This window comes from Eleutherodactylus coqui, chromosome 6 (genome assembly GCF_035609145.1).
Source record: "Eleutherodactylus coqui strain aEleCoq1 chromosome 6, aEleCoq1.hap1, whole genome shotgun sequence".
In the NCBI taxonomy this organism is placed as follows: Eukaryota; Metazoa; Chordata; class Amphibia; order Anura; family Eleutherodactylidae; genus Eleutherodactylus; species Eleutherodactylus coqui.
In genome coordinates, this window is record NC_089842.1 from 110,454,315 (window position 1) to 110,598,493 (window position 144,179).

General features: G+C 45.3%; 2 protein-coding genes across 5 annotated transcripts; one reads left to right on the plus strand and one right to left on the minus strand.

Moving 5' to 3' along the window:
* Nucleotides 1-29,288: 29,288 nt before the first annotated feature.
* ZBTB45 (zinc finger and BTB domain containing 45) lies at nucleotides 29,289-57,629 on the minus strand. Its single transcript, XM_066607391.1, has 3 exons — nucleotides 57,414-57,629; nucleotides 51,598-53,205; nucleotides 29,289-37,541 (listed from the first exon to the last, which is right to left on the minus strand). Exons 2-3 carry the CDS (start codon nucleotides 53,186-53,188, stop codon nucleotides 37,288-37,290), a joined length of 1,845 nt encoding a protein of 614 aa, XP_066463488.1. The 5' UTR covers nucleotides 53,189-53,205; nucleotides 57,414-57,629; the 3' UTR covers nucleotides 29,289-37,287.
* A 15,478-nt stretch (nucleotides 57,630-73,107) lies between these two features.
* Nucleotides 73,108-100,705, plus strand: THAP7 (THAP domain containing 7). Of its 4 annotated transcripts, none has more exons than XM_066607395.1 (7): nucleotides 73,108-73,229; nucleotides 86,706-86,812; nucleotides 88,549-88,756; nucleotides 89,471-89,550; nucleotides 91,569-91,724; nucleotides 94,989-95,123; nucleotides 97,402-100,705. In XM_066607395.1, the coding sequence occupies exons 2-7, from the start codon at nucleotides 86,733-86,735 to the stop codon at nucleotides 98,069-98,071; spliced, it is 1,329 nt and encodes a 442-aa protein (XP_066463492.1). In that variant the 5' UTR covers nucleotides 73,108-73,229; nucleotides 86,706-86,732; the 3' UTR covers nucleotides 98,072-100,705. The 4 variants fall into 4 exon arrangements, with proteins under 4 accessions (XP_066463492.1, XP_066463491.1, XP_066463490.1 ...); XM_066607394.1 differs by lacking the exon at nucleotides 73,108-73,229 and adding an exon at nucleotides 85,400-85,500; XM_066607393.1 differs by lacking the exon at nucleotides 73,108-73,229 and adding an exon at nucleotides 85,409-85,513.
* The last annotated feature ends 43,474 nt before the right edge of the window (nucleotides 100,706-144,179 follow it).

The following is a 144,179-nucleotide window of genomic DNA, read 5'->3' on the forward strand; positions in this document are numbered from 1 at the left end:
AGGCCTTTGACAGCTTTCTGGCTCCCCAGCAAAACTGTGTCACCGCTCCCCAGTCAAGGCTGAGTCGGCAGGAGCACTGTAAAAGGATGGTGAGGGAATACGTAGCCGATCGCACAACCGTCCTCGGTGACGCTTCTGCCCCCTACAACTACTGGGTGTCGAAGCTGGACACGTGGCCTGAACTCGCGCTGTATGCCCTGGAGGTGCTTGCTTGTCCTGCGGCTAGCGTCTTGTCAGAGAGGGTGTTTAGTGCGGCTGGGGGAATCATCACGGATAAGCGTACCCGCCTGTCAACCGACAGTGCCGACAGGCTTACACTCATCAAGATGAACAAAGCCTGGATTTCCCCAGACTTCTCTTCTTCACCAGCGGACAGCAGCGATACCTAAACAATACGTAGGCTGCACCCGCGGATGGAAGCATCGTTCTCTATCACCATCAAAAACGGGGACATTTTTGCTTCATCAATCTGTGTATAATATTCCTCCTCCTCCTCCTGCTCCTCCTCCTGAAACCTCACATAATCACGCCGAACAGGCAATTTTTCTTAGGCCCACAAGGCTCAGTCATATAATTTTTCTAAACAATTTTTATACGTTTACATTAAAGCGTTGAAACTTGCACCTGAACCAATTTTTATTTTAACTGGGCTGCCTCCAGGCCTAGTTACCAATTAAGCCACATTAACCAAAGCGATTAATGGGTTTCACCTGCCCTCTTGGTTGGGCATGGGCAATTTTTCTGAGGTACATTAGTACTATTGGTACACCAATTTTTGGGGGCCCTCGCCTACAGTGTAATCCAATTAATTTTTAGCCCACCTGCATTACAGCTGACGTTACATCAGCTGTGTTGGGCACTGCAATGGGATATATTTATGTACCGCCGGTGGGTTCCAGGGAGCCACCCATGCTGTCGGTCCACACGGAGTTGTAACTGCATGTGTCTACTTCTAAAGAACCCCAGTCTGACTGGGGCATGCAGTGTGGGCCGAAGCCCACCTGCATTTAATCGGACGTTACCTCAGCTGTGATGGGCACTGCAATGGGATACATTAATGTACAGCCGGTGGGTTCCAGGGAGCCACCCATGCTGTGGGTGCACACGGAATTCCCATTGCGGAGTTGTACCTGCCTGTGACTTTTTATAAAAAACCGCGGTCAGACTGGGGCATGCAGACACCTTGACAGAATGAATAGTGTGTGGCACATAGGTTCCCCATTGCTATGCCCACGTGTGCAGCTCCTGATGGCGGTGGCACAGGATTATATTTCTCATTGCTTCTGTACAGCATTGTGGGCTATCGCCCCGCCCCTTTTAAAGAGGGTCGCTGCCTAGCCGTGCCAACCCTCTGCAGTGTGTGCCTGCGGTTCCTCCTCATGGCAGACGCACTTATAAATAGACATGAGTGTGGCGTGGCATGAGGGCAGCTGAAGGCTGCGCAGGGACAATTTGGTGTGCGCTGTGGACACTGGGTCGTGCAGGGGGGGGGGGGGTTGGGCAGCATGTAACCCAGGAGAAGTGGCAGCGGAGTGTCATGCAGGCAGTGATTGTGCTTTGTTGGAGGTAGTGTGGTGCTTAGCTAAGGTATGCATTGCTAATGAGGGCTTTTTAGAAGTAAAAGTTGTTGGGGGGGGCACTCTTGCCGCTATTGTGGCTTAATAGTGGGACCTGGGAACTTGAGATGCAGCCCAACATGTAGCCCCTCGCCTGCCCTATTCGTTGCTGTGTCGTTCCCATCACTTTCTTGAATTGCCCCGATTTTCGCAAATGGAAACCTTAGCGAGCATCGGCGATATACAAAAATGCTCGAGTCGCCCATTGACTTCAATGGGGTTCGTTACTCGAAATGAACCCTCGAGCATCGCGATAATTTCGTCCCGAGTAACGAGCACCCGAGCATTTTGGTGCTCGCTCATCTCTAATAGACAAATATGAGATATGATAAAATATTGCAATCATGTTTGTCTGAGCCCAGCGGGATGCCTCACAATGCTTCTAGGATATTGTTCTATGAACAGATGAGACAAAAGTGAAACTTTTCATTTCAATGTCATCACCAAATAAACAATGCTATATTTGGAGCACACCAACGCCAAAACCTCATCACACCTGTAAAGCATGGTGGATAGAACATTTTGGTTTGGAGCTGGCCACCTTACAGTCATTGAGCGAGCAATGAATTACCAGGATGCACCAAAACAATTTACAGGAGAATGTAAGGGTAGTAGTCCATAACTTCAAGCTGAAGAGATGTTGGGTTGGGAAGAATGACCAAAAAGACACAAATCAACTCAAGAATAGTTGAAAAGAAGACTTGTGTTTTGGAATGACCAAGTCAGAGTCCTGAACTTAAAGGGGTATTTCAGGCTTTCACAATTGATGAACTATCCACTTGATAGGTCCCTACTACTTGATTGGCTGGGATCCACTAATTGGGATCTCCACCAAGCAGCTGATCCCCGCCGATTTCCCTGACTGCTGCCTTAATGATCTGGCAGTGTGATGATCGATCATTGAGAGATCTCTGCAGCCATACATACTGCGGCTGCACAGTCCTCCCTTTCCCTGCCCGATCCGTCCCCACCAGCAGATAACACTGGAGATCACTTACATATCTCCCCCGGGATGCAGGTACTCCTCTGTACAAACAGGGAGGGACAATAGCAGAGAACAAAGGTCTTGCAGTAACAGTAGGTAAATGATGCCATAACCATAGCAGCTAGAGCGGGTCTTGTATTACTTGTATGTGGGGATTTAGTGGTAATAAAATCAGTGTTTAATATGCCAGCTACAGGGTGTGTGTGCATGTAGCAGAGCTGTGTAAGGTACTTATGGTAGCACCTCCATCTTGTTACATTTAAATTAGTAAGAAATATTTTTTTCTGTTTTCTGTTGTCTAATCCTGGGGTGCGTCGTGTAGTCCAAAAAATACAGTAAATGCTAACACTGAAACTAGGTGGACAGAATGAAAAAAAATAGAACTTCAAAGGCAGAAATGAAAAAATAAAGTAAGGTTTACAAAAGATTAGTGATCATTTTTCCTCCACAATAACATCTAAATCCAGGGTAAAATAGGGTAAGAAAAAAATCAAGATTATTGGGAGGTGATTGAAATTTCTGATGGCAATATGGCTTGCCGTCAGTTCAAATTTTTTTATCAAACTTCAACCATAAAATGTCACAATTTATACTAGTTCATAGACTATATCACACCCCTTCTTCTTTCCCAAGTCATAGGAAATGTGGATCAAGTGAGGCCAACTTGATCCATATGTTATGGTCATCTTGTGCTATTTTGTGCAGGATTTTGTACCAGATCTGCATTGGAAGTTCCAAACAGAGCCTCCAATGGCCTACATTTTATAGTCTTATGTTGTGTTATGTTGGGAACGTTGATTTTTGGCTGGCTCAAGATATCAAACGGTATTCTATTTCTCCACCCCTTTCAAATGAACGAACGCATCAGGTAGTTAATTTTTTTTTCATCTTTGAGGGTGAGGTAGACTGGGAGAGCATGGAGTAGGTATAGTAGGCGGTGGAATTCTACCATTGTTATTAAGTGAACTCTACCTTTATATGACAGTGGGAGTTTGCGCCATTTTTCTAAAGTCTCTTCTAGGGTTGTGATGTGTGGTTTGATATTGAGCGCGTATATTTTATGGTAAGTTTTGGGTATCTGTACACCAAGATATGAGATAATGCTCTCTCACCATTGGAAGGGGTATCGATGGGTCCACCTCAGTAGTGATGAGCCGTTCAACAACAGAGCCTCTGACTTCTCTAGGTTAAGAAAATATCCCGAAAGAGAGACGAGTTCCTGAAGATCCCGTAGGATCATCGAGAGAGACTCAGATGGGTTATTGATAATTAGAAGTATGTCATCCACGAATGCTGCCAACGAAACAGGTGGCTCGCTTGAGTTGCCTGTATTGGGGGCACTGGCTGAAAATGATGCAGTACGGGATCCAGAGAGAGGGCAGCCCTGTCTAGTTTCCAAAAGATATCTATCAATATAGAAGTGGTGTTTACTTCTGATTGGATGTGCTGTATAAAATTGCAAAAATTTGCTGCAAATTTCATATGCTGTGGAGTGGAATTTAGAAAAGGCCACAACACTTTGTCATACGCCTTTTCTGCGTCTAGGGCCAGTGGTAACATCTGAGGGGCATGTGATTTGCTAGCGTCTATCATTGCTGCGATGGCCATTCATGTTTTTGATGAATTGTCTGTGTACTGTGAATCCTTGTTGAGAGGGATAAATAAGCATAGAGAGTAGACTTTGGAGGCGGTTGGCTAGGACCTTTGTTGGAAATTTATAATAGCTATTTAGTAGAGAAATTGGGCGATAGGACTGGACTAGTCTGGGATCTTTATTTGGTTTAAGAATGAAAATGGTCCTGGAGTCTAGAATCGAATCAACCTGTGTGTTTTGGGTATATATGTCGTTAAATAGTTTAGTTAGTGTGAGAACCATTTCTGTTAGCAGGAACTTGTAATACTCATTACTGAGGCCATCAGCGCCTGGGGTTTTGTTATTTGGTGCGGCCGTGATCACCTCCCGTATCTCCTGTTCCGAAAACGGTGATTCCAGGAAGGCTACCTGGTCCAGTGTGAGTTTGGGTAATTCCTGTTACCAGGAATCTATCTTCACCATGTCTGTGGGGGTTGCCCTGTATAGGTCTTCAGAGTAGTCACATGTAGTCCCCTCCATGTCTGTTTGTTGCAAGTATCTCACCTATGTGTGCTGATTTGTGATGTATGTGATTGGTTTGCGCTTTTGTTGTGAGTCTGCTATATGAGCCAACAATTTGCCAGGTTTATTGGCTTGATGGTAAAATGTATTCTGTTCCAGTTTATTGAGCGAAAACGCTTGCCGTTCCATAAAAGCTTCAAGAGTTTGTTTAGTTTGATCGTAGGTTAGTTTGTTTTGTTGGGAAGGGAAGCAAGCAAGATGTCTCTGTGCAGTCAGCAGGAAATGCTGGAGTTTACTGAACTGTGACCCGATCTGTTTCCGTTTAAATGAGACGTAGCTTATCACATGGCCTCTCATCACCGGTTTGGACGCCACCTGAAGCAGAGAAGTATTATTTAGGTGTTTGATGTTGTTGTCTAAATAGTTTGCCCAATGTATCTTTAAGTATTCATGAAAGTCCTCTGAATTGTATAAATGTGAGGGGAAAGACTAGCTTCTAGTCCTTGCTGCTAAGCTTCTACCGCTGAAGGACATAGTAATCGGGACATGGTCCGTGATCGCTATAGGAACTATTTCTGTGGCGGAGATCCTTTGAAATAGGGAGAGTGTAATAAGAAAAAGATCTATCCTAGAGAAGCTCTGGTGGGCTGGGGAATGAAAGGTGTAATCTCTGGAAGTGGTGTTAGTCATGTGCCAGGGATCGCAAAGCATTCCCAGCTCTATGAGATGTTAATTCTTTAGAGGGTTGCATGTGGGTCGCATTTTGCGAGGATTTGTCTAGAGTTGGGAAAATAGTGGTATTGAAGTCCCCCCTATAACTAAATGTGTGTCTTGTCTCTGAAGTAGTAAGGAGGTAACCTTGGTAATGAAATTAGTATTTCGATGCTTTGGGGCATATATGTTGAGGAAAGTATAGCATTCGTTGTCAATATTTACCATTAATAGCAGATATCTACCCTCCTCATCAATTAGCTCTTCTTCTATGGAGTATGGCAGGCCCCTTTGAAAGAGAATGGCCATGTCACAACTCTTGGATATGTAGCTGCCAGTGTAAAAGGAGTCTAGCCAGGAGGCCCTCAAGATGGCTCCTGATTACTATATTATTTTGATTTCTCTCTCTATCTCATTTTCTCTTCATTTATTTTTTTATTCTTTTCATATAGTTCATCTTTGTTAAGATGATAATGCAAAATGAGACCTGGGACTCTGATTTCACGCTTATAGGATTTTCCTATCTTCAGAACCAGAGGTTTATACTTTTCCTGATCTTCTTCTTGCTCTACCTTCTCACGGTACTTGGTAACACTATCACCATTCTAATCATTGTCTTGGACCTAAACCTTCACACTCCTATGTACCTATTCATTGGTCAACTCTCATTCTTGGATATCTGCAATACGTGTGTCACCATCCCCAAAATGCTGATCAATGTAATCACCAAAGAGCGATCCATTTCATATACGAGTTGTGTTACCCAACTATACATGTTTACGTCTCTGTCAAGTACTGAGTGTGCCCTCTTAGCAGTCATGGCATATGATCGATACCTGGCAATCTGCAACCCTCTACATTACATGGAAATTATGAGCAGTTGGGTATGCATGGCTTTGGCATTTGCCCCATGGTTGACTGGCTTCCTCCAGTCCTCTGTCCACACAGTTTTTACCTTCCAATTGTCCTTCTGCAACCCAAAGATTGTTGATGGCTTCTTCTGTGAAGTTCCCTCTCTGTTAAAATTATCATGTTCAGCAACTTATTTCAATGAAATTATGCTGTTTTGCATTGGAACACTCTTCAGCTTGAGTCCTTTCCTGTGGACCTTTGTATCTTACACCCTGATCCTAGTGACCATTCTTCAGTTACCCTCTTCAGAAAGCAAAGGTAAGGCATTTTCAACCTGTGGATCTCACTTAGGAGTGGTCAGCCTCTTTTATGGGGCAGCTATGATTGTCTACTTCCGTCCCACTTCAAGTTATTCCTTGCATATGAGCAGACTAATGTCTGTGTTCTATACCCTGTTGACACCATTACTCAATCCTGTCATTTACAGTTTAAAGAACAATGAGATCAAGGGGGCAATGCAAAAAATATTCAGTATTAAAAAATTAAATAAAAAAGAAATAAAGAGTTAAAAATTATTGACACTGAAATATGAAATAGATAGAAAGAAAAACTGAATATGTGTTACAATGAGGTAATAACATTTAGATAACTGCTCTAGGATATCTAAATTAATCAAAAGGTGTGATCCATAGGAAGATGGGAATAGAACCTCTTAGAACCCACACTGAAAGTTAACTATTGATACAAGTTATAAACCAGAAATCTGTAATTGAATGTAATGGCATGTATGATTTGAATGTAAATGCACAAAAATGTATAATAAATATAGATCCAGTCTGCTCAAAGTGTGGTAATTCTTATCATTAAATAAATGAGCACAATAAAAATGACTGGTTCCTCCAGTCAGCACTTTGTTTGTGCTTGCATTTCTTTTGTTTTTAACTGTAATTTTGTCAAAGTTTGCAGCCATGGCTGCTGACTTACTCCTTTTCGCAGATGCGGCTTGCATGCTGCTCCTCCTCACACCAGATGCTCGGATCCAGCATCTGCTCGCACATAAACAGTGGCCCGGAGGGCACAATCACATTCACAGCTATCCTCTTAAAGGGCCAGTGCACACCATAAATTATACTCCCCTGCCAATCTCTGATCATCTCCAACTATATCAGGCATCTTCTTCCTATGGAGCATGTCTGGGTATCGAGGACCTTCTGGTCTGCTCAAGGTGACCTAAAGTTGTTTTAACTCCCTGGTGTTCTGACATTGGCTTTCCTTGACTACGTACCTGTCTCCACTCCTGATCCCGGCTTGTGATATCAAAGATGCTTTTGTCAGCTGCCTGTCCTGTCCTTTGTCATGAATTACCACACTGCACCTGTTGTCCATGACCCAACCTCTTTGATCCTCATGCTGAAGTGTGCCACCTGCCCCAACCTGGACTGTCTAACTATACTCCTGTTCACAGCACTAAGGTCATCAGTAGCATCAGCTTTTACAGTAGTGGGGCAACTACCTCAGTAATGGCCTGGCCATCAAGCAGCAAAGCCCACATCCTGATTGGTGGGGTTAAAGGGTGAAGACCAGGGTACCTTAGGTGTCTCCTCAATATTTGTTCCAAAGCCAAACCAGTCTGTGGCTCAGTGGATCCACGTCCATTGATCCTGACAAATTTAATAAAAATAAATTTGAAAAATTATCAGATTTCTGCATAGAATTTTAAATACATTCTTTTTAGCCCAAAGAAATGTCTGTGATCATATTTTATCTGGCATTATTAAGCATAAAAACATTCTTTTAGAAGATTTTGAAAAAAAGCAAAACATAATAGTACTGTTTGCTTTAGTTATTAAATTGCAAATTTCAGATTTTTTTTTCTATTCCTCACACTTGATTTCCCTTTTTAAGACGTAATCAATAGCGCTTTTGTAAGCAGTAAATGTGATAATATATATATTTATTAATATACAGTATTACTTTAATGCATCCCACACTGACTTGGGTGAGTTTCTAAATTTCTAAAACATATTTTACATTTCATTACATATATTTTATTTTAGCCCCAAAAATATATTTCTAAGCCCATTTTATATCATGTTTTTGGTGCTTTCTCGCCCAGGGGCAAAAATATTACTTTTTGTGCTGGCCAGTACATTTATATTTGATGATTTACATTTAAAAAAAAATTTTCTCTGGTAATATGGTGCTTTTTAAGTACAGAAATGTGGTTTTTTTTTAGTTTTCTGTGCTAAGTTTCACAAAGTTATTAGTGAGTTGTGAGCCAATTTTTTAAACATTGCATTAATTGGAGGAGAGTCAAATAAATGTATTACAATTCTTTCCTAAAAGTGCTATACACATTAGACTTAGGACTCTTTCACATGGACATAGGTGTTTTTACGTGCTCTGTAATAATACGTGAACGGGCACACAAATCTCGCATTTGTGCGTCCGTTCAGACGGCCCGGGTCTAGTGCATATATGCCGAGCCCAGATTGCCATCGGGTGGGGTGAGACAGTTTAGCTCTGCTAAACTGCTTTCCCCCTTTCCGCCCCCTCGCTGGCTCCTGGCAAGGAGAAAAGGCGGGACGGGCGAAAGCTAGTGTGCTAAGCTCCTGCCCCCTCTTTGCCACTTGTCGGCAACCAGCAATGGGAGGGGGCAGGAGCTGTTTGAACAATTGTGATAGTTAATATGGACTAAAATGTGTATAGGTGCATCTGGCAAATAAATGTTCACCAGATGATCATTTGTTCAGTTACATACCTACACCCAAGCTAATTTACATGGTCACCTTAAGGCTATGTTCACACATTGGATTTCCTAATCCGAATTAGACTGCATAAATTTGTGAATAGACAGTCTACAAAAGTGCCAAATTTATCACAGTGACTTCTGGATAATACATTTGGTGCATCTTTAGGCACGTTGGTAGATACTTATTATCCCAATTGTTCAAGAATTGTGACATCAAAAAGTTGTAAAAGCAAAAAAATACCCCCGCGCTCGTGGGCTCCAGGAACATCGAGGACACAATGGTCCGTAGAATATAATTATATTTTTATTATTTGGTTGCTACGCGTTTCGGCAGTTTTAACCGCCCTCTTCAAGCATAAAATAAACAAATAACAAACATATATTTATACAAATTATCTGTACTCACATTAACCCATGGACACCTGGTCGGGGCCATCTTTAGATCACGTGGGATCACATGTCACAGTCACGTGTCTCACACGTCATACTCGATCGTACTATGTATTGCCCATTCATTAAAAAAAAACGGCATTTCTCGTTATTCTAATCCTTTCGTTCTTTCGCATTGCACTATACATTCTTATCCATAATTCTATATCTTATACCTTTTTCTCTAGAGATTATTCAAGTCTTGTCCTCCTTCATTGCATTTGTTTAAAACTTATCATAAATTTTAGCAATTATTTCTAGCTTCTAAAGTCAACATTTTAACATTCATTAATTTATATACATAAATAAAATTATATATCACTCTATCTATAAAATTAATATACCATTTCTAAACCTCCATCAAGTCATTCATATAAAACCATAGATTATCCATATCATGCTATTATAAACTTTAAAAAAATAAATAAATATGCATTATAAAAATTACATTATATTATATTATATATATATTTTAAAAAAGCACATACCGTATATACCGGCGTATAAGACGACTTTTGAACCCCGAAAAATCTGCTCTGCAGTCGGGGGTCATCTTATGCGCCGGTAATACAAAAAAAAAAAATGTAAAAAAAAAAAATCATTACTCACCTCCCCCAGCGTTCTGTCGCGCTCCGGCAGGATGTCGCTCGCTCCTCGTCCCCGGCGCAGCATTGCTTTCTGAATGCGGGGCTTGAAATCCCCGCTTCCAGAAAGCTAATACACACGCCGTCAGCCGGTACAGCTATTCAATGACAGCATTGAATGGCTGTGATTGGCTGAAGACGCACGTTGCTTCAGCCAATCACACCCATTCAATGATGTCATTGAATAGTGTGATTGGCTGAAGCCACGTGCGCCTTCAGCCAATCACAGCCATTCTGTAACTGGCTGACGGCGTGTGTATTAGCTTTCTGGAGGCGGGGATTTCAAGCCCCGCATTCAGAAAGCAATGCTGCGCCGGGGACGAGGAGCGAGCGACATCCTGCCGGAGCGCGACAGAACGCCGGGGGAGGTGAGTACAGATTTTTTTTTTCTCCAGTGTAATACCGGCGTATAAGGTGACAGTTGGGGGGTCGTCTTATACGCCCCGTCGCCTTATACGCCGGTATATACGGTATTCCTATATAAATTAACCAATTTAATACCTAAAAATCCATATTTATATATATTCATGATCCTATTAACCCTTTTCATATCCACAGGAATTAAAATTCATTTAACCCATTATGTTCCCAATGATTGCCATTTATGTTCAATAATACCCAAACTAGCTATATACTCTAATCTTCTTAACCCATATCATGTTTATAGTTAGACTAACATTACTATAAAAAACTTTTATCTATATATGTAAAATGATAAGATAATAAATAGAGATGAGCGAACGTACTCGTCCGAGCTTGATGCTCGGGCGAATATTAGGGTGTTCGGGATGCTCGTTACTCGTAACGAGCACCACGCGATGTTCGGGTTACTTTCACTTTCCTCTCTGAGACGTTAGCGCGCTTTTCTGGCCAATTGAAAGACAGGTAAGGCATTACAACTTCCCCCTGTGATGTTCCAGCCCTATACCACCCCCCTGCTGTGAGTGGCTGGCGAGATCAGGTGTCACCCGAGTATAAAAGTCGGCCCGTCCCGCGGCTCGCCTCAGATGCCTTGTGAGATAGCTGAGGGACAGTGCTATAGTGTTGGAGCTGCTGTAGGGAGAGCGTTAGGAGTTAGTGTAGGCTTCAAGAACCCCAACGGTCCTTCTTAGGGCCACATCTAACAGTGTGCAGTAGTGTGGAGGCTGCTGTTAGCAGTGTTGCACTTTTTTTTTTTTTTTCCAAATCGGCCGAGCAGAACATTGCGCCCTGCAGTAATACTACAGGGACAGAAGTGGTGGTTAGGCAGGGAGAGAGTTAGGAGTTAGTGTAGGCTTCAAGAACCCCAATGGTCCTTCTTAGGGCCACATCTAACAGTGTGCAGTACTGTGGAGGCTGCTGTTAGCAGTGTTGCACTTTTTTTTTTTCCAAATCGGCCGTGCAGAGCATTGCGCCCTGCAGTAATACTCCAGGGACAGAATTGTGTAGGCAGGGCCAGAAGACATATTTTATTGATTGAATATACGCAGTGGGCCTTTCCTTTAAAAAAAAAGCGCAAAAATTCTATTTGGCCTGCAGGCTTGCGCCAATTTATTTCCTGGCTGGGAAATCACCGCTCTGCTGCGGTTAATAACACTGCAGTTCTGTGACACACAGCAGGGCCACACAACACATTTATTAATTGATTGAATATAGTCAGTGGGTCTTTCCTTTTAAAAAAAAGGGCAAAAAAATTCTATTTGGCCTGCCTCTGACAGTCCTCAGCGTTCTGGGTACGTGTGTGCTGGGTGGAGAAGGTAAAAAAAAATCATACGCAGCCAGCTAAGTTTAACAGCAGGCTTGCGCCAATTTATTTCCTGGCTGGGAAATCACTGCTCTGCTGCAGTTAATAGCACTGCAGTTCTGTGACACACAGCAGGGCCACAACACATTATTGATTGAATATAGTCAGTGGGCCTTTCCTTTTAAAAAAAAGGGCAAAAAAATTCTATTTGGCCTGCCTCTGACAGTCCTCAGCGTTCTGGGTACGTGTGTGCTGGGTGGAGAAGGTAAAAAAAATCATACGCAGCCAGCTAAGTTTAACAGCAGGCTTGCGTCAATTTATTTCCTGGCTGGGAAATCACCGCTCTGCTGCAGTTAATAGCACTGCAGTTCTGTGACACACAGCAGGGCCACAACACATTATTGATTGAATATAGTCAGTGGGCCTTTCCTTTTGAAAAAAAAGGGCCAAAAAATTCTATTTGGCCTGCCTCTGACAGTCCTCAGCGTTCTGGGTACGTGTGTGCTGGTTGGAGAAGGTAAAAAAAATCATACGCAGCCAGCTAAGTTTAACAGCAGGCTTGCACCAATTTATTTCCTGGCTGGGAAATCACCGCTCTGCTGCAGTTAATAACACTGCAGTTCTGTGACACACAGCAGGGCCACAACACATTATTGATTGAATATAGTCAGTGGGCCTTTCCTTTTTTAAAAAAAGGGCAAAAAAATTCTATTTGGCCTGCCTCTGACAGTCCTCAGCGTTCTGGGTACGTGTGTGCTGGTTGGAGAAGGTAAAAAAAATCATACGCAGCCAGCTAAGTTTAACAGCAGGCTTGCGCCAATTTATTTCCTGGCTGGGAAATCACCGCTCTGCTGCAGTTAATAACACTGCAGTTCTGTGACACACAGCAGGGCCACAACACATAATTGATTGAATATAGTCAGTGGGCCTTTCCTTTTAAAAAAAAGGGAAAAAATTCTATTTGGCCTGCAGGCTTGCGCCAATTTATTTCCTGGCTGGGAAATCACCGCTCTGCTGCAGTTAATAACAGTGCAAGACTGCAGTTCTGTGACACACTGCAGGGCCACAACACATTTATTATTGATTGAATATAAGCAGTGGGCCTTTCCTTTAAAAAAAAAAGGGAAAAAATTCTATTTGGCCTGCAGGCTTGCGCCAATTTATTTCCTGGCTGGGAAATCAAATCACTGGTAATACACCATGCTGAGGGGTAGGGGTAGGCCTATAGGACATGGACGCGGGCGAGGACGCGGAGGCCCAAGTCAGGGTGTGGGCACAGGCCGAGCCAGTGCGGTGGCCAGGGGTAGAGGCAGGGCCAGACCGAATAATCCACCAACTGGTTCCCAAAGCGCCCCCCCCGCGCCATGCCACCCTGCAGAGGTCAAGGTGCTCTACGGTGTGGCAGTTTTTCACAGAGACGCCTGACGACCGACGAACAGTGGTGTGCAACCTTTGTCGCGCCAAGATCAGCTGGGGAGGCACCACCAACAGCATGCGCAGGCATATGATGGCCAAGCACCCCACAAGCTGGGACGATGCCCGTTCACCGCCTCCGGTTTGCACCACTGCCTCTCCCCCTGTGCCCCAACCTGCCACTGAGATCCAACCCCCCTCTGAGGACACAGGAAGTACCGTCTCCTGGCCTGCACCCACACCCTCACCTCCGCTGTCCTCGGCCCCATCCAGCAATGTCTCTCAGCGTAGCGTCCAGACGTTGCTAGCGCCGCAGTTTGAGCGCAAGCGCAAGTACGACGCCACGCACCCGCACGCTCAAGCGTTAAACGTGCACATTGCAAAATTGATCAGCCTAGAGATGCTGCCGTATAGGCTTGTGGAAACGGAGGCTTTCAAAAGCACGATGGCGGCGGCGGCCCCGCGCTACTCGGTTCCCAGTCGCCACTACTTTTCCCAATGTGCCGTCCCAGGCCTGCACGACCACGTCTCCCGCAACATTGTACGCACCCTCACCAACGCGGTTACTGCCAAGGCCCACTTAACAACAGACACGTGGACAAGCACAGGCGGGCAGGGCCACTATATCTCCCTGACAGCACATTGGGTGAATTTACTGGAGGCTGGGACAGAGTCAGAGCCTGGGACCGCTCACGTCCTACCCACCCCCCGAATTGAGTGCCCCAGCTCGGTGGTGGTATCTGCGGGGGTGTATGCTTCATCCACTAAACCACCCTCCTCCTCCTCCTACGCAACCTCTGTCTCGCAATCAAGATGTGTCAGCAGCAGCAGCACGTCGCCAGCAGTCGGTGTCATGCGGCGTGGCAGCACAGCGGTGGCCAAGCGTCAGCAGGCCGTGCTGAAACTACTCAGCTTAGGAGATAAGACGCACACGGCCCACGAACTGCTGCAGGGTCTGACAGAGCAGACCGACCGCTGGCTTGCGCCGCTGAGCCTCCAACCGGGCATGGTCGTGTGTGACAACGGCCGTAACCTGGTGGCGGCTCTGCAGCTCGGCAGCCTCACGCACGTGCCATGCCTGGCCCATGTCTTTAATTTGGTGGTTCAGTGCTTTCTGAAAAGCTACCCCCACTTGTCATACCTGCTCGGAAAGGTGCGCCAGCTCTGCGCACATTTCCGCAAATCCCACACACACGCTGCCACCCTGCGGACCCTGCAACATCGGTTTAATCTGCCAGTGCACCGACTGCTGTGCGACGTGCCCACACAGTGGAACTCTACGCTCCACATGTTGGCCAGACTCTATGAGCAGCGTAGAGCTATAGTGGAATACCAACTCCAACTTGCGCGGCGTACTGGGAGTCAGCCTCCTCAATTATTTACAGAAGAGTGGGCCTGGTTGGCAGCCATCTGCCAGGTCCTTCGAAACTTTGAGGAGTCTACCCAGATGGTGAGCGGGGATGCTGCAATCATTAGCGTCACCATTCCTCTGCTATGCCTCTTGAGAAGTTCCCTGCAAAGCATAAAGGCAGACGCTTTGGAATCAGAAACGGAGGCGGGGGAAGACAGTATGTCGCTGGATAGTCAGAGCAACCTCATGTCTATATCTCAGCCCGTTGAGGAGGAGGGGGAGGAGCATGAGGAGGAGGGGGAAGAGACAGCTTGGCCCACTGCTGAGGGGATAGAGGCTGCTTGCCTGTCATCCTTTCAGCATGTATGGCCAGAGGAGGAGGAGGAGGGGGAGGAGCATGAGGAGGAGGGGGAAGAGACAGCTTGGCCCACTGCTGAGGGTACAGATGCAGCTTGCCTGTCATCCTTTCAGCGTGTATGGCCAGAGGAGGAGGAGGAGGAGGAGGATCCTGAAAGTGATCTTTCGAGTGAGGACAGCCATGTGTTGCGTACAGGTACCCTGGCACACATGGCTGACTTCATGTTAGGATGCCTTTCTCGTGACCCTCGCGTTACACGCATTCTGGCCACTACGGATTACTGGGTGTACACACTGCTCGATCCACGGTATAAGGAGAGCCTTTGCACTCTCATTCCCGAAGAGGAAAGGGGTTCGAGAATGATGCTATACCACAGGGCGCTGGTGGACAAACTGATGGTAAACTTCCCATCCGACAGCGCTAGTGGCCGAAGGCGCATTTCCGCGGCCCAGGTAGCAGGGGAGGCGCAGAGATCAGGCAGCATGTACAGCGCAGGCAGGGGAACACTCTCTAAGGCCTTTGACAGCTTTATGGTTCCCCAGCAAGACTGTGTCACCGGTCCCCATTCAAGGCTGAGTTGGCGGGAGCACTGTAAAAGGATGGTGAGGGAGTACGTAGCCGATTGCAGCACAGTCCTCGGTGACGCCTCTGCCCCCTACAACTACTGGGTGTTGAAGCTGGACACGTGGCCTGAACTCGCGCTGTATGCCCTGGAGGTGCTTGCTTGTCCTGCGGCTAGCGTCTTGTCAGAGAGTGTGTTTAGTGTGGCTGGGGGAATCATCACGGATAAGCGTACCCACCTGTCAACCGACAGTGCCGACAGGCTTACACTCATCAAGATGAACAAAGCCTGGATTTCACCAGACTTCTCTTCTCCACCAGCGGACAGCAGCGATACCTAAGCAATACGTAGGCTGCACCCGCGGATGGAAGCATCGTTCTCTCTCACCATCCAAAACGGGGACATTTCTGCTTCATCTATCTGTGTATAATATTCCTCCTCCTGCTCCTCCTCCTGAAACCTCACGTAATCACGCCGAACGGGCAATTTTTCTTAGCGTCACAAGGCTCACTCATAATTTTTCTAAACAATTTTTATACGTTTCAATGCTCTTAAAAGCGTTGAAACTTTAACTTGAACCAATTTTTCGTTCAACTGGGCTGCCTCCAGGCCTAGTTACCACTTAAGCCACATTAACCAAAGCGATTAGTGGTTTTCACCTGCCATCTTGGTTGGGCATGGCCAATTTTTTCTGAGGTACATTAGTACTGTTGGTACACCAATTTTTTGGGGCCCTCACCTACAGTGTAATCATAGTAATTTCTATGTTCTTCGCCTGCACTCATGGTACAGAAAGGTGTGTGGGGTTGGCCTACACTTTAGCTACATAAATGTAACTGGGACCTTGTCTATACTGCAGCTACTGAAATGTGAAAGAGACTGTTATCTCCCTAAACTGCTGCAATGGGAATGTTACTGGGGCCTGTCTTGAGTGCTACTATTACTGAAATGGAACTAAGACTGCGCTCCCCCTATACTGCTGCTAGAAATATGTTAGTGGGGCCTGTCCCTAATGCTACCGCTGAAATGTTAATAATTCTGGGCTCTGCCTATACCGCTGCTAATGGTATGTCACTGGGGTGTGGAAACAGAGGCTTCACAAAGACATGATGGCGGCGAGGCCATTTCCCACCAACGCTGTTACTGTTAAGGTGCATATAACCACGGACACGTGTAGAGGACACATAGTGCCTCCAAAACATCCCCCCCCCTCCTCCAACAATGAAAACATTCTTGGCAAATACCTTTGCATTGGTCCGTCTGGTGGCAGTCCAAGAATTTCACCTTTAACGACACAACAAGAGAGCACCACCACCATCCCCTCGCCACGGCCCACTTAATCCTGGCCATATTCCGAAAACCAACGACATAAAACCGCGCTACCAGGTCCGCAGTCACCACCACATTACCACCAAGGAGGTTACTGTTAAGGTACATATTACCAGTCTGACTGAGGCATGCAGTGTGGGCCGAGGGCCACCTGCATTAAGCACGACATTACTACCTCAGCTGTGTTGGGCAATGCAATGGGATATTTTTATGTACTACCAGTGGGTTCCAGGGAGCCACCCATGCTGTAGGTGCACACGGAGTTTAACCTACATCTGTCCACTTGTAAAGAACCCCAGTCAGACTGGGGCATGCAGTGTGGGCCGAAGCCCACCTGTATTAAGCACGACATTACCTCAGCTGTGATGGGTAATGCAATGGGATATTTTTATGTACTGCCGGTGGCTTACTGGCACCCACCCATGCTGTGGGTCCACAGGGAGTTGCTACTACATCTGTCCACTTGTAAAGAACCCCAGTCAGACTGGGGCATGCAGTGTGGGCCGAAGCCCACCTGTATTAAGCACGACATTACCTCAGCTGTGATGGGCAATGCAATGGGATATTTTTATGTACCGCCGGTGGCTTCCTGGCACCCACCCATGCTGTGGGTCCACAGGGAGTTGTTACTACATCTGTCCACTTGTAAAGAACCCCAGTCTGACTGGGGCATGCAGTGTGGGCCGAAGCCCACCTGCATTAACCACGATATTACCTCAGCTGTGATGGGCAATGCAATGGGATATTTTTATGTACTATCGGTGGGTTCCAGGGAGCCACCCATGCTGTAGGTGCACACGGAGTTTAACCTACATCTGTCCACTTGTAAAGAACCCCAGTCAGACTGGGGCATGCAGTGTGGGCCGAAGCCCACCTGTATTAAGCACGACATTACCTCAGCTGTGATGGGCAATGCAATGGGATATTTTTATGTACCGCCGGTGGCTTCCTGGCACCCACCCATGCTGTGGGTCCACAGGGAGTTTAACATACATCTGTCCACTTGTAAAGAACCCCAGTCTTACTGGGGCATGCAGTGTGGGCCGAAGCCCACCTGCATTAACCACGACATTACCTCAGCTGTGATGGGCACTGCAATGGGATACATTTATGTACAGCGGGTGGGTTCCAGGGAGCCACCCATGCTGTGGGTGCACACGGAATTCCCATTGCGGAGTTGTACCTGCCTGTGACTATTTATAAAAAACCGCGGTCTGACTGGGGCATGCAGACACCTTGACAGAATGAATAGTGTGTGGCACATAGGTTCCCCATTGCTATGCCCACGTGTGCAGCTCCAGATGGAGGTGGCACAGGATTGGATTTCTCATTGCTTCTGTACAGCATTGTGGACTATCGCCCCGCCCCTTTTATGGGGGGGTCGCTGCCTAGCCATGCCAACCCTCTGCAGTGTGTGCCTGCTTTTCCTGTGGCAGACGCACTTATAAATAGACATGAGGGTGGCGTGGCATGAGGGCAGCTGAAGGCTGGGCAGGGACAATTTGGTGTACGCTGTGGACACTGTAGTGCGGGGGTGGGGGGGGTTGGGCAGCATGTAACCCAGGAGAAGTGGCAGCGGAGTGTCACGCAGGCAGTGATTGTGCTTTGTTGGAGGTAGTGTGGTGCTTAGCTAAGGTATGCCATGCTAATGAGGGCTTTTCAGAAGTAAAAGTTGTTGGGAGCTGGGGCGGGGCCCACTCTTGCCGCTATTGTGGCTTAATAGTGGGACCTGTGAACTTGAGATGCAGCCCAACATGTAGCCCCTCGCCTGCCCTATCCGTTGCTGTGTCGTTCCCATACCTTTCTTGAATTGCCCAGATTTTCACACATGAAAACCTTAGCGAGCATCGCCGAAATACAAAAATGCTCAGGTCGCCCATTCACTTCAATGGGGTTCGTTACTCGAAACGAACCCTCGAGCATCGCGATAATTTCGTCCCGAGTAACGAGCACCCGAGCATTTTGGTGCTCGCTCATCTCTAATAATAAATATCATATTCATATTTTTTCTAAAACTTCATTAAGCCCAGATGGCTGGAGAGTTTGGAGCCGGTAAATCCAAAACATCTCTTTACATTTCAATTCATTTATCGATTTACTGGATATTTGTTCTAGCGGGGTGATTTTTAAAGTTCGGGATTGATATTTATGCTGTTCTGCATAATGCCTAGAAACACTATGTTTATTATAACCACGTTTTATGTTGAATTTGTGGTTAGCTAATCGGGCACGTATTGTATTTTTTGTTCTCCCTACGTATTTTACACCGCAGTCACATTCAAGAAGATATATTATATATGTGCTGTCACAACTTATTCTATTTTATATTGAATAATAATTTCTTTTCCTTCTATATTTAATGTAAGTGCTTCTCTCTGTTGTTGAATGTGGATGCAGCATTTGTTACACTTAAATACTCCTTTTTCTAATCTTTTTATCTGCACGAGGGGAATCTTTTTATTTTTGTTTTTCAGCTCTGCTTTTGAAGGTGCAATCATGTTCTGTAACGTTCTGTTTTTTCTAAAAACTAGTCTTGGAGCAGACTCTAAAAAAGGTTTTAAAACGGGGTCACTTTGTAATACTGGCCAGTGTTTTTTTGAAATATCTCTTATATTGTTGGCCTGATTATTATAAAGAATGTTTTTTTAGCAAAATTATTTTTATTTTGTTTTTCACTATCTTTTTTATTCCTTTCTATTGGGGTTTTTTTGTATTGTCTCTTTCTATTAAAGGGGTTGTCCCGCGAAACAAAGTGGGTCTATACACTTCTGTATGGCCATATTAATGCACTTTGTAATGTACATTGTGCATTAATTATGAGCCATACAGAAGTTATCAGAAATTTTTCACTTACCTGTTCCGTTGCTAGCGTCCTCATTTCCATGGAGCCGTCTAATTTTCAGCGTCTAATCGCCAAATTAGACGCGCTTGCGCAGTCCAGGTCTTCTTCTTTTCTCAATGGGGCTCCGTGTAGCTCCGTGTAGCTCCGCCCCGTCACGTGCCGATTCCAGCCAATCAGGAGGCTGGAATCGGCAATGGACCGCACAGAAGCCCTGCGGTCCACCGAGGTAGAAGATCCCGGCGGCCATCTTCACCAGGTAAGTAAGAAGTCACCGGAGCGCGGGGATTCAGGTAAGCGCTGTCCGGTGTTCTTGTTTAACCCCTGCATCGGGGTTGTCTCGCGCCGAACAGGGGGGCTGTTGGAAAAAAAAAACCCGTTTCGGCGCGGGACAACCCCTTTAACACTCTATTTGTGGGCCGCATTTATCAGGGATTTGGGATAATGTTTTTCTAAAAATTTATTTTTTAAAATTTCTGACTGCTGGACGTAGTCCATTGTTTTAGTGCAATTTCGCCCAATTCTTTTATATTGTCCATAAGGGATATTTGCTTTCCATTGTCTGGCATGACAACTAGTGAAGTCAATATAATTATTACTGTCAACTTTTTTAAAATGTGTGATGGTAAAAATCTCATTATTCTCCTGATTTAATTCTAAGTCTAAAAATATAAGCTTCTCTTTATCTATATTGACAGTAAATTTTAAATTATGGTCATTTAAATTAAGATCATTAGTAAATTGCTTTAATTCTCTTTCCCCTCCGTCCCAAATAATTAAAACATCATCTATAAATCTTTTATGTAAAATAATTCTACTGTCTAAAAACCTATTTTCCTCGAATGCCCCGACATATAAATTTGCATAAGTAGGTGCAAATTTACAGCCCATCGCTGTCCCCTGATTTTGATTAAAATATCATGCGCGTTAGCACTCATATACATTTAATATCGGAATACTAATCTCTATAGACTTGGATGGCCAGAGTAATATTTTGCTCATTTTATGTCATTGGGGATGATATTTTACTCTGATTTACCTAGAAACAATTAGCTTTTTTACAACAACACATTATTCACCTTAGAAGGTGTTTATATCATAGAGGCAGATTATGTCGCTGTTGATGTCCTTCAAGAGTGTCGTCTGACCTTGGTTGGTCTCATCCCCTTTGTAATTGAGTGGGAGGAACCTCGTAAAATTCCCCCCTCTAGAGAAACAGCATTATAAACAAACTCAGGGTAATAATTGGTCCATGAGTAAATGTACCTTTAGGCTGCATTCCCACGAACGTATATCCGCTCGGTTTTCACGCCGAGCCGATATACGTCCTCCTCATCTGCAGGGGGGGGGGAGGATGGAAGAGCCAGGAGCAGTGCTCTGAGCTCCCGCCCCCTCTCTGCCTTCTCTCCCCCCTCTGCACTATTTGCAATGAAAGGAGGCGGGACGGGGTGGGGCTAAGTTCTGCTAATTAGCCCCGCCCCCATTCCACCTCTCCCCATTGCAAATAGTGCAGAGGGGCGGAAAGGAGGCAGAGAGGGGGCGGGAGCTCAGTTCCTGCTCCTTGCTCTTCCATCCTCCCCCCCCCTGCAGAAGAGGACGACGTATATCGGCTCGTTGTGAAAACCGAGCCGATATACGTTTGTGGGAAGGGGCAACTATCGGCAGAATAATAGCTTAAAAGAGCCAATTCAAACGATAGTCGTTTAGTATAAACATGACCTCCAACAGGGTGGCGAGTAATAAGTTGCTAGTCTTTTCATTTCATCTTACAAAAAAAATAGTCGCTGCTTTATCAAAAGTCGTCGTGTGTAAAGCCCCACTTGTTTGCATTTGAACAGCTTGTGAATTTATTTCATGGAGGTCCCTTCTATGAACGATATCTTGGCAAACAACTAATAAACAATCATCACTGTTATTTGCCTGTCGCATCTAACTGAAAAAGACTTTTGGGAAGAGCATTGTAAGGAAAACGCGGTCAGTCTCAGCCAATAAGCAGGCTGAGAACACTCCCAGAGATGCTAATTGACAGCAGCCCACAGTGCTCCTTGTCTGGTACATGTATAGTAGGAGCTCTCAATGCCAGCCACTGTCATAAGGCTAGGGGTCACAGGGGTAGCAGTTGCAACCCAGCCCCTTGACTAGGGGAACCCTGTCATATGCTGTCTAACCACTGTGGCCCGGCTCCGGGTGACATTCAGGGCTGCTACCCAGGGCAGACAGCAGCCAATTCCAAACTGCAGACTCCACTGGTGCACGGTAGTATATCCATGTATATATATTTCCCTGTATACAGTGATATGGTTGGAGCATGCTGGTATAACCTGGGTATCTGTTGTAAATAATTATATATGTACAGATGGGCGTGGGCTGGCCATGGCGGAGTGAGGACATTGCTCTCAAGAGTTTCCACTCCTAGAGGTGCCTTTGGCCCGCCACACCACATTACTTACTGTCTGCAGATACAGCATGGGCAGCAGCAGCAGAAAGAGCTGCTCTCAGCGGCATCCAGGAGTGAAGTTCGGGGCTCCCGCCAGCCGAGGGATGGAAGTTTTCCTCTTCGGCGGTCATCAATCAAGACCGAGCCGAGGTGAAAAAGAAGATGGCGCCGGCAGCGTGCAGGAGGAGGCACCGCCAGCAGGCAGCACACAAGTGAAGAGATGCTTGGCTGACCAGAGCCCTCCTCAGCTCCTCACCGCTACCACCTCAGATGAAGACAGAGGTGCTGGAGATCTCAGTTGTTGTGGTCAGATCAAGGTCGGAAAGCAAGAGACAATACTAAGAGGACCCTTCTGCTGATCAGTCAAGCCAAGCAGCTGTCGCAGCCATTTTGTCTCCTTTCGGTGGATGCAGAGGCCTAGGATTGCGTTAGCAGGGACTTTCTACATTCCTCTTTGACGTGGTTGGGGCCCACGTTTTTGAATTGGATTTTTGCCCTGTACCAGAATCCGTCAGCACAAGTTCGTGTGAACGGTCTCCTGTCTAACCCCAGTACCTATTAGGAACAGGATGAGACAGGATTGTTCGTTGTCCCCCCCTCCTTTACGCCATTCTTATGGAACACTTGGCTGTCGTACTGCGAAACATTCCTGATATATGTGGTCTGCAGATTGAGACCCAGACTTGGAAGGCTGCCTTATATGCCGACAACCTTTTAATGTTTATCTCCCATGCATTTCATTGCCAGCGATTCTTCAGGAGTTCTCTAAATTTGGGCGTCAGAGTAATTTCAGAGTAAACCTCTACAAATCCAAAGCCACTTAGCTCCACCCCCATCCCGCCCCCTCGCATTGCAAATAGTGCCAATGGGCGGAGAGGGGGTGGAGAGCAGGCAGTTTTCCTCTTCAGCGGTAATCAATCCAGACCGAGCCAAGTTGAAGAGGAAGATGGCGCCGGCAGCGTGCAGGAGGAGGCACCGCCAGCAGGCAGCACACAAGTGAAGAGATGCTCGGCTGACCAGAGCCCTCCTCGGCTCCTCACCGCTACCACCTCAGATGAAGACAGAGGTGCTGGAGATCTCAGTTGTTGTGGTCAGATCAAGGTCAGGAAGCAAGAGACAATACTAAGAGGACCCTTCTGCTGATCAGTCAAGCCAAGCAGCTGTCGCAGCCATTTTGTCTCCTTTCAGTGGATGCAGAGGCCTATGATTGCGTTAGCAGGGACTTTCTACATTCCTCTTTGACGTGGTTGGGGCCCACGTTTTTGAATTGGATTTTTGCCCTGTACCAGAATCCGTCAGCACAAATTGGTGTGAACGGTCTCCTGTCTAACCCCAGTAACTATTAGGAACAGGATGAGACAGGATTGTTCGTTGTCCCCCCCTTCTTTACGCCATTCTTATGGAACACTTGGCTGTGGTACTGCGAAACATTCCTGATATATGTGGTCTGCAGATTGAGATCCAGACTTGGAAGGCTGCCTTATATGCTGACAACCTTTTAATGTTTATCCCCCACGCATTTCATTGCCAGCGATTCTTCAGGAGTTCTCTAAATTTGGGCGTCAGAGTAATTTCAGAGTAAACCTCTACAAATCCAAAGCCACTTAGCTCCACCCCCATCCCGCCCCCTCGCATTGCAAAAAATGCCAATGGGCGGAGAGGGGGTGAAGAGCAGGCAGAGAGGGGGCAGGAGCTCAGAGCACTGCTCCCGGCTCTTCCAGCCTCCTCCCTCTGCAGAGAAGGATACCGTATATCGGCCGGGCGTGAATACCTGGCCAATATACGGCTGTCTGAATAAGCCCTAAAGAAAAGCAAGTCTATTTATTTTGAACATAAGACAGGTATCAGTACAGGCATCATGTTATTATTACCATCATAATACATACACTTTATGTACAGTCCATCATCATCATTGCATCAAAGAGTCATCTCAGGGCCATCTTTCCCTATCGAAAGCTTCAGCCTCTAGTGCCACAAACATATGTCCATTCCAGGAGTTTTCTCAGGGAAGCAGAGAGGACAGTCTCCTTCAGCATTGAGGATATCTCAGGCTATGAGTGTATCAGCAATCAAAACTTTTCTTTCCTTCCTACCACACCAACACAGGCGTTCTCTCTCATCAGTTTAGCAGAATGACCACCTTAGAGCCCTCTGCTGGTCATGCTGCTAACTGCACTGTCAGGCGAAAAGTATCACTAGAAAGCAAATTTACCAAAAGGCTTTCATATATCGGTCATGTCATACGAGCCAATTCTCTGGAAACAGCAATAATGCTCAGCACAGTTATTGTGTCCAGAAGAAGAGGACACCAAAGAATACGCTGGCTAGACACAATCAAGGTTGACACGCACATGACTGTGAAAAATCTGAAAGGAAGTGACCAAAGACAGGGAAGCATGGCATATGCTGATCCACAAGGCGACCGAAAGTCAGCATTAACTCAATGGATAAATCATATTATATATGGTGTAAGTTATACTGTATAACTTATACCCTCTGTACATATAATTATATGCAGGGGATACGCAGGCTACACCAGCATGCTCCAAATCACTATATATAGGAGATGTACATCCCCTATACCCCTGTATATAGTGATATGGACCATGGTGATATATAATTATATACAGGAGATGCCGGTGTTATATTTACAGCTGGTGTAAGTTATATATCACTATATACTGGAGATGTATAACTTATATCAGCTGTATATCTAAAACTATATAGAGGAGATACCAAGGTTATACTGGCATGGTCCATATCACTATATACAGAAGATGTATAATTTATATTAGTTGTATATATATAATTATATACCGTAATGTGGGTCCTATCACTGTGACCTGCATCTATCTCTAGTTCTAGATCTAACTTGTACCCTTTTTCATGATTTATCTTGACTGCACTAGAAAATTCAGCTGTAGTAACCACCATCCAAATATGTAGTCGCCTTTCCAATGCCCCTATGTTCAAGTTGTAGTGGCCCAGTACATGCTTTCCTTGCCCCCTCTATAATGTCATACATGTATGTCTTATGTAGATGTTCTGTGCAAAAGAGTCTTCTCATTCTGTTATGTGTATTGCACAGCTGCAGCAAATAAGAGGTTAATGTTTGGTGTGAGCTGACTGTCTATAAATGTATCAATTTATGTCCTGTCACGTAGTAGGAGTGAGGGTATAAATGTGAGTGCTTGAGAGTGGGAAAGGGCTTCCATCTGGAGTTCCATCTCAAGTACCACCAAAGAGAAGGCACAGAGACTCATGAGCACACTTTCAGCCCTTATGTGTTGAAGATGGAAGAGGAGGAGAGATTTCCCGGATTGCCTGCTTCTATGAAGAGAGAGTGAGCCCCCCCAAAAAGTGAGTGAGCAGTAAGTGAGCGCATTCTTTCAAGGCCAAGTACAGAGGTACTCATTCATAATTGTTACACACCCGAGCGTCCTGTAGTCTGGGACCGCCAGGTGGAGGTACTCTACTTTCATTGGTCACACTCCAGGGTCCTGAAGTCTGGGTCCTGCTGAGTGGAGGTACGAGTCTTTATTTAGTAACACATTGACATCCTGAAGTCTGGGTCTGCCGTGTGGAGGTACTCTAGTTTATCTAATTTCTGCACTCAAATCTGTAATCTATGCCTTGTGTACTGTTGACGTTACATTAAGTAAAGTTGTTCCAGGCCCTTACCGTTCCCGGGGTCCTGAGGTACTATACTACTGTCTGTGGCTCAGTTATTTCCCCGATGTTCATGCCGGTGGGTACCAGAATGGTGGCGTCACCTGTGACAAACTCTTTTCCTGTTCCATCATCTATTGGGCATTGGCTGCATGCATCCCTCCGGGAAGAACCATGGTAAGTGCTGCCGTGAGAAGCCAGCATCTTGTACTCCCAGCTCCTCAGCCTATACCATGTGTCTGGGGTCACCCTCTGGGATGCTGCAAAGCCACCTCTCTTTCCTCAACATGCGTTATACTACTGTGACTTTTCCCCAAGATGCTAATGACTCTTCTTTTGGGTGATTCAATAATCTCTGACACTGGCCAATTTCTCCAGCTTTTCTTCTTCATTTCCTTTACCCAATCATACATAGCCATCTGTAGTCCTCTTCACCACATGGATTTAGTAATAAAATACATTTGTGCTTACCAAATGATGTTCTCCTGGTTTTCATGGTTTCTAAACTCAGCCCTCCATACTGGTTTGGCTTCTCAATTGACATTCTGCTCTTCAATCCTAAATAATGTATGTTGTGGCAGCATAAATGGTGCAGATGGCTTCAGTTAAAAAAGAGCCTTTATTGTTCCATGCTACTGCTCGGTTTCAAGTGATAGCGGCTTGATAAAGACCTATGATGGTCGAAACGTTGTCTGTATGTCTATCACTGGAACAATAAAGGCTCTTTTTTTAACTGAAGCCATCTGCACCATTTATGCTGCCACAACATACATGATCTTGAACGACTATTTGGGTTGATAGTCCACAGCCTTGTGTTGGCTGTGCAATGACTTGTGTTTGGAACAATTCCCTCCTCTCCCTATTGTGTACATTGGGACAGAGGGAGTGCTGCTGGATCCACTATATTTCTCGACTTCAATCCTAATTAGCCATTTCTTCTTTGAAATCATGCCATTATCGAATAAATCTTGTGTGAGTACTTTGTTGAATGAGATTGCAATCTATGCAGCTGGGATATTCATTGTTCTTACACCTATCCTGTGTATCCTGGCCTATTATATTACCCATGCAATCCTTAGCATTCCATCAGTCACAGGTCAACAAAGAACCTTCTCCAGCTGCAGATCACACTGCACTGTGGTGTGTACGTTCTATTTCACTGTCCTTCTGCTATACATGTGACCATCCTCCTACTCCTAGGCTTATGGCAATATATTGGCTATTTTATATATACTTTTATTACACCACCGCCAACACACACATTTGAAAAAAGTGTCTAGTGAATGCGGTTTAATATCTATTCTATACTGCTGAAAAATTGAAAGTGTTAGACACAAAAGGTTGCAGAAAATGTATAAAACTTGGATCCAAGTAATTCCATACGAAGGGAACTGAATAATTAAAAACTGGAGGAAGATTGTTACTTTGTGTTTTGATTTCTGTTTATCCTTTATCAAAAATACTAATATCGCAGGAAAGCATAGACCTCTTGTATGCTTAATACAAATATATTAGCAATTTTGTGTTAACTAATAATTACATTTATAACTTCTGGTAGGGACCTGCGTGTCCCATTTTATGTGGTCTCTTTCAGGTCTTTCACCCTGAAGTTTTTTTTTACGTGCATTGCCAATTTGAGATGTACTCAATAAAGTAAGATTGATAACATAAAAAAAACTGCATGAAGCACATGTGTTAGTATGAAAATTAAGGATCCCTTGGTTATGCAAAATGCTATATTGCTTTAGTTTAGAAGTCATAAAGTGTATTATCTAAGGTGGTCCTGTTTTTGCCCACAGATTGTCGATGACCAGGTATGCCAAATCATAGAATTCTAACTCTGTAAGCCAAATGTCTGACTTTGAGAGAGGTCAGATAAAAGGCATGTTCAAATTGGCAGCATCATATCGTGAAATCTCCCAAAGGACTAGATGTAGTGCAATGTTAGTACAGAGAATGGTTACTCAGTAGACACAAGAAGGCTCCAGTACTCACAGACCTGACTCAGATCCATGAAGGACAATGCCACATGAAGACCTCCAAATTGTGTGAATGGGAGTTGATGCTAGACGGGCAACTGCAGTAGAATGAAGGAGAGGTTGGAGGCAGAGTCACACCATGAACAATTGTAAGCCAGTTGTTTGAAGCTGGGTTGCATTCTTGGACCCCAATGAATTGTGTTCCATTAACCCAATTTCACTGCCAGCAACGACTAACCTGGTGTTCTGCTAAACCCAACTGAACAGTGAATGGAGAATAGTTGTGTTTAGTGACAAGTTCCAATTCTGTCCGGGGCAAAGTGGTAATCATCAACAGATCATTTGGCGTTTTGGAGAAAGGTGATTCAGAACACCACACAGGTCCAACCCTTGGAGACAAGGCTTGCAGTGGGGAGGATGGGGTGGCAATGAGTTATGAAAAGAGGACTGAGTTGGAGATTGCTGAAAGCAAAAAGACTGCTCGCCAGTATGTTGACAGAGAGGTAAACCCTGTTGTCATACCCGTCACGACTACCATCAAAATGGTATCTTCTGACAGGATAACACCTGTCCTTTGCAAGGTGTCATGACTGAACGTTCCCTAGATTTATCCCCAATATAATATGTTTCGGATGCCATAAGGTAGACATATTACATCACATGGCCACCACAACTGTACAACAACTGACTGAACAAGTCATGCAGTCATGGAGAGACATACCCCAAAAAGATAGCTTATTGACTCCAAGGATCAAGGTATGTACTCATGGTGGGCACACTTCTTACTGAAACTTGTACCGAACCGTAATAAACGTTTTGTCTGATCTATTCCAATTTGCTAACATGTAGTCTGGGTATGACTCTGTAAAATCTACCATGTTTCATGAAATTCCACTACTTCTTTCTGAGTGTAAACGCTTTCAAATTTCTACCAATGTATTGAGAAAATCAACCGTAAATTTGTCTAAATTGATGTGCACCAAAAATAAGATGTAATTTATGCCAGAATTCCAGCACAAAACCAGTAGTAAATGCACCCCAGTGTATATTACTTCAAAAACAGCTATTTTACAGATTTTTGCTACGAAAATGATTCACTGGATAACCCCTTCAATTCTGGAGATGGACACCAAAATACTGTGCAACATCTCATGGTAGGAGCACATTGCAAGGCTTTCAACTGTTTGCATATAATGTCACTATGTGCCAACACTGTACCCTGAAGAGGCAGATTCAGTAGCCAGGTAACCTTCACTTGTAGGGATGATCTGAAGCTTAATTTTAAAAAACTCTAAATATTGATATCCTTTTTACTTTTTTTTTACCATGGAGAAATAAAAGGTCATGAAAATCATAGTTAAATAGTCTTTGCATGTAACCTTGTTTACTAGTGATCTCCAGCTGTTTTTGAACATGCTCTAAGAGCCATAATACAAAACCAAATGCAGAATGCCACATAAATGGAAGAAACAGTGTGATTTTTAATGGAAAGGAAAAGCATTATGAATAATTGATGTACAAGAAAAAGAAGAATCGAGACCGGCTATGGTTAATGTGTTTATTCTTTTTTTTTCCTTTACAAAAACATTTTACATGCAAATAGTGAGAGCCAAGTATGGGTTTAGTGTTCCTATGATAGTGCGGTGACTGTGTACACATCTTCTCCTAACCAAAACCTTTAAGACAATCAAAAGGGGCGCTCTTGGCACGTTCTCAGCCACCAAAAAAACTGGTGTAGACTCAGAAATTTATAAAATTGTTTAACTTCTTTACAATTAATCAAGTCATTTGCATAACACTTTATGCTTTTAGACTGTACTATGAAGGAAGCTGCAATGAAGCACACATAAAACAGCGTAGCACCACCGCCATGGGCATGAACGGTAAGGTTTGATGGACCAGTTGAAAACATTTTCCCTATGCAGCAGTTATGTATAAATCACTGCATATGTTCCATTCAGGCCACTGAGGCAGCCGAGTGACAACCACTGTGCAACCTCTAGCAGCTGCTATATTGGTCACCATTCGGCCTTCCCAGAGCTAGATGTAATGGACATCTCTTGAAAACATGTATTTTTAGGTTCTTTTTCTTCATACTGGGAAAGGAGGCTTTGAAATGTGACAATTGAACAAATCTAAAATTTACATAAATTGCAGAGTATTGGTCAATAGATTTCAGTGTGGCACTGCTGTACGTAGTGCCATTTCCTTTTCACACATTGATCTGAAGAGGGCAACCCTAACTTTAAAAAATCCCAAATCATTAAAACTTTCAAATAGAATTTTTTTACTATTTTTAAGAAAAACAAACAAGTTTGTCATGCTGCAACACCACCACGTGAACAATAATGAACTACATTATTTTTGCAGTATTTATATGTGCAGGAGACTCATTGGGCACATTTAGTGTGGAAAACACATTGAGGTGGGTCATCATGACTCTTAAGGCTGGTTTAGACAACGATTATCACTCAAAAAATCTTTTGGGTGATTTTTGAGCGATATTCGTTGTGTTCTTTTTAAAGAGCAAGGCGATCGCTCAAATGTTGAGCGATCACCTTGCACTCCGAGCGGAGGATGCAGAAGACAAGTGGGGTGGCCCCGCTTGTCTTCTGCATCCAGCTGTTCTCTGCTCAGAGCGCCCGCCTCTTATACAGTCAAGCGCTCCGAGTGGGGTATGGAGAACACAGCTGGACAGTTGTGTTCTTCATACCCCGCCTGTCATCAGGGAGCGGGATACAGCTGAAACAATAGTATCAGCTGTATCCTGCTGTGAATTCCTGATAACTGATTGCTGATATTTCAGCATGTTGAAAGATCAGCGATGGCTTAACGAAAACTGCACAATGTCAGTCCAGTTAGACACAATGATTATCGCTCAAAAGATGAGCGATTTTTGAGCGAAAATCATTGTCTAAAAGGGCCTTTAGAGGTCAAGGACACCATGTCTAATGTGTCTCAGTGACTAATCGATCATCAGGACAATGGCCTGGAGCTCAAGACTGTACATTAAAAATTGGAGCTTTGCTAATAATCACTATACAGGAGAAATCTACTGTTCTATAAAGTAAGCTTTAGTGATCCTGCATTGAGCAGGGGGTTGGATACAATGATCCCAAGTTGATGATTTATACTATACTATGATCCCAAAAATTCTTGTACTACTCCAATTACATCCAAATCTGTTTTGTACAGCAATTGCCCTATGGAATTCATCAGCAATTTCCTGATAGACATACACCTAGCATTGCTCCACTTTAAAAACTGCATCTGTGCAATTTAGAATACCAACAGTTTATGTGGCAAAGGAGCCTCCTTTCGCAACAGCTACACCCCTGATTTTAAGAGAATGTATAAGGTAGGAAATTCTAATTCATTCAATGGAAATTTGTAGAAGAAAATTTGTTCCCATTTAAAATTTTGAAACAATTTAATTTTTAAAAACTTTTTTTTTTCAAATATCCATATTGCAGAGTGACATTTCCTTCCTGTATTGTTTGTATAGATCGTGCAGTAGCATTGTATTTTATGGCAGCTGCAATTAATAGAAGTCAAAAGAAAGATAAGATTCCATAAACCAGTACACTCTCCAAGAATGGATGAAGCACAGCCCCACTCCAGCAATCAAGGAGTTACAGGCCAGATACATTCACTCTTAACCATGGTTTAAAATGTTGTGCCAAATTATAAAAAGTTATCCCTTATCCCAGGGATAGGGGATAACGTTATAATTAGAGGAGGTCCAACAGCTGGAACTCTCACCCATTTCCGGTCGGTCCCCGAGTGAAAACAGCGAAGGTAGTGCAGATGCACAACCGCTCCATCCACTTCAATGACAGTGCCAGGGATGGTTTAGTCCAAGTGCTTTGGCAATCTCCAGAGCTGCCACTGTAGAGGATGGAGCAGCAGTCACTCAGGGACCAAGCAGACCCACATGCTCAGGATCGGCGAGTGTCCCAACCGTTGGATCGATCAAAAAGTTATCTCAACATTGCACAACCCCTTTAGAGACTGTCAGTGCAAGGATACACCGGGGGTCGAAGCGGAAGCCAATGCTCTGACGCATATGTGCTGGCTGTCGCTTGTTATTGTGTGTTCATTGATTTCAACATGCCCATTTCATTCCTTTGTTCTCATGGAAGATAAATTGCTGTCAGATAGCATTCAGCTAGAGCAGTGTACAGCCAACAGCTATCTAAGGTTTATAGTCTTTTTTTCGATCCTGCTTTATCTAGGCCTCCTGCAGTACAACAGAACTGTACTTCCCTGTCCTTTAATGAGATGACTCCACTCATATGTCCCAATCTGTGCAGCAAAGCCAACAAGGCAGCTGTAGAAAACACAGAGTGTCAGACTAATGTCATGTCTCCAGTGGGCAGCAGGAAAAACGCAATACTTCAAGATTTACATTTATAAAGAGGGTTGTAGGAAAAACTCAATGTAAGTGTTGTTTCCTGATACATTCCCGTTAACTGAACTTCTAAAATGCAACGTACTCCATCTGCTATCTTTTGCTACATACTGTTGATGGTGCTTGTTACAAACACTACATCTCCCGCAATACAAAACAGCTGAATGTGCTCTGCGGGGATGTAACTGGAGTATGACATGATGTAACTCAAGATCAATTTAAGAAAAGCATTGACAAAGTTACTGAATATTGTATAAAATAAGGTCCAAAAGTGGATCTATAATATAAAGAGGACATCATTTAAACAAAAGTGCTCTTCTTTGTAAGAAGGTGCTCTAGAGCCTTTGGAAATTGTGAAGCATTTCACCTATGGGATCCTCTGGAAAACTCTTATAGAATACTTAAAGAAGAAATCCACAAGTAAGTGGGTAAGGCTGCCAACCTGCGTATGGCATGCTTCCACTTACTACTTGGGAGCCTCCACAGTGTGCAGGCAACAGCAGCCCCTTTAAGTAAACCTTCTTGCAATAAATGAAGCAGTCATGCAGCAACTTCAACACACACAACTGTCTAATAATTTGCCAATATTGTATACCTGAAAATTCATAAAAGGTTATTGTTCTATATGAAATCACTGTAACACATTGACTGTTAAAGGAGACCCGACACGTAGACACAAAAAAAAAAAAAAAAAAAAAAAAAGGCTTTTTTGGCCTAAAGGAATATTAATGATAGTGCAGTTCATCAACTCCCTAAGGACTAGTTCCTCACAAATACAAAACAGAGCTGACCAGCAATAGACAGAGGCTAAAAGGTACCTTTACACAGGCCGATAGTCACCCCAATAATTGCTCAAATGAGCGATTATGGTTGACTGTTGGCCTGTGTACACATGGCCCCTGACAGAAGTCACCAGCTGTTCGGTTTCAGTGAGCCAAAATGGAACGACCACTGAAAAACTTCTTGCTCGGTGTACACAGCAGTCACTCAATCTCTGAGCGACTGCCTGTTTGAAGTGCATGGAGGCAGGGGGACCAGAAGAGATCTCCGGCCCACTCCTCTTCCATTCACTGAACGACTATTGCTCTTCTGTGAAAGCACAGGATCGGTAGTCGGTGGGACAGCCCTTGGGCATTCATGCACCCGACAGTCATACTATGTAAAGATACCTTAAATCTAGCCATATACACAGACAGTTGTAGGCCAACTGTAAACGTCAGCGAATGGTTTAACCTATTGACCACCAAATCTTAAATATTTGGTGACACAATTCTAGACAACAGCTAAAGTTCCCAATCATGCAATATAATGCATGTTCTATTTAGCCAAGTGTGTGTGTGATATTAAAAAGTAAGAGGAGAAGATATGTGGCTAACATACATACATGGCAACACTCATCTTTAAAGTGGGTTTCCCACTGTTTAAAATTGCTTCACCAGTAATCTGTACTTCTAGGTTGCTGCTGACTGGGTCATGTGACCTGCTATAGCCAGTGATTTGCTGAAGCGGTCACATGTCCTGGTCAGCAGCAACAAGGAAGTACTCAGTGATTGCGCAGCAATTTTAAGTAGTAGGAAAACCCCTTTAAAAGAGGATCTACATTTTTTTCAATTAATACCACAAGTGAATATAAAAAAACCCTTTGTGATACATATTAGAGATAAAGGCCCCTTTCTCCACTTACCAGCCACTCTGCATGTACTGATAAAATCAGTATACAGACAGATCATATAATAGCTGCAATTCATAGAAGTCTACCCCCAGCAATTCCTTCCTCTCCATACCCCATGGGTGACAGCTGTAATCTGATCAGTATACAGATGGTATCAGTACATTCAGATTCGGTGATCAGTACAAGAGGCAGGAGAAGTAGCTGGTAAGTGGCAAAAAAGGCATTTTTCTCCAATAAAATATATCATGTGTCTTATATTCATTTGTAAAAGTTTAAAGGTTTAGTTACTCTTTAAGGAAACAAAGTATCCAACAATTTAAAATGAAATGTATCCTGCAGAATGGTCAGGATCCGCCCTCAAGGAACCCGAGATTTTTTTGACGAAAGAATAAAGGCCCTTTTACACGCAAAGATAATCCCTCAAACAGAATGACTGCACAAACTGTTGACATTTTTGCATAAAATTATACATGTAATTAACGGCTTTAATCAGCTGCATTTTCCTCCAGGAGCTGTTTGCTCAGTTGGTTGTGTGTTTATGCAATGGTTATCACAAACACACAGCCAGCTGAGCAAACATCTGGCCAGTAGATTCCATTGTTCTCCTAGTGACAGAGTAAAAAGTGTACTCATAATGCATGCAAAGCAAAGACAAATCAGTCCACAGTAAAAGTCTTTTGAAGAGCCAAGTCATGGTTTTTATGCAGGCTGAAACCCAGCTCTAAGCGACAATTAAGCGAATAGTGCACAACTAACAATTATCACTCACTTTCGGCCTTTTGAATGATTTTGAGCGATAATTGTTGAGTGTAAAAGAACCTTTAGCTACAAAAATGGCAGAATCTGCTGGGAGCATAGGTAAGAATTAGTGCATATGACAAATGATTTTACTTAGAGTGACAACCAGATCTCAATGATCATATTAAAAATAACATTATGGGAAAATAATTGCAGCAGTAGAAGGGCTTATTCAGACGACCGTATATCGGCCAGGTATTCACGCCCGGCCGATATACGGTGTTCCTCTCTGCAGGTGGAGGAGGCCGGAAAAGCCGGGAGCAGTGCTCTGAGCTCCTGCCCCCTCTCCGCCCCTCGACACTATTTGCAATGGGAGGGGTGGGACAGGGCGGAGCTAAGTCTCCATTGCAAATAGTGCCTAGGGGCGGAGAGGGGGTGGAGAGGTGGCGGGAGCTCAGAGCCCTGCTCCCGACTCTTCCAGCCTCCTCCCCCTGCAGAGAGGGACACCGTAAATCGGCTGGACGTGAATACCCGGCCGATATATGATCGTCTGAATAAGCCCTAACACTGCGTCCATTGGGAACCAAAATACATGAGCCCAACTCCTCAGAAAGAAGACTCTTGATTGCTTAAAAGTCAGGACTGGAATTAAAAGGATTTTTTACATCTTGCAATCCAAGATCCCTGTTTATTAATAACCAAAGCTAAGAAGCAGTTCTTGTTCACCTATCATTCAGTGTTTCACATTTCTATGTGAAACACTGCATGACCAATGTTTAAACTGCCCGCAAAGTGAACGAACCGGCGCTGATTTTTATGCCGGCTGAAACTGGACGAGCAAGAACCTCGCGACTCTTGTTCCTCATTGGCTCGCATTTAAACTAAACTAGTGTCGTTCAGTTTCGCTAATTTGAATTATTTTCTGAATGATAACCGTTCAGTCTAAACATAGAATTAGGTAGGATATGTGACCCTCCATACCTATGTTGAAAGGCTGAGATGCCTCTTGACAGGTACCATTTTAACTTGTGCATAATGCCTTATTAGTGCCACCTATCAGTTACTACTCTAAGTTCAATGTCAAACACCTCATAGAGCCACTTGGGTTATCAGTCAAACCAGGAACGGCCATCTGTAGACATCACTGAGGTGCAGTGGAGTTAAAAATAAGTGAAGTATATCGTATGACCTCTCTCAGTATGGCTAATTGGGCTAGGGATGGAGCTTAACACTTTGCAAAAAGACTGCAGATCTATTAGTTCATCTGAATGCAATGTGGGGGAAGGGGACGACGACGACGGTTACCTTTAATTTCATGGGGTTCCGGGGGAAAAAAAAGTGCCATTTAAAAAAAAAAAAAAAAAAAACACATAAAAATAGGCATTTTAATACCTACAGCTTAATATTTCCATTCATATTTGGCAGAAATGTAACATGAAGCAAGACACCCTGCAAAAGAAAAGTGCAAGCATCACTTCTTTAAAACTGCCCCTCTTTCCAGAGGAAAAGAAATAGAAACAATTAACTTTTTGGTGTTAACTACAATTAAGTTAAGAGGGGGAAAAAAAAAACTTCATGCCATATAAGAAACAAACTTCCTATAAATACCATCAATATGACATCCATAAAAGCAGGTGACAGAATAGTACACATACATATAACACACAGCTGACACCAAAGTCACACACATTGTCATAAATACAAACGTAATATAAGGTGGTTAAATAGGCTATATACACGACACACAAACTAGAAAACGTAAATGTGTCCCTGGTCTTCATTCCTCGGATAGTAACCTCATGTACTATAGGACATTATTAACGTTCTCACTGTTGGAACCTCAGGGGGTGTATTTTGCACATTGGATAGATCCATGCTCTGGTCCACGGTAAGAAAGACGGATTGTTTTATTCTTCAAGAAAAGACGATCTTCCATCTTCAGAACAGTCACGGTAAGGGGATTTCCAACACCGCAGCATACGGCAGTAGAAGATGGGGTCTCCTGTATAAGACCTATAATGTAACTTCAAAGGGCATAGATTGGGGGTGATGAAGATGACCTCCTCTATTGCCTTGGCAAATACTACCGTACCTTTGTAGCTCAAATTGGTCACATTTAAGGGGACCATCATAGCCACAATCCTGGAGAACCCTTTGAAGAACACTCCTGTTTTATACTCTAAAGTAGGCGTGAAACCACAATACTGTTCTAAAAGTCCAATACATGGGTCCCCAATGGATATGAAACCAATGAAATTCGTGTTCCACCAGGGAACAGTTATTCCTCACTGTCCATATCCAGAATTTTGCTGGTCTATAGAACATACAATCTATATTTTTCTTGGAATGCGGGTTCACCAGCCTGGAGGAGGTTGGGTGCCATTCCCCCATGTTGACATACAGACCCTTCATAATCTGTACTGAAACCCAACGCTCTTGACCTCTACTTGATGTTGTAAAGGTCCCACTATTCTACAGCTTGTGGGGTCAAGTCCTTCTTTCTGATGAAATCGTCTTTGGATTCCATATGCTAAGTGCTTCAAAATTTTATCAAACATCTTGGGAAGTCTCAAAAACAAGAGAGGTTCTTTAGAACACAACAAGTAACATGAATAAAACTTGATTTTTAGCAAGACTGACCCCTGGCTATAAACCCATCGGTTGGGAGGCAGGAGCCTTGTGGGATAAGACATTGTGAAATTGGGCTGACAAGTATCACAGATCAGGCGGTGTGAGTGGCAATGTGTCGCTCTAGTAGAGTGCGGTGGGAAAAGTATTTATTGCAGAAGCAGCACTGGAAGCGCTCGGGTCGATGTGTGCGCATGTGGACGTTCAGGGAGCTCTTTTGGGTGAAACGCTTGCAGCAAATGGAGCACTGGAACGCACGAACGCCAGTGTGGGTCACCATGTGTTTGAGCAGGTAATCCCGTAATGAGAAGGATCTCCAGCAGATGCTACATTGATGGGGCTTTTCACCTGGAAGGAGGCAAGAGCAGATAATTAAGTGTTATTGGTAACATCTACTTTGGCAGTTCATTGTTCATAGAGGAAAACTCTCTTATACTACAGATTAGGCTCACTGTCATTTTGCTCAATTTCTGAATTCCATAAGTTATGGATTGCACTTTGGGCCCTGTGGGCCACCTCCAATGTTCACTAAAACAAAGGCGATTAAGCCTTAAGCCGCCTGCAGATGTTTGGGTCGGATCCCGTTTAGAGAATTCTCACAGCAGGATCCAACCAGTGTGGCTCTCACCTGCTCCGGCTCTGTGATGTGCCGGCTGCCTGCCAGTCGGCGCATGCACAGAGCGGAGCCTGCCCGTCAATAGTGACGTTTCTGTGCAGGCATCTGCTAGACCTGCACAGAAGGAGGACATGCGCGATTTGTTTTCCGCGTGTGTTTTTACGCGGACAAATCGCGGCTGTGTGCATAGGATTGCGTTTTGCAATGTAATCCTATGCATGTGGGCACAGGCGGAAATTTTGCAGGAAATCCCGCAGCAGAATTGCTGCCCGTGTGCAGGGGCGGGGGGGGGGGGGGCGGGCATAGGCCGGTTTCACATGACTGCATATGAATTGCAGATTCCGTGATTGGCGTCCGCGTGAAGCATTTGCAGCAAAACGGAGGCATTGAAAGGCATGCATTTTCAATTTTTCCTTCACACTAGTGGATACGAATTGCATATTCCGCGAGCGGGAGAAAAATCGCAGCATGCTCCATTTACAGTGGATTCCGTGCAGACGGCCTCCATTGATGTCAATGGAGGCGTCGGACCCACAGCCTATACACCGCAATTAACAGAGTATGGGCTGTGGGTATCCACATCATCATTAAGCAACAGCACAGGTAACAAAATAAAAAACCTGTACTGTGCAGGACCGGCTGCGAGTGTCCATGGTCACCCGCAATACAGACAAGTGCTGTACGCAGGGTCACCGGCTGGGCTCACAGCCAGATTTCATTGCGGGCCTCCCGCAGACAGAATCCGACCTGCTAATGTGAGCCCGGCTATAGACAGTCTAGTGCTAGTCAAGTAGAGTTGACCATAGCCAAAAAGGATATTGCTAATGAGAGCCCTTTGTTGTAGGGACTGGTGGGAGAGTCTTGGCAAAAAGGTCTGAATTATAACCTGTCAGAATTGGAGCAAAATTACATTGACCTTTAAAAAGGGCTGTCCAGTGGCAAAAAAAAAAATATTTTCAATGTTCTGCTAATAGAAATTAATTACTCTTGCTAATGTGCTTTAATTGTGAAAACTGCACAGATGCCCCAATTTTAGACTCTTGCGGCCCCAGAAGGTCCCCTTCCACATTTGTTGGAGTGCAGAAAGTTAGACTCCCTCCCCTCTGTGTCGAGGACATGCTCAAAGAGGGCTGGCTTAGTTAATGAACTGACCTGTGGGGACTGAAATCAGGACATTAGTGCAGCTTTCATGATTAAAGTACGCCAAAAAGTTTCATTTACTTCCATTTGAAAAATATCAAAAACTTTGTACGTCACCGGACAACTAAAGAAAGAGGACCGGTCATGTGAAAAATCCTGTTGAATCCGCCGCCAGTGTTAAGCAGTATGACACACACAGAACACGCACATGCTTTAACCCCCAAAAAGCCTTTCTGAATTTCTTACTTTGACTAGAGGTGGAATGATTTGCATACTGCATGCACCACTTTCCAACAGTCGGCGCCATGAGCCCTTGGAGTCAGCCGGTCACTGCCATGACTCATGGCTCTTTGACTTGAGGCAACTTATTTGCATATCTGGCATGCTACCTACAAAGTAAGAATTTTTGCAAATGCAAAAAAGGCTTTTTGGGAGTAAAAGCATTTGTGTTATGCTTACGTCATACTGCTTAAGACAGCATATTGTTAAGAATTTTGAGGGGACAGGTTGCCTTTAGAATACAAAAGTTTTTCAAAAGAAACTTTATAAAATACTGCCCACTATAAAAAACAAAACTTGACTTCTGCCATAAAAGACGCAGAATACATGAACCTGCCTTAAAGGGGTTGTCCCGCGCCGAAACGGGGTTTTTTTTTTAACCCCCCCCCCCCCGTTCGGCGCGAGACAACCCCGATGCAGGGGTTAAAAAAACAAACCGGGTAGTACTTACCCGAATCCCGGCGGTCCGGCGTTTTCATACTCACCTGCTGAAGATGGCCGCCGGGATCCTCTCTCTCTGTGGACCGCAGGGCTTCTGTGCGGTCCATTGCCGATTCCAGCCTCCTGATTGGCTGGAATCGGCACGTGACGGGGCGGAGCTACACGGAGCCGGCATTCTGCACGAGCGGCCCCATTGAAGACAGCAGAAGACCCGGACTGCGCAAGCGCGTCTAATTTGGCCATTAGACGGCGAAAATTAGACGGCAACCATGGAGACGAGGACGCCAGCAACGGAAAAGTGAATAACTTTTATTAACTTCTGTATGGCTCATAATTAATGCACAATGTACATTACAAAGTGCATTAATATGGCCATACAGAAGTGTATAGACCCACTTGCTGCCGCGGGACAACCCCTTTAAAGCTTTGCAGATATTTCTCCATAACACAAGCTGTATGCATGAATGTAGCCATGAGAACCTCCACAAGTCGTACTGCAGGCTGCATTCAGAGAATTGGAACATGCCGCACACAACACAAACAGGGTTTAGATACTAGAGCAACTTATTTTGTTTCCTAACTGCAACATTTTAATCTCTTCCTTGTTATTTCCACTTCTGTAGTCGGATCTCCCTGGGAGCCTCTTACAAACACTTCTGTTCTGCTGGCTGAAAGCATCAATGGAATTTACAAGATGTCTTCGGCGTACAGTATGGCGGGCGTCCGCCTCCATGGACTCAGCCGATCGAACAGGATGTTTATTCCTCCCTGAATTATTAATTGTCGGTAGATGAAAATATGCGCTCACTGTATAAACGCCGCAGTATTTAAAGGCTCCTAGAAACCGCTGCGTAACAGACAGCTGAACCCAAAGACTGTTCCAAGAAAAGTTTATTCCAGACCGAGCCGAGGGATCATTGATGGCCAAAATGTAACAAAACAGAGCAACTAGCTAATATATAGTGGGTGCCCAGTTGCTGCCCAACTATAAGTGAAGCTACACTTTGGGGGTGAAAGAAAAGTGCTTACACGGCACTTCCATAAAATTTCTAAGCTGCACACTACAGTCTGCCATAAACAGCATCTTGTATTCTGAGAACGGGCTGCAGACGTCTTAGGCTGCCTGTCCACAGGCGAGTTTGCATTGCGTTCCCCGCAGCGATAATCCGGCCGCGGGGAACGCAGTGAAAGCTCTCCATAGCGTTGCTATGGAGAGGGCAGCCGGCCCATCCACAAGCGGAGAATCATTGTGATAGGCTGACCGGCAGAGATCTGTCTGCCAGCTCCTGCTCCCGGGCGGCGGCTCCTGCGGCGGAGATCCGCCGCGGGATACGTCTGCACTCGTCGACAGGCACCCTTACATAAAAGGTCCTTTAACTTCTCATTAGGGCAAGCTCACGAGCCTATATAAAGGCACCGTTTTACCGCGGTGTGGACCCGTGTATCGGAGTAATTTTTGGCTGCACATGACCCGCTGTCAAGCACAGGCTTCCCTGTTTTTGTTTTTTTTTGTAAGCGCCCATAGAGAACAATAGGGCTCTATCCTGGATAATACAGGGTAAAATAAAACTTGCGTTTTTTTTTTTTACTTGCGTATTATACGCAATGAAAACCGCTAGTGCGCATGTAACAGTGAAAATCAATGTATTTGAATTGTTGCAATGGGCCGTGTATTATACAGTGTATATCGCGAACATAATACGTGATTCAAATACGCTCGCGCGAACTAATTCAGCTGTGTTTTTACCTCAGGAAAGTCTAAAGCAGCTTGTCGCCAGGATTGTTTAAGGACCGGTTTGGTTTGGTAGCTAGTAAAAAAAAGGAGGCCAATTGCCAAGTCTGAAGAAATACTGGCTTAGTGTACACTAAAAGGAGTTGTCTCAAAAAGACAGCCCTGTCCATACGCCCCATTAGGGCATACAGACTCAGAGGGGGCTCCTATGTTTGGGACCCCTCTCTACGGGCCGGCCACTTGGTAAGAACAGCTCCCATTGTTTGTCTATATAATACAGGCATGGCATGATATATTTAAGTGGCCAAGTAATGCTGCCAGGGAAACGTTGGCCCATAAAATTCATTCCTTGGCAAAAAAAAAAAATCAGCTGTTTCGTGTTGGCGGTGGCGTTTTGAAAGGTGATGTCCATGATAGGACAACCATTCTACAAACTGTGAAAAACATTTTTCATAATAGTTTATATGTCCCAAGTCACTTCTTGTTTTGCGATCAGCCTTGTCCTAGGGACAAAAGTGAAAAAAAACTATCCCAGTGATAAACGGGCTAAACAGGTTTCATTATCATTTCTATGAGGATTATCTGAGCAACCAGTCACCTACCTAAAATTTAAATAGGCTTATCCTCAGGGAACACAATCAATAGTAGATCGGTGAAGATCTGCCACCCGTGATCCCTGACAATTTCTGTAGTAAAAAAAAAAAACAGCTCCAGTCCCACTGCAGTGGCCACGATTGGTATTACAGGCAGAGCTACCACTGAAGTGAATGGTAATTTTGCCTGAAATACCAAGCTTCGTCACTACAGTGGGAAAGGAGCTGTCGAGCTTTTTACAGAAATCAGCTCCGTGTACGCCAACATGACAAAGAGTTGATGAGCGGAGTCCTGAAAAGCAGACCCCCATTGATCTGCTATTGATGGCATAAATTTTAATAGACCTTTAAACTGCAAACTAATGTCTATAGAAGGGCTGAACAAATCCAGGAGCCAGGGAGGGGGGGAAATAGCCATCCCTGGCACCTCTGTCATACATTCGAAAAAAGTCTGGTTTACACTGGCCAATGATCACTCAGCCTTGAGCAATCATTTAGCATGATCATACCCCACCCCCCCCCCTCCCCGGAGAACTGCTGATAAGAGTGAATGACGATTTTTAGGTTAGGCTGAATTTAACAATCATCTAACAGTACCCGAAAAGCGGACGATGGGCGCACATTAACACACACTGATTATCGCTAAAACGATCGCCGATTTTTTAGCAATCATCGGCTGGTATAAATGGGCCTTAAGTCCTAACGCTGACAGTTCTAATAACAGATTATGGTAGTCTTAGTTAAGCAGTTTCTTTAATGCAACTCCAGACTACAGCTTGATTTAACCCCTTTAGTGGCACGCCCAGAAAATCTCTGGCGCTTAATGCACTGACCATGCAGTTAAAATTGTTAAAATAGATTCTTTCATCACAAAAACAAAATGTTGCAATGTGATTGATCTTGCAGTTATTTATTAAGGAATGCAACAAACTGCATTGTTAACTCATTTAAAAAACCTGCCCAGTGAGGCATAACATGGTAATAATAAACCTGCCACTGAAGCGGTTAAAGCAACCCTTTGGGGGGAGGAGAAACAAAGATGGCCACGCTGCTTCTCAGACTACCCGATGTACACTGTGCACTAGTATGCATTGGTAGTCACCACATGCTGTTCTGACTGGCCTGTGGTGTCTTGGGATCCTTTTACAATCGACCACGGGCGAGCGTTTAAGTGCCCAGGAGTCATTCCAACGCTCATTACTCCTGCGCTTTCACTCAAGTTCTCTTCTAACCACCTATGTCCATCAAGAGTAAACATAGATGAATGACAGGCCAATTATCGGGAGGTTCTTATGCCTGCATAAACTGAACGATGAATGATTAACAAAGAAAAGGGCCCGATGACCAGAGCGATCATTTTCCATAAAAATTAATTGGTATTTAAGTAGCTACTTATCTACTTAAATACCAATTAGGTATGCAAATGAAGCCTTTGCTTAACGCAGCCAATAGCTGGAGGCTATTATCTGCGCTCAGATCCTTTGTTCTCCATGGAGAAACAATGCTATCAGCACTCCCCCAAGGAGAACTACTGATAAAAGTTAGGGACGATTTTTATGTTGGACTGAATTTAAATAACAGCAAGCAGTGCCCGAAAAGTGGATGATGGGCGCACATTTACACGCACCGATTATCGCTAAAGCGATCGCCGATTAGCGATTTTTTAGCGATAATCGGCTGGTGTAAATGTGCCTTTATAGTGTTTATGTTAATGATGTATGAATGAGAGATGTGAATTACTGGAGGGTCAATTTAAAAGACACAGCCCAAACTGTAAAGCAACCAACTCCATTCTAAATGCCTTCGATACTGCAGTTATACTTGTGCTCCTTAACGACACAGCCATTTAGGGCTCCTGTACACTGGCGAGAGCGATATCGGGATGTGATTGACGCCAGATATCGCTCTCGCAATCCTTCTTGAAGCTCTGGAAGTGAGGCGTTTCCGCAGGGCAACAGCCTCCCATCCCTGCAGGGCTGAAGTTATCAGCTGTCATTCAAGGCTGAGTGCTGCCTCTGATTGGTCACAGCGCTTAGCCAATCAGACGCAGTGCTTTCATGAGGCAGGGATTTTCAATCCCTGGCCAGAAGACAAACAGAAGGGTGCCGGGACCTGCAAGAAGACACACCAGAGTTGAAAGAATTACTAAGGTGATCTATTCTTCCTTTTTATTTAATTTTTTCCTACAGTTATTGATTTTTATTTTTTTGGGGGGGGTGGGGGCGGTAACAATGGACGAGATCGCAAAAGGAATGCACGTCGCAATTTTGTTTTGATGCTGCATCGCAAGTGTTAAAACATCGCAAATATGTATGGAGCCATTGGCTTCATAATTTCGCGATTTCTCGCAGCGCTGGGAAATTGTGCGATTCCCTCACCAGTGTGAAGCCACTCTTATTTTTTTCATTTTTGGTTTCTCCACCTCACTTTCAAAGAGTGTCAACTAAGCCATCTGAGAACTTTTTTTGCGGGACGAGTTGCATTTTTCAATGATACTATTTATGGTATCATATAATGACAGAACTTTATTTTGTAGGCAAGTACGATTATGCGAGGCATTTTTTTTTGCTATACTACTTCCAAAAAATAAAATATCTTTCCAAAAAAAAAAATTCTGCCACAATAACTTTTTAAAAATCTTTTCGTCAATGTAGTTGTCTGAGGACTCGATTTTTTGAAGGGCGACCTGTGGTTTCTATTGGTACTATTTTAGAGTACATACCGTAAGACTTTTTGATTGCTATTCAATTTTATTGGTAAGGAGTTGACGAAAAAAAAATAAATTCTGGCGGCGTGTATTTTTTTTCCCCTGACAACGTTTACTATGTGAAATACATGATGAGTTATTTTGATAGATTGAACTTTTACGCATGCAGATACCAAGTATGTTTGAGGTTTTTTTATATATATATTTTCATTATAAATACAGAAAAAAAAAGTTTTGTTTTTTTTACTAAGTATCCTTTATTTTTCCCAGCAATAAAAACATTGCCGTGTCGCATGTCTTAATAGGCAGAAATGCACGGTAGCCCTTGGGGCCCCTGGTTGCTATGACCCTAGACAGCACCTTGCAATCTAATGGCAGGTGGGAGGGGACATTCGGGACTTGGGATGTTCATTGGGGGATTTAAATCCGCTGTCAGAATGTGAAACATTGAACGGCACAAGTGCGAACGATAAAAGGAGTGTTAGACAGGTGCTCAACCCTCAGGTTCTGTGTTTAGCAGTCATTTCCATTCACTAATGAACGAGCAGTTAGAAGTAACTAAAGGTATTCAGGCATCTACTTATCCTGCCGAACACACTTGTGTTCTACTTCAGTATGTGGAGATGAAAGCACAGCCCCCGGCAGTAGTTCCTCTTATCGGGGAGCAGCACTCCGCTTCAGGGATGGATCTTGGGCTTTATCTCCTCACTGAGCACAATGGCCGCCCGGCTTATCACCCGCATCTCCTGTCACACATGGGGAACTGCTCACCGCTTACTACAGCAATCTGTTTAATTAGCACACACAAAAAATGACTGCCTGCAGAGAAAAGGCCGTCATCGATGCCGAACCTGTAATATAGCAGTTACCCAATTTATCACTAGGACCAGAAATGCCCTCTTCATAAGGAACTGGCACAGCTACCAGGAAATCGGGTCCATAAAGGTGTAGTAAACATGGCTGTTCCTGCCCGTTGTCTGTGTCTAGTATTACTGCTCAGCTCCTTTAACCCCTTGAGTGGCACGCCCGGAAAATTTCCGGGGACGAGCTCCACTGCTCATAGCAACATAGCCCGGAAGATTTCCGGGCTATGTATCACTATGGGAGCTGCAGAGCACAATGCCACAAGCTGTGACAGTGTGCTCTGCCTGCACAGACCCACACAGAGCAGTGCAAGGGCTTTGAAAAAACAGCAGAAGATATTGCCGACATGTCGGCAACCTCCTGCTTTGTTTACAGGTTGCCATAGAGACCATCGGCTTGTCAGAAGCAAGCCGATGGTCTCTGTGGCAGGGAGAGCTGGTTGTTAGCTGTCAGAGGACAGCTAGGTACTAGCTCTTACAGCAGAGATCAGAGAAAACCTCCGATCTCTGCTGTGTTAACCCTTTACATGCTGCAGTCTATGTGACTGCAGCATGTAAAGGGTTGTCACTGCAGCATGTAAAGGGCTGTCATCATCGGACCCCCGGAATGTGATCAGGGGTCCGGATGGGTCCCTGTGGAAGTCCCCTAAAGGGACAAAAAATAAAAAAATTAAAAAAATAAAAAAAAAGTAAAAAAATTATTTAAAAAATAAAAAAAACACTTGTCTCCCTTTACTTTGTAAAAAATCAAAAATACAATCACACGTGGTATCCATGCATCGTAATGACCCAGAGAAGGAAGTTAATACATTATTTAACCCCTTAATGACATGGCCCCTTTTTTTCTTTTTTCCCCATTTCTTTTTTTCCTCCCCCCTGTTTAAAAAAATCACAACTTGTCCCGCAAAAAACAAGCCCTCATATGGCCATGTCAATGGAAAAATGAAAAAGTTATGGCTCTTGAGACGCAACTGCAAAACTAGTTGAAATTCAATGATTAGACCATTTTAAAAAACCTGCCCTGGTGGGCACGACAGGGTGGTAGAAAACCTGCCACTCAAGGGGTTAAAGTGAATAGTTTTTAGCTGCAATGCCACATACAACCTGCGCACCAATGTGGCGCAGTTTAAAAAAAAAAGCAGCCATGTATTTTTATTCTACAAGAAAGTCAGAAGCCAGTGTTCTCCATAAGAAGTCTTGGACAACCCCTTTAAAGGGATCCAGTCAGCTTGAAAATACACTCCATCCTACGGGCAGTGCGTTATAGAGCAATAGTACTGCTATATAAAAGCATCCCCCCTACGTAGAGGAATCATACAGCTATATAATACCGCCCCCCCCTACATACAGGACTAGAACAGCTATATAATACCGCCCCCTACGTACAGGACTAGAACGGCTATATAATACCGCCCCCTACGTTCAGGACTAGAACGGCTATATAATACCGCCCCCTACGTTCAGGACTAGAACGGCTATATAACACCGCCCCCTACGTTCAGGACTAGAACGGCTATATAACACCGCCCCCTACGTTCAGGACTAGAACGGCTATATAACACCGCCCCCTACGTTCAGGACTAGAACGGCTATATAACACCGCCCCCTACGTACAGGACTAGAACGGCTATATAACACCGCCCCCTACGTACAGGACTAGAACGGCTATATAACACCGCCCCCTACGTACAAGACTAGAACGGCTATATAACACCGCCCCCTACGTACAGGACTAGAACGGCTATATAACACCGCCCCCTACGTACAGGACTAGAACGGCTATATAACACCGCCCCCTACGTACAGGACTAGAACGGCTATATAACACCGCCCCCTACGTACAGGACTAGAACGGCTATATAACACCGCCCCCTACGTACAGGACTAGAACGGCTATATAACACCGCCCCCTACGTACAGGAATAGAACGGCTATATAACACCGCCCCCTACGTACAGGAATAGAACGGCTATATAACACCGCCCCCTACGTACAGGACTAGAACGGCTATATAACACCGCCCCCTACGTACAGGACTAGAACGGCTATATAACACCGCCCCCTACGTACAGGACTAGAACGGCTATATAACACCGCCCCCTACGTACAGGACTAGAACGGCTATATAACACCGCCCCCTACGTACAGGACTAGAACGGCTATATAACACCGCCCCCTACGTACAGGACTAGAACGGCTATGTAATACCGCCCCCTACGTACAGGAATGGAACGGCTATGTAATACCGCCCCCTACGTACAGGAATAGAACGGCTATATAATACCGCCCCCTACGTACAGGACTAGAACGGCTATATAATACCGCCCCCTACGTACAGGACTAGAACGGCTATATAATACCGCCCCCTACATACAGGAATGGAACGGCTATGTAATACCGCCCCCTACATACAGGAATGGAACGGCTATGTAATACCGCCCCCTACGTACAGGAATAGAACGGCTATGTAATACCGCCCCCTACGTACAGGAATAGAACGGCTATGTAATACCGCCCCTACGTACAGGAATAGAACGGCTATGTAATACCGCCCCCTATGTCAACCAGCAGCTGCAGTTATACCGATTCAGCCACTATATGGCCTGACCATCATCTGTGTGTATCACACTCCCCATCTTGCCATACTGTGTACATCTCCAGCCCCTTTACCTTCTGTATCACCCCATTACTTGTAGTATGTAAGCTCCTTGGAGAGGACCCTTACCCCTACTGTTTCCATCAACTGATTACTATATACCCGTGGTCATTTTTATTCTTGTAAGCGCTGCAGAATATGTTAGCACTATATAAAGATTATTATTATGTACAGGAATAGAACGGCTATTTAATACCGCCCCCTACGTACAGGAATAGAACTATATAATACCAACCCCTACATACAGGAATAGAACGACTATGTAATGCTGCCCCCTACATACAGGAATAGAACGACTATACAATGCTGCCCCCTACATACAGGAATAGAACGACTATACAATATCGCCCCCCTATGTACATGAATAGTACAGCTATATAATACACACATTTCATCTGTGCAGCTGATTCATCTGCACACTGACCCAGAAGGGAAAAGTGTTGGCACTTGAGCGGCCTGCCCTCATCCCACTGCTCACTTCCTACTGGCATCACCTACCCCAATACTGCAGTAGAAGCCTCTTCATCACACACATAGGGTTTATCTGTACAGAGGTATAATGGTTAGCACTCTGGACTCTGAATCCAGCGATCCTAGTTCGAATCTCGGTGGAACCCGCATGATCACTTTAGTTGTCTGGGATGATTTAGTAAATCCTGCACTGAGCAGGGGGTTGGACCCGATGACCCTATGATTCTATGATTAGAGCATAATCTGACTCCGCCTCCATCTCCGGCCCTGGGTACAGGGGGAGGAGTCAAGTTCTGCCTTGTACAGAGCATGGCATTCAACATGTCCTGAGCGTGTAATGAAGAGGCCTCTATGAGCACGGCTAGAAAGTGGGGCCATAGAGCGCAGTATTAGTTTGTAGAGCCGCTAGTAACAACTGAGGGTCACTGAGGGGGCTCATTAGCCTGCGTATTATGCACTCATTATTTGTGCGTGTAATACACAGTGCTAAAACCTCACTGATTTACATTGGGTCATGAAAACCTGTTATTACATGCGAGAAAAAAAACCCCTGCAGCATCTCCTATTTTAGTGCCTAATGCGTGCTATTATCGTAGTCGGGTGCATGAAATACGCAGTAAATACACATCATATGCATATTAAGCATGTAAAAAAACATATGTAATACACAGGCTAAATATGCTAGTCTGAGTGAGTCCTAAGACTCCCTTCACACAGGCGTATTCGCACCCGCAAATTTTGCTTGCGCAATATGCAGTAAACATAGAGTTCAATAGGTTCAGTCACATGCATTTCCTGCGCATTTTTGTCATGCAAAACAAAAAAAAAAAAAAAAAACGCAGCATGCTCTATTTTCCTGCACATTTGCGCACCTAAAGTCCCCATAGAAGTCAAAGGGGGTGTGCAAATGTGTGCACAACATGCTAGGAGATCCGTAAAACACCACGGAATTGCGCAGGAAAAAGAACACAACTAGAACTCAGACTAATTAGCCATTTCAACCAATATGTATTTATTTACGCATAGAGGTGCATCGAACGGCTTCATTCATTCCGCAAATACACAGAGCTCGCTCGTCTGAAGGGGGCCTAAGGGGTTCATGGGGGGTAGCAGCAGTATGAAAAGAGCGGGCACAAATGAGTTATAACTGAAGAAGTCTTCATGATGATCTATCACAAATAAGAAAAATTAAAATGAAGGACTTCATCTGGAAGTAGCTGCACTGTAAACACTACTCACTGTGCAGAGCTGATAGCATATGGTGCCTACATTATTTAGAGGTATCCTATTTTTTAGGAGGGGGGGTTGACATATTCTTTGCGCAGGGGTCCCTTAGTATCCCACGTCGGCCCATGACACCGCTCCCTATGTACAACAATAGGACTGCTAGAATATACTGCCCCCTAGGTACAGGAGTTTATCTATTATACTACTGCTCCCAATGGATAAGAATAGGACTGCTAGAATATACTGCCCCCTAGGTCCAAGAGTTTATCTATTATACAACTGCTCCCTATGGACAAGAATAGGACTGCTAGAATATACTGCCCCCTAGGTCCAAGAGTTTATCTATTATACAACTGCTCCCTATGGACAAGAATAGGACTGCTAGAATATACTGCCCCCTAGGTCCAAGAGTTAATCTATTATACTACTGCTCCCTATGTACAAGAATAGGACTTGTAAAATATACTGGCCCCGAGGTACAAGTGTTTATCTTTTATACTACTGCTCCCTATGGATAAGAATAGGACTGCTAGAATATACTGCCCCCTAGGTACAGGAGCTTACCTATTATACTACTGCTCCCTATTAGAGATGAGCGAACGTACTCGTTTCGAGTAATTACTCGATCGAGCACCGCGATTTTCGAGTACTTCAGTACTCGGGTGAAAAGATTCAGGGGGCGGGGGGAGGCGTGGCGGCGCGGGGGGTAGCAGAGGGGAACAGGGGGGAGCCCTCTCTCTCCCTCTCCCCCCCACTCCCCGCTGCAACCCCCCACTCACCCACGGCACCCCCCGAATCTTATCGCCCGAGTACGGAAGTACTCGAAAATCGCGGTACTCGGGCGAAAAAGGGGCGTGGCCGAGTGCGCTCGCTCATCTCTACTCCCTATGGATAAGAATAGAACTGCTAGAATATACTGCCCCCTAGGTACAGGAGCTTATCTATTATACTACTGCTCCCTATGGATAGGAATAGAATTGCTAGAATATAATGCCCCCTAGGTACAGAAGCTTACCTATTATACTACTGCTCCCTATGTACAAGACTAGGACTACTAGAATATACTGCCCGCTAGGTCCAAGAGTTTATCTATTATACTACTGCTTCCTATGTACAAGAATAGGACTGCTAGAATATACTGCTCCCCAAGTACAGGAGCCCATCTATTATACTACAGCTCCCTATGGATAAGAATAGGACTGCTAGAATATACTACCCCCTAGGTACTGGATCTTACCGATTATACTACTGCTCCCCATGGACAAGAATAGGACTGCTAGAATATACTGCCCCCTAGGTACAAGAGTTTATCTATTATACTACTGCTCCCTATGGACAAGAATAGGACTGCTAGAATATACTGCCTCCTAGGTACAAGAGTTTATCTATTATACTACTGCTCCCTATGGACAAGAATAGGACTGCCAAAATATACTGGTCCCGAGGTACAAGAGTTTTTCTATTATACTACTGCTCCCTATGGACAAGAACAGGACTGCTAAAATATACTGGCCCTGAGGTACAAGTGTTTATCTATTATACTACTGCTCCCTATGGACAACAAAAGGACTGCTAAAATATACTGGCCCTGAGGTACAAGTGTTTATCTATTATACTACCGCTCCCTATGGATAACATACTCATATTAAAATCTGTTCTTAGAATTAGGAACTTCTTACCAGAATGGATGAACATGTGTTTGGTGTAATTTTTCCTAGAACTGAAGGTTTTCTGGCAGTGACTGCACACGTAGGAAGGCTCTGGGTTACGGGAAGGTCCCGGGCGCTGTGTCTGGTCACTCGGTATGTTTCCCGGGACCAGGTTAGAGTTCATTTGTACCACATTATTCGCCCCATCTTGCTGTACACTAAAAAAGCCCTGCGTGACTCCTGACTGATTCTGGTTGGGATGAGTCAAATGGAACTGGAAGATGCTGGATGAGCCGGTCGCCGCCACCGCAGCAGAGACTGAATTCTTAAGGTCTCTGGGAAGGACTGACGCCACAAAGGGCAGTCCCCTGGATTCAGGAACTCTTGCGTTAAAGGGTGGACTTGACTTGAAGTCAGAACTAGCAACCACAGCCAAGTTCCTCAAGCTGGAACCATCCAAACTGCAATCAGAACGGAACTTCTCGCCATTGTCTACTGCATTCTCCCTGGTTCCTTCTGTCAGGTTCTCCTCATTCTGCCAAGGGGGTATAAAGGATTCTGAGAAGACATCCTGGTTGGAGAAGAAATCTTGACCCTCAGAGGAAAATTCCATCTGCCCAGTTGAGTCTTTCCTTCCATTGCTAGCGTTTCGCACTTTATCGTCAGGACTTCTGCTTTTATCGTTTTCCCCACAACTGGTGAAGCCACCACTGCACTCGCTGAACACGGCACCAACCTTCTCTTCTTCATTTTCTTCTTTGCCAATATTCTCTTCATTCTCCTCGTCTTCATCGTCCTCATCTTTGATGATGACAGGGACAGAATCGGAGAGCTGGAGACGCACAGGCTGGCGCTGCTTGCGGCTGTGGCAGCTCTGTGGAGCTTCTGCTTGCGGCAAATAAGCAGTGGATATGCTTTCGCCATCAGAAACGTGTTCAACCTCAGGTGCCATCTCCCTCACCTCTGGAAGTTGTCTCTGCTGGGCTGACAACATGTCTCTTAATTTGTACCGCACCTCAGAAGCGCAAAGTATCTTTGGTGCTTCACCGACGGCCCCCATTTGGGAAATCATTTCCAACTCATTGGACCTCAAGGAAGACGGTAAAGAACAAGTGGGATCTCTCATGCCAATGGTTGAAGGGCAGTCGGCCTCTTTACTGGGCTGCTCTTGAATTTTGTTCATGGAAGACCTGCTTTGTGCCCCACAAGATGCCATTCCTCCCGCCATAGCCACCGGTTTGTTTGCTCTGCTCTGAGATATGATTTGTGTGCACTCATCGATGACAGTCTTAATTTGTAAAATACTGGCAGCTGTAAGGATCTGTAGTGCTTCAGACTGGGCAACGACCAGCGACCCGCTGTACATAAACTCCACCAGCTGCTGAACCACCTGGGTGGGAACAACTGGTGGAACCTCAATCTCCGAGTAGCCCAGGAGAAGCTTGTCATGGAAGAAGGGGCTCCCGGCAGCCAGCACACAGCGGTGAGCCCGCAGGGTTGCATCGTGGATGTGCACCGTGACATCACAGAAATGGCCTCCAAGACGCTGAGCATTCAGAGTCTCCAAGAGAGACTTACTGAAGTTCTGCAGATGGATGTAGTGAACTGCATCGGCCATCATCCCGGCAGCGTGGTTTGCTATTTGGGGTAAAAGAAAATAAAAACATGTCAATACAATATAATATATATACACACAATACATACAACAAATCTTAAACCGATACAGACACATCAAAGTAAAGACATGCCTGCAGGGAAAGTGGAGGAGATGCACAAAGCAACCAGAGTCCAGCTCCTTCTTCAGTGGTATCCTCTCTATTTGCACTAAAGCTCCCCCGGGAGGTTCTACATCAGCCCATTGCTCTGTAGCCATAATATAGTCTGCTAAAAACAGCACCAAATCCCAAGCCCTCCTTAGTCAGATGTAAATTAGATGCAGTGTAGATAGTAATTTATTCCCTTCGCACAGTATTGGATTTCACTGTACGGTTTCTGAGTGGGAGTATCTTTCCCATACCCTGGGGCAATTTCAAGCTATGCACGCATCCTACAGTATTGTGTACACAGCACTTTGAGCCAATCAGATGACTGTCTCCTTCTGTTTACCCCACTCACAAATCAGAGGGCCACTTTCATGCAGTCAAAACCAGAAGTGGGTTCAAAATATACAGGAAATATAAAGGAAGGTCTTCTATACTTCTCTTGGATCAACTACCAAGTTTGGCTAAAACAACTGCATGAAAAACCTGTGCATGTGAATCCACCCCAAGGGTACGTTCACATGTCACGGAAAATGGTGCGGATTTTCAAGGCGCAAAATCCATATCAAAATCCGCAACAAGAAAGTTCCTAAATCTGCCCCATCGTTGTGGATTCTGACACCATTTCTGATGTAAATCCGCAGCAGATTTCACCCTTTCAATTAAAAGGAGGAAATCGACTACAGATCTGCATCTAAAACTGTTAAAATCTGTACCAATGGCGGGGATTTTGGCACATCTTTTGGCTCAGTTTTGATGTGAATTTTGGCACGGAAAAGTCTGTATCATTTTCCGCTACTTGTGAATGTACCCTTATGATCTCTGGACAGACTGGAGGACTGAAATGAGAAACATGGGTCTGAGCATTTGTTTTTCAGATGACTTTATCAAGTCTATATTTCAATTGACAGCTGTTGGTTGAGTAATAGACTGTCCAATAGTCAGAGCCTCAGACTCCCTCATTAGGGCGAGTTCACACATTACAGAGGCTTTATTCTGTAAGACAGGGGCCCCCCAACTCCAGTCCTCAGGGACCACCAACAGGTGATGTTTTCAGGGTATCCTATGGTAAGAACACCTGTGGCAATGTCGGAGGCACCAACAATAATTACATCACCTGGGCAATACTGAGGAAATCCTAAAAACATGACCTGTTGGAGGTCCCTGAGGACTGGAGTTGAGGAACACTGCTGTAAGGCCTCATGTCCACGGGCAAAAGAAGAATTAAAATCCGCAGCGGATTTTAACTCTTCTCCTGCCCGCGGATCCGCATCCCATAGGGATACATTGACCACCCGCGGGTAGATAAATACCCGCGGATGGTCAATAAAAGTGATTTTTTTTTAAATGGAGCATGAAAAAATCTGGACCATGCTCCATTTTCGTGCGGGGCTCCCGCGGGCTTCTATTGAAGCCTATGGAAGCCGTCCGGATCCGCAGGAGACCAAAATAGGAATTTACTCACCTGCTCCGGATCTTCCCTTCACCGCGGCTTCATCTTCTCTCCATCACGGCCGGATCTTTTTTCTTCGGGCCGGCGCATGCACGGGGCACACAACCGATGGCGAAGGGAAGATCCGGAGTGGACGAGAGGTGAGTTAATTCTTATTTTTATGCCTCATGTCCGCGGGGCAGGAGGGACCCGCTACGGATTCTCCATGGAGAATCCGTAGCAGGCCTGATTTTCCCCGTGGACATGAGGCGATTGCAGGATCCCAATGGGTTATGGCACTTGGAAACTTGGGTATAGCCTCTGGGTCTGCCAGCTACAGCGACCTATGTGGCTCAGTCTCTCGCTGACCTCATACGCTTTCTATTGCACTACTATACTGATGTATAGTAGCGTATCAGAAGAAATAAAAAAAAGATACAGCCAATTAAGTCCCCCATGTGGGACAAAAATAAAAGTAAATAAAAATAAAATATGTGTCAAAACCCCACCTTTTCCCCTTTGGAATGTAAAAAAACCAAAACACTATATAAATTTGGTATTGGTGTAATCCTATAGCAGTCTTTCCATTCCACCTTAAAAAAATAAATAAATAAAGGTTATACAATACATGTACCCAAAATGATGCTATCAGAAAACACAACTTGTCCTGCAAAAAACAAGCCCTTATATTTATATGTCAACAGAAAAATTAAAAAAGGTACGGCTCCTGGAATGCAACAATGAAAAAAAGAAAAGTTAGTAGGTCATTAAGCCACAAACAGGCTTCGTCACTCAAGGCCCATTTACACGGAGCGACGATCGCTCAAATATCGCTCAAACAGTTTGAGTGACAGCTTTGAGCGATCGTTTTGCAAAAACTATTAAGTAGATACTCAGCTACTTAATAGCTATTTAGTGTGCAAATGAAGCCTTAGCTGAAAGCAGTTAATAGCCTGAGGGCTCTTATCTGCACTCAGATCCTTTGTTCTCCAGCAGGAAACAATGCTATCAGCCCTACCCATGTAGAACTGCTGATAAGGCAGAATGACGATTTTTAGGTTGGCCTGAATTTAACGATCAGCTAGCTGTTTACGAAAAGTGCACGATGGCTGCGGGTTTAGACGCAATGATGATCACTCAAACAATCGCTTTTTAGCGATTTTTGAGCGATCAGCGCTCCGTGTAAATGGGTCTTTAGGCGTTAAAGGGGTTGTCCAGTTACTTTGAAGCACCTGCTCCCCAAGACATAGTGATGATTAATGTATTTACCCTTGAAATTCCAGGTAGCTATTGCTGTCAGGCGCCTGGTCACATGATCCCGTTTGTCTGTATTCTACTTCTTCCGATGACTCTTTGATAGTGTCATAGGGCCGATGTTCTGATGGCCCGTTCTCATAGCTGCTAGCACTGAGCCAACAGGAGCATGCAAGAGACTGTGAGAATAGAGTTACTGCACATGTTAGCCCAGTGCTAGTGGCTATAGAGATGTAAGTGCAATCAGCAGAGACCACCAAGGGAAACAAACTGGGTGGAGAAAGACACAGTAAGAGCATCAGGTAGCCCGTCATGGGTAATTGTAAATGGGGCACTGCTGCCCCGAATAGTGGGAATCACATTTTTGAAATATAACTGGACAACCCCCTTTCAGTGTCGGCCCTGGTCACCCAGCAGCACAGTATACACAAGATACAGTACAACTCTGGAGAGGAAAACAAACTGCAACAATGTATCATTCTGCACAATAACTACATAATCCCAGGTCAGAAGAGAGCAAAGAGAAAAGAAAGCCCAGAACACAGAGACAGACTAACCAGCGATTAGGAGGGAGCTCCTCACAGTCAGCACACTGTATAGTGGAAGTGCCATCCGATAGCACTAATATATATATATATATATACACATACACACACACACCCCGCCTCCTATATATAGTGTATACAGTGAGTCACATGTTTATATATATACCAGCCCCTCCTCCTATATACAGTGTGAGTCACTCATGTTTATATATACACATACACACAAAGGAGCCTCCATCTATATACATTGAACATGTGGGGGTGTACAATGGACACAACACTGCAGGGGCACAACTGGAGATTTTAGTGGTTGTCTATCAAAGCTTTCATAGAGATCAATAGTTAAAAGCAAATGTCAAGTGTGAGCATCCAGCCCGGACACAGCTGCATAGGAAAAGTTATGGGGGCACCATGTATGCCACCCTGGAGGGGCACACTCTGGACATTAGCCTGTGTGAGGGAAGAAGCTGTCAATTTCAAAAGGGAAAGGGGCACTGGGGGCCATCTACAGGGCGAGGGGGCAGTAACCCTTTAAAGAGCAAGACTGAGGGGGCATCACTCCCCAACTATGGCTGTCACTGTAGTGATCTGTTGGGTGATCACCCCCTACAAGGTGGGGTTACTGTACAGCCATCACCATCACAATACAGGCTGGCTTCAGGGTACATTGGGGGCATCACTGTCTGCATCATCTCAGCACAAGCCTGGCATTGGAGAGAGCAGGGTGACTACAGTGGATGCCTGCGGGGCTGTCACCCTACTCGGGGTGGTGGGCACCACTGTGGGCAGCCTTATCAAATGCCACACTGGCCTTGCTATGCAGCGCACATAGCTGCTCCGCTCGTCTGGGCTCACCGGCTCTCCCGGGGGCGCGCAGCCGCGCGTTCTCGCTCCTGGCACCGCTCAGGATGTTCCTGCACGGGGCCCGTTGCCCTCCGGGATTCCGCGGCGGGGGGGAGGAGGAGGAGGAGGTCGGGGAGGTATTCGCCGTGGCCGCCAGTCTCTGACTTCACGTCCGCGCTCGGTCTGAACCGCGGAGCCTCCGGAAAGACAGCAGCAACAGCGGGGCCAGGCGGCTCTCTAAAGCGCATGCGCCGTCCGTCTCTCCAGCCAGACATGAAATAACTTTATTCACACGGACAAATCTGACAATCGTTCTTTCTATTATGTGTGCAGACACAAGCCGTCTGGGAGTGGGGGGCATGGAGACTGCCGCAGCTCCGCTGGTCACAGCCAGCAGCTTGGAGTCACATATCATGCTGGCTGATCGATGGCTAAACCTAGTCACAGCGACATAGATAGCAAATCCTGCTGCATAACAACCGCCGATCACTGCACAGCTACAAACAATATGTGATCCTTTGCTCCACAGTCTGGGGCTGCTTACAGTTCAGCATGTAATAGTAGACAAAGCTTTACTCCAACGACCGTAAACGCAAAGACGCTGGTCACAGCGCCATGTATTTGTGTGTCTGCGCATACTACCCTACTTGTTGCACAGCCAGTTCACATGCGCGACACACCCTTTTCGCAGATTAAAAGGCTATTTAGCCTAATTAGGTCCACATGTTATTTTTTTTCACAGTTTTGCGCAGTGTTTCACGCACCAGCTTGCGTATTTGTACATCTCCCATAGACTTCTATGGGGGCGTTGCTGCACAAAACACAGGATAATATAGTCCTACTTTCTTCCGCACGCGTAAACCGCATGCAGAACACGCTCCTGAGAACAAGTCCATTGAAATCGATAGGCTCTATTCTCTGCGCGCATAGATTTTACTGTTGCAAAAACGTGTGCAGAATACGGTCGTGTGAAGATGCCCTAAACGGAAGGCTTATTCACAAAGGCAATATTCCCGCGCAAGTTACATCCTATTGCGATCTGGATGGAACTCGCACGGGAGAAGAACCCTTTTGTATGGGCGCACGCACATAGTGATTTTTCACTCTGACCAACGGTGTCCCACGCGTCGGACAGCACATGGCCGCAGTGTCCGTGTGCGGTGCGATGTGATTTACGCAAGAGAATTTCAGGTTCAACTTGCTATAGGTGGTGTGTATATAGCCTGAAGACTATGGAGAATGTTCTCAGCACACCGCCTCCATCACATGAGCGGATTTGCATGTTCAATACACAGAGAATAGAAGCCAATGATATCAATGCGTTGGTACACATTTCCTGTTTTTGCATGCGCATAAAAATAAGACATGCTCTATTATTCTGTGCATTTGCACAGCAAAGGTCCCCATAGAAGTCACGTGCAATTCCGTGGGAGAAAAATAACACATCTGGACCTCATTAGGCTAAATAGCTATTTAAATCAGGGAGAGTTTGTCATGCGCAAAAAGCACACTAAAATGCGCCGATACGCACGCAAATCATCCTCCTTCATAGCACAAATACATTGCGCTGAATCGTGCGGATTTGAGCATGCACTGTAGGGCTAGACAGTGCAAGTTTTGCGATGAGGAATCCGCATCCAGAATGAACACGTCAGTAGTTTTTTTTCTGCAATGCAGAGCAACACAGATTCCCATTGAGTTTAACTAGATGCAAAAATAGCGAAGATCCCAATGCAAATTTCATCATGGAATCCGCAGAAAGAAAAACCCACGTTAACAGTACCTTACGACAAAAAATAATAAAACAACTGTAGATCTACATTAGATGTAGTGCAGCCAAAACAGTATGCCTGCCCTGCGTATTATCCTGCTTCCAGCCCTCTGGTTACCCTTTGAGAATGCACAATGCTCTGTGAGCCACCACAAAGATAAAGGCATACTCCAGCGATCATGCCTCAGCACCACAAAGATATAGGCATACTCCAGCGATCATGCCTCAGCACCACAAAGATAAAGGCATACTCCAGTGATCATACCTCAGCACCACAAAGATAAAGGCATACTCCAGTGATTATGCCTCAGCACCACAAAGGTAAAGGCATACTCCAGCGATCATGCCTCAGCACCACAAAGATAAAGGCATACTCCAGCGATCATGCCTCAACGCCACAGAGATAAAGGCATACTCCAGCAATCATGCCTCAGCGCCACAAAGATAAAGGCATGCTCCAGCGATCATGCCTCAGTGCTACAAAGATAAAGGCATACTCCAGCGATCATGCCTCAGCACCACAAAGATAAAGGCATACTCCAGCGATCATGCCTCAGCGCCACAGAGATAAAGGCATACTCCAGCAATCATGTCTCAGTGCTACAAAGATAAAGGCATACTCCAGCGATCATGCCTCAGCACTACAAAGATGAAGGCATACTCCAGCGATCATGCCTCAGTGCTACAAAGATAAAGGCATACTCCAGTGATCATGCCTCAGCACCACAAAGATAAAGGCATACTCCAGCGATCATGCCTCAGCGTCAAAAAGATAAAGGCATACTCCAGCGATCATGCCTCAGCACCACAAAGATAAAGGCATACTCCAGCGAACATGCCTCAGCGCCACAAAGATAAAGGCATACTTTAGCAATCATGCCTCAGCGTCACAAAGATAAAGGCATACTCCAGCGATCATGCCTCAGCGCCACAAAGATAAAGGCATACTTTAGCAATCATGCCTCATGCCAATAAAAAAAGGCATACTCCAGCGATCATGCCACTTGCCACAAAAATAAAGGCATACGCCAGCGATCATGCCTCAGCACCACAAAGATAAAGGCATACTCCAGTGATCATGCCTCATGCCAGAAAAATAAAGGCATACTCCAGTGATCATGCCTCAGCAGCACAAAGATAAAGGCATACTACAGTGCTCATGTCTCAGCGCCACAAAGATAAAGGCATGCTCCAGCGATCATGCCTCAGTGCTCTGTTTGCCTATCCCTCATGAATTCTCTCCTGCTGGATAACTGCCGTCTCAGGCATAGGGACAAATGTTGAAGGCAAAATAGTTCCACGTCACGGAGGTTAAATCCAAAGTATCTATTACCGGTAGTACACCATTAAAACCATCCAAATCGGCAGAAGGACTTCAGTTCACATTAAAACCTCCAACACGTTTCAAACTTAAGCGCTCTTATTCCTGGCATGCACAGGAGTATGTGAGCTGACTGTATAGCACTGTATCGAGCAGGTTCACCCTCCCATCGTCCTTCAGCCCCACAAATATATATTGAGATAAATATGGAAAGTATTCATCTATTTTTTGCACATCCAGGCTTAATGTGGAATCAGCGAGGCTGTGCCCTCTACAAACTGCCACCCTAAATATACCGACACCGAAGATTATACATTTCTCCGCCCATGGGGCCTTATATAGTGTCCCAGGGACAGCCTTTCATCTCCAGATTGTCCTTTAGCAGAGTCCATTTCCTGGTAGGTAATGGGGTTTTCCAGGGTTTTCTCATCCCCGCCGCCCCACCTCCCCCGAGCACGCTCGGACCAGTAAGCAGTTACTCGAGAAGAGCAATGCTCACTCGAGTAACTGCTTTATCCGAGCATGCTCGCTCATCTCTACTGATGACCTATCTTCAGGATAGGTCATCAATATTTGATTGGCTGTGGTCCGTCGCTCGGGACCCCAGCCGATCAGCTGATTGTGCACCTGCTGACAGCACTGCAAATACACAGAGGTCAGAGCGGAAGGACCAAAAGTCTCTGCTCTGACCTCTGTGTAGTAGCCGGTGCTTGTAACTGCAGACATGGCTAATGTTGATTTCAGCTAGGCCCCAGTGCCACTTTAAGACCACATAAAATTGAGAGGTATTGTGTACTATTCAACCTGACTCCTGGAGTCCCTTCCCACCAATATCTGCACTGTGAAGTACCACACTACACCCTCTAGGGGAAAGGACTACCACCCCCATTTTTGTTTATAATTTCCCATTTTTATTATTATTTTGTCCGACACAGGTTTCGGCCTATATATGGTCTGGCATCACAAACTTGACAACCTTACTACCGTACACTGCCCGACTTCACAGGTAGCACCCAACACCATTCACACTGCAGCGTTTCCCCGCAGGCACGGTTTGGGACAGAGGGAGTAACGCAGCCACCTCTGCTGCCATTACAGTCCTCCCGAACCCCTCTTCGGCCCCGCCGGCCTGTGGGGCGCTACACATCCATTCCTCAGTGTTGTTCTCTGTCATGGGGACTCTTTGGCTCCCTCTCTGTTATGGGGCCACTATGGCTGGAACTATTATGGGTGTATTGTGGGTTTCACTGCTTGGTGGCATTTTGGCTGCTATTTGAATGGATCATTGTCTTTTTCACATTCCCTTTAAATCCTCTACACTACTCCACCTCTAATCTCCTGTAGCTGTAAAGGTAATCCAACACTTTAACACCTATCTTCCATTCAAAGAACCGCCCCCTGCTGTTCCCTTCTTCTCTAGACTATCAGCCATGTGGTCAATTCCATTCTACACAAAACAACCCCTATCCCAACCTATATGAATCTGCTCATTACCTCTGGGGGACACAAAGTCCACCTTATGGTTCATTACGGGCATAGTTAATCGACATGCGCTTGAACGCAGCGTTTTCCAACGTTTCGAGCATTGTCTGCTCTATTTTGACCTGTTTTCGCACTTTTTAACTCACCTCATCACCCATCACACTGATTTCAATGAGGCTTCTCAGACAAGCGCTAAAATGCAGCATTTCTAACACCACATTTTTCGAACGTTGTCTGTTCTATTTTTGGGTGTTTCAGCATTTTTAAACGCAATGCGTCGCCTATTGAAATGAACTGGGAGCATTTTTATCGCTGCTGAAAACTAAGTAGAATGTGGTTAGAGCGTTTTTGACCGCGTTTTAAACGCAGGAGGCTATACCAGCGAGAATGGAATAAAAAATCTACAGGAAGTTGTCAGCAGCTCCTTATCTCAAGCTTTTCACAGACAAAGAAAGCCGTTGCACAGATAATACAGGAGAAGCATACCGCACCTAGGCATGTGTCGCTTCATAGCGCTCGTGAAGGAGAAGCCAGCTATTTGGGATACAAACCCCCCTCACTACAAGGATCGCAGCGCAAAAGTGCAGGCGTAGAAAATTTGGCTGCAGAGGTGCATCCGGCAGTGTGGTTGACTGCCACCATTAAAGCAAGAAAGGACCTAAATAAGTCCAGTATATAATATGGGTAGCACATGAAATGCTTTTAATGTTTAGCCTGGGGATCTGGGGTGAGCACCTCAATACTGTAGTGACACCCGGCCCTACTGCTAAAGGTGGGTTGCCATAGTAGTGTAGCGATACGAGTCAGGTCTCCTTCAGATGAACGTATTTGCACAGGCATTTCCGCACGTAAAAAAGTTGCACGTATAACGCGACCGAACGATGCTTTTGATTTCAATTACATCATTCAGACAAACAATATTTGCACAATAAAAAACAGACCTTGCCCTATCTTTCACGGCCGTATCTTGTAGACGGGGTGTGAAAAGGTCTTGCTCTATCTTTCATCATGTTACACAGAAAGCTACCATAGATTTCTATGGCAGCTGAAAAAAAAGCAGGGGGAGGGAGTTACACTGAGTATAATGCTGGAAAAAGAAGACCGCTTGCCATAATTAATATATTATGAAATTGCCCTAGGAATACTCCGGGTCATACAAACACAATTCTAAATGCCAAAGGCAAAAATTATCCCATGGGTAATATCCCCTAAAATATATTCTAAATACTTTTTAGGCAAATACTAATTAGGCATTTAATTGCCATTCCGAGCATTTCTTCCAATCGTTGCTTGTCTTAACTTCAGCATGTTTTTTTTACATGTGCGCTGCAATGTCCGGTGTGAATGTCTTTAAAATCACCAATCACGATCGGGAGTCGATCATGTTAAAAATTCATTCATGCAAATATACGTTGTGTACAGGCGAACACATATCCGCATACGCTCATCTGAATAAGCCCTCAATAACAGCTCTGCTATATGTTCAGGACATCCTGATGACTCATGTGTTACCGTCCGTGCTTTGTAGATCCCGCTAAGGTTTTAGCGCCATGCGTAAATTTGATGATCTGTCTCACTGCCTCCATAGCGTTTACCAGCCCCCCCAAAAACAAACCTATTTTTAAGGGAGTGCATTGGAAAAATGTGATGTGGTTGAGCAAGGTTTGTGTATACTTTTATTGATTGTTTTTTCACATTGTATTACCAGTTGATGAATTGAAAGCGCGATGGAGAAGTGTATGCAATAACTTCTGCCGGGAATACTTGGAAAAGCGGAAGAGTGGGTCTGGTGCAAAACAGAAAAAGCAATATATATTATAATAAGCTGCTGTACCTCGGCCGGACCATGGACTTGCGACCATAAGTAGATTCCCTATGAGAAGGTAAAGCTCCCGAAAGCTGTTTGGAAAATACATCTGCGAATTCTTCTAAATACTTAGGTAGGCCAGCCACCTCACAATCAGAGGAATGCAACTGGACAATTGCTAAATGGTCCTTGCATCCTGTACCCCACTGTATCAGCTCGGAAGCTGCCCAATCGATAACGGGGTTATGTAGTTGCAACCATGGTAGCCCCAACACAACATCAACCGATAGACCTTCCATCACCAAAAATGTACAGATCTCTGAATGTAGAGCTTCCACCGAAAACCTTAGTTCCGGTGTAATCTTCTTTATCAAACCCGCGGCCAGCGGGGTGGCATCAATTCCACAGACCTGTAAATTGGGATTTAAATCTCGCAACTCAGAAGCTATAGACGTAAGAAATTTGAAATTCACAAAATTAACTGCTGCCCCTGAGTCGACAAAGGCGTGACCAGACATGAGGCAGGAACCCAACAGAATGGAACAAGGAAGAAGCAACTTGGAAAACCCCGGAAGTACCTGAGCTCCTAGGCGATTCTTCCAAAGATCACCTAGGAGAAGAAGTTTTTCTGCTGCCATTTCTGGTCACAGGTGGTGACAAGATGTCCAGGGTCCCCGCAGTGGAAGCACAACCTGTTTCTTTGTCGTAAAGCCTGGTGCTCTGGTGCTGACAGGTATTCCAGTTCCATCTGCTCAACCTGGTTACCGGGGGAACTGAGGTGCTGCTCTTTACAGGCCGCGGTGAGGCTCTCCGGACTAGTGACCCCTCTAGCCCTCAGACGCCGGTCAGCTCGTATTGCCAAGATCATTGCCGTCTCTAACGTCTTAGGCTCCGGGTGACCCAACAACAAGTCCTTTACCGGCTCAGAGAGCCTGGTCAAAAATAGGTCCTTTAAGGCCTGGTCATTCTACCCGGAATCTACACAGAACTGTCGGAATTGTGAACAAAATTCCTCAGCCGTCATCTTACCCTGATGCAGGCTCAATAATTTAGAAACAGCATAACCTGCCCGATCTGGCTCATCGTATATCTGACCTAAGGCGGAGAAAAAAGCATCCACCGACTGATGAGAGGGGGTATCTGATGGTAAAGAAAAAGCCCAATTCTGTGGGTCCCCTCTTAGTTTGGAAATAATTCCAACCCTCTGATGTTCTGACCCTGAGGAGTGTGGGCGCAAACTAAAATATAGTCTACATCCCTCACGGAACACAAAAAATGCCTTACGGTCACCAGAAAAGAAGTCAGGTAGAGTCGCCTTGGGTTCACAAATAGGTAAAGGTCCCCATGATACCATTGCCGGAGTCCCTGCCACCGACTGCTCCTGGTGAAAGAGACGAGCCAACAAGTCCTGTACCATCTCAGTCAAATTCTGGACCTGATGTATAACTGCTGTAACTGACTCTATAATGCACAGATACTCAGGGTTCACTTTCCACCCCGAATCTTTGTATGGTCAGTGTTTCTGTCAGGATTGGCTAGGAACGGAAGACTGGAAGTCCCTACAACCGACCCTTTCCCCTGTTCCTACCTACTTGCCCCCCTGGGCTAAACCCCAGGGCGACAACTGGGTGGCGGTCCCTACTCTGCACTGAAGGGACCCCAGGGAAAGGGACAGGAGAGACCAACTAACCAGGCCACATACAATAACAAAATCCAAGGCAGGGCTGGAGAGACAAATAATCAAACCAAAGAGCAATCAAGTAATAGGGAACGTCAGAAGCAAGGTCAGAGCAAAGCAAAGTGGGACAGAAGACTGAAACGAGCAAACTGAGCGGATGTTAGCTGGAGAACAAATACATATACTCCTAACCCCGCCTAGGTCGAGGTGGAGCCTGGTGACGCGCTGACCGGTAATGTATGAAGTCCGGCCGTGCCCTCTAACAGGGGAACTCCGAGCCCAGGCGCCGAGGCCCCACCCAGCAGCACCGCAGACCCACGCCTGCCACCAGCCCGGACGCCAACCACACCAGGCGACCCCCGGGCGACACCACCACGGCCCCCGCCGACCCTGGGCACAGCACCATGCCCGCGCCGCACACCACCCCTGGCGACCGTGAGTCCCCTCCTGACACTATTTGTAGTTGTAGTACTGGGTCCCTGAGTTCCCTGGCTTTAGCAAACGGATGTGCTTGCCCTCATACAGTCTGGAAACTGCGCTGAAGCTGCAAAACCATCAGCGATGTCCAGCCAGGTTTGTGGAGAGGGTGGAGGCATCACCAAAAGCTTCAGCTGCGTCCAAAGCACAACGTTGGTCCTCCTGATGATTCCAGAGAGGGTGGAACTGCCCAAAAAGACCTCAAAGTGCAGCGAAGCAAATGAGTTCCCAGTGGCAAGGAATCTATAAAAAGAAAATGAAAAAAAAATGGATTAAGGACTCCTTCCCATGAACGTATTTCTGCCGCGTAATTCGCGGCGGAAATCCGCTGCGTTGCCCGCAGCTATTAGGTTCTATTGAACCTAATAGCTCAGTGCTCATGGTGCGGAAATCCACCACGGAATTCCGCACCGTGAAATCACCCGACCTCACCTGCGGCATGCTCTATTTGCCGCGGGTGTACGCGTGGACAGCTTCCATTGCAGTCAATGGAAGCCCGTCCGTCACGCTATCTTCCACTGTAGCACAGTGGAAGATAGCGTGAAACCGTTTTCCCGCCTACCGCCGCCGCATCATATGACACAACCGGCGCGTCATATGACACAGCCGGCCGCGTCATGTGACGCGGTGGGCGTGTCATGTGACGTGGCCGGCGTGTCACATGACGCTGCGGCGCATCACACCGAAGCGTCATGCGGGAGCGAGGACGCCGGATCCGCAGGTAAGTTTGGGGGTCTCTGGGGGGCGCCGTGACGGGCTCCACCGCGGAATTCCGCGGCGGAGCCCGTCACGGCCGTGTGCAGCCGGCCTAACAAAAACTACGCACCATGCCAAAATCGAACTTCCTAGGAAACACATGTACGGGAAAAGGGACTATACACCGAACAATTTTCAGCATTGTCATTACCACTCCCCTAAAGCCTATGGCTGGCTGTACACAAAAGGATTTTTGCTGCGGAATCCTCGGTCGGCTTCCAGACGGAGGACCCACAGCAAATACCATTCAAAGCATGCTATGTAAACTCACTTTTTCCTTCACACTCGCGGAAACGAGTTGTTATTTCCACAAGCAGAGGAAAAACCGCAGCATGCTGTCTTTTGCTGCGGACTCCGCATGGACGACTTTAGTTGAAGTTAATGAAAGCCATCCGACCCGCAGCCCATCCACACTTGACATTGCAGATAGCCCCTAGGTACCCACATCAATTCCTAGCAACGGAGTGGGAAAAACAAGCATTTAAAAAAAAAAAATCTGTTCTGCCCATGACCGGCGCAAGCGTCCGCGGTCATCCGCGGTACAGAAGAAACAGGTATGCAGGGCCACCAGCCGGGGTCAGAGAAGGAATCCACTGTGGGAACCTGTATGCAGAATCCGGCTCTGGCGTGTGTAGGTGTCCTAATCCATACTTGGACATGTTTCTGGATGATGAAGATTATCAGTTCAATCGCATTCGACCTTCGGTCACTCTATGGATCAATGTTCTACACGCGTATATGTCTTTCACGGCTTCTTTCAGTTCTGCGATTGACATGTTGGTGGTGGCCTTGATTGTATCTAGCCATCTTGTTCTTTGTCGTCCTGATCTTCTCTTTCCACTAACCTTGCCAAGCATCAGTATTGTTTCCAGAGAGTTGGCCCACATCACATGGCCAAAAAAAGAGAGCCGCTGTTTGATGATTTTTGCCCCCTAGTGATGTTTTCGGTTTGACGTGATCTAACACTACCTTGTTCGTTGTCGTGGCAGTCCAAGGTATCCGTAGCATTCTCCTCCAGCACCATAGCTCAAACTCATCAATTTTCCTTCTGTCTGTTTTCCTGAGCGTCCAACTATCGCATCCATACGTCGTTATGGGAAAAACGATTGCATTGACCAGCCTGGTTTTTGTTGCAATGCTAATATCCTTACTTTTCCAGATCTTTTCCATTCCTTGGATTGCAATCCTACCAAATATAATCCGTCTCTTGATCTCAGCTTCTGATTGCCCGTTGCGATCGATTTTGGATCCAAGAAAGACCGACCCAACTTCTTTGTTGTTCATTTTTATGTTCTCTGTACAGTTGCCTACCGTGGTTATGACTTTGGTTTTCTTGCTGTTGAGGTACAGTCCTATGCATTCACTTTCCTTTTGCACTCATTTCAGGTCCCTTTCGCTTTCCACAAGCAGGGTGGTGTCATCTGCATGTCAGAGGTTGTTGACATTTCTGCCAGTGATTTTGACTCTGATTTCTAATTCATCCAAATTGCATTGCCTCATGATTGTTTCTGCGTACAGATTGAAAAGGACTGGATACAAATAGAGATGAGCGAGCACCAAAATGCTCGAGTGCTCGTTACTCGAGTCGAACTTTCAGTGATGCTCGAGAGTTCGTTTCAAGTAACGAACCCCATTGAAGTCAATGGGCGACTCGAGCATTTTTGTATATGACTGGTGCTCCGATAAGGTTTTCATTTGTGAAAATCTTAGCAAATCACCAAAGTCATGTAAAAAACACAGAAATGGATAGGGCAGGCGAGGAGCAACATGCAGGGCTGCATTTCGGGCTCCGAGGTCTCACTATTAAGTGGCAAGAGTGAGACCCCCCCGCCCCGCACTGTCAGCATAAAGATCGTTCTCCTCTGCCACAAAAATATAAGCCCTTACCTGAAAATCATCCTAAAATGTGTAAAAATTTAAAAAAAATTATGTCAGCATTAAGATCGTTACAGCTGTGGCAGAGAAGAACAATGTTAGCCCATTGAATTCAATGGAGCCGGCAATACAGCCGGCTCCATTGAAAGCAGTGGGCTGCTGGCGAGCGCGGGATGAATTTTCGGGAAGGGCTTAAAAATATAAGCCCTTACCTGAAAATCATCCTAAAATGTGTAAAAATGAAAAAAAAATTTATACTCACCTTTCCGCTGCAGCCGGAGTTCAGCCGCGTCTGGCCGGCAGTTCTCCTGAACTGCTGTGAGCAGTATTCAGCAGCCGGGGATTTAAAATCCCCGCCTGCTGAATGAGCTGCCTCTGATTGGTCACAGCCTCACCAATCAGAGGCAGCTCTCACTCACACCCATTCATGAATTCATGAATGACAGCTGAGAGCTGCCCCTGATTGGTCCCTGCGCTGAGCCAATCAGAGGCAGCACGCACTCACCCATTCATGAATTCATGAATGGGTGTGAGTGAGAGCTGCCTCTGATTGGTGAGGCTGTGACCAATCAGAGGCAGCTCAATTAGCAGGCGGGGATTTTAAATCCCCGGCTGCTGAATACTACTCACAGCAGTTCAGGAGAACTGCCGGCCATACGTGGCTGAACTCCGGCTGCAGCGGAAAGGTGAGTATAATTTTTTTTTTTTTTTTACACATTTTAGGATGATTTTCAGGTAAGGGCTTATATTTTTAAGCCCTTCCCGAAAATTCATCCCGCGCTCGCCGAGAGCCCATTGCTTTCAATGGAGCCGGCTGTATTGCTGGCTCCATTGAATTCAATGGTCAGTGCTCGTTTAATCGAGACGAGTACCGCGTGGTGCTCATCTCGAGTAACGAGCATCTCGAGCACCCTAATACTCGAACGAGCATCAAGCTCGGACGAGTATGCTCGCTCATCTCTAGATACAAACTATTCTGCAAACTATTTGTAAACATGTTTCTTTTGTTTCTATGGGTGTTTCAAAATTGTTTTTAAAATGTTTGAGGTTGTTTACTATTTATAAACGTTTCACAAACATTTTAAAAATGTTCATGTTTTTGGAAAATGACACAATGTTTCTTGTTTCTCACTTCAAATGGATAAGGCTCCTTTCACAATTCTGTTTTATTCCATTTGATACAGAACAAGAATAAAATAGTCAGCGCGTCTTTCAAAATGATGGAACCCGGCAGCACCTAATGGACCCTATTGACCAAAATTGTTCCATCCCTGGAATCTCATTTTACTGGAAGAAAATAGTGCAACATACCTTCCTTTTTTGTCTGGCATTTATAAAAGAACACCTAGATGGAACAAGCTGGCAGAATTCTGTAGAGAGCCTAAGGCTAGTTTCACACAGGCAAGGGGGATATCGGTCCGTGAATCAGTTTTAGTATGTGTTCACAGGCAAGTATGCTTAAACTCATTGAGGAGTTTCAGTCCTGCAAAATACTGTGGGACTTTAAAGGCACTTTATGACAAATTTTGCAGAAAACATAAATCCATGTATAACCAAAAGAAAAGTGGATCTTCTCTGAAAAAAGTGGGGCATTTGGAATAACATTCATTATGGCAGGTCTGTACTTAAACCATTCTACCAACATGGCGATCATTCTTACTCTCAAACATGTTTTCAGTGTTTGCAAACTTCACAAAATAATTTCCAAAAACGCGTTTCCAAGTATTTGACTAGGCTCAAGGCCCGGCTCAAGACGCAGTGTTTTACTGCTGTGCGAGGCGACGGTGAGCAGGCATATTACTGAGCTGGGCAGCGATTTTGCACTTCACATGACAGTGTATCTCTTGCACACTGTCATGCAAAGTCTGACTTGATTCCTTTTTCTCTTAATCTCCCGGGTTGTCGCTTAGCGACGTTGCGTACAAATGCTGCAAATACAAAATTCAATTAGAATAGAGCTCTATCGCGCATAATACACAGTAGGATAGAACATGCTGCATTTTTTATGTGTCTATCAGCGCGTTGGGCTTATTCACACAAACGTATTTGCGGAGGCATTTCCGCACGTTAAATAGTCGCACGTATAACGCGATCAAGTGATGCTTTGCTTTCAATGGCTTCAGTAAGACGAACGTATTTTTTCTGCGCTAAATATTTGTCTGCGAAAAAATACATAGTAACAGTATGCAAGGCTGAAAAAAGAGAAATGGCCATCTAGTTCAGCCTGTTTCCACCCCTGACCCCCCACCCCGTGCTGATCCAGAGGAAGGCAAAAAACCCCAATGAGTTAGAAGCCAATTTACTCCATTTGGGGGCAAAACAATTCCTTCCTGACTCCATAATGGCAGTCAGAATAATCCCTAGATCAACATTCTTCAGAGAAAAGTTGTTTCCTGACTCCAAGTCCAGTTACCGGAAGATCCCCAGATCAACAACCCTTTTGGCTATTTATTGTCTATATCCGGTAATATCATAGTGCTTTTCGATTTTGCCATCACCACTTCTTCAGGCAGAGAGTTCCATAATCTCACTGCTCTTACAGTAAAGAAAGTTACTTCTGTGTTGGCAATGAAACCTTCTTTCCTCTAAACGTAGCGGATGCCCTCTTGTTACCGTCACGGTCCTGGGTATAAACAGATCATGGGAGAGATCCTTGTATTGTCCCCTCATGTATTTATACATAATTATTTAGTCACCTCTTAACCATCTTTTTTCCAGGGTGAATAATCCCAATTTTGATGCCTCTCTGGATATTCCAGTCATCTCTTTCCATCTATTAATTTAGTTGTCCTCCTTTGAACCCCCTCAAGAACTGTAACATCTTTCCTAAGCACAAGTGTCCAGAACTGTACACAGTATTCCATGTAGGGCCTGACAAGTGCCTTATATAGTGGAAGAATAATGTTCTCATCTCTAGCCCCTATACCTTTTTTACTGCACCCCAAAACTTTATTTGCCTTTGCAACAGCTCACTGGCATTGATTGCTCCAGTTAAGTCTACAGTCCGCTAGTACCCCCAGGTCTTTTTCCATCTCACCTTTCCCTAGCAGTACCCCATTTAGTGTATATTGGTGACATCCATTTCTCTTGGCCATGTGCATAACCTTACATTTATCAATATTGAACTTCAATTGCCATTTTTCTACCCAAGACCCCCACTTATTTTGGTCCATTTGCAGCTGTACATTATCCTTCTTTGTATTAAATAACTTGTATAATTTTGTATCATCTGGAAATATTAATATTTTGCTGTGCAGCCCCTCTATCAGGTCGTTGATAAATATATTGAACAAAATGGGGCCTAATACTGAACCCTGTACCACCCCACTAGCAACGGTGGCCCAATCAGAGTATGAACTATTTATTACCACCCTCTGCTTTCTATCTCTGAGGTCTCTTTCCCACGAGTGTATATCAGTTGGCCGTTTTAGCTCTGCCCCCGTCTCGCCCCTTCCATTGCAACAGTGGTGAGGGGCAGAGAGAGGGCGGAAGCTCAGTGCACTAGCTCCCTGCCTCTCCCGCCTCCTCCCCTTGCAGAAAGAGGCAGCGTATATGGGCCGGGCGTTAAAACCTGATTGATATACATCCGTCTGAATAAGCCCCGTCTCAGAGAGCAGATGCAGCACGGGGTCATCCCCAACTTCCACTGGGAGAGTTGTAGGTTCAGCCTCTTTTACATTCCAACCAGCATCCTTGTCATGGCCAAAATTGTGCAGGACCACGCAAGCTCTAACTACGGCACATACGTTCTCAGGTTTCAGCTGCAGGGAACTGTGGAAATATCTCCACTTGTTGATAAGAATCCCAAAGGCAGACTCCAGGAAACTTCTGGCACATGTGAGTCTGTAATTAACCACCCACTTCGTGGTGTCCATGTGCTGCAAGCAAAGGGAAGCAGGACAGGATTTATCAGGTCAAATCCCTAATCTGCCACAAGGACAAATGGGGCAGGTTGACCTGAAGAGGCAGGAAGATTCCGTAGTTCTGGCAGCTGGTCGGCCAAAAGTCGCTGGAAGCTCTGAAAATGCGAGAATCCGCAGTGCTTCCATAGGCCCCGATATCCACCAGTCTAAATCAATAGTTGCTATCAGCAACAGCACTACTGAGAAGTACTGCTTATAATTAAAATACCGGGGCCCTGATTATGGCAGGCTTTTTAACATGGATGTGTTTGCAATCTAGCGCTCCGATGCAGTTCGGAAACTGCGCAACATCCTGGATTCCCTCAGGGATGTCCAACCAATCTAATTGAGAGCACAGAGCCATTACCAAAGGCACCAGACGCAGAAATGGTGGATTGCTCCAATAGAAACTCGAAATGCAGCAAAGCATACAAATTCACAGTGGCCAGGAACCTGCAGAGAGAATGGAACAGAAAATTTGCAGTATCCTTTGCAAAATAATAATAAAAAAATTAACTTTTCGTCAGCATGTTGGTGTTTCTGTATGTAAGTCCGGATCGCACCTCATCCAGAGGTTTATCGAACTGCTAGATCGACAAACTACAGAAGGCGAAGAACTTTTCCGGATGGCGCCTCAAGTCAGCATAAAGTGTATTGAAATGCCCTTCAGGCACACACTGCGACACCAAAGGATGCACCCAGAATCGCCGACTCCTCTTTCTAGGAACAACCTCCACCATCTGAGTGACAGCAACCAAGGTAAAGAACATCCTCGTCATCAAAAGGTCTCCAACCTCAGCAACTCTCACAAATCCAGAAAGTACTAAAAGCACCTCTAGATAGCGTCTTGCCGCAAATGTTGACTATTTATGAGTGATTGCTTGGGGCTGGGTCAATGATGACAGCATGATGTATTTTAACCCCTTAGTGACCAAGCCTGTTTGCGCCTTAATGACCAGACCAAATTTTGGAAATCTGACATGTGTCACTTTGACATAGCATAACTCCGTAAAGGTTTTGCATATCCAAGTGATTCTAACATTGCCTTTTCTCCACATGTTGTACTTCATTTAGGTGGTGAAAATAGTCAGATAGAATTTGTGTATATTTATTAAAAGCGCCAAAATTGGGAAAATTTTGAAAAAATTTTCATTTTTTCACATTTTCAACTGCGATATCTCAAATATGTGCAAACATACTGTACAAATTCTTGATAAGATATATATTTCCATCTGTTTACTTTATTCTGGGTGCACATTAGAAAAAGTTCTGTTTTTTTTAACCATTTAAGAGACGTGCAAATTTAACATTGATTTTCAGCATTTTGAGGAACACTTTATTTTCCAGCACCAAGCCAAGATTACAAAGGCTCATAGGTGTCAGAATGATAGATACCCCCACAAATGACCCTATTTTAAAAACTACACCGCTTAATGTATTCACTGAGGGGGGGTCAGGAGTATTTTTACCTCACAGATTTTTTTTCAGGAATTAATGCAATTTAGAGGACAAAAAATAAAATTTCATGTTTTTGCAAATATGCCATTTAAAAGATGGGATTTTTTTTTCTATAATGCACATGAAAATACGTATTTGCACCCAAAATGGATACCCCCATTTGTCCTGTGTTCAGAAACATACCCATTGTAGCCCTAATCTTCTGTCCATATGCACAACGGGGCCCAAACCGAAAAGAGCAGACGGTGACTTTCAGAACAGTCATTTTGCTTGAAGGCGATTTCAGCCCCATTGCCCAATTGTAGAGCCCTTGATGGACCAAAACGACAGAGAACCCCTTCAAATGACCCCATTTTGAAAACTAGACCCCTTAACGAATTCCTCTAGGGGTGTACTGTGTATTTTGACCCCACGGTTTTTGAATGAATCTAAGCAAAGCAGAAGGAAAAAATTACGATTTTCATTTTTTTGGCAATCATGTCACTTTTAAACCCGTTTGTTTTGTACAGCACACATATCAATGAAGACTTTCACCCCAAAATAGATCCCCCCGTTTGTCCCGTGTTCAGAAACATACCCATTGTGGCCCTAAAATTATGTCCGTATTCACAACGGGGTCCAAAACGAAAGGAGCAGCCGGTGGCTTTTAGAACAGACATTTTGCGTGAAGGCGTTTTAGGCCCCATTGCCCACTTGTAGAACCCTTGAGCGGCCAAAACGACAGAGGATCCCCACAAATGACCCCATTTTGAAAACTAGACCACTTAACGCGTACACCTAGGGGTGTACTGTATTTTTTAACCCCACAGTTTTTGAATGAATCTGAGCAAAGCAGATGGAAAAAATTACGATTTACATTTTTTTGGCAGTTGTGTCATTTTAAAAACATTTTTTTTTGTACAGTGTACATAAGAATGAAAAAGTTCACCCCAAAATGGATACCCCCGTTTGTCCCATTTTCAGAGACATTGTGGCCTTAATATTATGTCTGTATGCACAACGGGGCTCAAAAGGAAAGGCGCATAAAATTTCAACTGTGTCTTAAATTTTACGTAATCGCCATTATCTATTGGATAGCGGCGATCATGTGACCGGGGACCGCTAACTGCGGCCCTCGGTCACTGCTCCAGGCTCTTGGCTACATTTAGTGGCCAGGAGCAAGGAGACTTTGAATTTCCAGGGCCCTCAACAGTTTTTGCGCTTGCGTCCGCCATTTTGCTAATGGGCACATGCACCAAAGTTGGGGAAAGGTCCGTGGATAAAGATCCCGTCGGGGGACATCACCAGAGGCCTTAGGTAAGTAATTTCACCTCCCCTCACGAATCAGATCTGTGACTGGAGGTGAAATTTTCACTTTTTTTACTTTTACGTGATCGCTGTTTTCAATTGGAAAACGGCGATCACGTGACCAGGAACCACGTTTTGCGGGCCCCGGTGAAATCTCCAGGCTCTCGGCTACATTTGGTAGCCAGGAGCAGGGAGATTTTAAATTACCCAGGCAATCTGCGCCTTTTGCACATGCGTCCGCCATCTTGGCGCAGAAGCCGTGGTGAAGTCCACGGATAAATGCGGTGCCATAGGTACGTTATTTCATCTCCCCCCACAGATATGATCCGTGAGGGGAGATGGAACTTAAACTTTTTTTTCTTTTTTTTTAACTTTTTTAAAACTTTTTTTTACTTTACATGATCGCTGCTATCCATTGGATAGCACCGATCATGTGACCAGGAACCGCATACAGCGGCTCCCGGTGACATCCGTCTGCTCTCGGCTACACATGGGAGCTGGGAGCAGAAGAATTTTTAAATTTCCCGGGCCACGCGCGCCTTCTGAGCGCGCGCCCGGCGTATGACGTCTGGCGCGCATGCGCAGAAGGCGCCGACGGGACCTGGAGGCTGGGACACCGCCGGTCATCGTGGAGAAGGCGGGTGAGTATTTTCAGCTGCCCCGATGGATCCGATCCACCGGGGCAGCTGAATCTTTCACTTTTTTTTAAACTTTTTACTAACTTTTATATGATCGCCAGTATTTGGTAAATGCCAATGATCATGTGACCAGGGGAGGGGACCCGCGGCCCGGAATGGCAGCTCCAGGTTGCCGGCTACCTCCCGGAGCTGCCACGTCCTCAGCTTGCAGGAAACGTATTTCTACGTCCTCAGGGAATAAGGCCCAGCAAGTGAGGACGTAAAAAGACTATGGGCCGCTCGTTAAGGGGTTAATGCATGCACAAATGTCCAGTTATTGTGAAAAAAATAAACATATGCCATGAGACGTGGAAAAAAACCCCCCTTATTCACAGTGTATATTCTGCCTATGGACTCACGTAAAAGCGCATACAATCATGTGAAGGAGGTCTTAGGGAAAAACATGTCCACTTGACCACTGCGAACACACTGGTTGAATAAACTGTAAACATGCAAGCACTGGAGAGAGTTTAGTGGTAGAGCGGAGAGCATGGTTGCTTGTCCTCTCCTCCCCCACACTACTGTGCACTCCTTACATCTCCCTGTGTAAACAGACAGAACAGTGTGCAGGCGAGTGGAATAGCCATAGAGGAAAGGATTGTTGCTTTCGGGCTCCTGTCCATGGGCATAGCGATCTCCTCCGCGGGAGCCGCAGCCGGGCAGCAGAGGAGACCTGACAGCTCTCCGCGCTGAGCCTATCTGACAGAAAGGCTCACTGCTGAGAATCGTGGCTATTCGCAGCATGCTGCAATTTAAATCCCGCGAGCGGAGAATCGCTATGATTCTCCGCTCGTGGACAGCGGGGCTGTGCTTTCTATAGTAGTCTATTGAAAGCGTTCACTCCGTTTCCCACGGCCGGATTATCGTCACGGGAAACGCAGTAAAAAATTGCCCATGGACAGGCAGCCTCCTGGGGTTTTGTCCTTGTAAAGCCTACTGTACATTAGTAAAGTAAATGGTCGAGTAGGCAGGCGAGTTAGTATAAGCACGACCAGTCGACTAGTATAAACACACTGAGTAGACAGTAAACAGGCCAGCTCCAGGAGAGTAAAGTGGTAGAGCGGACAGCATAGTTGCTCCCCCACTTGGCTGCCCCTCCCCCACTCTACTGTGTAAACAGACAGGACAGTGTGTTGGCGAGTGGAATTGCAGTAGAGGGAAGGATTGTTTTCTGGGCCCAGTTCACTAATGTAAACACCAGCATGAAACTGTGAGGGCAATCATATACTGACTGGCATTACTGGGCCCAGTTATGGCCATTGAGAATCGTGCACTTTTTGTTCAGTGTTCAAATTGCACGAGAAGCTAACAACCCAGGGCTGATGTTTATGCGTCTGAGGCTGAACGACGAGCGAGAACCACACAATTCTCGTTCAGTTGTTTGCCTGCGTTTAAACTGAACGTTTATATTCAATTTTGCTTGCTTTAATGATTTTCTGAATGATAATTGTTCTGTCTAAACGGGGCATTACTGACCAATATAAACAGGGCTTAACAGAGCTGACCTTGGTAGCTCAAATAATACCATGGCCCCCACAAGGACGGCTTCACATGACCATATACGCAAGTACACTCACTGTAGCGCCATAGCGGGAAGATAGGTCCTGCCCTGTCTTTCCCGCACTTGATTAATACTACATGCAGGAAAAATAGGGCAAGTTCTATCTGTTCTCGCCTGTACAATTAATGGACGAGAATCCCAAAAAGTGAAAAAATCAATTGAAATCAGTAGTTTCCTTTTGTCCTGTTACGTGGCTGTAATTGTTATGTGTTTAAGCCCTAGGGCCTCCGTCACACAAACGTATTCGCAGAGGCATTTCCACAGTTGCACATATAACGCAATCAACTGATGCATTTGATTCCAATAACTTCATTCAGACCTGTCCTATCTTTCTCGGCTGAATGGACTTATTCAGCCGGGCGTATATCAGTCTGGTTTTCACGCCAGGCTGATATATGCTGCCCCTCTCTGCAAGGAGAGAAGGCGGGACGGGCCGGGAGCTAGTGCACTGAGCTCCAGCCCCCTCTCTGCCCCTCGCCACTGCTTGCAATGGGAGAGTTGGGATGGGGTGGGGCTAAGTGCCACCCTGCCCCCTCCAATCGCAAACAGCGGAGAGGGGGCGGGAGCTCAGAGCACCAGCCTGTCCAGCCTACTCCCCTTGCATAGAGGATCAGCGTATATTCGCTGGGCGTGAAAATCCGACTGATATACGCCCATCTGAATAAGCCCTACCTTTTATACGGCAAAAAAAAGGTAGGTCTTGACCTATCTTTGGCCATGTTATGCATACAACGCAGGGAAAAGAAGACAGCTTGCCCTAATACAGCATTTTATTTCCATTCCGAGCTTTTCTTCCAATTGCTGCTTGCCATAGGCTCAGTGTGTTTTTTTACATGCAAGCTGCAGCACTCGATGTGAATGACTTTTTAAAAAGCCAATTACAATCGGGAGTCGATCGTGTTAAAGATTCATTCGGTACGTATATACGCATACGCCTTTCTGAATAAGTCCTAAAGCCAAAAAAGACATATGTCTATCCAGTTCAGCCTTATAACCCCCCAATATTGACCCAGAGGAAGGCAAATTTCACTAGGTTCACTCAAATTACTTGTTTCTGCATGTGCATTTCCGAAAAAATATACAACATGCTCTATTTTGTGCGCATTTGCGTGAAAAAAAATGTAATTTCTCAGCCACCTGTCAGTACGCTATAACGTTTGCAACTAATTCCAGGGAAGGCATGGCACTAGAGATGAGCGAGCACCAAAATGCTCGCGTGCTCGAGTCGAACTTTTCGTAATACTCAAGAGCTCGTTTCGAGTACCGAACCCCATTGAAGTAAACGAGAGACTTGAGCATTTTTCAAGGTGACCCATGCTCCGCATATGGGGGGTTGTGGGAATCACCATGAAAACACAACAGAAACAGATAGGGAACAGCAGGGGCAGCATGCATGGCTGCATCTGAGGCTCCCAGGTCGCACTATTAAGCCAAATTGTGGGCAAGACCCTGTCAGTCACCCCCCTAACAATTTAGTTGGGACAGACTATAATCAGCAAGGCACACACGCTGGCACATCTTAGCTAAGCACCACACTAGGTGGAACAAGGGCCAATCACCACCTGCGGGTGACACCACTGCCTCTTCTCCTGTGTTACATGCTTGCATTGCTGTCCAATCCACCCCAGGATGCAGGCACAAGCCTGCGTCCACAGCGTACTCAAATATTTCCCAGCACAGCGTTCAGCTATCCTCATGCCACACGGTCGCTTGATAGCCACACCACCCACATGTCTATTTATAAGAGCGTATTGAATGAGGAGGAACTGGAGACACACACTGCAGAGGGTTGGCAGGGCCTGGCAGCGACCCTCTTTGAAATTGCGGGCGATATCCCACTATGCTTAAGAGAATTGATGATAAATTAACGTATGATAAGAATTCTAATCCCATGCCACCTCCGTGACAATATTGTCTGGAGCCGCAAACGTGGCCATAAAGGGAACTCAGATGCCAGTACTTCTACCCTTCTCTCCACAATTCAGCAACGCATTCTAAAACCAAAGATTGGTTTAAAGCAGGAGGTATCACAAAAGTAGGCACCGCAGGTATACAGTTAACCTGTGAAAGTCTCATTAAATCAGTTACGCTTCCTGTGAACGCTCCAATCCAGTATCTTGGATAACTGTGGTAAAACGAGAGATAATACATGGCGAGCAGCGCTGACCCCCAGGGATGTGTGCGTTTATCAGACCCAAACCAAACCGTCTGTTTACAACTCAGGGTATTTTATGTCCGCTTAAATCCAACAATTTGCAGTGTACAATGAGTTCTGTCTTGCTATACAGTGCTAATCAGAATTCAAATGCCCATGCCACCTCCACCACAAAATTGTCAGGAGCCACAAACGTGGCCATAAAGCGGACTCGGGTGCCAGTACTTCTATACATCTCCACAATTCTGCAATGCATTCTAAAACCAAAGACTGGTTTGAAGCAGGAGATGTCGCAAAAGTAGCCACCACAGGTCTACAGTGAAACTGTCAATGTCTCATGAAATCAGTTACGCTTCCTTTGATCGCTACAAGGACAGCATAAACCATGAAGAAATTTGAGTGGCCAAAGCAGGGCAATTCACTCTATGTGTTAGACAGCTGAACACCGCGCTGGGAAACCTTTGTGTACCAAGAGTATAGGCGAACCCCTGATAGATTTGTTGACCAAGAGTATAGGTGAACCCCTGAAACAATTGCTTTACCAAGAGTATAGGTGAAGCCTCGAAAAAGTTGCTTGCTAAGAGTATAGGCGAAGCCCGGAAAAATTTGTGCACCAAGAGTATAGGTGTACCCTAGAGATGAGCGAATGTGTTCGTCCGAACTTGATATCCGTGCAGATATTAGGGTGTTCGGGATGTTCGTTATTCGTAACGAACACCATGCGGTGTTCGGGTTACTTTCACTTCCTTCCCTGAGACGTTAGCGCGCTTTTCTGGCCAATTGAAAGACAGGGAAGGCATTACAACTTCCCCCTGTGACGTTCAAGCCCTATACCACCCCCCTGCAGTGAGTGGCTGGGGAGATCACGTGTCCGCCTAATATAAAAGTCGGCCCCTCCCGCGGCTCGCCTCAGATGCCTTGTGAGTTAGATGAGGGACAGTGCTGTTTGTACCGGAGCTGCTGTAGGGAAAGAATTGGTAGTTAGTGTAGGCTTCAAGACCCCCAAAGGTCCTTATTAGGGCCACTGATAGCTGTGTGTTGGCTGCTGTTAGCAGTGGCAATTTTTTTTTTTTCTCAAAATCGCCTCTGCAGAGCGTTGCACCGGGCATTAGGGACAGAAGTGTTGCATAGGCAGGGAGAGTGTTTAACCGTGTGCAGTACTGTGCTGGCTGCTGTTAGCTGTGCTGCATATTTTTTTTCTTCTCAAAATCGCCTCTGCAGAGCATTGCACCCTCCATTGATACTGCAGGGAAAGAATTGTGTAGGCAGGGCCACAACACAGTTATTATTCATTGAATATACGCAGTGCGGCCTTTTGCTTGTAAAACAAGTGAAAAAAATTCTATTTGACCTGCCTCTGTCCATCCTAAGGGCTGTGGACACGTGTCGGCTGCGTGTGCAACGTTTAAAAATCAGACGCACCCAGCTACGGTTTACTGCTGGCTTCGCCATTTGCTTTCCTTAATTGGGAAAAAAAATACCTGCTCTGCCAGAGTTAATAACTCTGCTACCCTCAAGTTCTGTGCCACATTAGCAGGGCCACAGCACAGTTATTAAACTTCTCATGTTCATTGAATATACGCAGTGCTGCCTTTTGGTGGAAAAAAACTGAAAATAATTCTATTTGTCCTGCCTCTGTCCGTCCTAAGGGCGGTGGACACGTGTCGGCTGCGTGTGCAACGTTTAAAAATCAGACGCACCCAGCTACGTTTTACTCCTGCCTTCGCCATTTGCTTTCCTTAATTTGGAAAAAAAATACCTGCTCTGCCAGAGTTATAATAACTCTGCTACCCTCAAGTTCTGTGCCACATTAGCAGGGCCACAGCACAGTTATTAAACTTAGATTATTCATTCACTAGAGGCAGTGGGGCCTTTCGTTTTCAAAAAAGGGAAAAAATTATATTTGGCCTGCAGTCTTGCGCCAATTTATTTCCTGCCTGTGAAATCAAATCACTGGTAATACAGCATGCTGAGGGGTAGGGGTAGGACACTTTGGTGTGCGCTGTGGGGGGGAGGGGGGGGCGGTTGGGCAGCATGTAACCCAGTAGAAGTGGCAGTGGAGTGTCATGCAGGCGGTGATTGTGCTTTGTTGGAGGTAGTGTGGTGCTTAGCAAAGGTATGCCATGCTAATGATGGCTTTTCAGAAGTAAAAGTTGTTGGGAGGGGGGGGGCTCACTCTTGCCGCTATTCTGGCTTAATAGTGGGACCTGTGAACTTGAGATGCAGCCCAACATGTAGCCCCTCGCCTGCCCTATCCGTTGCTGTGTCGTTCCCATCACTTTCTTGAATTGCCCAGATTTTCACACATGAAAACCTTAGCGAGCATCGGCGAAATACAAAAATGTTCTGGTCGCCCATTGACTTCAATGGGGTTCGTTATTCGAAACGAACCCTCGAACATCGCGGGAAGTTCGTTTCGAATAACGAACACCCGAACATTTTGGTGTTCGCTCATCTCTAGTGTACCCCTGAAAAATGTGTTTACCCAAAGTGCAGGTGAAACCCAGAAATGTTTTTTTTAAAATAGAGCTTGTACTGGCTTAATTTGCTAACAGAGCCTGGAGGCAGACCTCCGAAAAAAATAGTTTTTACAGAGCCTTCTGGCCCTCTGAAGAATTGGCTGTTCAGCATGCTGACATGCTGGTTTAGGAGAAGGAGGAGGAATATCAGTGAAGGATAGACCAAGCTACTTCTCCCCTTTTTTGGGGTGATGCATGGTTCTCCTGTTCCAGCTTAAAGACTCTTTATGTTACGCTGCTTTCCATCGGTGGTGGAGGCAGTGGAGGACCGTGCGGGTGAGGGTTAGAGTGCAGGCGGGAGACACTCGTGCCTGCGGCCTGGGAGGGGGATTGCATCTCAATGCCAGCATGGGACACAGGGAAAGAGGCAGTGGTGTGACCCGCAGGCGGTGAATGGCCCTCGTTCCACGTCGTCGAGTGCTTAGCTATCATATGCCTGCGCATGCTGGTGGTGGTCAGGCTGGTAGTGGTGGCTCCCCTGCTGATTTTGGTGCGGCACAGGTTGCACACCACTGTTCGTCGGTCGTCCGCGCTCTCCTTAAAATACCTTCAAACACCTAGCCCTCTGCACAGGAGCTTGCCACGACAGGTGCTCTGGCGAACAGTTGGGGGATAACTTGCTCTGGACCTGCTTCTCCCTCTGCCCACCCCACCGCCTCTTCCAAGCTGTTGTGGTGCTGCACTTGCCTCCCCCTCTGAAGCGGTATCTTCAGTAGGCTTACCAACCTAGGTCGGGTCAGTCATCTCAACATCCACAAGCTCTTCCTCAGCATCTTCAGTCTGCTCCTCTCTCAGACTTACTGCCCTCACAACAACCTCACTGACAGACAACTGTGTCTCATCATCATCATCATCATCATCATGCATAAATACCTCTTAAGACACTACTTTGAAGTCCCCACCCTCATCACCCTAAGACAGATAAATTTTGGGCATCGCTCACGACAAAATCCTCAGGTGCCTCAGGAACTGTTGTTTGCGACTCAGGGAGGCCACTTAGAACAGTTCCTGTGAGTATGCCTGTTCATAATCTCTCCTTTTCCTGGAGTGACCAGGCTGGGAGGATGGAGGAGCAGACTGAGGATTCAGAGGTCCAGTCCCTTGGCTAGCGTAAGTGGACTGTGTGAAAGACTGGGTGGAGGATAAATTACTGGACACGTTATCCACTATCCACGTCATCACCTGATCGCACTATTGCGCTTTTAATAATGGTCTACCACACGGACCTGCAAAATGTGAGATGAAGCTGGGGAGGGGAGATACGCGGCGCTCTACTAATTTCTCAACAGCAGGCACCGTGTCACCCCGCCCAGGACCTCGGTCCCTGCCCACACCCTCATTCGGACGCCCACGTCCTCGACCCTTACCCCTAGTCTTCATCATGCCGAATAAAGTATTTGGAGTAAACGCTACACAAAATGCTAGTTATTTTGCGTACGCTTATAGGACAAAATAGACACAAGAAACAGTGTATACTGTTGTTAGATAGCGGAGAATCACAGCCCCCAGACACTGATATATAGAGTACGCTCTCAGCAGGCCCAGAACATTTTTTCTAGTATGTATACTGTTGTTAGAAAGCACAGATTCACAGCCCCCAGAGACTGGTATATAGCGTACGCTCTGAGCAGGCCCAGAAAGACTTTAAACAGTGTATACTGTTGTTAGATAGCGCAAATTCACAGCCCCCAGATTCACAGCCCCCAGAGACTGGTATATAGAGTACGCTCTCAGCAGGTCCAGAAAAATTTAAAACAGTGTATACTGTTGTCAGAGAGCGTAGATTCACAGCACCAACACACGTATTGTGTTGAATGTTTGTGGAGGATACCAGTGGGCTGGGGCGATGATGGCAGAATGACGTATTGCTAGCGTGCTTCTATGTGTTGTTACGCAGGCAAAAATACTTGTTCACTGTGCAAATACGTTGCACAGGAGCGAGTGTATTTGCACTTACGCTCATCTACAAAAGGCCTAAGGTAGGCTTCACTGCGCCCACAGTGCGAAGAAAATCTAACCCATTGTTTTTAATGGGTTCACTCTCACTTTCGCTTTTGTGCGGGCATTTCACACGCACAAAAAAAACACGACATACTCTATTTTGGTGCACAATTTCCCACCTAAGGCACCTTAGGAGTCTGTGGGAGTGCACACCCGATCTCCGCAAAGTTGCGCAATGAACTACTGCGCGAAAATACGCTTGCATTGATTTGCATTGGGGTATTCAAACATGCATATTTCTTACACATATTTTTCGCAAAAAGTACAGTAAAATGCACCAATGAGTTCGCAAAAAAAAGCATCATTCATTCCGCAAGATCTCTGCAAGATGTGCCCACAAAACCACATACGCTTGTATGAATCTGGCCTACGGCCGGCTTCACAGTGGCGTAGGCGTATTTACACTCACATTTATATTACATATTAGCGCGACGCAAGTTGTGTTTTTACGCTCGCCTGTGAGTCTTTTAGTGTATTTTTGCTGCTCGTCATGTTTATTTGTGCATAAAAACCCACAAGCATACTCCCATTGATTTCAATAGGCAATGAAGGGCAGTTTCAGATGGCTATATGCGCAACTACACGCTGGTACGGGCGTATGAGCAAATACACTTCGCGCATGAGCCTGTCAAAACTCTTTGTGCGCAATCCCCCCCCCCCCCCCCCCCCAAACAGAACGATAGATCCTGCCCTGCGTGCGAGAAAGCTAGGACCGGGCCCATGTTCTGTAGCGCGAGAAACACGCTGGAGGAAACGAAGCCATTGAAATCAGTGCTTTTGTTTTGTCATGTTTTGCGGCTGTGATTTTCACGCCCCCAAAACACGGTCATTTGTTTAAGTCCTCATACACGCCGCGTTTTACCAAATGTTCGTGTGAGCCCGGCCTGTGTTCTTCCCCCATGTTTTGCGCAGTGTTTCACGCTTCCATTTGCATATATCCCCATCTCCTATAGGCTTCTATGGGGGCTTTTGCTGCGCAAAACACAAAAAGACACAGCAATTTTTTCTGCTTGCGCAAAACACGCTCCTGGGAACGAATCCATTGGATTGAAGGGGTTCTATTATTAGATTTTGCGGGTGCAAATAACCGCACAAACACGTTGGTGAAAAGAAGCCCGCAGACGCCTATCCTAGTCCATGGATGGGCAGGGAAGGCTTATCCTACTGCACTGCCCGGTCTAGTATCTCGAAGCAGTGAGCGCCGGTATGAGCCCTACAGGCCCGGGCGCTGCAGTGCGCTCCTCCAGCCAGCTGGTGGCGCTGTAGGGGCACAGCGGAGCTGCGGGCTGTCTGTGGATGAGTGCGGTGTACGGTGATGGGGAAGTGAGGAGGATGAGGGCGACGGGGGACGGATGAGTCCGGACACCTGCGGGTCAGGACTCGGTGTGTGTATATGCCGCGGGCAGGTATACAGCGGGGGTAGAAGGCGGGCGGCCACCATGTTTGTTTATGTTGTGCTCCTGTGCCCTGTCATCCACTCTTCCTCCTCGGTGACCATAGCAGTGTACAGGGGGCTGTATGTCCCCTGGCGGCTTCCCTTGTGCCCTGTCAGCACAGCCATGACTTTCCCCGGACACTTGAGACGGGGATCTGTGTGCCCACCGTGCTGAAATCCTCCGAAGTTGCGCTGATACCTCAGGGCGCGCTCACACGGACGGGTGCAATTTTGGTCTATGAAAAACCCATTTTTCAATGCGTGCGTATGTGTGGTTTTTATTGCATGTATGCATTTTTACTTTGTGCAAAAAAAAACCCCAATGCAAGCGGGTCTAGTGATGCCAGTTTTGTCACAGCCTCGCGGAAACGGCAACACGCAGTGAATACGGATGCCAATGCGGATTCGTCCTGTTTCTTTACGAACCCACAGACTTTAATGGGCAAATTTGATCCAAAGTAGGACATGCGGGGACTGTATTCTGTTTATTTAGTTTGTTTACGCTCCCCATTGCTGCAAGTAACAACCGCGTACCCAGCTTAGGTCGACGCGTCTGTATTCTGTCAGTATGCTGGATGAATATGGACAGTCACCCGTGGTAACAAGCAGGTATCACACTGAGAACCCTGCATCATGGGGCTGCAGCCGGAACACCAGCTGGGGCGAAGACATTGGGGCACAAATGTGGATTCGAGAAATGGCGTAAATTTCCACATTCTTCCAGTTCTGTAACTTCCATATTGTTGATTAGTGACGGAGGTTATGGCACCCCGTCCCCCAACAGGTGGAGGTGCAAACCCCACATATCAGACAGTAAAAAGACATCCTGTAGGGAGACGCAGATTAGAAAAACTTTCTGACACGGAGGGCGATCAATTAGTGGAACAGGTTACCACGGGAAGTGGTGAGTTCTCTTTCAATGGAAGTGTTCAGAGGCTGGACAGCCATTTGTATGGGATGATTTAGTGAGCCTGCACTGAGCAGGGGGTTGGACCCGATGACCCTGGAGGTCCCTTCCAACTCCACCATACTATGTATTGTACATCTTGAGTCACATGACTTTCTAGGCTGCAGTAGAAATGTCCTCTGCCCTGTGCCGCCATGTATACATTATAAGATTGGCTCTGTCTTGTAATCCCCAGATAGCATCCACGCCTGAGAGGAACGAAATGGTACGATCATGTTCTGCTGCTAACTGTGTCAACCGCCAGACAGCGCAGACCAAGCGCAAGGGAATAACTTTCCACCGGTAAGTGACATGGACACCTGTATTCCTGCGCAGGACACAATATACGACATAGCTGGACCGATGAGCATGAGAAGTCCGGTCTGAGCGCCCCATAAGCAGGTTGATCATTAGGATTGGGCTGCTTGGTGACCCGTGAGTCACGGTAAAATCACATGCAACCTCAGTGTTTCTGTATAGGAGGAAGTCACATGGCGATATCAGAATTCGTGGGATTCACGTGACTTTCCCCCTCATAGAGAACAATTGAGGTTGCTTGTGAGTCCTGGCTGTGCTGCGATTTTACCGCGACTCATGGGTGATCGAACCCTAGCCTTACAGGACTGCCTTTAAATAAATAAATAAATAAAGTTGGTATGAGGTAATAATGGTGAGTCTCCTGATTTCAGGCCTTTCTCTATTATGCCCCATTTACACGGGATGAGCTGTTGGGCAACCAATGCCCGGCATCTCCTCCCACTGATCCTCGTTCCTATGCTGTTGCACAGGAAGGAGTATCCCTGTCAGCATGGAGGTGGAGCGGGCCGGGGAGTGTTCTCCCCCCACCCACGTCCATTCCGTTTGAACAGAAGTGAACTGCTGTTTAAACTGAATGGCACGTCGTTCAGTTTTCTGCATGCTGAAACTGAACAGTTCTTATTCAGCTGCTGCAGGCATTCACATGGAACGATTCATTCAAATTCCAACAGGAGCTTGAACGATAATCGGCCGGTATAAATTGGCCGTTAGTCAGTGCTTTCGCTTCACGGGGCCTGATGCTTCCAGGCATTGATTTCAATAGGGTGTTCTGATCCTAACAACCCCATTAAGCAGCCGCATACATGAGCTAATCCTTGAGTCGGCACATGCATCTTTAGCTTTATTGACCAAGAACAATCTTGGCAAAACTGTTACACTATGTTATGCTTATTTCAGGATCCGACACATGATATCTCTCTTTGGTGGTCTTTGAATCTCTGTGTCATCCCCTTTAGACCTTGCACTAGACATTACATAATGTATACGTTTTGTCCAGTGTGTTTCTTAAAAGGGCTAATCGGGGCAAACGTTTGATCACTTCCCTGGGGTGAAGTTGGCATACAAAGTCTACTAGGTAAAATAACAACATACTTATGGAATAGTCTCTTCCCCCGTCGTCCAACTTGATCTCCACTGAGTGGAGATGAATTTTTCAGCAGATCAGAATTTATTTTCTTTATTCATTTACTTTACACCATTCCCTGCAGATAAGAATTATTTTTTTAGCCCCAGACAGACCTAAGCCTGGGGTCACACGGGTCGTATTCCCGGCGGAAATCACGCAGTTTTGCCGTAGCAAAAAACAGTGAGATTTCCGCCGGAAAAGCGCAGCTACAAAACCCGCGGCACTTAGCCATGGGTTTTGGAGTGGCTTGGCCACATGCTTTTCCGTTGCAGACAGCGCTCCCATAGAGAGGAGGGAGGCCGCAACGGGAAAGAAAAAATAGACATGCTGGGGTCGGGGGATCCGCGCCCACAGTGCCGGCTTTGACGCGACTGATTGGCTGTCCCGTATGCATGATATTTTTGTCAAATCTCGGCTAGTACCAGGATTAGCGGCCACAGGCACATTTGCTGCAGCGAAATTCTGCGGCAAATCTGTCCTGTGTGAACCCAGCTTAACAGTTTGCTGGAAAAGCTCTATTGTCTCTGTTATCAGCTGTATTGTCACATTGCACTTTTCGCCCTATCACTTTTTTTTTTTAATATTTGCAAACTAGATTTCCAAAAGAAGAGTCTCGAAGAACGCTGTGGGTAAATGCCGTGTCTCAGTCCCACGCAGCTGTCGGCAGTGACTGGACCCCCTCTGTTCACAGTTCTTTGTGCTCACAACATTTCCACGACAAACAGTTTGATCGGACTGGACAAACCGTGCGACTGAGGGACTCTGCAGTTCCTGTAATCTTCAGTACGCTCAGTGCACCAAAGGTGACAATATATCTAGTTCTTCAAGACGTTGTAATGTTCAAATACCCTGTTAGGGAATTTTATATTAATGGAGGGGAAGGGGGAGTCCCCAGTTCATTACCATCATCTATTAGCCAGAGCAGAGAGTGGCTGTTGCATGACATATGCAGCCTATGGCCGCCTGCAGACGGCCGGGTCAGATCCCGCTGCGAGAATTCTCACAGCGGGATGCGGACCCGTGCCCCTGCACAGCCCTGCGGCTCACCCACTCCCGGTGTCTCCTCTGCTCTGTGATGTGCCGGCTGACGCCCAGCTGGCGCAGAGCGGAGCCAGTGCATCACTACTGACATTTCTGTGCAGGCCTCTGTGAGACCCGCACAGAAATAGAACATGCTGCGATTTGTTTTCTATGCAGGTTTTCATGCAGAAAAATCGCAGCTGTGTGCTCATAGGATTGCATTATCTAATGCAATCCGCAGCAAGCGGGCGCAGGCGGAAATTCTGCCGGAGATCACGCCGCAGAATTTCCGCCCGTGTGCAGGGGCCCTGCAAAGTTGTAACACTTTTTAATCTTGTGGAGTTGGTGACTGCATGTTTACAAATGCTCACTCGTATAGGCTGCCAATGGACATTGATCTGTATAGCAGTAGTTTACAGTAGCATGGATCTATATACCAATGTTTTATTATATGCACTGTTTCTATCTGTATTAATCCTCCCTTTTCTGTGTTTTAGATGCCTCGTCACTGCTCTGCTCTCGGCTGCACCACTCGGGATTCTCGCCAGACAAGAGACCACAACATCTCCTTCCACAGGTCTGCACCCAGTAGTTTATACAGGCTAATAGAAAATCTCTAAAAGGGCTGCAAGTTAAATCATAGGCAACAAACTCTTCATGGTACATTTCGTATAAAAAATATATAAAAGAAAGTGCTGACGTAGTCATTTTCTATTTATCTTGCTTCCACAAAACAGAAATTTAAAAAAAATGAAAAAGTTGTTTATACTTCAAAATTGGTACCAATAAAAACTGCAAGTTGTCCTGCAAAAACAATCCCTTGTACAACTCTGACTGAAAAATAAAATTGTTCTGGTCCTAGGATGTGGCGCCACACAGTCTTTGTGTAGAATTAAAAGAAAGTGCAAAAGTAGTAAACCAGAATATAGCAGAACCTGTAGAAATGTGGTGTTGTCATAATTGTACTGAACTGTAGTTAGTCGATACATTATATATATATACCTGAAATGGCTTCTTATAAGAACCAGAACTTGTCCCGCAAAATACAAGGTGTCCCACAGCTACATTGCAGAAAAACTAAAAAGTTATGAGCACTCGAACACAAAAGAGGATATGATTTAATGGCACCTAAGGTAAAATGAGTTAAGTGCACTTAAGGCCACTCGAACACAGGCGTTTTTACAGCTTTACTGAGCCTCCATTGATTTCAATGTGGCTTCTCTACAAGTGTTTTAGCGCAGCATTTCTAACACTGCGCTAAATGAATGCTGTCCGTTCTATTGTAGTTCGCTGCAGTGCTTTTCAACGCATCACATCACCCATTACAATGATGGGGTGTGTTTAAAACCGCTGTCGAACGCATTTGAAAACGCAGTGTTTTTTTTACAAACGCCCGTGTGTAACTGGTTTAAGGCGACCAAGCTGTGCATCATTATATTTATATGAGACAGAAATGCAAAATCTATGGTTGAAAAAATGTGACATTTTTACAATTGTTAACATTACTGTTAGGGCGTTAAAGGGATATTTAAAGGGGTTGTCTCGCGAAAGCAAGTGGGGTTAAGTACTTCCTCCTGATTGGCTGGAATCGGCACATGTGACGGGGCGGAGGTACGCGATGACACGTTCAAGGGGCGGAGCCAAAACGCCGCTGCTGCCGAGCCGAAGGGAGAAGACCCATCTGCGCAAGCGCGTCTAAAAAAGCAAGAAGACATCGAAATTAGACGGAGCCATGGAGACGGGGACGCTAGCAACGGAGCAGGTAAGTGAATAACTTCTGTATGGCTCATATTTAATGCACGATGTATATTACAAAGTGCATTAATATGGCCATACAGAAGTGTATAACCCCACTTGCTGCCGCGAGACAACCCCTTTAAGTAATAGTATGTTACTAGAATATGCCATCAATTCGTGACTGGTGAAGGTCCAACCTCTGAGACCCCATTGATCCTGACAATGAAGGGGCCTCTGCACTGGGGTAGCTCAGCAGTGTCTCCATCTATTTTACCTGCACAGTAGGTGACTAGAGCATTCAAGTAAATAGAGCTGACTGCAGCTTCCTGGGCACCTTGGTGCAGGGAAAACTGAATCAGCACAGCAGCCCCATGGGGGTCCCAGAGGTCAGATCAACGTCAGTCATACATCGTAGTGATATGCCATCATTTTACAAGATGGGTAACTAAACATTGCAAATCTATTAGATATTGGAATTCTGCTTCAATAATTGCTTTAGGAAAAAGCGCCCCCCTGAAAACTCAGTCTGTGTAGAGCGTGTGTGGCCTTGTGGAATTGGCAGTCTCCACAGATTGCTGAAATCGGCAGGATGACACGGCTATTGATCCAAACTTGCAGATTTCATAAAATAATTGCAAGATACAAAAGTTGTGCTTGTTCAGCCTAGTTATTCCTACTCATATATAATTGTGTTCTGACAAATGCCAGTCATGCAGAAGAATAAACATTACATATATGCAGGAGAGGAGTACCCATATGGGAATCAGCACTGCTAGAAGGGCTAAACCAAAAAGGGGAGAAACAAACACAAAACTACTGCTGTCTGAGCACAATTTGCATGTTTTTCTCTCTTCCAAGGCTTCCAAGGAAGGACGACCCTAGACGGAGCCTTTGGATTGCAAACTGCAGAAGAAGAGACCCCAGTGGAACTGGAATTTGGGACCCTTCTTCTGACTATGTATACTTCTGCTCCAAACACTTTGAGAAGGGCTGTTTTGAAGCAGTTGGATTTAGGTAGGCATGTATCTGCCCCCTTGCATACACTATATAGCTTATTTAAGACTAAGCCTGTTTGTGCCTTAATGACCAGGCCAAATGTTGGAAATGTTGCATGTCACAATCTAAGGGTATGTTCAGAGGGTGGAATTTTCTTTTTGAATTCCGCCTTTAAGAATCATGTCAAAATCCTTGGCTTTCTGCCATGTTTCGTAGCGCAGATCCACCCTTAGGTATAATGAAAAAAAGATCTGGTACCGTGTTAGCCAGTTGAGCAAAATGTGATTGTTCCCAGCAAGATTACGTGGTTTCTCTTGCTGGGAACAATCACATTTTGAACCAACCCTTAGAAATAGCCCTGTCAATGGGCAAATTTCACATGCGGAATTCTGACATGGAAATGCAGATCTTGCCCATTGACAGGGCTAAATCCGCACCAAAAACTGCGTCTGAAAGTTTTTAATGGCGGAATTCACGCAGAAACTTCCACAGTGAATTCGACAGTCTGAAGTTGTCCAAATGGAGCACAACTCTGTAAAGGTTTTACACATCTAAGAGTAGACCAATGCAATTTACGTATATTTATTAAAAATACCAAAATTGTGGAAAATTTTTAAAATTTGTTTTTTCAACTGCAATATGTCAAATATGTACATACTGTAATAATATATATATTTCCACTTGTTTACCCTATTCTGGAATCACATTTGAAAAATTTCACACATTTCTGAGTAATTTAGGAGACTAAGACCAGCTTCACACGCGTGAGAAAATCACGCAAGATTTGTGCGTTGCGAGACGCACAAATCTTGCAAAATATGAACTCCATTCTTTTGAATGGGTTCATACACATGAGCGGTTTTTATTTTTTCCCCGCATGGCACTGTTATGCAGGAATCAAATCACGGCATGTCCTATGTTGTGCGTGCTCTCACATTGCACCGCTCATTGTTTTCAAGGGCCAGTGGCTACCTTGCACCATGTGCAAAGTGCCTGCGGTGCGATGCAGGGTCTCCCATTGAAACTCCGCAAACCTTCGTCATGGCTGACAGCCACGGCAGAGGTTCTCTGCATCCCTAAAGTTATTTTATATTATATTATATTTTTATTTTATTTTATTTTATTAAAATCGTGGAACCTGTTCATCATTGTTGATCGGTACCATATTTGATACGCCTATTTGGATTAGGAGGCGCCTACCCTAAAGGCGCCTCCTTGAAGTAAGTGATATAACTTTAGTCTCTTCAGTATATTCTATTTCCACCTATTCCACGGTGCGAGCGCTGAGGTTTTTTTCTTTTTTTTCATTTATATCTTCCTCCTTCATGCCATGATTGGAGTTTCCCTCTAGCCGCTCTCTCCTATGAGATTGTTTACAGCACCTAGGAATATTCGTCTTCACCTGGCAATCAAGACCCCTCACCTACTACACTTTTCAGTATCCTTCCAGTGAGCGCCAAATCCTTACTCATCACTCATCCTCAGGGATTTCATATGGTTAGCAAGGGTGATATGGGGGCAGGATTCACCGCCCAATATTGCCCTCACCCATGTATAGTTAGCCTAAGGGTGGTTTCACATCTACTCCCAAGATTCAGCTTTCGTGCTTCATTTGGGGAGTAGGAAAGGAGAATCCCCGTGGCCGAACGACTCTATCTCAGGATGGAACCGAACAGCGCTGAATGGACCCCATAGACAGAAGAAAGAGTGCTGCATGCAATGCTTTTTTTCCAGTATTTTGAGCTGGATTTGTGGCGGAACCTCTGATAAGTTCCAACGCAGATGTGAAACTACCCTTATAATTTAATGTTGGGTTAAAGAATTTTGGACGTATATTGTTTTAATTTTCATTAATATGTATATTTATAATTCTGAGTCTATACACATGCATTAATGATTAATTGATGTATTAACTGATTTGTGGGATAAATTAATGTGAGGGTTCAGATGAAGTGGAATTGATGGAAAAATCTGTGTCTAATTCAGTAAATTACCAGTGCCGATTTTTGTGCAGATTTTTACGTGGATTTGCAACAGACTTCACCCTTACATTTGAAAGGATGAAATCGGCTGTGGTTCCGTTTCATAATCCGCAACAAATAGTGTGCGCTTCAAAATCTGCTGTGTGTGAACATACCCTTTTAAATGTAATGATAAATTTGTTAAAAAATGAACGCTACACTATACACTCACCTGTGCTAACTAAATAATATAGTGATTGTAATAGAAGGGGTTAAACAGGCTAAAACAGGTATATCTATTACCCATTCAGAAAGGCTGTCTCATATTTTGCTTACTAGCCATGGATTTATCTTACCTTTTGCCATCTCCCAATTCCATTTTCTGAAGCACAGAGACTGTTGTAATGTTCATCCTGAGCTTCCAGGTTCAAGATTACAATGCCAGAATTGCAATGACGACTGCCACACAAGTAGAACACTAGGAGAGAGGAAGCAAGGAATGAATTTAACTCTACGTAAAACAAGGTTTTCTTTAGTATGTTAGTGTCTACTATAGGAAATAACAAGACAATGAAGAATGCTTACTTTAAAGAGATTTATTGTTGGACTCCATTTAAAGGGGTTGTCCCGCGAAAGCAAGTGGGGTTATACACTTCTGTATGGCCATATTAATGCACTTTGTAATGTACATTGTGCATTAATTATGAGCCATACAGAAGTTATCAGAAGTTATTCACTTACCTGTTCCGTTGCTAGCGTCCCCGTCTCCATGGTGCCGTCTAATTTTCAGCGTCCAATCGCCGGATTAGACGCGCTTGCGCAGTCCGGTCTTCTTCTTTTTTGAATGGGGCCGCTCGTGCCGGAGAGCGGCTCCTGGTAGCTCCGCCCCGTCACGTGCCGATTCCAGCCAATCAGGAGGCTGGAATCGGCAATGGACCGCACAGAAGCCCTGCGGTCCACCGAGGGAGAAGATCCCGGCGGCCATCTTCACCAGGTAAGTAAGAAGTCACCGGAGCGCGGGGATTCAAGTAAGCACTGTCCGGTTTTCTTTTTTAACCCCTGCATCGGGTTTGTCTCGCGCCGAACGGGGGGGCTGTTGAAAAAAAAACAAACCCGTTTCGGCGCGGGACAACCCCTTTAAGAAAATTTGAAGTTCTCTTTCATCTGGGCAACCAAATGGTATCAGTTAGCTCCTTGTTATGTGTGACAATGTACAAGTATTGTGAATGTTAACGAAAAAGCAATAAAAATACCTTGAAAGAAAACAAGGTTTTCTATAATGATCAGTTAGGTTATTTCTAGTTTCTTCTCTGTATTACAGTGGGTACCATCGTCTCAAGGAGGATGCTGTGCCAACAATATTTACACCGTTGACAAAACTGCGGAAAACAGCAAAACTCAAAGCACAGAAGAAAAAAAACTCAAAGGTCACAAAAACAAGAGTAAAGAGGAAAAGGTGAGTGTGAAATATCCATATTCATAAGGGTTATATGTGAGTTGGAGATTCCTCATAATCTTATTTATATTCACAGGCTGATAGTTGGCCTATCTGCATATGCCAACGATTAGCAGACGAACGAACAAATGCTTGTTCATTGGCTGATTTGATCTTTTATGTGGGTATAAAAATGGTTGTTTATTGGCAACACATTTCCTTGAGTGAACAGGGGGCTGTGCTGCTGAGGACTGCAATTTGTATGAACACAAACAATAGTACTAATTTGTACCCATGTCAGTTATCCTCTGCTAGCATGAATAATAGAATGAATGATGACACACATGCTATAGTGTCGACTGGCACCCGTTAAGAACAAGAGGAGCGGCGGGGGTAAAAAGGCCCATTTACACGAAACGATTAAAGCTCAAAATTTGTTCAAACGAATGAATGTGTGTGATAATCGTTACATGTAATTGCGAAGCCATTGTGCACTATTTGTTCGCTCATCATTTAATGCTGAGTTTCAACCTGCATAAAAATGGTCCTTAGTTTGTTAGCTTTTTGCTTTCTTTAAATGGCATTCATTCAGTCATTTGAAAGACTAAAGGCCCATTTACTCGGAGCGATGATCGCTCAAAGATTGCTAAAACAACAGTCTGAGTGACAGCTTTGAGCGATTATTTTGCATAAAATATTAAGTAGCTACTCAGCTACTTAATAGCTTGTTAGCATGCAAATGAAGCCTTATCTGCTTTCAGCTCCTTTGTTCTCCGACGGGAAACAATGCCATCAGCACTACCCGCGGAGAACTCAGCATACGATCCTGATAAGACCGCATGATGATTTTTAGGTTGACTTGAATTTTAAGATCAACTAGCAGTGCATGAAAAGTGTACGATGGCCACGCGTTTATACGCAACGATTATCACTCAAACGATCGCCTTTTTTTTTTTTCTCCGTGTAAATGGGCCTTTTAAGGACTGGAGGGGAGGGTTCATTGTTTGCCCTACTTAACACAATGACTACTTGTTTACTCATGCCCATAGAAGACAATGGCCTTTCTTCACACTGATTAAAAACTTAGAATCATCACATATATGCACAGGCCAATTGAGCAAACAACATATACAGTGTTTACTTTATTTAATGAGGGAAATGGAGAGTATTTCAAGTGATTATCTTTAAGTGCAAATGTATGTAAAAAAAAAAGTTGTTAATTCGTTAAGGCCCATTTACACTGAAAGATAATTGCTCAAAAATCGCTCAAACGACAGTTTGAGTGACAGTTTTGAGTGATCATCTTTGCATAAACTCTAAGTAGCTAATTAGCTACTCAAGAGTTAATGTAGGCGGAGCAGGATACCACCACAATAGCTCCAAGAACAAAGCAGCTGTTTTGTTTATGCAGACAGCTGCATTGTTCTCTGAGCTTTTAGCTGGTGCCCTGCTGAGAACTGCCAGCGGGATACCAGCTGAAAGAATACTATCAGCGCCGCCCGCTGAGAAAATCAGCGTGCAGCGCTGATAAGTCATTGATCATTTCTAGTTTGCTATAAATCACCGATAAATAAATAGTGCACAAACAGTGCACGATGGCCGCGCATTTAGACGCAACGGTTATTGCTCAAAACATGGATTTTGAGCAGTAATCGTTGTCTAAATGGGTCTTTAGTAGAGATGAGCGAGCGTACTCGGAAAAGCACTACTCGCTCGAGTAATTTGCTTTATCCGAGTATCGCTGTGCTCGTCCCTGAAGATTCGGGTGCCGGCACGGAGCGGGGAGCTGCAGGGGAGAGCGGGGAGGAACGGAGGGGAGATCTTTCTCTCCCTCTCTCCCGCCCGCTCTCCCCTGCTCCCCGCTGCGACTCACCTGTCAGCCGCAGCGGCACCCGAATCTTCAGGGACGAGCACAGCGATACTCGGATAAAGCAAATTACTCGAGCGAGTAGTGCTTTTCCGAGTACGCTCGCTCATCTCTAGTCTTTAGTTCATTTCTTTGTTCAAGCGACAATTGTGTGTAAATGGGGCTAAAGGAACCTTAATTGTAGGTTATCTTTCTGCCTTGCTGTAATGAATACATGTTGACCTCCTCTTGAGCTTGTACTAAAGAGCAGAAAATCTGAGCAAGAGGTCTGCAGTGTAAAACATTGAGGAGGGATAGAGATACAGCCCAACCCTTGATAAGACATGAACTTCAGTCTACCCTTTAAATCATTTGATCATCATGTGAATTTACCTGATTATGATGTGGATTGTGTCACTCAGTAGTATTCACTAAAGTTTAATTTCTCCATAGGGACTTCCTGGTAAATGATAACACAGCCCCACTGGAGAGCGCCGATCCTTCCAACAGCCAGTGTTTTGATACTGGGAGGTATGACAATGTACCCACTCCAGATCTAGTTAACTTCCATGGACTATGCCCTGAAAACATTGATATTCCTGGAGATGCAGCTCCAGCCGAAGGAGCCTTGGCCACCACTGTGGACCACCAGATGCATCCAGAGGCTACACTGGAAGACATAGAGGTTGCATCAGTAATGAATGGGCCACTGTCAGAGTTAGAACTCTCTCAAGTTCGAGCAGAGATGACCTCCGAAATGCCCCATAACACAGAAACATGTGAACCCACGGCGGAGGTGAACAAAGCCCCTCGGCCAGTGTCTCCTTCCACATATATGATGCGCATCCCACAGCCACCGGGAGCTTACATACAAAACGAGCATAGTTACCATGTGGGGAATGCGCTCCTATGGAAGCGAAGAGCAGAGGCAGCGCTGGAGGCTTTGAGCAAAGTTCAGAGGCAGCTGGAGGCATGCAGAAGGCGTGAACAGCGGCTTCGACTACGGATCTCTTCCTTACAGCATGAACATATGCGTGAGCGGCGTGCACAGTCCGATGTCAGAGAAAAGCTAAAGGAGCATCTTCAAGTGTTCGAACTTCAACTCATCAATGACTTTGTGTAACATAGCTGCCATAACTCTAATGGACTGGGAAGGGGGTCCAGTGTTATGAAATTCAAATCTAATTGTTGAAAAGTCCTTGAAACGTCTACCATACTTTGTATTTCAATTCCTAATTAGGTTCAAAATCTCTAATAGCTTTCAGTGGATGTAGCCATCCGTTGCTTACATTCAGTGAATGAAAACCCACATTTCTCCTGCTCATATGGCTGGTAGGCTTGTTACAGTGTATCAATTTAAAGGGAACATGTCGGTTCCCTGTCCTCTCCTATTGTAAACAACAAGTTGATAGTTTGTTACAATGTAGGTAAGAACTATCAGCTGTTTGATCAGGACCAACCTCTGGATTGAATAATTTTTTTCTCTGACAACAAACGAAGATCCTGATGAGGAATTGAACCGCAACGTCTATTAGAAAGTACAGAAAAAGAAAAGTTTCTTCTGGGGCTTTGATGCTGATTATTTTTGGAATAAGCTATTACAATATCAGGTGAATGGGGGTCTAAGTTTCAGCACCCCCATCGATCAGTTGACTGAAGGGACTGCTACAAAATGTATGGAGGTGTGAGTGGTAAACAATGAAAGGCACAAGGTGCTTGCTGCAGTACTGTGGCCCCTTCAATCAACTGATCTGTAGGGATGCCAGGAGTCGCAGCCCTACCAATCTGATATTGATGGCCTATCCTAAGGGTAAGTCATCAATATCAAAGTTCCAGAAAACCTCCAAGTATTTATTTACATAAGACTGGAGCCCTCAAAGATTTGTTTCTGTTTGGCGGTACTTTGTTGAATATTGCAAAAATAATAACCTCTTACAAATACTTTCCTTTCTATTTTTGCTCTGTTCCATTGCCGCTCCTCTGTGCGCTCTTCTGCATTATAAAGTCCAATAAGCAAAGTTAAGGCCCATTTAGACTGGAGGAATATCGACCAAACGATGCCCGACACTCATCCCTGCACATACTCGCTCTTGTGCTGCTGCACGGGATCTAGTATCGCTGGCTTACAGCGGGTAGGCTGGAGGAGATTTCTCTCCTCGTGCTCCACCACCCCTCTCCTTTGACTTAACATAGTGGCCGTTCAGTCCTGACCGGCTGCTATTTACACTGAGTGATCAGCTCATCATCCATCGTTTATGCTGCATAAGCGACGGACAATGAGCTGATCGCTCGGTGTAAATAGTGGCCATTCAGTACTGAACTGCCGCTATGTTAAGCCAATGGAGAGGGGTGGGGGAGAGTGACGAGAAAAATCTCCTGCACCCTTCCTGCTGTCCGCTTTGGGCGAGCCAGCGATACTAGCTCCTGTGCAGGAGCACAGGAGCGAGGACACACAGGGATGAGTGTCGGGCATCACATGCCTGAAATTCGTCCTGTCTAAATGGACCTTTAGTAAATAAAGAATTATCGAGGCCACGAGGTGACGGTTCTTGGAGCCTGTGCTCCTGTCCAACTGTCAATAGAAATCACTGACACCTTACTTGCATTTCAATTGCTTTAAAAGATAAATCGGAGGCAATAAGCGGTGTATAGACATGCTGCTTGGTTTGTCAGCGGTAAGTGTCTATATGCTTACTACCTCCGATTTATGTCTCTGGGCACGATGGTCTTTGTGCAATTGGGTGATGTTTTTACAACTCTGTTATGCAAGAATTGCTATATTTTCTTATAAAGTAATTAAAACGCAAGAAAGGTGTCATCAATTCCTGATGGCTCTTCTGCATTACGATGTCAGGTTTGGTCACTGCGGTGCCGGCATTGTGGCTAACACACCTGTTTCTTTTTTTTATTGCTTGGCATCTGTGATGTGTCTTCCCTGTAGATTACACATCATTACACAGAAGGTGGCACAGAGGAGTGTCGAGGGACCAAACTGGTAGGTGTATGGTCCAGTCTACTGTTTTATGTATTTTGGGCTGCTTATATAGCTATACTTGGCGAGTTAACACCAATTTGACCCTTTCCATTAAATAGGCTGTCCACTTTGGTCAACCGCTGTACATTGAGCAGGTTGCCTGGTGACTGGTCTTATTGCCGAAATCCCCCTCGCCCTGCAGTCAGCAGAGTAATGCCTCCTTAACATCTACTTTTTTGTTTCATGTATATGTTAAACAGAGGCTGTGACACTCTATTTTCTAGCATTGAATGGGTGTAGTCTACCCTATTTTTTTTTTTTGCGGCATACTGATGTATATCAGAAGGTGGTTACAAAAGCACTCTTTCTGCCTCCATTGTGACCTATGGACCCATCAGGAGCTGTGCAGTATTCACAGTATCGCACTAACTCTAAACAAAAAGCGTGTTGTCAATGAGGCCTAAGATTTGTTTTTGCGTAGCAGCTCTCTTTTCTGATAATAGAGGGGGTCCTGGGCAAAGGCTCCTCTCCATGAGACCTTATTGGACGTTGTCTAGGGGAGACAACCAGTTTAACACTATGGTGACAGAGACTGACTTCATTGTGTCATTCCCTTTCCTTGCTTACAATATTCAGCTATATGTTCTCTCTTGTTTGCTTGCAGAAATGGGCTTGTCTTTAGTTGACAACATTTAATATTTGAGGATTTTTTTTGTTTCTTTTCCTTCTGTTTTGTAAACTTGTCTGGTTCCATAATTAAAAACTTGTATTTTGTGTAGCTTACATGTTCCTACTGTTTTGCTGCCATCTCGTCATCGTCTCGCTTCTACTGTCCATGCTAGGGTCTTCAGCTGTTTGTCTGCAATTAAACTACCGTAAACAAGTAAATAAATTCATCACTATAAGGGTGACCACTAGAGATGAGCGAACGTACTCGGATAAGCACTACTCGTCCGAGTAATGTGCTTTATCCGAGTACCTCTCTGCTCGTCCTGAAAGATTCGGGACGCGCTGCGGAGCGGGGAGCTGCAGGGGAGAGCGGGGATGAACGGAGGGGAGATCTTTCTCTCCCTTTCTCCCGCCCGCTCTGCCCCGCTCCCCGCTGCGACTCACCTGTCAGCAGCGGAGCGCCCCGAATCTTTCAAGACGAGTACAGCGGTACTCGGATAAAGCACATTACTCGGACGAGTAGTGCTTATCCGAGTACGTTCGCTCATCTCTAGTGACTACCCACTACAGTTTTTTTCACTGCGAAATTCGCAGCGTTTTCTTTTCTGCAGGGGTCTTTGGGACTTGTAATGTTAAAATAGCAATCACGCAAAATCGCAATTTACCGCGAAATCACGATTTTAACATTACAAGTCCCAGAGACCGGTGCAGTGAAAAAAAACTGTAGTGGGTAGTAACCCTAAGGGCAAATGCAGACGGCCTGACTGCGAGATCCTCACAGCGAGATGCGACCCTGTGGCCCTGCAGTGAGCCCCGGCTTACCTTTCTGGCGTCTTCTCTCTGCTCTGCGGATGTGTCAGCTGACGTGGATAGTGCAAGACTGTGCAAGGCTCACACTAGAATAGGACATGCTGTGATTTCCACCCTGCGAGCGAAATATCGCAGTTGATTTCCACTCGTGGGCATGGAAATGCATTTTTCAATGCATGTCCTATGGGAATTTATTTAATATTCTATTACATTCAATATTTATTGCATATTGAACAGCATATCATTGTATATGGATATGGGATGTGATATTTGAGTCATGAGGCTTTGTGCTAAAAGACCAGCTCCCCTAACTAGTTTAACCAGAACTCTGGCGTCATGAGGGGTAGAGGAGCAGGAGTGTGTCTTCCAAAGAACAAGCCATATATCATCACAATCCAGAAATGCCAGCATCTTATCTGGGCCAAAGTTTATTTAAAATGGACTGAGGCAAAATGGAAAACTGTTCTCTGGTCAGGTGAGTCAAAATTTGAAATTGTTTTTGGAAATCACAGACGCAGTGTCCTGCAGACTCGGGGTGACTACCCACTAGCGTTTGCGAATTTGTTGCAACTTTTTTTTTTCCAGGTGTCTACGGGGCTTTCTAATGTTAAAAACGCATCGCGGCAAAATCGCAATTTACCGCGAAGTTGTGATTTTGCGCGATGCGATTTTAACACTACCAAGTCCCATAGACCCCTGGAGAAAAAAAACGCTGCGAATTTTGCAGTGAAAAAGAACTGTAGTGGGTAGTCACCCTCAAGAGGAGAGGAACCATCCGAGTTATCAGCACACAGTTCAAAGGTCTGCATCTCTGGTGGTATGGGGTTGCATTAGTGCCTATGGCATAGGCAGCTTAAGGCCCTTTTACACACAAATGATTATGGCTCAATATAATATAATAATAATCTTTATTTGTATAGCGCCAACTTATTCCGCAGCGCTTAAATATTCGTCCAAATGGCAGAAAATGAGCGATAATTGTTACATGTAAACGCAGGTTATTGTTCACTTTTCGTTTGAACGATAGATTTTAGCTCTGCATAAAATCCTTCGTTTAGCAGCTAAAAGACTGAGCAAATATGTGCCATTTGAATGCATTTTGTTCATCTTTCAAAAGACTGCAAGATACACAGTGTACTCTTTGTGTTTTGCTTTGAATACATAACGAGTACACTGTGTACTCTACCACAAGGAAAACAATGATGTTATGGAATGTGGATCCATGAGGCCAGTCCTGGAGTGGTTGGTAGCTGACTCCTCAGATAGACTGCTGCCAGGAAAAGGGAGTCTGACCCTTGACTGCAGAAGGAATGGCAGACCCCTAACTACAAGCAAGGCGATCGCCTGATAAGGGCGGCCCTGCGCTGCAACCTCGGGTTTGATCATCCCTGATGGCATAACAAACATAGGAACAAGGAGCAGACAGAGGAGCACATAGATGCAGGACAGAGCAAGGGCAAACCATAAACAGGAATGGGAACTGACAGAAAATAAATGTACAAACAGATCAGATATGCAAGAAGCACCAGACAGGACAGAAGGCCTGAAACAGACCTAACATACAGAGGCAGACAAGACACAAATCAGACAGAACTCAGACTGCAAACACAAAACTAAGACCAAACAGAATGACCAACGAAAGCGGAGTGTCAGGTACTAACAAACACCAATTTAGAGACAACAGGAAGTGCGTCAGCTCAGCTGCAATAGGGGAGTAATGCCTAATTAACCCCTCAGGTGAGCAGAGAGCTGGTTAACCTGCTCAGTGCTGGACGAAAGCAGACGGAGAGCAGAGGGAAGCTAGCAGCTGCTCGGAACCATGTAAGGGCGGCAGACATGAGCAGTGACCTTACAAATGGAATCCGCCAGCAGATGTTTACACAGCTGGGTGTGTGTTTAAACACTGGCACAGCTCAGCAAACAACTCGGCAAGGAAATAAAGATGATTAAAGTGTTAATGGCCATTAAAGCCATTAACACTTTTTGCAAATACATCGCTAGATATTTCAGTTTTTCGGCCGTTTGAAAGATTATCTTTGTATGTAAAAGGCTCTTTAAACATCTTAGAAGGCATGAATGCCTATCAATGCTGAGCAGTATATAGAGGTTTTAGAACAACATATGCTCCTATCCAGACAATGTCTCCTTCAGGGAAGGCCTTGAATATTTCAGCACCACATACTGCATCCAACACAATAGTATAGCTTCACAAAAGATGACTGTGGGTGCTGAACCAGTTTGCCTGCGGTTCAGACCTATCACCATTATGTGCATTATGAAACATAAAATCTGGTAAAGATGAATCAGGACAGTTGAGCAGCTTGAATCCAACATCAGACAAGGATTGGACAACATTCCTCTCCCAAAACTCCAGCAATTGGTCTCTTCACTTCCCAGACATTTACAGACTGTTGTAAACAGAAGAGGGGATGCTACACAATGGCAGACATGGCCCTAGACCTACTTTTCCGAGATGTCGCTGCCATCAATTTCTAAATTAGTTAATTTTTTTTAATGAAATGGAAAATGTCTCCCTTTCACCCTCTAATATGTGTTCTGCGTTCTATTGTGAATAAAATCTGGTTATATGAGATTTCTAAATCATTGCATCCTTTTTTTTTCTTTACATTTAAAAGCCTCCTACCTATGATGGCTATGGACAAGGGCGGAGAGAGGACGGGCACTTAGCACCGCCTCCGTCCTGTCCTTATCCATAGCATCAATGGGAGGAGTCTGTGTGGACCGATGCTTAGCTCCGCCCCCTCCCATTGCACAGAACAAAAGGAAAGGAAGACAGGTAAGCTTGCACGGGTGCGGGGGAGAACAGAGGGAGGGAGTTTAGTAGCCAAGCTGCTAAACTCCCTCCCACCTACGGCTGCTGCCATGGGCTCCCACAGGAGCCCGTGCAGCGGCTGGACGTATTCCGGCCAAAACATCGTTCCAGAACTATGTTTTTGCTCTGATGTAAAAATGCCCAGCGCTATATTGGCTTGGCCGGGTGATTTTACGTCTCACCAACACGCCCATGTGATCTGATGCATTGGAATCCATTGCATCAGATCACAGCGCATATCGGCCGGCCGTGAAAACGACGGCCGATATGCGCTCATGTGAAAGAAGCCTTAGTGTGAGGTCACGACTAGAGATGCGCGGACGTACTCGTTTAGGGCAATTACTCGATCAAGCTTCGCTTTTTTCGAGTAACTGCCTAATCGGGCAAAAAGATTCGGGGGGCGCCGGGTGTGAGCGGGGGGTTGTGCGGGGGAGTGGGGGGGGGGAGAGCGAGCTCCCCCCTGTTCCCCACTGCTACCCCCTGCTCCGCACCCCCCGGCGCCCCCCAAATCTTTTCGCCCGAGTAGGCAGTTACTCGAAAAAAGCGATGCTCGATCGAGTAATTGCCCTAAACGAGTATGTTCGCTCATCTCTAGTCACAAAATAGTCAGCAGACCTGTTATACTTATTTCCATCACTATCATGAGATAAAATGGCGACATCATCCCATTGGTTCACCACGTGCACCAATATCTCCTCATTCATCTATTCACAAGATCTTTCTTGTTTACCTGCCTTATGAAGCTATATCAAATGCACTTCTCTGCTTAAAAGTACTTCTAATTCTGGGAAAACTGCTAAAAAAAAACCCCGCCGAGCTAGATTTACTGATGAGATCAGAAGAAGACAGCTCAACGAAGCCGCTACTAGTACACAAAAAGAAATAGGGAAGTTCACCGTGCTGCAGTGACAGCTTGCCAACAAACTAATCCACAGGTTCATAGAGCTGCAGCAGCTAAATACCAAGAAAATAAACCCGAGGTTCATAAAGCTACTGCAGATAATTATCAACAGAATAACCTTGAGGCCTCTTTCCCACGAGCATATATCAGCTGGCTGTTTTCACGGCCGGCCGATATATGCTGTGATCTGACGCATTGGATTCCAATGTATCAGAGCACATGGCCGTATTCCTGAGACGTAAAAGCGCCCAACCGGCCAATATAGTGCCAGGCATTTTTACGTTGGGCCCAAAAGATAGTCCTGGAAGTATCTTTTGGGCTGGAATACGTTGGTCACTGCATGGGTTCCGTAAAAACCTTGGCTCGTGGGAAAGAAGCCTGAGGTTCATAGAGCTACAGCAACTTGAGGCTTTATTCACATGAGTGTTTTTACTTAGCTATTTAGCTGCGGTTGGCCAAATATTGTGACCATCTGAGGCATTAGATTCCAATGCATTCGTTAACATGGGTGATTTTGCGCAGTAAACAATCGCCCGGCGGGAAAAAATAGCCCATATGTGACTGATTCCAGCCGCTTTTAAGCACGGCTGGAAAAGATAGTTCTGGTTCTATCTTTCAACTAATATACTCTGGCGGCTCCCATAGACTCCTATTGGAGCTGGAGAAATAGGTAGGGCGAAGCAGTTTGGAAGCGTCCAATGCAGGGAAAAGCTTACAGTTGCCTCTATTTAAGCATTTGAAGTCATTCCAAGGATTTATCCCAAACGAGGGATTTCCAGGCTGCGGTGTATTTTTTCGCTAATACGTCGTACCCAGCCATATGAATGGACTAATTAAGCTTGGGACTTGATTTCATCATGTCTTCATGCAATTCAACGATGCGTGCGGGCGACCGCAAAAACGTATACGCTCGTGAGAAGGAGCCCTAATACCAAGAAGATAAACCTGATGTTCATAGAGCAGCTGCAGCTAATTATCAACAGAATAACCCCAAGGTTCATAGAGCTGAAGCAGCTATATACCAAGAAAACAAACCTGAGTTCCATAAAACATCATCAGCTGAATAACCCTGAAATTCACAGAGCAGCTGTTAATAGGTATGGCAGAAATAATCCAAGAGGACAATCAGAAAAGCGATCGCTTCCATTGAAGGTTAAAGCTTTGACCAGAATGTTGCATGATTCTGATGTGGATTATCAATCAGATAAAACTGTTGCTCTGGGAAGTATGACTCATACATGTATACATTTTAATGCTCTTAGGTGAAAAGAAGATGCTCCTAGTACGTGTTGCAGTGGCAGTAAGGTTCAAATTCCGACTTTTGAGCCTTAAACTCAAAGAATCTGCTCTATAGCTTAATTATGGGTCTTTATCCGGAGCACATACATTTTATGGACTGTATTACAAAGTGCAATAGTTGCTTTCAAATGACGTCCTTTGGAGCCAAACAAATGGTAGAAAATGGTTTTATGCCCACTTTCAAAGTGCAAGGACAGGTGTACCACTTAGTTGGTAGTCTGCCTTTGCCCCAACCAAAACCGCAATTTTTACAGATTTATTTCATTGGTGAAGATGATTGAGAAGCAAGCTTGAGATGTAGCAATTTGTCTGGCCTGAAACACAATTTGGTTAAACACTTGCAAGCGATGCTGCACAATAAAAACCCGTATATAAAGGGCTTAAAAAACGACTCTGGAGAGAATACCTCACAATTGTGAAAAGTTTGAAGTTGTCATTTATGCCGACAGAAAACCAGCCAATGCTCATAGAAGACGTTTTAACGCACCTACAGCAAGCGAAGTGGCTCTGGTCATAGTTGGACAGCAGTTTGAACATATGATGTAACAAAGCCATGATAACAGGTTGCAGCATATCAATGAGTTGCACCTTCATACGATGCCTTACAGTATCCACTGCTTTTCTGTTATGGTGAGGACGGTTATTCTATTGATATTCCCCAGTGTTACCCTAAAACAAAAAAACAAACAGCATCTGCATTAAATTTTTATTCCTACCGCATCATGACCAGAGAAACTCATACTAACCGTTTGCTGTACTATCTATCAATATCTTTTCAGTCGGTATTTAGTTGATATGTACACAAAAATAGAGACCGAGCAATTAAATTATATTAAAAACAACTGCCGCGACTCCATTGAAGACAATGGTCTGCCGGCACCCCGAAATTGTTTTTTATGGAAGAGCTTTAAATATAAGCTTTTCCCTGAAAAACAAACATTTTAGTGTAAAAAAAAAATATATATATTGTGAGGGATTAGCATTAGAATCGGTAGCAACCTGGGCATAAGCAGTCAGAGACCGTGACACACGAGATACAGTTTGTAGTCCAGGCTTCGCCTGGGTTTATTTCAGTACAAGCAAAGCAAAAACACAGGCCTTAACATCAGGTCAACATAAAATAACTCCTGCTCCTCTGAGCACTGACTAGACATAGAGTAACCCTGTCTACTCACTTGCAAAACAAATGCTTATTACGTACAACCAGCCAGGCTCCCATCCCACCCCTCGCTTTGACCCCTCCAGGAAAAGCCGGCCCGGATTATGCGGCTTGGAGCCACTTACATACTACAACATGTCAGTAACTTAATGTTACTGACACCCGACTGCCGGCTTCCTCCACCGAGCCCAGGCTGCTCGGTGGCACGTATCTGCCCAAGTGCTCCCTAAAGCCGCATAGGAGAGCATCCTAGGCGAAATGTATCGGCCCTCCAGCACTTTGCTGGTCACTGTCTCACAATATATATATATATACACTACCGTTCAAAAGTTTGGGGTCACATTGAAATGTCCTTATTTTTGAAGGAAAAGCACTGTACTTTTCAATGAAGATAACTTTAAACTAGTCCTAACTTTAAACAAATGCACTCTATACATTGCCAATGTGGTAAATGACTATTCTAGCTGCAAATGTCTGTTTTTTTGTGCAATATCTACAAAGGTGTATAGAGGCCCATTTCCAGCAACTATCACTCCAGTGTTCTAATGGTACAATGTGTTTGCTCATTGGCTCAGAAGGCTAATTGATGATTAGAAAACCCTTGTGCAATCATGTTCACACATCTGAAAACAGTCTAGCTCGTTACAGAAGCTACAAAACTGACCTTCCTGTGAGCAGATTGAGTTACTGGAGCATCACATTTGTGGGGTCAATTAAACGCTCAAAATGGCCAGAAAAAGAGAACTTTCATCTGAAACTCGACAGTCTATTCTTGTTCTTAGAAATGAAGGCTATTCCATGCGAGAAATTGCTAAGAAATTGAAGATTTCCTACAACGGTGTGTACTACTCCCTTCAGAGGACAGCACAAACAGGCTCTAACCAGAGTAGAAAAAGAAGTGGGAGGCCGCGTTGCACAACTAAGCAAGAAGATAAGCACATTAGAGTCTCTAGTTTGAGAAACAGACGCCTCACAGGTACCCAACTGGCATCTTCATTAAATAGTACCCGCAAAACACCAGTGTCAACATCTACAGTGAAGAGGCGGCTGCGGGATTTTGGGCTTCAGGGCAGAGTGGCAAAGAAAAAGCCATATCTGAGACTGGCCAATAAAAGAAAAAGATTAAGATGGGCAAAAGAACACAGACATTGGACAGAGGAAGACTGGAAAAAAGTGTTGTGGACGGATGAATCCAAGTTTGAGGTGTTTGGATCACAAAGAAGAACGTTTGTGAGACGCAGAACAAATGAAAAGATGCTGGAAGAATGCCTGACGCCATCTGTTAAGCATGGTGGAGGTAATGTGATGGTCTGGGATTGCTTTGGTGCTGGTAAGGTGGGAGATTTGTACAGGGTAAAAGGGATTCTGAATAAGGAAGGCTATCACTCCATTTTGCAACGCCATGCCATACCCAGTGGACAGCGCTTGATTGGAACCAATTTCATCCTACAACAGGACAATGACCCTAAACACACCTCCAAATTGTGCAAGAACTATTTACAGCAGAAGCAGGCAGCTGGTATTCTATCGGTCATGGAGTGGCCAGCGCAGTCACCAGATCTGAACCCCATTGAGCTGTTGTGGGAGCAGCTTGACCGTATGGTACGCCAGAAGTGCCCATCCAACCAATCCAACTTGTGGGAGATGCTTCTAGAAGCGTGGGGTGCAATTTCACAAGCTTACCTCAACAAATTAACAGCTAGAATGTCAAAGGTGTGCAATGCTGTAATTGCTGCAAAAGGAGGATTCTTTGACGAAAGCAAAGTTTGATGTAAAAACAATGTTATTTCAAATACAAATCATTATTTCTAACCTTGTCAATGTCTTGACTCTATTTTCTATTCATTTCACAACGCATGGTGGTGAATAAGTGTGACTTTTCATGGAAAACACAAAATTGTTTGGGTGACCCCAAACTTTTGAACGGTAGTATATATATATATATATATATATATATATATATATATATAGAACACATCTCCTAAAAAAGTACAAGGATAGCATGTCGGGGGAGATAAAGCGTCATATAATAGTGTCAGAAATGCAAGAAAATGTTTACCACGTCGATGAAATTTATAGTAAATGCTTTATTTCTATTGAGGATGCAGTGTTGTCTTTGGGAGGACAATGTTTAGAACACTATGGCTTATCTTAACCTACAAGATGTGACACAGTCTTACAAAATAGAGATCAGTTACGACACTATTTTCTTGGCACAAGTAGTGTCTAATAACGTAAGAACAATTTCAAGTTTACAACCAAATTTTACAAAAGTGTTGAGAAGGGCACTAATCAAATATTTTTCCTGGATGCTCCTGCGGCTACCTGCAAAGCATTTGTCCTAAATCTACTACTTTTGTCCTAAATCTACTACTGGCCATAATATAGAAAGATCATAGGATAGCCTTGGTTTTGCTGCCACATTACCAGATGGAGGTAAGACAGCTTGTTCTGCTTTTAAACTGCCCTTAAATCTGATGCACGTAGAGACACCTCTGTGCAACATATCAAAGCAGAGTAATATGGTGCAAGTGCTGAAAGCGACTAACCTAATAGTATGTGAGGAATGTGCTATGGCTTATAAAGGTGGAGTCGAAGGGACAACAATGGCTTAAAGGGGTTGTCCCGCGGCAGCAAGTGGGTCTATACACTTCTGCATGGCCATATTAATGCACTTTGTAATGTACATTGTGCATTAATTATGAGCCATACAGAAGTTATAAGAAGTTTTTCACTTACCTGCTCCGTTGCTAGCGTCCTCGTTTCCATGGAGCCGACTAATTTTCGCCGTCTAATGGCCAAATTAGCCACGCTTGCGCAGTCCGGGTCTTCTTCTTTTCTCAATGGGGCTCCGTGTAGCTCCGTGTAGCTCCGCCCCGTCACGTGCCAATTCCAGCCAATCAGGAGGCTGGAATCGGCAATGGACCACACAGAAGCCCTGCGGTCCACCGAGGGAGAAGATGCCGGCGGCCATCTTCAGCCGGTAAGTAAGAAGTCACCGGAGCGCGGGGATTCAGGTAAGCGCTGTGTGGATTTTTCTTTAGGTCCCTGCATCGGGGTTGTCTCGTGCCGAACGGGGGGGGGGGGGGTTGAAAAAAAAAACCCCGTTTCGGCGCGGGACAACCCCTTTAATAGAGGGTGTTATAGTTCTATTAGCTGGAGACTTTTGGCAAACTTTACCAGTCGTGCCCAGAAAACTACGAGCCAACGAAGTATGGTCATATTTAAAATCTTCATATTTGTGGCTTCATATTCAGAAGTTTCCCCTAATAACAAATATAAGAGTTTTCTTAAGAGGTGATGCTTCCAATTGGCATTTTTCAGAGATGTTACTTAAAATGGGAGATGAAGAAAACTCTACACTTGAAGACAAGATCACGATAACACCAAGCTTAGTCATAGTTGTGACATCTATTACAGAATTGACTGCTAAGGTGTACCCCAACATCTGTGAAATCAAAGTGAAGCCCATTAATTAGTTAGGCGAGCATGCGATTGTAAACTCCCAAAAATGACAAAGCAGCTGTTATTAATGATCTTTTAAAATCATTCGAAGGAGAACAAAATGCAATAAGTCTATAGATTCAGTACTACAAACTGATAACGCAGTAAACTATCGTATCGAATTCTTAAACACTCTCATCCCAGCCGGTCACCCACCACATTACCTCATTCTTAAGATTAGAGCCCCAGTTATGTTACCTAAGGCCCATTTAGACCCAACGATTCTCGCTCAAAATTCGCTCAAAGCCATCTTTTCAGCAAGAATCGTTGGGTCTAAATGCACAGACATCGTGCAGTTTTCATGCACAAGTTGTTCCTCACTCAATTCTAGTTTTCCTGAATTGAGCGATGAACACTCTTATCAGTGCTGCAGGCTGTTATCACAATCGGTAGTACTGATAAGATTTTTTTAGCTCACGTCCCACTGGTAGTTCACAGCAGGACTTGATCTGTAATTGCGGAGAACAATACAGCTGTTTGCTTATGCAAAACAGCTATATTGTTCGCCGAGTGATAGCGGCGGTGCCCCACTCTGCCTGCATAGCTCTTAAGTAGCTACTTAGCTACTATAGACTATACATCTATATAGACTATAAGATGATTGCTCAAAACTGTTACTCAAACTGTCGTTTGAGCGACTTTTGGCCGATCATCTGTCAGTGTAAATGGGGTCTAAGGAACCTAAACCCTACAAAATTATGTAATGGCACCAGACTGCAAATAAAAGTTCTCCATCAAAATGTTATCGAGCCTACATCAATCACTGGATGTGCTAAAGGGGAAACTGTATTCATACCACGAATGCTATTAATACCCAATGAGTAGCTGTTTGAGTTCCAAAGACTGCAGATCCCCCTCAAGGTCTGCTTTGCGATGACAATCAATAAATCGCAGGGGTAGTCATTGAAGGTAGGAGAGTTTTTCACATGGTCAGTTCTATGTGGGCTGTTACAGAGTGAGTTCCAGTAGCAGTCTGCTGATCCTTGCACTTAAATAATACTACGAATGTAGGTTATAAAGAGGTCTTTGACTAAGCAGGATTAGTGAAGGACCTCTCATAATACAGGTACTATGAGAATGGTTATATAATTAAGAAATACCAAAGATATATGATAAAGATAAAGGTTTATAACATAAGCTAATTAGTGATGGGTTAGCAACATAATAATTATGAAGATAGTTATGATTTGTATCATCTAGAAAGGGTAAGCTGCTATATATATATATATATATATATATACACACACATTAATATAGAGTTACATATCAAATAGAAAGAACTAATTATCTGTTTAAGGCCCCCTGCACACGGGCGGATTTCCCGCAGAATTTCACGTAAAAACACACGCAGAAAACAAATCGTGGCATGTTCTATTTCTGTGCAGGTCTCGGAGAGGCCCACACAGAGATGTCAGTAGTGCCGGGCTGGCTTCGCTCTGCGCATGAGCCGGTAGCCGCCGCATAGCAGAGGCGGAAGACGCCCGGAGCGGGTAAGCCGCAGGCCTCTGCAGGGGCATGGATCCACAATTCTCACAGCGGGATCCAACCCGGCCGTCTGCAGGCGGCCTAAATGAAGTCAAGTTTCTGCTCCTTTAGGCCTCATGTCCACGGGGAAAATCAGATCCGCTGCAGATTCTACATGTAGAATCTGCAGCGGGTCCCTCCTGCCCCGCGGACATGAGGGCTGAAAATGCAAATAAATGAGAATAAACTTACCTCCGATCCGTTCCGTTTCTTCTCTTCGCGGCGGCGTCATCTTCTCTCGTCGCGGCCGGATCTTCATTCTTCGGCTCGGCGGATGTGCACGATGACGTCGGTGACGTGCCCCGCGCATGCGCCGGCCCGAAGCAAAATGATCCGGCCGCGGCTGAGAGAAGATGGCGCCGCGGAGAAGAGAAGAACCGGAGCGGGTGAGTAAAATCAGATTTTTGTGTCCCGCGGATCTGGACGGCTTCCATAGGCTTCAATAGAAGCCCGCGGGAGCCGTCCCCGCGGGAGACCCGCATGAAAATGGAGCATGGTCCAGATTTTTTCATGCTCCATTTTTTTTAAAATCACTTTTATTGACGATCCGCGGGTATTTATGTACCCGCGGGTGGTCAATGCATCCCTATGGGGTGCGGATCCGCGCGCGGGAGATCCGCTGCGGATCCTAAATCCTATTTTCCCCGTGGACATGAGCCCTTAATCTTCAACCCCCCACCTCCCTGGCGATAGGGAAAGGGGTTGGTTTAGCTTCAGCTCATCCTTGTGTGGGCAGGAAAAAAGACACAGTTATTGCTGCTCCTATCTGTGGCTATGATTTTCTCTCATTGCTCTTTCTTCAGCCAGCACATCTGAAGGAACGCTTAAAGAGATACAGGAACCGAAACTCATAACAACACAAAGACAAAATGGCGTATAAGAGAACAATATGGCTTCTATCACTAGCCTATAATCTATGGTTAATGTGTACCCCAATTAAGGGTATGAGAAAAAAATGGAGGTAAGTACAAAAACCTCTTTTTCACTTCCTATCTAACCTTCTCTTACCTCACTATAAGATACAGTAATTACATTCTAGTCTCTTCTGCTTTCAACAGGTTCATTCACTTCTGCATATTTTTTATGCAATTTTCGTTCATGGGAAAAAATACGCAGAATGTCCTATTTTGGTGCGTATTGCACACCAAAATATGACATAGAAGTTAGTGGAACAGCCAAAATACACAGTGAGTATGCAAGAAACCTGCATATTCCCTGTGTATTTGCACATCGGAACAATACATTGCGTATTTATGCGCACAAAAACACTGCAGAAGAGCCACAATACACAGAGAATAGGTAATTTTGGGTCTGTCAATACGCTGCATATTCACAGACCTAAAAATGCTTACACCTATATGAATGGGTTAAAAGAAAGGAAAATAATCATCACTTACCCTTTAAGTGTCCTGTAAGCCTCTGCAGTGGTCAGACGCTCTTCATCGTTCATGTTCACAGTTACTGGTAATGATTAGAGGCTGCTGTCACACAGTTATAATGAAGGAGATAACAAATCATCATCCATTATTGTATACTTTAGCTTTTTCAGATAAATGTAAAGGTTAATAATAACCACTCTGTCCTCCCAGCAGGCAGAGAGAGTACTCTCTCTAGCTGGTCATGTGATGCTGTGCTTATGCATCATGGGATTGCTGGCACAGAATAGTGAAGGATAAAGAAATCCCATCAAGATAGTGCCTGATAAGTAGCTGCATGGAAGTGTCTGCAATATGCATGAAACTCCCAGGCAATCGGTTGAGGGATGCAGGGATGGAAAAATGTTTTTGCTGAAGTGCCTCTTTATGCTCCTCCATTCTTGTTGATCTGTTTCTAATTCACCTAAGAGTGGTATACAATTACATTTCAATACGTCAATATATGGTTGATATGTTGCTGCTTAACCCCTTAGTGACCAAGCCTGTTTGCACCTAAATGGCCAGGCCAAATTTGGGAAATATGACGTGTGTCACTTTAACATAGAATACCTCAGTTTAGGTTTTGCATTTGTAAGTAATTATGACATTGTTTTTCGCCACTTATTGCACTTCATTAGGAATTGGTGGATATTTATTGAAATTGAGAACATTTTGAAAAATTTTGTCTACCAAAGGTAGCCAGGAGCCTGTAGAAGTGACCGGAGGCCCTGTTGAGCAGTCCCTGGTCACGTGAACACTATTTACAAATGGTATAAAAAGGTAGCGATCTACCTTAGGAAAATCTCACATGACTGGATAGGAATTGCAGATTCCGCATGCGTTTGATCCGTAATCCACTTGCAGAAAAAAAAGAACGCAGCATGCTCTATTTTACCCCAGATTTCAGTGACATAGAGCCCATTGTGCTCTATGGTGGCAGATATACCTGCAGCTCATATGCAATTACATTGTGTATGAGCTGCAGGTAACTGCGTCATCGCTAAGAGACGGCGCGTGAAATTCAAACAAACAGAAAATGGTGTACTATCTATCTATCTATCTATCTCCTATCTATCTATCTATCTATCTATCTATCTCATATCTATCATATCTATCTATCTGCTATCTATCTGCTATCTATCTGGTTATCTATCCATCTATCTATCTATCTATCTGCTATCTATCTGCTTATCTATCCATCTATCTATCTCTGAATCTCTCTCGTATCTATTTATCTATCCATCTATGTATCTATCTATCTCTCTCTCTTAAAGGGGTTGTCTCACGAAAGCAAGTGGGTCTATACACTTCTGTATGGCCATATTAATGCACTTTGTAATATACATCGTGCATTAAATATGAGCCATACAGAAGTTATTCACTTACCTGTTCCGTTGCTAGCGTCCCCGTTGCCATGGTTCCGTCTAACTTCGGCGTCTTCTTGCTTTTTTAGACGCACTTGCGCAGATGGATCTTCTCCCTTCGGCTGGTCTTGGAAGCATCGGCGTTTTGGCTCCGCCCCCTTGTGCGCGTCATCGCGTAGCTCCGCCCCATGATGTGTGCCGGTTCCAGCCTCCTGATTGGCTGGAATCGGCACGTGACGGGGGCGGAGCTACGCGATGACGCGTACAAGGGGGCGGAGCCAAAACGCCGATGCTTCCAAGACCAGCCGAAGGGAGAAGATCCATCTGCGCAAGCGCGTCTAAAAAAGCAAGAAGACACCGAAGTTAGACGGAACCATGGCAACGGGGACGCTAGCAACGGAACAGGTAAGTGAATAACTTCTGTATGGCTCATATTTAATGCACGATGTATATTACAAAGTGCATTAATATGGCCATACAGAAGTGTATAGACCCACTTGCTTTCGTGAGACAACCCCTTTAAGCCTCATGCCCACTTGCACGCACGGATACCACTGCTGAATCCCACAGTGAAATCCGTACATGCCCGCAGACATGGAGAGGGAAAATACATTATGCTCACCTCTCCGGACGCTGCGGGGCTCCCCTTTGTGCTGGCCAGATTTTCTTTCTTCCGGTCGGCGGACGGGCTCGGCACGCCGGCAGCGTGCTGTGTGCATGCGCACCAATATTTAAAGAAAATTTCCGGTTCTTCCCCATATCCGCGGCACAGCACAAAAAGAGCTGTGGCTGTGCCGCGGATGCGAACGGCTTCCATATTCTTCAATGGAAGCAGCAGGAGCCGTCCGTGCGGCAGATCCGCAGGAAAAAGGAGCATGCTGCGATTTCTTCCTGTGCGTGTGACCTGCACACCAGGAAGGAATCCCATCTGCATGCTTTTAGCTGCCCTACTGATGCTAATGCATCCCTATGGGCAGCAAGACGCAAGACAGGTGAGCAATGGGGCCTGGAAGTTATTCAGTTGTGTCCTGGAAGCCAAAAGGGTGTTCCCTCCATTGCAGGCCCAGCTTTGTGTCTAGTAAGCAAATTGGGGCTACAATGGGTATGTTTCTGAATACAGGACAAACAGGGGTATCCATTTTGGGGTGCAAGTCTTTATTCATATGTCTGCTGTACAGAAAAACTGTTCTTAAAATGACGCAGCTGCCAAAAAAATGAAAATCATAATTTTTTTCCTTCTACTTTGCTTAAATTCTTTTAAAATCTGTGAGCTCAAAATACGCAGCACACCCCTAGATGAATTAGTTAAGGGGTCTAGTTTTCAAATTGGGTCATTTGTAGGGGGTTCTCTATCGTTTTGACATTTCAAGTGCTCTGCAAGTGTGCAATAGGGCCTGAAACAACTTCAAGTAAAATTTCTGTTCTTAAAGCCACTGGCTCCTTTTTTTTTTGTTTTAGGCTCTGTTGTGCATACAGGTATTAGATTATGGCTACAATGGATATGTTACTGAAAATAGGACAAACAGGGGTATTCATGGTGCACTTTCATATGCACTATAGAAAAAACCTTTCCTTAAAATTACATATGTGCAAAAATATGACATTTTATTTTTTTCCCCTCTAAATTGCATTAACTGTGGGGTCAAAATACTCATGACACCCCTAAGTAAATATATTAAATATATTAGGGGGTACATTTTTTTAATGGGGTCACTTGTGGGGGTATTTATCATTTTGACACCTATGAGCCTTTGCAATCTTGGCTTGGTGTGGAAAAAAAATCTTGGCTTGGTGCAGCAGATCGGGGAGGAGAAGATGAGGTAGGTAGACTGCCTGGGGTGGAGTATGTTAGTATAGAATTTTTTTTTAATGACAGATCCCCTTTCAGGGGTTGAGGAGATGAGATTGGAAGTGTGGATATCACAACAGGGCTTTGTCTATTAAATAGAGACACACAAAGCCTGATTATTGACAAATCTTGTCTTCTCAAGAAAGATCAGTTAGTGTGAACCGATAGATGTTATAGAGATTAATCAAACTGGAAAAGGCTCAAAAGCATTAGTAAAGATCTGGGTACACATCAATCCATGGATAGACTACAAATGGAGAAAATTCAAGAATATTGCTACACTCCATAGAAATCGGCATTCAATTAAGATGACTCCAAGAGCACAATGGTCAATCCTGAAAGAGGTGAGAGAGAACCCAAGGGTAACAGTAAAAGACCTACAGAAGAGACTACAAGCTGTAAACACCTCTGTTCATGTGTCCATTATTAGAAAAACACTGAAGAATGGTGTTCAAAGAAGGACATCACAAAGAAAGCTGCTGACCAAACATTGCAACTGGTCTCAAGTTACAGGGGACAACCTGGATATTCTACAATGCTTCTTGGAAAACGTTCAATGGAATGTGGAACTTTTTAGCGCAAATGCATAACATTATTTAGAGACAAAATTAAAACAACACATCACCAAAACCTCATCCTGGAGGAAGCATTGTGGTTTGTAGCTGCTTTGCTGCCTCAGGGCCTGGATGCCTTGCTATCTTTGAAGAAACAATGAATTCTAAGATGTGTGAAAGCATGGCAAGGCAATAATCCAAAGCTTGCAAGTAAATTAACTAAGAATGGTTGAAAGGATATTCCTCGTCCAAAGGATAGGGGATAACTTGCTGATTGGTGCAGTCTGAGACCCCCACAAATCCTAACAATGGGGGTCCCGTGTGTCCTTTGATCTCCTCACTGCGGACTTACTGTACCCCTGCTTTCGGGATATCTCACCCCCTTCGTCAGGCTAATGAACTCTTACTGAGAACAATCACACTTTACTCTACTGACTAACACGGTACCAAACCTTTTTTCATATATATACACACATACATATGACAAGGCTCAGACTTGGATGTAATTAGTTTGCATTTTAAAAAAATACTACAACAGGATGAGTAGAGAAATAAATAAATACTTAAATAGTCCACTGATAAAGTATAAAAATTTATGCTGGATGATGGGACAATGTTACATTTAACCCTTTCCAACCCATTTATTTTTTCTCATCCATTCTCCCCAGCTCCAAATAAATTGGAGCTGGGGAAAATGGATGAGAAAAAATAAATTTTCCCTTCACTCTCCTGATCTGACAGAGTTCAGGAGGGTGCAGGTGCTCACTACACCATGGGGGGAATGCGGAAGTATTACTTCCCTATTCTCCCTTCAGCCTCCCAGCTTGGCGATCACGTGACAGCTGAGGTCAGGTGGCACCCAGCGGTCACATGATGGCCGGGCAGAATACGGAAGTAATACTTCCGCATTCTCCCTTCAGGCTCCCGGCTCGGTGTTCGTGTGACAGCTGGGGGTCAGGTGACACCGGCGGTCACATGATCGCCGTCCGGAATCTCTCTGCATTACATAGCGCTAATTGAGCGCTATGTAATGTGTAAAGGAGAAGGCAGAAAGGGTTAAAAACCCTTTCTGCCTTCTCCTCGGGGGTCTTTGATGAGGATCAGTGCAGGAGTGTATCTGCACCTGATGTGTCTGATGATCGGGTGCAGATGCACTTCTGCACTGCAGTGTCGGGCCTGTCCCAATATCGGAGCTGTGGAGGGAAATGATGATGTCGGTGCAGGCCCGACATTGGCTTGGAAAGGGTTAATGGGGCAGCCTGCAGCTGAAGTGTGTGCCATTTTCCATTAACCCTCAGGAACACGCAGACACTAAAAAGGAGGTTTCCCACCACCTAAAATTGCTTTACAGCCACTTTGTACTTCCTGGTTGCTGCTGACCAGAACATGTGACTGCTGCAGCCAATCACTGCCTATAGAAGGTCACTGCTGTGTTTGGCTGCAGCAGTCACATGTCTTAGTCAGCAACAACCAGGAAGTACTGCGTGCTTGTGAAGCAATGTTAGGTAGTGGCAAAACCCTTTAAAGAACTTGTAAGTTTCAGGTTTCTATGTATTTTTCCACTTTATTTTCAGAACTGTTTTGTATTTTTTGTACATCATTCTATTCTGTATTCTGGTAATCTTTTTATAAACACTGCATTTTTTAAATTAAAGTCTAAAGACTTAAATGTGGTTCTTGTTACTTTTAACCCTTTAAACATTTGGTGGTGTTAACCCTTTGATTGCTGGAGAGCAGTGTGGGTGTGTGTATACAGGTCTTTTGGCCTTCTCCAGGAATGGTGGCAGCAAGGGTTCGGGGGGTATCGACTATGCTGGGAAGTGATCTATGCTCGATTGACAGATTGAGTGGAAGGTGTTAGCAAGATTGAGTGGCTGAGGTAGATTAACGCTTGGCAGTTTCACTTGGCTCATGTTTTGTGAGAGCACGAATGGAACAGGTAGTAAGTGAACAGTCAGTTTTTGAGGTTGATGTGCTGGAAGCAGGAAAAAAGGGAAGTGTAAGGATCTGAGTACTACTGACAAGTGCCAAATTGTGATGATTAGAAGACTTGGTCAGAACATCTCCAAAATGGCAGATCTTGAGAGATATTCTCTGTATGTAGTAGTGAGTATATACTAAAAGTGATCTAAAGAAGAACTAGCGCCAGAGTCATGGGCAACCAAGGCTTATTCATGAGCGTGGGAAGCAAAAATTAGCCCATCTGGCCCCATTCTACAGAAGAACTACTGTTACAAAAGTCTCTGAAAGTGTTAATGCTGGCTATGATAAAAAAAAATGTGTCAGAACAGACAAGGCATTGCTGCTTATAGGGCTGTGCAGCTGCAGACTAGTTGAAGGGCTGATCCCTGTGTCATCATATACTTTATATGTATCCTATTGTTGCAGCCCTCTTTTATTTTTCTTGCAGTTGTACTTTAATAAAGTTCGATTTATCCAAAAATGCAAAAACTGAATACTAACTGATGTACAATGCACATATACTTTCAGTGAAAATGGTCAGTTTTTCACTGACCAAAATTGCACTTGCCCATGTGAATAAGTTCTAGAGGCTCTAATCAGCCAAAAGGCATACACCCTTATTTACACGAGCGTATATCGGCCGGCGTTTTCATGGCCGGCCGATATACGCTTCTTTCTGAGCAGTCCCCCCTTTCCCTCACCAGCTCTCTGCCTCTCTCCTCCACTCTGGCGTTTGCAATGGGAGGGGGCGGAGCTAAGCTCTGCTCTGTCCCGCCCACTCCTATTGCTGGCTGCGGACAAGGGGCACACTCCCATTGCAAACCGCTCGGAGGGGAGGAGAGAGACAGAGAGCCGGTGAGGGGGAGGGAAGGGTGGGGACTGCTCAGATGAAAGCGTATATCAGCTGGCCATGAAATGCCGGCCGATATACGCTCGCATAAATAAGCCCTATGTGCAACAGCGAGCCACCGGGTCCACCCGCAGTATAGAAAAGCAGCCGACAGAGTAGGTAAGTGCGAACGCCGCTGCTGCAAGAGTCGGATTCCACATACGGAATCCAGCTCTGCTGTGTGCAGGAAGCCTAAAGCCGGACTCACACAAGCGTTTGTTTACCGTGTATTATGTGAGTGCTATATGCGCCTGTGATACGCAGTAATTTGCAGGCAATCAAATACATTGCCTTACGCTGTTTCACTCACATTTGCGTGTATGCATTGCGTAATACACGAGTGAAAAAAATACAACATCTTCTATTTTGCCGCGTATTGCTCTCTATGGGCAGCGTATATAAGCACCATTGCGAAGCGACAGCGTGAGAAATAAAAAACAAACCAGGAAGACTGTACATGACAGCATGTGTGAGATACGCTGTCATACGCAGTACAATATCGCTGCCACATGCGATGATAGGCCGGCTCCATGGTGGTAAAACCCTGCATGACTCACACAGTGTTTAACGCATACGGTTGTGTGAGCCCGGCCTTATTGCCTCTGATACCAAGAAGGCCGACAACAAAGAAGTGGAAAATACTCTACCCACATTTTTTTCCTTTACATACCGTGAGGATAAACACCCTAGGAGTTGCTCCTGGACAAGAGCTGAAGCCTTCCAAGGTGAGAGATACCATATGGACCCCAACCCCCAAGGCTCAGATTCCTGAGTTCATGAGTAGTTCAGGAAGACAGTTTGAAGCTGCCGCCTTTACAGAAATGAACTACAGTAGTTTATAGTCTTTTTTTAACCTAAATTTAATGGTGACCAGGACTAATTTATACACCCAGCAACTGATTGCCCCAAACTGCATGCTTTGTAAGACTCCACAAGTACATTCCCATAGATGCAATAGAAATGATGTCCTGCTGGGGACTTGTGCTGCATATGGGGCTAGTGAAGAAGCCAAAGATTAGGCTACACTGAAGAATGACTATTTTATATAATACTCCAGTTTACCACATGGCTATGACCAGGACATGCTTGGAAGGGATCTTAACCCTTTTCAATCCAATTTCCCTGCCACTCACACACTCCCCAGCTCTGGTTTATTTTTGGTGGGACATTGCATTGCAGATTCCTTGGAATTACTCAACAGAAACATATAAAAATGATGTCATGACGAGTTACGTTTTTCTTTGAAAAGTAACCATTTCCAATCCAGTGTCGCCCTTGTCCAATAATAAGATTTTCCTGCATAACTGATGTCAGACAAGGGCCAACACATGTTTCTTAAAGTATGCAGTGCTCCTATGTTGGAGGCTGCTCTGCATATGTATGCTACAGTATGCCGCACAGCTCTCCAATGTCAGAGGCTATTCTGCGTATGTATGCTAAAGTATACAGAACAGCCCTCCATGTGAATTCTTATTGTTAGACTAGTTAGTGCCTTCACTGCATTGCTAAGGGTTAAAGGGGTTGTCCCGCGGCAGCAAGTGGGTCTATACACTTCTGTATGGCCATATTAATGCACTTTGTAATGTACATTGTGCATTAATTATGAGCCATACAGAAGTTATAAAAAGTTTTATACTTACCTGCTCCGTTGCTGGCGTCCTCGTTCCCATGGAGCCGACTAATTTTCGCCCTCCGATGGCCAAATTAGCCGCGCTTGCGCAGTCCGGGTCTTCTGCTCTCTTCAATGGAGCCGCTCGTGCAGAATGCCGGCTCCGTGTAGCTCCGCCCCGTCACGTGCCGATTCCAGCCAATCAGGAGGCTGGAATCGGCAATGGACCGCACAGAAGAGCTGCGGTCCACGGAGGGAGCAGACCCCAGCGGCCATCTTCAGCAGGTAAGTATGAAGACGCCGGACCGCCGGGATTCAGGTAAGCGCTGAGCGGTTTGTTTTTTTAACCCCTGCATCGGGGTTGTCTCGCGCCGAACGGGGGGGGGGTCCAAAAAAAAAAACCCGTTTCGGCGCGGGACAACCCCTTTAAAGTTTGTACATTTTAATGATATTGCCCAGTGCCTACCCATCATATGAACACCCATTCAAAATCAGGATAGTCCTTGATCATTTTACCACCAAGTTTGCCAAAGCATACACACATGAGAAGTGTATTTCCGTAGACAAGTCCCTCATTCTCTTTAAACCACTTTCACATGGGTGACAAAATTGCGCAATTTTCTCGAGATGCGACAGCGCTACAGATCACATGTATGTGAAGCCTATGCTGTCCTATGGTTTTTTTCACATTAGTGATGTTTGTAGACTGCTACATTGCAAGACTACAAAATCATGTTATACTCTGTACAGCCGCGATTTGCGATGTTTTGTAGCCCATGTTTCCCCATGGAGCCTTCCCATGTGTTGTAACTTTTACAGTAGGAAGTCCTACTGTTTCTCCCTAAAATAAGTCCTGGCTACATTTAAAAAAAACAATATAACAACTAAGAGGCGCTGTCCGCTGCGCCGCATGTCTCCTCCACAGCTCCAGCACTTGTATGTAGACTTCTGTCAGCACTTCCTGGTCAGGGGGTTCAAAAACCCCACCTCCAGGAAGCGCTGGCTCTGATTAGTTCTCGTGCAACGCGGTTCAGCCAATCACTGCAGCGCTCGATGAACCAACCACAGCCTTTCAATGCTCATCCTGACATCTCCATTTCAGTGTGTGGCACCACCATAACTCCAGGACAGCACGCTCACTGTCTTGGGGTTATATTCGACCACAATCTCTCCTTTACCGCCTATATCCAATCTCTCGAACATGTCAGCTGCACCTCAAGAACATCGCAAGAATCCGCCCTTTTCTCCCCATGGACACTCAAAAAACGCTCACTGTTGCCCTCATCAACTCTCAGCTCGATTATTGCAACTTGCTGCTGATTGGCCTCCCCTGCACCAGACTCTACCCCTCCAGTCCATCCTGAATGCAGCAGCCTGGCTCATCTTCCTGTCCAGCCACTACTCGGACACCTCTGCTCTGTACCAGTCATTGCACTGGCAGCCAGTCAAATATAGAATTCAATTCAAACTTACTACCTTCATTCATAAAGCTCTACATAACACCGCAGCACCCTGCATTGCCTCCCTCATCTCAATCCACCCCCCAGCCTACCCCCTTCGCTCCGCTAATAAAATCAGATTAAGTGCCCCTTTAATTCGAACCTCTCTCTCCTGCCTACAAAACAACTCCAGAGCAGCACCAGTCCTCTGGAACGCACTACCCAAAACTATCCAGGCAATCTCTGACACACAAAACTTCCGGCGTGCTGTAAAAATGCACCTCTTTATGGAGGCATATCATATCCCCTAAACTAAACCCCTGTTTACTCAGCCTGATAACATGCTCCCTGTCCTACTGACTGCAATCCCTGCTAGCCACAATCAACCGCCCCCTGCAGTCATACCAATTAAGCCACCACAGGGCTCAAGTATGACCATTGTCTATGTGTATAGCATCCCACACTCCCCACCTCACCATACTGTGCACATCTCCAGCCCCTTTACCTTCTGTATCACCACATTATCTGTAGTATGTAAGCTCATTGGAGCAGGACCCTCACCCCTACTGTCTCCATCAACTGATTACTACATGTAACAGTGGTTTTTGTATCTTTTCTTTTTGTATCTGTTCTCCCCTGATTTGTGAGCGCTATATAAATAAAGATTATTATTATTCTTAAAGGGCTTCACTTTTTGAGGTATCGTAGCATACAGCACTGGACGCAAAAAAACAGAGAGCCTTTTTTTGTTTTATCCATTTTTATTTTTCTATCCCTGTTTTTTTTTTTTTTTTTAATCATAGCTTTTTTTTATTCTTCTGGTAAAATTGCTACAATGCTACAATTGCTATAACTTCAGCAATACACAAGGCACAGGAATTATAGACGGAGAGCAATGCAGGCAATGGATAAGCTAGAGTACCTCTACATGGCAGACCCAGACTTCAGGACGCTTGAGTGTGAACAATGAGATTGAGTACCTCCACCTGGCAGTCTCAAACTTCAGTACGTTCGGGTGTGAAAGACAGTAATGATAAGATGAGTATCTCAGCACTAGGCCTTGGGTTGAAACGCTCACTTGTTGCTCACTCACTCTCTTTTGGGGGCTTACTCTGTCTTCATAGATCCAGACACTCGGGAAATCTCTCCTCCTCTTCCATGCTTCGCTACATGAGGGCTGAAGGTGCCCCCATGTAGCAGGACCTCCTGACTCAGACTCCAGAAGACATGAAACCTTTTCCCGCTCTCAACCACTCACATTTATAGCCTCTCTCATACCACGTGACAGGATAGAATTGATACATTTAGAGACAGTCAGCTCTGACTTTGCAGACATTAACCTCTCATTTGCTGCAGCTGTGCAATACACATAACAGAATGACAAGATAGTTTTGCATGGAGCATCTACATAAGACATACATGTATGACATTATGGAAGGGGCCAGGAAAGTATGGGCCACTACAGCTACCCCTTTTCTTAAAAATAAGCCAATCCTAGCGCCTCTAAAACACAGTGTAAGAATCCGGAGTCGCGCTATCTTCAGTGTGTTACTTTTAATGCACCTGAGAGGCCTCTGCGCAGTCATGGAGTGTGCAAGGCGAAACCTATAAACACATCTACTTCTGGTTACCTATATGAAGGATTAACCCATCCCAAGTGTACAGAGACTACAAGAAGTGTCATTTCTGTGTATGGCTTTTTTTTGTTTATGTCAGCGTGTAAGGACTATGACTTGCAAGTACATTTAGAAATTCTACTATGCTGAAGAGAATTCAGGGACACTAGTATTGCTATGGAGCCAGGGGCGTAACTATAGGGGGTGCAGGGGATGCGGTTGCACCCGGGCCCAGGAGCCTTACGGGGCCCATAAGGCCTCTCTTCTCCATATTGGGAGCCCAGTACTATGAAAAAAGCATTATAGTTGGGGGCCCTGTTACAGATTTTGCACCGTGGCCCAGAAGCTTCAAGTTACGCCTCTGTATGGAGCACATTTATAACTCTTCTCTCCAAAGACTAAAAGAATTGAGATAAGTGGAATGACCATCACTTTCTCTACTAAGAATGAAACACACTGTTACCAAAGCAAAAATTAGAAAGGGCGACTGCCAGGAAAAAGAAACAAGAGACGAGTGGAATGACCATCACTCTCCCTGAAAAAAAGTAGAAATCAATGGCACAGTCAGTAGCTTAAGTCAATACCACTGTCTGTGATTGAGGAAAGGTGAAAAGAAGGCCCTGCCCACTGGGACAGTTTGGACAGGCTACAAACACTGAGATGTGACATGGGGAACACAAGAAACCTCCAGTCATACACATAAAGCATACATACCATGCACACAGCTTCATGCACATGATGGCATATCTAAGCTAAACATTTATTTTAAATTAGCATATTACATTTATGGAAAAATATATTACTGTAAATTAGATGTGAGCAAGTGAAACAACCAAATAAACACTGTATTACACCTCCTTTAGAACATTACTTGAACATTATAAACATTGCATAACATTATTTAACTTTTCAATATGAATTATAATAATAGCAGCAAACTATGAAAAAGGGACATGGTAATTAACTTTGCAGTCCTTTGTTAATTAAAGGGGCTTAACGGGGATCAGAAACAAATGTTTCTTATGTAAAGAGTCTCTCTTACAGGCAATGAAAGTTATTGTCGGGCATTTATAGGGTCTGGCTCCCGAAGATCCTCTGGGTCACGTGAAAAGAACCGTGGCTGGGCTGGTGGATAGCCGGCAGCCACGCCTAGGACCATTTTGCTGGTTGGAGCAGCAAGGGAATCCATCTCCGCAGGGCACAGGTTGTTGGTGTTCTGCCTAAAGGAGTCTGCAGCCACAGGTAACTCCTCCCCTTTTGGGTTGTTTAAAGTCCTGGTGGGGGTAGTCCTCCCCCTTACTTTGCACCTGGGCAGGGCGCGGTCCTTTTCGCATCAAATTCTTGACAGGAAAGTTTTGGTGGGAGTGAGCTGGAGAGAGGAGAGCTTTTGTGGTTGAGCGCCATTTTGGATAGTCCCGGGTGAAATGTGCAGTGCAAACATTTGTAAACTGTCAACACATTTCTTCTTTCTGGGTAGTACCTCTGCATCATTGCAAGCATGACGGTGTGGCACAACAGATTCAATCCTGTTCCTAGTGAAACCAAAAAGTACGGTCCTGCAGCATCCAGTATGGTGACCCCGGACACATGGCATACGCTTAGCTGGGAGGGCAAGATGTCACTGCGGCACTTACTACGCTCCCTCCCGGAGGGACGCACGTAGCCAAGGCCAGGGCAGCACTGTGCCTCTTCCGGACAGCCCCGGCATGGGGATGCCTAATAAACATTAGGACAGGTGAAGGGGTTGTCACGGGTGACGCTACCGTTCCGACACCCACTGGCATGAACTTCGGTGAGGAAATAACTGAGCCACAGACAGCAATATAGTACCTCAGGTCCCTGGGAATGGTCAGGGCCTGGAATAACTTTTACTTAAAGATAACTTCAGCAATGCACAAGGCACAGGAATTATAGACGGAGAACAGTGCAGGCAATGGATAAGCTAGAGTACCTCCACACGGCAGACCCAGACTTCAGAACGCCTGTGTGTGATGAATTAAAGACGCGTACCTCCACTCAGCAGACACAGACCTCAGGATGCTTGAGTGTGAACAATGAGAAAGAGTACCTCCACCTGGCAGTCCCAAACTTCAGTATGCTCGGGTGTGAAAGACTATGATGATTGATGACGACCTCTGTACTAGGCCTTGTTGCTCACTCACTCTCTTTTGGGGGTCTTCATAGATCCAGACACTTGGGAAATCTCTCCTCCTCTTCAATGCTTCGCTACATGTGGGCTGAAGGTGCCCCCACGTAGCAGGACCTCCTGACTCCGACTCCAGAAGACATGGAACTAGAGATGAGCGAGCACCAAAATGCTTGGGTGCTCGTTACTCGGGACGAATGCTCGAGGGTTCGTTTCGAATAACGAACCCCATTGAAGTCAATGGGCGACTCGAGCATTTTTGTATATCGCCGATGCTCGCTAAGGTTTCCATTTGTGAAAATCTGGGCAATTCAAGAAAGTGATGGGAACGACACAGCAACGGATAGGGCAGGCGAGGGGCTACATGTTGGGCTGCATCTCAAGTTCCCAGGTCCCACTATTAAGCCACAATAGCGGCAAGAGTGGGCCCCCCCTCCCAACAACTTTTACTTCTGAAAAGCCCTCATTAGCAATGCATACCTTAGCTAAGCACCACACTACCTCCAACAAAGCACAATCACTGCCTGCATGACACTCCGCTGCCACTTCTCCTGGGTTACATGCTGCCAACCCCCCCCCCCCCCCCCGCACGACGCAGTGTCCACAGCGCACACCAAAGTGTCCCTGCGCAGCCTTCAGCTGCCCTCATGCCACACCACCCTCATTTCTATTTATAAGTGCGTCTGCCATGAGGAGGAACCGCAGGCACACACTGCAGAGGGTTGGCACGGCTAGGCAGCGACCCTATTTAAAAGGGGCGGGGCAATAGCCCACAATGCTGTACAGAAGCAAGGAGAAATATAATCCTGTGCCACCGCCATCAGGAGCTGCACACGTGGGCATAGCAATGGGGAACCTATGTGCCACACACTATTCATTCTGTCAAAGTGTCTGCATGCCCCAGTCAGACCGCGTTTATTTATAAATAGTCACAGGCAGGTACAACTCCGCAATGGGAATTCCGTGTGCACCCACAGCATGGGTGGCTCCCTGGAACCCACCGGCGGTACATAAATATATCCCTTTGCATTGCCCATCACAGCTAAGGTAATGTCATGTTAAATGCAGGTGGGCTTCGGCCCACACTGCATGCCCCAGTCAGACTGGGGTTCTTTAGAAGTGGACACATGCAGTTACAACTCCGTGTGGACCCACAGCATGGGTGGGTGCCAGGAAGCCACCGGCGGTACATAAATATATCCCATTGCAGTGCCCATCACAGCTGAGGTAACGTCAGCTTTAATGCAGGTGGGCAAAAAATTAATTGGATTACACTGTAGGCGAGGGCCCCAAAAAATTGGTGTACCAACAGTACTAATGTACGTCAGAAAAATTGCCCATGCCCAACCAAGAGGGCAGGTGAAACCCATTAATCGCTTTGGTTAATGTGGCTTAATTTGTAACTAGGCCTGGAGGCAGCCCAGTTAAAATAGAAATTGGTTCAGGTGCAAGTTTCAACGCTTTAATAAGCATTGAAACGTATAAAAATTGTTTACAAAAATTATATGACTGAGCCTTGTGGGCCTAAGAAATTTGCCCGTTCGGCGTGATTACGTCAGGTTTCTGGAGGAGGAGCAGGAGGAGGAGGATGAATATTATACACAGATTGATGAAGCTAAAAGGTCCACGTTTTTGATGGTGATAGAGAACAATGCTTCCATCCGCGGGTGCAGCCTACGTATTGTTTAGGTATCGCTGCTGTCCGCTGGTGGAGAAGAGAAGTCTGGGGAAATCCAGGCTTTGTTCATCTTGATGAGTGTAAGCCTGTCAGCACTGTCGGTTGACAGGCGGGTACACTTATCTGTGATGATTCCCCCAGCTGCACTAAACACCCTCTCTGACAAGACGCTAGCCACAGGACAAGCAATCACCTCCAGGGCATACAGCGCAAGTTCAGGCCACGTGTCCAGCTTCGACACCCAGTAGTTGTAGGGGGCAGAGGCGTCACGGAGGACGGTCGTGCGATCGGCTACGTACTCCCTCACCATCCTTTTACAGTGCTCCCGCCGACTCAGCCTTGACTGGGGAGCGGTGACACAGTCTTGCTGGGGAGCCAGAAAGCTGTCAAAGGCCTTAGAGAGTGTTCCCCTGCCTGTGCTGTACATGCTGCCTGATCTCTGCGCCTCCCCTGCTACCTGTCCCTCGGAACTGCGCCTTCGGCCACTAGCACTGTCAGATGGGAATTTTACCATCAGTTTGTCCGCCAGGGTCCTGTGATATAGCATCACTCTCGAACCCCTTTCCTCTTCGGGTATGAGAGTGGAAAGGTTCTCCTTATACCATGGGTCGAGCAGTGTGTACACCCAGTAATCCATAGTGGCCAGAATGCGTGTAACGCGAGGGTCACGAGAAAGGCATCCTAACATGAAGTCAGCCATGTGTGCCAGGGTACCTGTACGCAACACATGGCTGTCCGCACTAGGAAGATCACTTTCAGGATCCTCCTCCTCCTCAGGCCATACATGCTGAAAGGATGACAGGCAAGCAGCATGGGTACCCTTAGCATTGGGCCAAGCTGTCTCTTCCCTCTCCTCCTCATGCTCCTCCTCCTCCTCCTCAACGTGCTGAGATATAGACAGGAGGGTGCTCTGACTATCCAGCGACATACTGTCTTCCCCCACCTCTGTTTCCGAGCGCAAAGCGTCTGCCTTTATGCTTTGCAGGGAACTTCTCAAGAGGCATAGCAGAGGAATGGTGACGCTAATGATTGCAGCATCCCCGCTCACCATCTGGGTAGACTCCTCAAAGTTTCCAAGGACCTGGCAGATGTCTGCCAACCAGGCCCACTCTTCTGTAAAGAATTGAGGAGGCTGACTCCCACTGCGCCACGCATGTTGGAGTTGGTATTCCACTATAGCTCTACGCTGCTCATAGAGCCTGGCCAACATGTGGAGCGTAGAGTTCCACTGTGTGGGCACGTCGCACAGCAGTCGGTGTACTGGCAGATGAAACCGATGTTGCAGGGTGGCAGCGTCCGTGTGGGACTTGCGGAAATGTGCGCTGACCCGGCGCACCTTTCCCAGCAGGTCTGACAAACGTGGGTAGCTTTTCAGAAAGCGCTGAACCACCAAATTAAAGACGTGGGCCAGGCATGGCACGTGCGTAAGGCTGCCGAGCTGCAGAGCCGCCACCAGGTTACGGCCGTTGTCACACACGACCATGCCCGGTTGGAGGCTCAGCGGCGCAAGCCAGCGGTCGGTCTGCTCTGTCAGACCCTGCAGCAGTTCGTGGGCCGTGTGCCTCTTCTCTCCTAAGCTGAGTAGTTTCAGCACGGCCTGCTGACGCTTGCCCACCGCTGTGCTGCCACGCCGCGCGACACCGACTGCTGGCGACGTGCTGCTGCTGACACATCTTGATTGCGAGACAGAGGTTGCGTAGGAGGAGGAGGAGGAGGGTGGTTTAGTGGAGGAAGCATACACCGCCGCAGATAGCACCACCGAGCTGGGGCCCGCAATTCTGGGGGTGGGTAGGACGTGAGCGGTCCCAGGCTCTGACTCTGTCCCAGCCTCCACTAAATTCACCCAATGTGCCATCAGGGAGATATAGTGGCCCTGCCCGCCTGTACTTGTCCACGTGTCCGTTGTTAAGTGGACCTTGGCAGTAACCGCGTTGGTGAGGGCGCGTACAATGTTGCGGGAGACGTGGTTGTGCAGGGCTGGGACGGCACATCGGGAAAAGTAGTGCCGACTGGGAACTGAGTAGCGCAGGGCCGCCGCCGCCATCATACCTTTGAAAGCCTCCGTTTCCACAACCCTATACGGCAGCATCTCCAGGCTGATAAATTTGGCTATGTGCACGTTTAACGCTTGAGCGTGCGGGTGCGTGCCGGCATACTTGCGCTTGCGCTCCAACACTTGCGCTAGCGACGTCTGGACGGTGCGCTGAGAGACATTGGTGGATGGGGCCGAGCACAGCGGAGGTGAGGGTGTGGGTGCAGGCCAGGAGACGGTAGTGCCTGTGTCCTCAGAGGGGGGTTGGATCTCAGTGGCAGGTTGGGGCACAGGGGGAGAGGCAGCGGTGCAAACCGGAGGCGGTGAACGGCCTTCGTCCCACCTTGTGGGGTGCTTGGCCATCATATGTCTGCGCATGCTGGTGGTGGTGAGGCTGGTGGTGGTGGCTCCCCGGCTGAACTTGGCGCGACAAAGGTTGCACACCACTGTTCGTCGGTCGTCTGCACTCTCAGTGAAAAACTGCCAGACCTTTCAGCACCTCGGCCTCTGCAGGGTGGCATGGAGCGAGGGGGCGCTTTGGGAAACAGTTGGTGGATTATTCGGTCTGGCCCTGCCTCTACCCCTGGCCACCGCACTGCCTCTTCCAACCTGCCCTGCTGCTGCACTTGCCTCCCCCTCTGAAGACCTGTCCTCAGTAGGCGTAGCAAACCAGGTGGGGTCAGTCACCTCATCGTCCAGCTGCTCTTCCTCCGAATCCTCTGTGCGCTCCTCCCTCGGACTTACTCCAATTACTACTACCTGAGTGATCGACAACTGTGTCTCATCATCATCGTCCTCCTCACCCACTGAAAGCTCTTGAGACAGTTGCCGGAAGTCCCCAGCCTCATCCCCCGGACCCCGGGAACTTTCCAAAGGTTGGGCATTGGTCACGACAAACTCCTCCGGTGGGAGAGGAACCATTGCTGGCCATTCTGGGCAAGGGCCCGGGAACAGTTCCTGGGAGTCTGCCTGCTCCTCAGAATGTGTCATTGTAATGGAGTGAGGAGGCTGGGAGAAAGGAGGAGCAGCAGCCAGAGGATTCAGAGTTGCAGTAGTGGACGGCGCAGAACTCTGGGTGGTCGATAGATTGCTGGATGCACTTTCTGCCATCCACGACAGGACCTGCTCACACTGCTCATTTTCTAATAAAGGTCTACCGCGTGGACCCATTAATTGTGAGATGAATGTGGGGACGCCAAAAACATGCCTCTCTCCTAATCCCGCAGCAGTCGGCTGCGATACACCTGGATCAGGAGCTCGGCCTGTGCCCACACCCTGACTTGGGCCTCCGCGTCCTCGCCCGCGTCCACGTCCTCTAGGCCTACCCCTACCCCTCAGCATGCTGTATTACCAGTAGTGCAGAAACAGAACGCTGTAATTAAATGTGCCGCTTATTGGCCTGTGGTTGGAGGCTGACTTCCCTTACAGAACGCACAGCAGAGCCAGGAAACAATTTTGCGCACGCCTGTAGTGAGACGTAGGTGCGTATGACTGAGCTAGTGGAATTCACAGCGCAGAAGCAGTCAAGTGGCCAAAGGCCAGTAGTAGGTCTTAAGTATTTTGCTTCTATTTTTTTAAAATGCTGAGCTGATACAGCAGACAGATACTGTAGGCAGCGTATAATATTATGTATACTGTTTCCCTCTGGCGGGATGACGGCGATCATGTAACAGAGACAGCAGATCCAGGAAACAATTTTGCGCAAGCCTGCTGTAACGCTTAGCTGCGTATTAATTACGACTACTACCCCCAGCAGATAGATACTGTAGGCAGCGTATAATATTATGTATACTGTTTCCCTCTGGCGGGATGACGGTGATCATGTAACAGAGACAGCAGATCCAGGAAACAATTTTGCGCAAGCCTGCTGTAACGCTTAGCTGCGTATTAATTAGGACTACTACCCCCAGCAGATAGATACTGTAGGCAGCGTATAATATTATGTATACTGTTTCCCTCTGGCGGGATGACGGCGATCAATTTTTTGGAAAAAGCCCACTGCCTATATAGCCTGAATATCTCTTTCCCTGCCTCACCAGTACTGGCCCTATACTCTGTACAATGACTGCAGACTGCGGACGCAATGCTCTGCACGGCCGATATACAAAAAAAAATAATTGTGCAACACTGCTAAAAGCAGCCTCAACAGTACTGCACACGGTCAGATGTGGCACTAAGAAGGACTGTTGGGGTTCTTGAAGCCTAAAATAACTCCTAACGCTCTCCCTATAGCAGCTCCGGCACCAGCAGCACTTTCCCTGATCTCTGTCAGAATGCATCTGTGGCGAGCCGTGGGAGGGGCCGATTTATATACTTGGGTGACACCTGATCTCGCCAGCCACTCACTGCAGGGGAGTGGTATAGGGCTTGAACGTCGCAGGGGGAAGTTGTAATGCCTTCCATGTCTTTCTATTGGCCAGAAAAGCGCGCTAACGTCTCAGAGATGAAAGTGAAAGTAACTCGAACATCGCATGGTACTCGCCTCTAGTAACGAGCATCTCGAACACGCTAATACTCGAACGAGTATCAAGCTCGGACGAGTACGTTCGCTCATCTCTACATGGAACCCTTTCCCGCTCTCAACCACTCACATTTATAACTTCTCTCATACCACATAGCAGGATAGAATTGATACATTGACAGACAGTCAGCTCACACTTTGCAGACATTAACCTCTTATTTGCTGCAGCTGTGCAGTACACATAACAGAATGACAAGATAGTTTTGTACAGCATGTACTGGGCTACTACACACTGAATACAATAATACAGGTTCCACTTCCCGGTCCGCAGGACATCTGTTAATGGAGTGCGCTCACCAATAATCCAGGCACAGCAGGAAGAATAATAGTGCTCAATGGAATGAACAAGCCATAAATATGCCATGCAGAATAAATAGTAAAATATTTAATCAAGTGGGAAGAATATGGAAACCAATGTTATCCCCTAAATCCAAGTTGGCGTATAATATAGCAATAAGGAATTCCACCAATCTAGACAAAGGCTATAGTCCAAGGATTTATGGACAATTCAAGGATGAATAGAGAAATAGTGCAACAGCAGGAGTGTAGCTAACGCATTTGGTGCAGGACTTGCACCTTCTTCTTTCTTATCCCCCCGCTGAGGTAATTGCTTTCCTATTTATTCCATGTTGCTTATTTATGGCTGCTTCATTAACCCGAGCGCCACCTATGTTTGCTTCCTGTTGTGCCTAAACTAAGGATAAGAGAAGGAGATTAATTTTAAAAACCTGGATAACCACTTTTAAATAACAAGTTGTTTTTTTTATTACAGTAGATTAGCTTTACAGGGAACAGAGATTTACAGGCTACAGCCAGGTATAATGCTACTTCTTGCCCCCTCTTATATATAATGTCGCTGTTTGCCTTCCTTAGATAGAAAGCTATCTCTTGACCACTTTTAGATATGTCACCTTTCACCACTTTTAAATATACCACCTTTTGCCCCCTTTTACCTACGTATACATATCGCTTTTTGACCCATTTTGCCTACAGATGTTGCTGTTTTCCTCCGTTTACCTACAGATACTACCTTTTGTCCCCCTTTTACCTATACTTGCCACCTTTTGCCCCCTCTTACTTATACATACCGCCTTTGGGATTATTTAGTGAATCCTGCACTGAGCAGGGGGTTGGACCCGATGACCCTGGAGGTCCTTTCCAACTCTACCATTCTGTGATTCCTTTTGCCATGTTTTACCTGCAGATGCTGCCAATTACCCACTTTTACCTATACATGCCACATTTTGCCCCTTTGCCTACATATGCCCCCTTTTACTTATACATGCCCCCTTTTACTTATACATGCTACCTTTTACTTACACATGCCGCCTTTTGCCCCCTTTTACATATATATGCCACGTTTGCCCCCTTTTACTTACAGATGCCAACTTCTGTCCCATATTGGTTATCACCCAGCTTTCCCACGTGTCAGCAGAAGGCCATGCAATGTGTGCACGCCCAGCAGCATCACATGCCTAAGTAGCCTTGTGTGTCACAGGGGTCCCGAGCACATGTCCAGCAGCTTCATCGAACCGGTATGAGTTATGGACGCCGCTGCAGTCACATGACCTCTAGGAAAGTTGGTGCCGCTCACATTACAGTAGCGAGCTGCCAGCATTCATAACACAGAGAGGGCTGCTTGCATAATGGATAAGAGGAGTGGAGCCTTCACTGCAGGTGGGCCCCCTCACACTCCGTGCTAAAACATAAAAAAATAATATATATATTGTCGTCATTGTACTTGCCCACAGAAAGGGATGGGTAAAAGAGTAAAAAGGGACAAATTTGTAGAACATCTCAACTTAAGCTATCCTCTTCTTGAGCTATCAGGATTTATGAAAATTTAGGAGAACAGGGTCTAGAACTCTGTGGAGGACACAAAGTCCCGCCAAGGCTGCCATATTATTAGAAATTTCTCCATCTCTCGGTTACGTTCTGCACAGAGTTCTTCCATGCAGCATAGTTGCGCCATTTCTTGCTGCCATTCACTCATGGAAGAGACGTGAGCCGTTCGCCAATGCCGTGGGATCACGACACTCGCAGCTGCCAGACAGAATCTAAGCAGTCCCCTTTTCTGAGCCCCTATCGAGCCGGGCAGGATAGAGAGTAACGCTATTTGTGGGGTGTTGGATTGTCTTCCTACTCACCAAATTGTAAATTGAGAACACCTTGTCCCAGAAGGATTTTACCTGGTCACAGCTCCACCATTCGTGGATCATTGTGCCCCTGTCAGTCCCACAGCGCCAACACCGGTCCAACACAGAAGGGAAAATGCGTTGCAAATGAGATGGGTATCTATACCACCTTGACAAGATCTTGTAACTTTTTTCTTGCGCGGCGCATGCACTGGACCACTTATGTGTAAACAGGCATGCCTTCTGCCAATCCCTGGTGGATATCACAGCCCCCAAGTTTATCCCTAAGTTCCTGAAAAGTTGGCAACAATGCCCCATTACGAATATGATGTATCCGTGTGCCTACCTGTGCATACTAACCCATGCACCTTTCTTTAATCCTGCCTGGTGGAAAGGCCGGATTATTAAATATTCTGTATGATTAATGCAGTAAAAAAAACCTAAAAACAATAGCAGAATTCGGGTTTTTTTTTTCTTCTCACTGCCCTCCAAATAAAATGAATAAACATTTTACAATATACTTTATGCACACAAAAAATGGTGCCAATCAAATCTATAGTTCGCCAAACAACAAGCCCTTATACGGCCATGTCAACGGAAATATAAAAAAGTTATGGCTTTTGAAATATGGGGATGAAAATCCCCCAAAAATGGTTGTGCCCTTATGGTAAAATACGCCGTGTCCTTAAAGGGGTTGTCCCACGGCAGCAAGTGGGTCTATACACTTCTGTATGGCCATAATAATGCACTTTGTAATATACATTGTGCATTAATTATGAGCCATACAGAAGTTATAAAAAGTTTTATACTTACCTGCTCCGTTGCTGGCGTCCTCGTCTCCATGGTGCCGACTAATTTTCGCCCTCCGATGGCCAAATTAGCCGTGCTCGCGCAGTCCGGGTCTTCTGCAGTCTTCTATGGAGCCGCTCGTGCAGAATGCAGGCTCCGTGTAGCTCCGCCCCGTCACGTGCCGATTCCAGCCAATCAGGAGGCTGGAATCGGCAATGGACCGCACAGAAGAGCTGCGGTCCACGGAGACAGAGGATCCCGGCGGCCATCTTCAGCGGTAAGTATTGAAGTCACCGGAGCGCGGGGATTAAGGTAAGCGCTCCGGTAAGCTTTCTTTACCTCCCTGCATCGGGGTTGTCTCGCGCCGACCGGGGGGGGGGGGTTGAAAAAAAAAAAAACCGTTTCGGCGCGGGACAACCCCTTTAAGGGATTAAAGGGGCTGTTGTTCATCTATGGACCAAATTTAGTTTCTGCTACTGTTTGGAGGTAACAAGTTCCCTTTAAAGCAGCTTTTAGAGATAGGCTAGATTTTAAGATCAAGTCCTGAGTCATCTCTTTTAAGACATGTTAGAAAGAGGTATGCTTTAAAACTGCATATTAATGTAAATTTTTTTTTTAAAGAAATCAAGTGGTATTTTTGTTTTGTTTTTTTTCTGGACACTACTGTTCAATTAAAAATGAATGCAAGTATTGTACTTCTATACTTGTGTACTCAGAGCCTATAAACGTTTGAATGGAGTGCACAGACTGTTGTCATTGCTCCTCTACGGTAATTTCATCATAATAGTAGATGGAGAATTGGAGTGACAGACTGACAGCTACTATTCAGACAGACAGGTAATGACTAGTGCAGTGATGAAGGAAAAAAAGTATAAAACCTTTCCATGATCTGTAGGTTAATTCCACATGCTTCTATTGGACAACATTAGAGGGTCTATGAAGAAGACATCCGTTAAAGTAGTGATGGGCTTCATCTCTCCAGAGGCCCCTAGGCAACTGTATGGGCTGTTTCTATCGTAGGTATACCCTTGATCCCATTCAATACAACCATCACCTCCCTACCTAACCACACACATTATATAGGTAAATATAGATACATTACATATTCCATAGGGGACAAGTTAAAGTGAAGTTGCTGTTCCAGGTTGGAAGTGAGTGGTTCTCTTTGAAACATTACCCTTGTATAGAAGGACTTGGACTTGTACTGTGTTGACCACCCAGTCATGAGGTGCCTTACTCCATTTGCCAAGGGTGTTGGGTGATGTGTTTGCTTGTATTTTCAGTGTCACAAGTGGTTGGGAGTGAGTTCCATGGAAAGCAGAGGTCTAGCAGCCGCTAGGCCCCACAAGGAGACCTGGCAAACCTAGACAAGACGATTGGTGAAACCACCCAAAAAACATCTAGAAGGAGCAGGCTGTGTCAGGGAGTAGCCCCACAGAGATGCATAGCAGCACAGTTGGTATGGGTAGACGCCTACAATCTCTTTAGGTGCAACCTGACCTCTGGGGAATTTGAGACAAACCTCACACATCTTTGGGCTCCAGTAAAAGACCACTCTGAAAATTGCAGTTGATAATATCCCACCAAGTATATTGTTCCATTTTTTTGTGAACTGCAACAATCCAGCAGGGTGTGCCTCTGTGAGAAATACAAACTTCCTTGTTATTTCAGCAGAGAGCCATCCACTTACAAATCCACTTATGAACTGTGTCGATTGGTTTTGTGTCAATGTGGCAGGGGGGCATTTAAGGGTCTGCTATGTTACCCAGCAGTTTTCAACCATGACTCTAGTTATTGATATAAAAAATGTGAATATTGGGCTCCGACTGAAATATGTTGCAGCAAAGGGTATATTCCTGTGTAAAATATCCAGAACTTTTATACAGTGTCCATAATAATAATTTTATTCTGTCAATACCAAAACACCTGAGGGTGTAGAGTTATAAAGGGATCAGTGCCAACATTACTGGCTCCCATCAGGCCTATATACCTCAGCATACCTTGTTATTGTTTGGAATAGCATAGTAGACTTCGCTATTCCATAGAAAAAACTTGGTTCTGGTGTCATATTATGTACTGCGGTTGGTTCTGGTCCTGTATTTATGTTATGAGTTTGGTCCCAGTGCTGGTACCGTAGTTACTCACTGGGCTGTTCTGGTGAAGGTATGCTACTATCTTGTTGCTTTCTCCTCAAGCAGAATACAGACTGCTCATCAGTGCAATATTATATATTTAAATGTACAGTACTGTGCAAAAGCTTCAGGCAGGTGTTGAAAAAATGCTGCAAAGTAAAGCCCCATTTACACACAAAAATGATCACTCGATGCCCGAAAAAATTTGAAAAAGTGTGGGGTGAATGGCTAGACTCGCACAACACATTATAAGTCAAGCAGGTACAGGTTAGATATCTAGTTGAAAAAGAGGAAGAAATTCATACACAACGAACCAAACGCACTAACAGTTTTATTTTATTCTCTCAAATGTTAAAAGTTAATATGGAAAACATTAAGTAACCATAAAGTGATATAAGATGCAGAACAAATGAAAATTGTATACAGAAATACATGTAATATTTGTTTTACAATCTGTCAATAAACGAAGTTAAAAAAAAAAAAGATCACTCAAAATTCGCTCAAAAGACACTTTGAGTGACAGTTTTGAGCGATCATTTTGCATAGCTACTAATGGGCACTAATGCCTGTTAGTAGCTTATTAGCTTCATTTGCCTTTAAATGAGGCTCCCTTAGCTGTATGCAGATAACAGTGTGTGGTCTGTGATCTGCATACAGCTCCATTGTTCTCCCGAGGGACTGCAGCTGAAAACAATGTTATTGGTGCTCCTGCGGAGAATCACAGCATGCGGTCCCTGCTATCAACTGGCCGACCGAAGGATGGTTTTTATTCTGAACTGAAAATCATCGTTTGGCCGATGGTAGCATTTACGCGCAACGATTATAGCTCAAAAGACAAAGTTTGAACGAATTTTGAGTAATAATCGTTGTGTGTAAATGGGACATAAGAATGTTCTCACAAATGGAATTGTTAATAGTTTTTTCTTAATTAACAAAATGCAAAGTTAATGAACAAAAGAAAGGTCTAAGTCACATCAATATGTGATGTGACCGACCTTTCCCTTCAAAACATCATCAGTTTTTTTAGGTACACTTGCACACAGTTTTTGAAGGAGTTCAGCAAGGAGGTTGTTTCAGACATTTTGGAGAACTAAGCACAGATCTTCTGTGTATGTCGGCTCGCTCAAATCCTTCTGTCTCTTCATGTAATCCCAGACAGACTGGATGATGATGAGATCAGGGCTCTATGGGGCAAAATCAGGCCTCCTTGTTCTTCTTTACTCTGAAGGTAGTTGGTAATGACATTGGCTGGATGTTTGGGGCTGTTGTTCTGCTGCACAATAAATTTAGAGCCAACAAGACGCCTTCTATTTTTGAAAGAAATTCTTACTTTGCAGCATTTTCTCTGCACCAGCCTAAAACTTTTACACAGTACAGTATATATAATTCTTATTTATGGCCGGGGGTAAAGGGAGACGCCAAAATGAATTTTGCACAGGGTGCCATATAACTCATGGCTGGATCTGGTCAATATCATTATCCCTGGTGCCCTAGGCCAGAGAAAGGAGTATGTTAGCATTCTTGATGATGAAGGACTGATGGACAGAAAAGGGGTCAGCGTTGTCTGTAACAGGAGGCTGAACACATCGCTCAGTTTTCTGTTCCCTCCTGGCACGGCTACAATGGTGCAAGGGGAATTGTTATTGGACAGATGAGCAATGAAAGAACGTTCTATGGAGTGATGATTCGTGCTACTCCATTTTCATCTGAGATAGACGTACCTGTGTGTGGGGGATACCAGGGGAACACCTTCTGCCTGAGTCAGGGGCATAAATCGCATGCGGATTTAACCCCTTAACGACGGCCCCATCGGGATTCTACGTCCTCAGAAAGTGAGCTTTAATCCTAGAGGACGTAGTTTTATGCGTCCTCTTAGGATTAATACCCACTTGCATGAGGACGTGACAGCTCCATGCTGTCAGTGCCCGCAGGTAGCCGACAGCATGGAGCTGTCATCCCAGGATGCGGGCAGTCACCCCCGGCATTAAAGTCAGTAAAAGTGTTTAAAAAGTCTGATATTCAGCTGCCCTGATGGATCGGATCCATCAGGGCAGCTGATCCATCAGGGCAGCTGAAAATACTCACCCGGCTTGTCCGCGGTGTCCCCCGAAGATTGGGTCCTCCCGGACCCGCCGCTTGCCTTTTGCGCATGCGCGCCAGACGATGACATCAGGCGAATGCGCAGAAGCCCGGGAGCCCCCGGCAAATTTGAAATCTCCTGGCTCCCGGCTCCTGAAGGTAGCCGGGAACCAGGAGGTGTTACCGGGGACCGCTGTGAGCTGTCCCCGGGCACGCGATCGCGAAAAAGTTTAAAAAGTTTTTTAAAAAGTGTCAGTTTCACCTCCCTTCATGGATCGGATCCATGAGCGGAGGTGAAAATACTCACCTAAGTCCTCCCCGATGTCCCGGGACCCGAAGTCCCCGTCTGCGCTTGCACAGAGGGGCTCGAGCCCCGGGAAATTTAAAATCCCTCTACTCCTGGCTGCCAAATTCGTTAAGGTGTCTAGTTTTCAAAATGGGGTCACTTGTGGGGGTTCTCTTTGGTTTTGGCCACTCAAGAGCTTTCATTTTGGGCCCCGTTGTGCATCCAGACATAAGATTAGGGCCACAATGGGTATGTCTCTGAACACGGGACAAACAGGGGTATCCATTTTGGGGTGCAAGTCTTCATTCATGTGTTTGCTGTACAAAATAAGCAGTTTTTAAAACGACAGAATTGCCAAAAAACCAAAAATCACATTTTTTTCCTTTTGCTTTGCTTGAATTCATTCAATAACTGTGGGGTCAAAATGAACAGTACACCGGGGGGGCGTGGCCTGATGCAGCGGAGGAAAGTCGAGTGAAGGATAGCTCCGCTCTAAAGACCCACAAAAAGCGACTTTAAGCGACCCCAGCCCTCTCAGAACGCGCAGAGAAACTCATCACATCCTGGAGAAGAGATGCCGAAGAGAAGGAACTCAAAAACACCACTTACTAAGGTGTCGGACTTCTTCTCCTCTCGGGGCCCGGCAAGACAGCAGCGCAGCATCCAAGATGGCGCCGCTCCGAATGCAAGCGCCGGAGCCAGCGGAGAGGCGCTGCAATCCCCTACACATCTTCCGGAGGGAGCGATCCCGCGGGCTGTCAGCAGAGAGAAAGCGCGGGGGAAGCAGCCAAGAGAACCCGTTCAGGAGAGGGTGAGTGAGGAGAATGAAACACTGCATGTTAATGAAGCAGGTACACCCAAAATGGCGCTGAGCTGCTCTCAGTCACCATCTATCTCTCAACGCTCCTCCCCCTCCACCAGCCCTGAGAAGCAGAGACCCTGTCTTTCTCCTTCTTCTAGTACATGCCAACAAAGGCTACAATTTGGGGAAGAGCTAATTATGAATGTGCCATCTTCTGACGCTCCAGCCTCAGAAGAGTTCATTAAAAATATGATACTAGCTCTCCACAGCTCCCTGCAAAAAGACATCCATGCCCTATCAACCACAGCTAATAAATCTATACATGAGCTGGAAGCCCGTGCTGACCACGTGGAAATTAAAATGGGCGAAATTACAGCTTCACATAATAGCCTAATTGACGCCCACTACACGTTAGAGGAGGAGCTAGAGATTGTTAAAAACAAGCTGACTGATTTGGAAGACAGGAGTAGGAGGAACAATCTAAAGATAAGAGGCATTCCTGAAAGTGTTCCTCAAGCGCAATTAAAACAGTTCCTCGTCAAACTAATAAAATCAGCTATACCCAACGCTAATGACCGGGACTGTATAATCGATAGGATCCACAGGCTAGCCAAGCCAAGTTTCCTGCCGGATTCTGTGCCACGGGATGTAATTGCTAAGCTGCATTTTTATCACATAAAAGAGGAACTGATGCTAGCGGTTAGACAGAACCAATCTCTACCACCTGCATTTGCCAACATAAGTCTATATGCGGACTTATCACAATCCACAATAAGAGCAAGAAGAGCCCTTTCGCAGATAACAGCATCCCTACGTGCAGCGAATATTCCATATAAGTGGGGTTTCCCAACAAAAATACTAATTCATAGAAATAATGTTATGCATGTCATCTCCTCCCTGGAAGCAGGAGAAAAGATCCTAAAGCAGTGGAACATTCAGATACTGGACGTGACACAGTCGAGCAAGCTTCCTAATCCCAAAAAAGGATCCAACAGAAGGGCGTTGCCGTCCACTCCGTCAAGAGATGAGTTTACCAACCCGCTGTAAAAAGCACCGTTCTGAAGGACTGGTCTCATAGAATATGTGAGTGACTGATGGGTTTTATTCTATAAGGCGGACTTTTACCCCCCATCATTTACCAGGTTAACCCTGATAATTTGCAGAATTTCTTCTGTTATGTGGCACAGATCTTGATTCTAGCGTACATTGACCAACTGAGAAAGATAACGGCTAGAAAAGGACCTGTGACCGTATTTCTATGTTATACAATTTATGTTATGTTTGTTTTCTATAATGCCAGTAAGATTTCTCACACTATGCTATCTTTAAAAAAATACCATGTCTATTAAGATACTCTCGCAAAATGCCAAAGGGCTTAACACTCCATTTAAAAGGGCAATGATTTGGAGAGATGTAAGAATGAACAAGGTAGATGTACTATGTGTGCAGGAGACGCATTTTACTGAACTTGCATCATCCAAATTCACGAATAAAGCTTTTCCCCAAATTTTTTCGGCTACTGCCCAAAACAAAAAACATGCGGGTGTGACTATAGCCTTTAAAGAGGGTTTTCACTTTTCTGTAGAAAATCAAATAATTGACCTGAAAGGGAGATACATTATTTTACAAGGGACGCTTAATGAAACCCCCCTCACATTAGCCAATATCTATGCCCCCAATAGTTCCCAAATCTCTTTCCTAAATAAAATAATGAAAAAAATTAGGAAAATCCAAAAAGGGAAATTAGTTATTTGTGGAGATTTTAATATTATACCGAACAAAGATGCAGATTCAACAGCTGGACACAGGACAGCTCCTACCTTACAACCGTGGCTACATAAGGAAGGCATGTATGACACCTTTAGGTGCCTCAACACCTCATCCAGAGAGTTCACTTTTTTTTCACCTAGATATAAAACATTTTCCCGTATAGATTTGGTGGTAGTAGATAGGTGGACACTTTCTTCCATAACAGACTCTTCTATAGGGATAACCACGTGGTCTGATCACTCTCCTGTTAGTATTAGTCTTGAAGTAGGCCCTCCCTTTAATCCCACCAGAATCTGGCGGAACGATACAAGCTTATTCAAATCACCGAATACCCAGGAACAAATAAAACAAGCTCTACTAGAGTATTTTGCCTTCAATGAGAATCAGGAAACGAGCAACCTCACTATATGGAACGCCCATAAGGCAGTGATCAGGGGAGAGTTGATTAAACTAAAAATAATAGATAGGAAAAACAGGCAAGCAAAAATAAA

Excerpts from the sequence above, each read along its gene's own strand:
- ZBTB45 (XM_066607391.1), bottom strand. The coding sequence starts at position 53,188 with ATGATGGCCGATGCAGTTCACTACATCCATCTGCAGAACTTCAGTAAG. Across the intron at positions 37,542-51,597 it reads ACACATGTTCATCCATTCTG|GTGAAAAGCCCCATCAATGT; the intron begins GTAAGAAGTTCC and ends GCCTCCTTCCAG.
- THAP7 (XM_066607392.1), top strand. The coding sequence starts at position 85,481 with ATGAGTCCGGACACCTGCGGGTCAGGACTCGGTGTGTGTATATGCCGC. Across the intron at positions 88,757-89,470 it reads GTACGCTCAGTGCACCAAAG|ATGCCTCGTCACTGCTCTGC; the intron begins GTGACAATATAT and ends TCTGTGTTTTAG. Across the intron at positions 95,124-97,401 it reads ACAAGAGTAAAGAGGAAAAG|GGACTTCCTGGTAAATGATA; the intron begins GTGAGTGTGAAA and ends ATTTCTCCATAG.